Source organism: Oncorhynchus masou, chromosome 9 (genome assembly GCF_036934945.1).
Source record: "Oncorhynchus masou masou isolate Uvic2021 chromosome 9, UVic_Omas_1.1, whole genome shotgun sequence".
Classification (NCBI taxonomy): Eukaryota; Metazoa; Chordata; class Actinopteri; order Salmoniformes; family Salmonidae; genus Oncorhynchus; species Oncorhynchus masou.
In genome coordinates this window covers 29,312,468-29,434,363 of record NC_088220.1, presented here as the reverse complement: position 1 = coordinate 29,434,363, position 121,896 = coordinate 29,312,468, and the positions used below count along the sequence as shown (strand labels likewise).

The 121,896-nt window shown below is 42.6% G+C and overlaps 7 protein-coding genes across 11 annotated transcripts in view; 6 read left to right on the top strand and 1 right to left on the bottom strand.

Annotated features, from left to right (window-relative positions):
- Nucleotides 1-341: 341 nt before the first annotated feature.
- On the top strand, nt 342-13,817 carry LOC135545803 (lipid droplet-regulating VLDL assembly factor AUP1-like). Of its 2 annotated transcripts, XM_064973694.1 has the most exons (12): nt 342-580; nt 1,024-1,161; nt 1,646-1,796; nt 1,983-2,167; nt 5,673-5,745; nt 6,225-6,298; nt 10,499-10,565; nt 10,811-10,916; nt 11,047-11,184; nt 12,281-12,429; nt 13,104-13,192; nt 13,337-13,817. In XM_064973694.1, the coding sequence occupies exons 1-12, from the start codon at nt 540-542 to the stop codon at nt 13,380-13,382; spliced, it is 1,257 nt and encodes a 418-aa protein (XP_064829766.1). In that variant the 5' UTR covers nt 342-539; the 3' UTR covers nt 13,383-13,817. The 2 variants fall into 2 exon arrangements, with proteins under 2 accessions (XP_064829766.1, XP_064829767.1); XM_064973695.1 differs by lacking the exons at nt 5,673-5,745; nt 6,225-6,298.
- Nucleotides 13,818-16,524: 2,707 nt separating this feature from the next.
- LOC135545802 (tubulin beta-4B chain-like) lies at nt 16,525-19,242 on the top strand. The gene is made up of 4 exons (XM_064973693.1): nt 16,525-16,692; nt 17,416-17,524; nt 17,688-17,798; nt 18,062-19,242. Exons 1-4 carry the CDS (start codon nt 16,636-16,638, stop codon nt 19,123-19,125), a joined length of 1,341 nt encoding a protein of 446 aa, XP_064829765.1. The 5' UTR covers nt 16,525-16,635; the 3' UTR covers nt 19,126-19,242.
- A 4,174-nt stretch (nt 19,243-23,416) lies between these two features.
- LOC135545801 (diacylglycerol kinase theta-like) lies at nt 23,417-51,802 on the top strand. The gene is made up of 23 exons (XM_064973692.1): nt 23,417-24,593; nt 26,146-26,225; nt 26,444-26,543; nt 30,757-30,842; nt 35,108-35,233; nt 35,315-35,468; nt 39,683-39,757; nt 42,738-42,838; nt 43,480-43,694; nt 43,873-43,963; nt 44,165-44,219; nt 44,372-44,433; nt 44,608-44,758; nt 44,950-44,988; nt 45,541-45,656; nt 45,789-45,940; nt 46,375-46,523; nt 46,651-46,829; nt 47,305-47,405; nt 47,682-47,828; nt 48,033-48,144; nt 48,331-48,483; nt 48,622-51,802. Exons 1-23 carry the CDS (start codon nt 24,377-24,379, stop codon nt 48,721-48,723), a joined length of 2,763 nt encoding a protein of 920 aa, XP_064829764.1. The 5' UTR covers nt 23,417-24,376; the 3' UTR covers nt 48,724-51,802.
- A 6,689-nt stretch (nt 51,803-58,491) lies between these two features.
- LOC135545799 (nuclear factor NF-kappa-B p105 subunit-like) lies at nt 58,492-85,600 on the top strand. Its single transcript, XM_064973690.1, has 24 exons — nt 58,492-58,800; nt 59,395-59,435; nt 59,717-59,792; nt 61,106-61,152; nt 61,304-61,402; nt 67,441-67,589; nt 73,538-73,701; nt 75,241-75,399; nt 76,243-76,347; nt 77,456-77,547; nt 77,648-77,786; nt 77,949-78,074; nt 78,274-78,372; nt 78,468-78,635; nt 78,775-78,916; nt 79,119-79,233; nt 79,368-79,569; nt 79,647-79,816; nt 80,033-80,135; nt 80,278-80,408; nt 80,644-80,713; nt 80,844-81,010; nt 83,863-84,001; nt 84,122-85,600. Exons 2-24 carry the CDS (start codon nt 59,400-59,402, stop codon nt 84,199-84,201), a joined length of 2,778 nt encoding a protein of 925 aa, XP_064829762.1. The 5' UTR covers nt 58,492-58,800; nt 59,395-59,399; the 3' UTR covers nt 84,202-85,600.
- A 437-nt stretch (nt 85,601-86,037) lies between these two features.
- Nucleotides 86,038-91,574, bottom strand: LOC135545800 (ubiquitin-conjugating enzyme E2 D2-like). Its single transcript, XM_064973691.1, has 7 exons — nt 91,253-91,574; nt 88,366-88,429; nt 88,168-88,199; nt 87,993-88,070; nt 87,766-87,871; nt 87,554-87,647; nt 86,038-86,994 (listed from the first exon to the last, which is right to left on the bottom strand). Exons 1-7 carry the CDS (start codon nt 91,274-91,276, stop codon nt 86,949-86,951), a joined length of 444 nt encoding a protein of 147 aa, XP_064829763.1. The 5' UTR covers nt 91,277-91,574; the 3' UTR covers nt 86,038-86,948.
- A 23,250-nt stretch (nt 91,575-114,824) lies between these two features.
- On the top strand, nt 114,825-119,660 carry LOC135545798 (uncharacterized). 4 transcript variants are annotated; one of them, XM_064973686.1, is made up of 10 exons: nt 114,825-114,961; nt 115,688-115,742; nt 116,032-116,165; nt 116,241-116,376; nt 116,555-116,839; nt 117,069-117,404; nt 117,631-117,812; nt 118,227-118,322; nt 118,414-118,557; nt 118,647-119,660. In XM_064973686.1, exons 2-10 carry the CDS (start codon nt 115,691-115,693, stop codon nt 118,860-118,862), a joined length of 1,581 nt encoding a protein of 526 aa, XP_064829758.1. In that variant the 5' UTR covers nt 114,825-114,961; nt 115,688-115,690; the 3' UTR covers nt 118,863-119,660. The 4 variants fall into 4 exon arrangements, with proteins under 4 accessions (XP_064829758.1, XP_064829760.1, XP_064829757.1 ...); XM_064973688.1 differs by having other exon boundaries at nt 115,667-115,742; nt 118,650-119,660; XM_064973685.1 differs by having other exon boundaries at nt 115,667-115,742.
- Nucleotides 119,661-119,740: 80 nt separating this feature from the next.
- The window catches only part of LOC135545797 (pre-mRNA-processing factor 19-like), a 6,910-nt gene continuing 4,754 nt past the window's right edge, over nt 119,741-121,896 (top strand). Inside the window, exons 1-7 of the mRNA XM_064973684.1 lie at nt 119,741-119,938; nt 120,547-120,696; nt 120,863-120,939; nt 121,058-121,199; nt 121,329-121,402; nt 121,517-121,582; nt 121,724-121,765. Of these exons, the coding sequence (XP_064829756.1) occupies nt 119,920-119,938; nt 120,547-120,696; nt 120,863-120,939; nt 121,058-121,199; nt 121,329-121,402; nt 121,517-121,582; nt 121,724-121,765 (570 nt within the window). The 5' untranslated portion in view covers nt 119,741-119,919. The remainder of the gene's footprint in view (nt 119,939-120,546; nt 120,697-120,862; nt 120,940-121,057; nt 121,200-121,328; nt 121,403-121,516; nt 121,583-121,723; nt 121,766-121,896) is intronic.

Sequence of the window (121,896 nt, the reverse complement as noted above, 5' to 3'; positions counted from 1 at the left end):
TACCCAATTGAGTAAAAGTTCAGATACCTTAATAGAAAATGACTCAAGTAAAAGTGAGTCACCCAGTAAAATACGACTTAAGTAAAAGTATTTAAAGTGTTTGGTTTTAAATACACTTAAGTATCAAAAGTAACTGTAATTGCTAAAATATACTTAAGTATCAAAAGTCAAATATTATAATTTCAAATTCTCCCCAGAGATATCACAAAACATGAAAATAACGATGCAGGAGCAAGTTGAATATGGTGACTGTTTTCCTTTGCCCTTTCCAGCTTGTGGTGACCATTTTTGGAGTGTCAAATGCTAACGAAAAAGAAGGAACCGGAAGTGGTGGGAAAACGTCACTCTTCTGCTCGTTCTACTGTTCAACATGGCGCCCAAGGTAGACTAACTGGACACGTTAGCCAGCTACAACATGAGCTAACGAGCTGTTGCCAGTTTTACCTTTTTATCGTTTGAAATTAGTGTTTACGTTTGATTAGCAAGCAGGAATGTAACCCGTGTAAATAACTTACTCAACCGACAGATAAGGTGAAATAATGGAAACTCAAGGAATAGAACAGATGTTTGACTTCCAGCGGTAAGAACAAGATGTGTTGTTGTCAAGACAAGTATCTAACGTTAGCTAACTAGCAGCTTGCCAAATTAGCTTATCAGTACTCCCATAGCAAACATTTTCCATAGTCTTGGCTGATCATAATCGGCTCTGGCTAGTAGCTAGCTAGGTCACAGTCTTCTTGCCTTCCATTTAGCTTGTTAGGTAGCAAAATTTGCCCTAAATATATCAGTATTGTTATGAACGACGTTAGCTAACTAGTTAGCTGTTATCTTGATTAGTATCAATAAGTAACATTCGTTTGCTAGCTAGTAGCCATCTAAGCAACATGATGCAGCTGTTATTCTTAACACGTTTAGCCAACTAACTTTAGCAGTTTTATAATCTTGCTAATTTTTAATCTGTCCGATTGGACTCGGAATATTCTGCTTGACCATGACCACACTGAAAATCTGTGTCTTAAACAGGTTGCCAAACGATGGACTGGTCCTGTTGCTGGTATTGCTTTACTCTCCAGTTGGCCTGTGTTTGATGTTACTACGAATCTTCGTAGGTGCACATGTGTTTTTGGTGAGCTGTGCACTCCCAGACAGTCTTGCTAGAAGGTAAGGGTAGTTTTGCATTATTGACTAGCAGTTGAAGGTTGACTCAGCAATATAACGTCATCATACACCTTGGGCTGACTTCCTCCTTATAATAAAACCAACATCTGACTAGACTGCAACAATTGGCCTCACCCAATATGGGAAGAAGAGTGCAAATTTGGAAGAGCCAATTGTGGGAAGTCTTGGCAGATTTGGAATAGTTTTTTAAATGTAACCTTTATTTAGCTAGGCAACTCAGTTAAGACATTTTTTTATTTACAATGATGGGCCTACCGGGAAACAGTGGGTTAACTGCCTTGTTCAGGGGCAGAACGACAGATGTCAGCGCGGGGATTCGATCCAGCAGCCTTTAGTTGCTGGTCCAACACTCTAACCACTAGGCTACCTGCTGCGCTAGAGTTCATGTAGTATTTCTCAGTTTCAAAAAAATATTCTCCTGTTTTGTGCTTATAGAATCTAACTCAAAGCTTTCTTCCTGTTCCAGATTCATTGTGAGAGTAATGTCCTCAGTCCTTGGTATGCACGTGAGACAGAACAGCCCACGTTTAAGAGACAAAAGCACAAAACTGTACATTTGCAATCACGTGACCCAGTTTGACCACAACATTGTCAATCTTCTGACCTCGTGCAATACAGTGAGTATTTTGGTTGATGAAGTGAAGCTCTTTATAGTGTTGCATTTTGAGCTCCTGGAGTTGTGCTTGCCCAACTGAACAAAGATCTTTGTTTAGAGATACAGCTGCATTGACTCAACCGTTGGCCATCAACCAGTGTTTATTTATTTTGACCATGTCATGTGACCTGTCTGCTCCTCTGCTCAGCCCATGCTGGAGGACTCTGCAGGCTTCGTGTGTTGGGCCAGAGGCTTCATGGAGCTGGGTGCCATATCGGGCCAGGATGAGATGGAGTCCCTCAGGAGATACTGCTCCTCTCCAGGAACTCTGCCCCTGCTCCTCTTCCCTGAGGAGGACACAACCAATGGGCGCGCTGGCCTGCTCAAGTTCAGGTGAGCCACAATAAACTGCATTTTTCTTGTCCTCAAGAGTATTGAGTTCTGTCTGTCACTCTATTTGTTTTTGAAATTGGTTTCTTCAAACCAAGAGTATCGCTGCTTAAAAAGCATATCAGTGCTTTCTATGGGGTTTGTCCTATGCATAAAGACAAAGATTTTTTGTATTTGATTATATCTGCCCTCTTTGTATAGGGGAGAGTGGGGTAAGTTGAGCCTAAGGGTTAGTTGAGCCACCCTTTGTTTCTAGGAAACCATACACAAAATGAATAATGTTACCAAAATATTTAGGAAGAGGTCATCATTTCATTGAGTCTGAAGGATGAAGCCACATGGGAAAAGTGGTAAGCAAGTTTGGTCTAAAAACTAAAAAACAGATTTTCATAAAGTCCAATTAATTTAAGTTATACGTTTCATGATGCTTGTGTTTAAGTGATTGATGTTAACTGTTAATTCAGGGTTTCCCAAACTCAGTCCTCTGGACCCCAAGGGGTGCACATTTTGTTTTTTTGCCCTACCACTACACAGCTGATTAAAATAATCAACTAATCATCAAGCTTTGATGATGTGAATCAGCTGTGTAGTGTTAGCACAAACAACTAAACATGATCAAGTTTGGGAAACGCTGTGTTAATTGGTTAGCCGCCAAAAATACATTTGACCGGTCATGCTTATCGGTCTATAGGTTCATTTGCATTATTTAGTGGAATTAAATGGGCGTGTGTATTTTCATTGGTGGAATTAAATCGGCGTGTGTGTTTTCGTTAGTCGTCATGTATGTTATTTATCACGCGTACAGAGCCTCGTTTAAAGAGCGGAATAGCCTACCACCTGTCAGACAGCACGAGAGTAGCTCCTCATAAAGCCTGTAAACTACTAGAATGAAACGTGCTTTTGGAAGCCCAGTCATTGTGCAACAAATAACTATTCTAAATGCAATCGCAAATTAACTGTTTTGATGGTCACGATTTAAAGAGCTTTTTTTATTTCTCAATCTCAACTCGTAATTAAAGCATGTCTCCCATTTGCCATTCGAGTGCAAAGGCTATAGTCAACAGCAGGCAGGCTATCAGCGCGTCAGCCACCACTTTGTATTGTGAGCTTGAGGCAGTACAGTGTATTTTGAGCTTGAGGCAGTACAGTGTATTTTGAGCTTGAGGCAGTACAGTGTATTTTGAGCTTGAGGCAGTACAGTGTATTGTGAGCTTGAGGCAGTACAATTGTTTAAAATGTTTTACTGACCATTTTACTTTACTGTAAATGAGGTATGTCTTACTTTGCTTCAAATTAGCCTAGTGAAAATCCAACCATAGAAACTTGGAGGCAATTATTTAATAGAATTCCTCATGCCATTAACCAGCATTTCTCTCCTGTTGGTTTTCTTAACAACTTTCCTTCATTCCCCGGAACCAAAGGAACAGTCCTAGTCATATTAGCAACTCATCCTAGTTGTTGCTATTAGATTCCCCTTCTTTCTAAATTTGTAGCCAAGATTTTAATTTCTGTCACATGGAACCACTCACATTAGGTGTGCTCTTAATGAAACATGTTAATTCCTTGTATGCATACATAATCATTTCTGTTGGTCACGCAATTTAACTTTTTAGGAATTTTTATTTACTGTTATTTGGCCGGTTAATGAGGGTCGGATAGTCGGCAGCAAAATTGACAGTTATGCACCCCTAATCTAAACCAAAGTAGATCGTTTTAAGATTGATTTATACATCAGTTGGGGTCTCTACTAGCATTCAAACTCTAGGTGGCCTTCTGCCTTCTCCCTACAGTTCTCAGCGGTTAGCTTCGCCCACGACTGACTCATATAAACTACAATCCCCACGCTGTGTTTTAACTTTTAGAAATGTCAATAATCATCACTTGCTAAACGGCTTTCTTAACATATGACCCTTATCTTTCATCAGTGAGGAAGGATCCTTCAAATAAGAAATATACACTTACTGTAGCAGTTTTGCACTGATCCATACAGCTATGGGTTCCTCCATCAGACAACTACACTTCCAGAGTTATGCTTACACACAGGCGTTTGAAGAACGCTAGATAGCTAATTAACACAGGTGGTCTCCTCTGTTTTCCGTAAACAAGCACTGTAACATGGAGATATGGCCTTGCGGAAACACTAACCCAAAAAGGTGTGTGTCAATTTTAACTTTTTTGTTTTTAGAAAACGAGTTCTCGCTTATATGAAAGATATGGTCCTTATGCTTTTTAAACCGTACCACAAGCAATGCGTGTTCAGACCGAGCGCCGGGGCTCTTAACAAAAATCCCCCGTGCAAAAGACGCCTTCGTCTAATTTCTTATGTGTGTTATGTAATGGAACTGAGAGTCATCATCAAGGCCTAGGGTCTCTATAAGCTACAATATGAGGTCTTAAACCTAGCATGTAAATACATCCTTGTACCTTTTTTGTGGGCCAATATAGTCAACATTTTTGCCAATGGCTACCATACCCCATAAAAATTATGATTACGTTTTGTCAGTTATATGCATAATATTTTTGCAATGTGTCATGCATATGAACTCAAGATATTGTATTTTTATTGTTACAGAGCAGACATCATCATGCCCCGTGTATACAAATGTAAAACAAGCAGGAGTCTAGCCCCTCTTGAGGTTCTTGAGAGAGCAGCCAAGGAAGTGAGAGAAGGGAAGAAGTCCATTCAAGCAGCAGCAAAGGATGAACAAATAGACTGAATTGACAGTAAAGGGATGCATTGACAAAAAAGAAAACAAACATGTATCTGTGTGAAAGAGAGGCTATGACAGAGTAGCAGAGGAACACAGGGTCTTATCTGATGACATGGAGTCAGCTTGATAAACATATCAAGAATCTTGCAGATCAGTTTCATGGTCTTAGTAGCTTCAAATGCAAAGAACTAGCCTACAAATTGGCACATCGAAACAACATACCTGTCCCAGGCAACTGGTCAAGAAATTTAAGGGTAAGTGATATTGAACAGAGAGCTCTATATCTGAATGTAGGCATACATTTAAGATATACAATATACCACACCCCCATTCCATGAATTCAACTTTGACCAACCAGCACCATCACCCATTGTCACTGGACACAATCACCCACTTTCCCCAAGTCGGCTCAACATACCCTGTCCATATGCTCAGCTTACCCTAAGTTGTGCCAAGAGAATAACTTTTTTTTTTAAACTTATGTTTACATTATTTCTGATTATTTCCAGGGATACCACATCCTGAAATATTTGTAGATATCTTTGTTACAAAGAATACATATATATATATATATATTACTTACCCCACTCTCGCCTTCACAAATACATTTTCTAGTTTTCACCAGTAGGACAGAGAACTATTGCTATTAGCAACTTAAATGGTGAGTGATTTATTAGCAGGTGATTAGAGGAGAATCTGTCCTGAGCAGAATGCCAACACTGCTATAGGCTGCCCCTGTACTGCCCATGTATTACTGGTGCTAAGAGCTGGTGCTCAACCTATTTTCTCTCCCTCAGCTCCTGGCCTTTCTCCTTGACTGATTCCATTCAGCCTGTGGCCTTGCAAGTGAAGAGACCATTTCTAGCTCTGGTAATACAATCAAAACTAAACTGCCTCTTTCTCATATTTTAAAAGCAATGTGGTATATTTAGCAGTATACATTTGGTGAAAGTTTTTGTTTAAAGAGTTGGGCTTTCAAGGGACGACAGCTGTTGTTTCTTCAGTCTTGTTGAGTAGACTCGTAATATATGGTAGATGAGTGGGTGTGCATTTAAATGGGAGGAGCAAGTTCCACACTAAACATGACATTTTTATAGAAATTCTAAGAACGTGTGACATTATTTCCTTTGTTTGTTTTGAGACACCACTCGTATATTAGTTGATCAAGCCATCATTTCGTCCAACAGTCCATAGGAAGACGTGTAAAATTGTTTTGCATACCGCTGGTAGACTAAATATGTTTTTGTGCACTTGATTTGTCACTGTTAGTCTTAACATATTTCTGTCAGACACATGCAGAGGATTTCCTGTAATGAAAGCGCTAATGTAGTTTGTTCCTCTTTCTCCAGAGCACGCCAGACTCCTTCTGGCTGACAGAACTGTTGTGGACCTTTTTCGTCCCGTGTACAGTGTACCATGTAAGGTACTAAATAATTACTGTCTCTTACTATTTGTCATTGTCCGGGTTCTGGTTGGATCTCGTAATAGAATTGATATTTGACAACTTTTGTTTGTCCCTGAAGTACACTCCATTACTCATTGGAAAATTCCCTTAGAATTAGCCGTGGTTTGTCCTAGATATTTGATGCTGTTGCCATTTCAGAGTTAATGTTTAGTCAGCGTCAGCAGTACAGTTCCTAGTGAAAGTCTACACACTTCACATTTTGCTGCCTTAAAATTCAATCTTAACTAGTGACTCCCCATCCCGGGTCCGGGAGCGTAATCATCGACTGACACTAATTAGCATAACACAACGGACATAGATATTCCTAGAAAATATTCCTATTCATGAAAATCACAAGTGAAATGTATTGAGACACAGCTTAGCCTTTTGTTAATCACCCTGTCGTCTCAGATTTACAAAATATACTTTACAGCCAAAGCTAGACAAGCATTTGTGTAAGTTTATCGATAGCCTAGCATAGCATTTTGTCCAGCAAGCAGCAGGTAACTTGGTCACGGAAATCAGAAAAGCCATCAAATTAAATTGTTTACCTTTGATGAGCTTCGGATGTTTTCACTCACGAGACTCCCAGTTAGATAGCCAATGTTCCTTTTTTCCAAAAATATTATTTTTGTAGGCGAAATAGCTCCGTTTGTTCTTCACGTTTGGCTGAGAAATTGACCGGAAATTGCAGTCACAAAAACGTCAAAAAATATTCCAAATTTGCTCCATAATATCGACAGAAACATGGCAAACGTTGTTTATAATCGATCCTCAAGGTGTTTTTCAAATATCTATTCGATAATATATCCACCGGGACAATTGGTTTTTCAGTAGGACCGATTGGGATAATGGCTACCTCTGTATTTTATGCGAGAATCACTCTGAGAGCCATCAGGTGACCACTTGCACAATGTAGCCTCTTATGGCTATTCTTCAACATAAATGCGTAAAACTACGTCACAATGCTGTAGACACCTTGGGGAATACGGAGAAAAAGTAATCTGGTTGATAGCCCATTCACTGCTCAATAGGAACGCAGAGCTTTCAAAAGATGAGTCACTTCCGGATTGGAATTTTCTCATGCTTTCACCTGCAATATCAGTTCTGTTATAATCACAGACAATATTTTTTTAGAGTTTTGGAAACTTTAGAGTTTTCTATCCTAAGCTGTCAATTATATGCATATTCTAGCATCTTGTCCTGACAAAATATCCCGTTTACTTCAGGAACGTTATTTTTCCAGAAATGAAAATACTGCCCCCTAGTCACAAAAGGTTTTAAGGGATTACATTGTGTTTTTTTCCTACAGATCTAAACATCCTACACCACATTTCCCAAATGGAATGATAGAACATTTCCCAAATGGAATGATAGAACATTTCCCAAATGGATAATAAAAAAACTATTGGATATGTCTTTACACCCCAGAGTTAATACTTGGTGTTAACACCTTGGACATTCATTATAGCTGTGAATCATATTCAATCAGATTCTACCAACTTTGCCCAACCCTTAGGTCAACATACAGTACAGTTTTTGAATGACTACCTCATCTCTGTACCCACACACATACAATTATCTGTAAGGTCCCTCAGACAAACAGTGGATTTCAAACACGGATTCAACCACAAACACCAAGGTGTGCCTCGCAAAGAAGGGCACCTATTGGTAGATGGGTATAAAAGAAATGAGCTTGCGTCAATAAGAATTCAACCCCTTTGTTATAGTAAGCCTACATAAGTTCAGGAGTAAAACTGTGCTTAACAAGTCACATAAGTTGCATGGACTCATTCTGTGTGCAATAAATGTCTTTTAACTTGATTTTTGAATGAGTACCTCATCTTTGTACCCTACACATAAAATTATCTGTAAGGTCCCTCAGTTAAGAAGTGAATTTCAAACACAGATTCGACCACAAAGATCAGGGAGGCCTCGCTAAGAAGAGCATGTATTGGTAGGTGGGTACAATTTAAAAAAAGCACACATTGAATATCCCTTTGACCATTGTGAAGTTATTAATTACACTTTGGATGGTGTATTTAAAAAATATATATATATATTTTTTAACTTTAACTGACTTGCCTAGTTAAATAAAGAACAAATTCTTATTGGTCTGTACACCCAGTCACTACAAAGATACAGGCGTCCTTCCTAACTCAGTTTCCGGAGACGAAGGAAACCCCTCAGGGAGGCCGATGGTAACTCAACGGTTACACACTTTAAGCTTTGATAGGAGAACTGAGGATGGATCAACAACATTGTAGTTACTCTACAATACTTGCCCAATTGACAGAGTGAAAAGAAGGAAGCCTGTGCCGAATAAAAATATTCCAAAACATGCACCCTGTTTGCAACAAGGCACTAAACTAATTTTGCCTTAAAATGTGGCAAAGCAAGTAACTTTCTGTCTGGAATTCAAAGTGTTATGTTTTGGGAAAATCCAATAAAAAAAGTACCACTCTTCATATTTAAACATAATGGTATGTTATGGGTATGCTTGTAATCGTAATGGACTAGGTAGTTTTTCTGGTTAAAAAAAGAAATGGAATGGAGCTACGCACAGGCAAAATCCTAGATGAAAACCTACTTCAGTCTGCTTTCCACCAGACACTGGGATATTTAATTTACCTTTCCGCAGGACAATAACCTAAAACACAACTCCAAATCTACACTGGAGTTGCTTACCAAGAAGACAGTGATAGTTTTGACTTAAATCACCTTGAAAAGCTATGGCAAGACCTGAAAATGGTTGTCTGGCAATGATCAATAACCAATTTGACAGAAATAATAATGATGTGCAAATATTATACAATCCAGGTGTGCAAAGCTCTTAGAGACTTACCCAGAAAGACTCGGAGCTGGAATCGCTGCCAAAGGTGATTCTAACATGTATTGACTCAAGAGGTGTGAATTCCTGTATTTAATTTTCAATAAATTCGCTAACATTTCTAAAAACATATGCTTTCACTGTCAGGGGGTATTGTGTGTAGATGGTTGAGAGAAAAAAATAAATGTATCCATTTTGAATTCAGGCTGTAACACAACAAAATGTGGAATAAGTCAAGGGGCATGAAAACTTTTCTCAAGCTCAGTTTGGTTGGAGGTCTTTGATAGAAAGTAATTTTCAAAGCTTGTCTCTGATTTGCATGCACATTTAAAACAAGACTGAGATTTGACCACTCAGGAACACTCAACATCTCTTGAAGCCATTCTGGTGCGTCTTTGGCATTAATATGTAACTGTCCCACTGAAAAATAAAACTGCTTTGCTCCTGGGTATGCTCTTTCATATTTATTTTGATCCTGACAAACTCCCCAGTCCCTAAATGGCCAATTTCTTTGCCGTGTTGTCTTAAAGTATTACTTAATGGCCGTGTTGCAAACAGAATGGATGATTTGGAGTGGATTTTTTTAAAAGGCCACTAATGTGGGGTGAATGCAATCTTCTGTATTTTAACGTATTGGCAGCATCATGTTCTGGGTATGCTTGTCACCGGCAGGGACTGGGGAGTTTGTCAGGATCAAAATAAATATGAAATGGACAAAGGCCAAATAAAAGGTTAAAGGAAACCCTGTCTTAGTCTTCTGAAAACATAACCCTGGTATAGACCAATATGTGTTCAGTTTTCCTGAATGGTCCATTCTCAGTCCTGACTTAAATCTGCTTGAAAGTCAGAGACAAGGTTAGAATATTACTGTCCATCAATGATTCCCATCCTTATTTACTTAGCTTGAACAATTTTGACAAAAACAATGGCTTTATGTTGCCCAAAGGTGGTGCAAGGTTGGTAGAATCTGTTTCAAAATGATTCACAGCTGTAATGGCTGCCAAAGGTGCTTCCACCAAGTATTAACTCTGGAGCGGGTGAAGATGAATGCAATCAATACATGTTTTTTATTAATTAGGAACATTTTCTATAATTTTTCTTTCACTTTAAAAACGTGGAGTAGGTTGTGTAGATCGTAGGAAAGAAATCCAATTGACTCTTATTTAATTTTAAGTCAACAAAAGGTGAAGACTATGTAAGCGAAATGTAGACTTTCACTAGCGACTGTTGTCATAACTTTTCAACCAGCTTGATTAGAGCTCGAAGCAAGTTTACATCAAGGGGCAAGTTTAAGTTTACTATCACTGCTCACAAAGCTTGTAGAGATCCTGTTTCGTTTACTTTCACAGATGGCTCCCCGCTGTGTCGAGGCAAGATGAAGAATCCCTTCAAGAGTTTGCCAACAAAATCCAAGGGGTATTAAACTTACACACTTGTTCTGCAACGCCTTCTGTTCCCTAATGCCCACATTGTCTCAAACAAAATCCGTATGTATCTTATTGAAAAATGGTGCATATTGCAAGTTATCACATTGACTGCCGTAAAGCACCCAATTCCAGGCTCTGAGCTTGTGATATTACAAAATTCTTAATGATATGGAACACCTGAGCGAGTGGTTATTCAATTGTCCTCTGATTGGTCTTTGTGCCGTCCATTTTCAGCTCCTAGCCACCGAGCTCGGCGTGGTCTCAACACAGATTACCAAAGCAGACAAAGCAGAGCACGTGAAAAGGAAACTGCACGTTGCACCGCACACCACAACCTCAAGTAAGAGAGCCCTGGAGAAACCTTCCCTGACAAAACTTCTCTTACAGCATGGTCTTGGTGCAAGTTATGCTCACTTGGAGGTGGTTGGGACCGTCAGTGATGGTGTGTATTTGCTGCTGTCTGTGTCCAGATTTGGGTGCCAGACCACGTCCTCTGGGCTTCATGGTTCGCAGCTCTGGGGTGGAGGAACTCAGGATCAGCAGGATGGCCCAGCAGGTGAAGGAGGTTCTGCCTGACATCCCCCTCGGCATCATCACCAGAGACCTGGGTACGCCAATCCTTCATTTCCACTTTGCATTTCCAGTGCAGTGACACAGAATTTGAAATGAGCAGTGCACCAATTCAAGTCGCTTGTGCATTTCATTGAAATGGTGGTAATACTTGACATGAAACCAGTGCCATAACACATTATGACAAGGTCAACCTGTTTAAAATATGATCATAACACTTATCAGGACGCATATTTAGACCTGTTGTGACATATATTGTGTTATTTTATGGCTGGTTATGACACCTAAATCTGTGTAAATACCCACAAAACCTACCACTAGTTATTTTATGTCTGGTTATGACACCTAAATCAGTGTAAATACCCACAAAACCTACCACTAGTTATTTTATGGCTGGTTATGACACCTACATTTTATTATTTTTTATTTAACCTTTAACTAGGCAAGTCAGTACATAAGTGTGTAAAAACCTACAGAAGGCAAAACATTCCATTACACTATAGCCTCCTTTTAACATTATGTTTACGTTATATGCTTTAAAAAATTAACCATATTAAATTATCATTGTAACTGTGCACACGTTGATGTCAGACATGCGCCTACCCCAATGCTCTGTTGCTGATGACTGGGACGAATACAGGAGCATATTTCAGGAGCAGGACAAGACATCCCCTTTTTGACTGATATAAGGGCATGTATGTGGAAGGCCTATCTGGCTTATATAGTTATGATGGTCATAATGCTTCTTGACAGTGTCAAAGTGTGTTTTCTACAAGTTATTTAAAATTGAATGAAAAAACATGACTGTAAATAGTTCATTACATCAAAGGATTTAAGAAACAAACTTTCAACCGAAAGCTTTATTCAAATTTAACATTCTTATGTAGGTGTCATAACCAGACATAAAATAGTGCAATATATGTCACAAAGGGTGTAAATATATGGGTTATGACAGTGTTATGACCATATTGACAGGTTGTCAGCTGTTATGACATAGTTATTACTATCGTAACGTGTTATGACACTGGGTTTCAAGTAAAGTGTTACCAATGGAGTTTGCATTAGGATCAATGGGAGAAAAAGGCACAGTAGCATGCAGCGTTTCCCAAACCTTTTCCCTTACCCTTTTTACAGTGCAAACCAACTGCGTGGACACGACTATCACTAACCTGCTGGAGAGCACTGAGGAGTTTCCATTGGAGGCCACAGGCGGCTCCACATCTGCACCAGGCCCATCCTGGAGGTCCCTCTCCTTTTCAGCTGCACCTGCTCCCACCATTAAGGTTTGCCAATCATCTAAATGATGTCTTAAGTCTCCTGGTAGTCTACACTGAGTGTATAAAACATTAGGAACACCTGCTCTTTCCATGACAGACTGAACAGGTGAAAGCTATGATCCCTTATTGATGTCCCCTGTTAAATCCACTTCAATCAGTGTAGATGAAGGGAAGGAGACAGGTTAAAGAAGGGTTTTTAAGCCTTGAGACGTCGATTGTGTATGTGAGCCATTTAGAGGGTGAATGGGCAAGACAAAATATTTAACTGCATTTAAATGGGGTATGGTTGTAGGTGCCAGGCGCACTGGTTTGAGTGTGTCAAGAACTGCAGAACTCCTGGGTTTTTCACGCTCAACAGTTTCCTGTGTGTATCAAGAATGGTCCACCACCCAAAGGACATCCAGCCAACTTGACACAACTGTGGGAAGCATTGGAGTCAACATGGGCCAGCATCCCTGTGGAACACTTTCAACACCAAGTAGAGTCCATGCCCTGATGAATTGAGGCTGTTCTGAGGACAGAAGGGGGTGCAACTCAATATTTGGGAGATGTTCCTAATGTTTTTGTACATTCAGTGTATATTACCTTGCCAGCAAAGTAATTGAGGTACCATCTTGCTACACTATTCTATGTATCAGGAGCTTGCTGTATAGTCAGATTTTGTTGATTTTGACCCATAGCCTGCTGCCAAGTCTTTTGGGAAATCGCCAGTAGACCGACACATGTCCCTACAAGAGAGGAAGGAGGCCTTGTATGAGTTTGCAAGAAGGTGAGATCAAAGCTGCAATTCAGTCTTGGATTGATTTTAATTTCACCCACCCATAGAATTGACACATTTGGCCCTACGTTTTACACTCATTGTTGTTGTCCACCTGTCAACTCTGTTAGTTGTTCCCACCTTCCTTTCCTCTAGACGCTACATCGAGAAGCATGGACTGGAGCAGGACGACAACCTCTGAACAAGATCTGATCGCTGGGAAATGTTAGGAATTATGGTTGTTAAAATCAAATAATTGTACAGACAATAATTGTACAGGAGTGTATGGAGAGTTGAACAGAGGGTTTTTGTTGAGACACGTACAGGAGGAAAACCTTCTGAAGACTTCAATGGATTTTTGTTATTTTTTATTTGCTTGCATGGAAATCATGCATGTGTATTTTTAATTCTTTCTCCCAGCAAAAATATTATTTTGATAACAATTTGTATTAAGATCCAGTGACCATAAAACATCTCATTATTTTTTATAATGGCAGAGGTAATGATGAAACAAAGTCCATCTTGCTCTGCTTTCAGAGAAGCCACATCAGCTCTTAGGTTCATTATAATTTGACAGTACTTGTTTCTGCAGTATGAACCTTTTAAAGTTAATAAAGTTCATAATTTATAAATGCAAGAGATTGTCTTGGCTAGAATCACAATTCCACTATTCCTCTTTGGATTTACCCTGGCTTGACTCAATTAGTGCTAAGCAGCATCAAATGCTACGAGATAGTAGATACATGTGTATAACTGTTGGGGATTGTCAAGTCAGAAACACAACTATAACTATAATCTGTTGTTAAGCAACTGCTTGCTAAGCTTAGGGTAAGGTTTACGATTAGAGCTAGAGTAAGTGAATAGTTGAAATGTTACTCATAGTCTGTAGAGCATCTACAAATAAAGGGTTGCTGACAAATGTTTAATAGTCAGATGAAACAATAAGAGATGATGAGAATGAGGATTTATTAGCATCTGTACAGCAGGATCATAGGGCCAAGAACCCCTTCAGCTGTTGCTCTTCTACAGTTCTTTGGGAAGTCGGCCACTAACACAATAAGTCACCGACATCTTTTTAATGTATTTTTTATTTCACCTTTATTTAACCAGGTAGGCTACTTGAGAACAAGCTCTCATTTGCAACTGCGACATGGCCAAGATAAAGCAAAGCAGTGTGACACAGACAACACAGAGTTACACATGGATTACACCATAAACAAGCCAAAAACAAGCCCATCTGCTCCGTTATGGGCCTGGCACCACGGCAGTATCATATGTACAGTACCAGTCAAAGGTTTGGGGATTTTCTTTATTTTTAATTTTTTCTGTGTTGTAGAATAATTGTGAAGACATCAAAACTATGAAATAACACATTTGGAATCGTGTAGTAACCAAAAAAGTGTTAAACAAATCAAAATATATTTGAGATTTAAAGTAAACAGCTTTGCACACTTGGCAACCAGCTTCTTGTTCCTTGTTCATATGTGGAATTTCTTTCCTTAATGCATTTGAGCCAATCAATTGTGTTGTGACAAGGTAGGGGTGGGAAACAGAAGATGTATTTTCTTTTATTTGGTAAAAGACCAAGTCCATATTATGGCAAGAACTGCTAAAATAAGCAAATAGAAATGACAGTCCATTACTTTAAGACATGAAGGTCAGTCAATGCAGAAAATGTCAGTAACTTTGAAAGTGCAGTCGCAAAAACCATCAAGCGCTATGATGAACCTGGCTCTCATGAGGACCGCCACAGGAAAGGCAGACCCAGAGTTACCTCTGCTGCAGAGGAGAAGTTCATTAGAGTTACCAGCCTCAGAAATTGCAGCCCAAATTAATGCTGCAGAGAGTTCAAGTAATAGACACATCTCAAAATCAACTGTTCAGAGGAGACTGCATGAATCAGGCTTTCATGGTCGAATTGCTGCAAAGAAACCACTACTAGGACACCAATAAGAAGAAAAGGTTTGTTTGAGCCAAGAAACACGAGCAATGGACATTAGACCGGTGGAAATCTGTCCTTTGGTCTGATGAGTCCAAATTTGAGATTTTTAGTTCCAACTGCTGTGTCTTTGTGAGACTCAAGAGTAGGTGAACGGAGGATCTCCACGTGTAGTTCCCACCTTGAAGAATGCTTTGGGGATGCTTTGCTGGTGACAGTCAGCACACTTAACCAGCATGGCTACCACAGCATTCTGCAGAGATACGCCATCCCATCTGGTTTGCACTTAGTGGGACTATAATTTGATATTCAACAGGACAATGACCCAACACACCTCCAGGCTGTGTAAAGGCTATTTGACCAAGAAGGAGAGTGATGGAGTGCTGCATCAGATGACCTGGCCTCCATGATCACCTGACCTCAACCCAATTGAGATGGTTTGAGATGAGTTGGATGCAAAGTGAAGGAAAAGCAGCCAACAAGTGCTTAGCATTTGTTGGAACTCTTCAAGACTGTTGGAAAAACATTCCAGGCGAAGCTGGTTGAGAGAATGCCAGGAGTGTGCAAAGCTGTCAAGGCAAAGAGTGGCAACTATCATGAATATAAAATATATTTTGTTTAACATTATTGTATGTGTTATTTCATAGTTTTGATGTCTTCACTATTGTTCTATGTAGAAAATAGTACAAAAAAAGAAAAGCCTTTGAATGAGTTGGTGTCCAATCTTTTCACTGGTACTGTATGTATCTCATAATCAAGGTAGAGAGAAGGGAGGATTTCATGATACAAATAAAAGTGTTATTCAAGTTTGTATATCTGAGATTTCAACATGACAATGGTTAGGTTAATGTTGCAGACTTTAAAAAATAACTGACATGATGTGGAACCTTTTAACGTGAACAATGACAAGTGATTTATAACTCTTATAAATTAGAAGACTGTCTTGAAGATTGCATGTAAAGACTTCAGCAAGAGTCCAAAAGTATAAAATAACCTTAACTCGTTCCCTGCGTTATGCCTCCACGAAAATTGACCAAATCAAAGGTGAAATTATATAAATATGGCTATTGATTATTTCTCCCTTATTAGTGGAGATATGTTTCGTGATGCAAAAATTCAGATTGAAGGCATTGAATGCTACAAACTTGAACGAATGAATTCTGTCGAGATGACATGCTAGACTTTTGATAACATGCTCAACCAAATTCGATTTACAATCTGGAGGCCGAGATGTAGGCTACTGTAGCCAGAGTTTTTATTCCCACTTCATTCTTTATGGTTTTATATTATTCATCCTATTACGACACGTGATATCGTAGCGTTTCTGATCAGAATTACACCAATCACGTCGCTTACAATGCGGGTACTGCGACCAAATGAACCAATAGGATTGCTATAAATTGACGCGATTTTGGAGCATGACTTAACAAATTTACTTTGGAGCAACAGTTTGACGATTGTCGCCGCTCAAAGAAGGAACTCATTGAAACTAGACTAACTTTACTCTACTAACAAAATGAGGGAGATTGTTCATTTACAAGCTGGGCAGTGCGGTAATCAAATTGGCGCTAAGGTTGGTACACGTTAGGCTTTTAAATCCTTGACTTTCGATTAGGTTTAGAAGTATGATTTGTTTGAAAATAAACCACGCTATATTGTATTTAATTATATTTCAAATTGTGCCCGAAAAAATAACTTTTGGGATTTTTTAAAATGATATGTATTGGATTGAAAACAATGTGGCCCCGTTCTTAGTTGGTTCAATTTTTGTTTGGCGGAATATATCACATCCCCTTGATTATTTTCCTTCCCGTTTGTTCCAACAAGATCAATGATTTTGAAGAGGCATCAACTTTTTTTTACGGGGCAAACCTTCAGAAGATCGACGCAATGAGTCTTAATTCAAGGGTGTTGGCCGCGTTGATTCAGCGCGCGCAGTTGTAATATGGCTGGTTCTTGTTCAGCCGGGTGCGCCAAAACCTGCTCACTGCAACTATTATAGTCTTTTGTTTCAGTTTACATATGCATATTTGTCTGTCCTAATACATCGAGCACAATTCCCCCTGTTATTTGTCCATTTTAACCTAGGACAATGATACTATTTTAAAATGGTGCCAACTTTGGAAACCATTTTGTTTTTAGATGTAGCACTTGAATGACGCAAAAAAAGACGATTACTCTTTTAATTCAAATGTCTTGTTTGCGTTATTTAATTCGATTGTAAACAGCTTAACTGAATTGTCTATACATTTATAATACATTTTCAGACTTATCAAAATGCTTTCTTTGTCTTTAGTTCTGGGAGGTGATCAGTGACGAGCATGGCATTGACCCCACTGGAAGTTACCATGGGGACAGTGATCTTCAGTTGGAAAGGATTAATGTATACTACAATGAAGCTTCAGGTGAGTTAGGTTGTGTGATGTCATGGTCGCCATTTGGTCTTTTAATCTGGCGTTTGTCCAGCTCTGGCTACACAAAATTGATGTCCTAGTTACTATTTTAAATGTGGTAGAATGGGTTTTGAAAGGATGTTAATTTATTTTAAGTTCTCTTGTGTTATTTCAGGTGGAAAGTATGTGCCACGTGCAGTACTTGTGGACTTGGAGCCTGGGACCATGGACTCTGTGAGGTCTGGACCTTTTGGTCAGATCTTCAGGCCTGACAACTTTGTCTTTGGTAAGAAACTGTCTTTGGCAGTTTGACTAACTTGGAAGTTGTCTGTGCCTGGATTTGTTGTATGTTACTACAGTACACCTTAATTACCTGACTACAGTCACCAGAGACAAACTGTTGGCATTGGTTACGTTAAACAAAGGGTTTCCATGTCGCTTAATTTGCTTTGTCATCCCTGACTTTAGTGTTTGCACAATCACCAGGGCCCAGTTTTTCCATAACATCTCATTATCTTGGCATTGATGTCCTACTTTTGTCCATTCCAGGTCAGAGTGGCGCTGGTAACAACTGGGCCAAGGGCCACTACACCGAGGGTGCAGAGCTAGTTGACTCTGTCTTGGATGTAGTGAGGAAGGAAGCTGAGAGCTGTGACTGCCTCCAGGGCTTCCAGCTCACCCACTCCCTGGGAGGTGGAACTGGCTCTGGCATGGGCACCCTGCTTATCAGCAAGATCCGTGAAGAATATCCCGACCGCATCATGAACACTTTCAGTGTGGTGCCCTCCCCTAAAGTGTCAGACACTGTGGTGGAGCCCTACAACGCCACCCTCTCAGTCCACCAGCTGGTAGAGAACACAGACGAGACCTACTGCATCGACAATGAGGCTCTCTATGACATCTGCTTCCGTACCCTTAAACTCACCACACCCACCTACGGAGACCTCAACCACCTGGTGTCTGCCACCATGAGTGGGGTCACCACCTGTCTCCGCTTCCCTGGCCAGCTCAACGCCGACCTGCGCAAACTGGCAGTCAACATGGTGCCTTTCCCCCGTCTCCACTTCTTCATGCCTGGCTTTGCACCTCTTACCAGCAGGGGAAGCCAGCAGTACAGAGCCTTGACTGTTCCAGAGCTCACTCAGCAGATGTTTGACTCTAAGAACATGATGGCAGCCTGTGATCCCCGCCACGGACGCTATCTCACCGTGGCCGCAGTCTTCCGCGGGCGCATGTCCATGAAAGAGGTGGACGAGCAGATGCTAAACGTACAGAACAAGAACAGCAGCTACTTCGTTGAATGGATCCCAAACAACGTCAAGACTGCAGTCTGTGACATTCCTCCCCGTGGCCTCAAGATGGCCGCCACATTCATCGGCAACAGCACTGCCATCCAGGAGCTGTTCAAGCGCATCTCTGAGCAGTTCACAGCTATGTTCCGCCGTAAAGCTTTCCTCCATTGGTACACCGGAGAGGGCATGGATGAGATGGAGTTCACCGAGGCAGAGAGCAACATGAATGATCTGGTGTCTGAGTACCAGCAGTACCAAGATGCCACTGCAGAGGAGGAGGGAGAGTTTGAAGAGGAGGAGGGCGAAGAGGAGTTGGCTTAAATTGTTTTTGTCTTTATAAAACATCTGACTTTCTTCACATTTCCTGTCTCTGGCAACCTTCAGCTGTACCTTTTTGTTTGTTTGGTTCACTTGCAATAAAAAAAGTAGAGAAACCTATTTATTTTGTGTGAAATGGATAATGTAAACAGGGTGGCAGGTAGCGTAGTGGTTAGAGCATTGGGTTGCTAGATCGAACCCCCGAGCTGACAAGGTAAAAATCGGTCCTTATGCCCCTGAGCAAGGCAGTTAACCCATTGTTCCCAGGTAGGCTTCACTGTAATTAAGAATGAGTTTTTGACTGACTTGTGTAGTTGAATTAAAAAATATATGGGATTTAAGTGAAGCAATTAGTATTTTAATGGAGGTGGATACTTTCATTAACATTTAATTGTGGGGGAGTTTAAGGTAAAATAAGCTTGTTCAATGGATAATTATTTAAATGTGACTGCACTAAGTTAAATGCTAGATATAGCACAATGGATCCAAATAAGAGGTGTTCAATTATTACATTTAAGCACAAATCCATGCTTTGATCACTAAAAATTGTGATTAGAGGTCAAATGGTATGTGCATAAGTATTCAGACCCCTTGACTGTATTTACATCTTGCTTTACAGCCTTGTTCTAAAATTGAATTGAAAAAAATGTGCAATACCCCAAAGCAAAAAAACGGGTTTAGATGTCTTTCAGAAACATTTACATATTCAGACCCTTGACTGAGTACTTTGACGCACCTTTGGCAATGATTTCAGCCTTGAGTATAGATTATGACGCTACAAGCTTGGCACAGCTGTGTTTGGGGAGTTTCTCCCATGCTCTTGTCAGATTGGATGGGGAGCTTGGGCTCTAGTTGGGCCACTCAAGAATGTTGACTTGTCCCAAAGCCACTCCTGTCTTGTCTGTGTGCTTAGGTTCTGTTGGAAGGTGACCCTTTGTCCCCAGTCAGGTCTTGAGCGCTCAAACAGATCAAGGATATCTCTCTACTTTGCTCTATTTTTCCTTTGATCTTGACTAGTTTCCCTGTCCCTGCTGCTGAAAAACATCCCCACAGCATGATCCTGCCACCATGCTTCACTGTAGGGTGCTAGGTTTCCTCTAGATGTGACACTTGGCATTCAGGGCAAGGAGTTCAATCTTGGTTTTGTCAGACCAGAGAATCTTGTTTCATGTTCGAGGCCTTTAGGTGCCTTTTGGCAAACTTCAAACTGGCTGTTCATGCCTTTTACTGAGTGGCTTCCGTCTGGCCACTATACCATAAAGGCCTGATTGGTGTAGTGCTGCAGAGATGGTTGTCTTATTGACGATTTTCCCATCTCCACAGAGAAGCTCTGTTGGTGACCATCAGGTTCTTGGTCACCTCCCTGAACAAGGCCCTTCTCCTCTGATTGCAATAATGTTCCTGGCAGACAGCTCTACGAAGAGTCTTGATGGTTGCAAACTTCCATTTAAGAACGATTGAGGCCACTTGTTGGGGACCTTAAATACTACAGAAATTGTTTGGGTACCCTTCCCTAGATCTGTGCCCCGACAAAATCCTGTCTGCGCTCTACAAACAATTCCTTTGACCTCATGGCTTGGTTTCTGCTCTGACATGTACTGTCAACTGTGGGACTTTATATAGACGTGTGTGCCTATCCAAATAATGTCCGATCAATTAAATTTACCACAGGTGGAGTCCTAAATTGTAGAAACATAAAGGATGATCAATGGAAACAGGATGCACCTGAGATCAATTTTGAGTTTTATAGCAAAGGGACTGAATACTTACATAATTAAGGTATTTCTGTTAATTTAAAAAAAAAAATGCAAAAATGTCAACCTGTTTTTGCTTCATCATTATGGGGTCTAGTGTGTAGATTGGGGGGGGGGGGATATTTTAATCCATTTTAGAATACGGCTGTAATATAACAATGTGGATGGATGGGGTCTGAATACTCTCCAAATGCACTGTGTATACAGTATAAATCATTGGTCGAGACCTGTTGGGTCTGTGCCTCACCTATTTTCTCAGTTTGGTATAACCGTATGTGTACTGGACAAAAACCTGCAACAATTTCAACGATTTTACTGAATTACGGTTCATATAAGGAAATAAATTCATTAGGCACTACTCTATGGATTTCACGACTGGGCAGGGGCGCAGTCATGCGTGGGCCTGAACCACCCATGTGTTTTTCCCCCACAGAATGGCTTTATTACAGACAGAAATGCATCTCAGTTTCGTCAGCTGTCCAGGTGGCTGGTCTCAGACAATTCCACAGGTGAAGAAGCCGGATGTGGAGGTCCTGGACTGGTGTGGTTACACGTGGTCTGTGGTTGTGAGGCTGGTTGGATGTACTGCCAAATTCTCTAAAACAACGTAGGCAGTTTATGGTAGAGAAATAAACATTCTCTGGCAACAGCTTTGGTGGACAGTCCTGCAGTCAGCATGCCAATTGCATGCTCCCTCAACATGAGACATCTGTGGCAATGTGTTGTGTGATAAAACCACATTTCAGAGTGGCCTTTTATTGGCCACAGCACAAGGTGCACCTGTGTAATGATCATGCTGTTTCATCAGCTTCTTGAAATGGATGGATTATTTTTGCAAAGGAGAAATGCTCACTAACAGGGATGTAAATGCTTTTTGTGCGTATATAGAACATTTCTGGGACGTTTTATTTCAGCTCATGAAACATGGGACCAACACTTTACATGTTGTGTTGATAGTTTTGTTTAGTACAGGTAGGCCTACAATAGAATACACATGTTTTCATATTCCTCTCAAAACTGGTCACCAGGGCCCATTTAATCCAGATTAAAATGACCATGTGTTGTCTTTTTTATTTATTTTATTTAGCCTTTATTTAACTGGGCAAGCCAGTTAAGAACAAATTCTTATTTACAATGATGGCCTACCAAAAGGCCTATGGGGATGGGGGCCTGGGATTTAAAAAATAAATACAATATAAATATAGTAGCAGCACAAAGACATGGTACAAACATTATTGGGCAAAGTCAACAGCACAAAGGTCAAGAAGGTAGAGACAACAAAACAATACATCACACAAAACAGCCACAACTGTCAGTAAGAGTGTCCATGATTGAGTCTTTGAATGAAGAGATTGAGATGAAACTGTCCAGTTTGAGTGTTTGTTGCAGCTCGTTCCAGTCGCTAGCTGCAACAAACTGAAAAGAGGAGCGACCCGGGGATGTGTGTGCTTTGGAGACCTTTAACAGAATGTGACTGGCAGAACGGCTTCGTCTTCATCCTGAGCCCTCATTCAATTGTGTTACCCTTCACTTTAGAAATACATATTTTCTTTATCCCAAATGTCATGGGATCATATAAAAGTGTATTTGTTGTAGCATATGTTATATATTAAGAGATTTGATTCAGTTTTCTAAAAACGACATCCAAAAATGAGGGACTACATCTAAAGGAGCAGAATCTAACACCACATGATCATTTTGATCTGCATTAAATGTTTTGAAAATCTGGGCCCTGGATTTCTACTTCTTGATCTGCATGCTCTTAGCTATCCACTGTGACATAAGTTTCAGGCCAAGGTTAATACATTTCACTGTGTTCATGCAATGTGAGTTGTCACATGTATTCTCACCTAAATACCACTAGGTGGCAGCAGGTAGCCTAGTGGTTAGAGCGTTGGACTTGTAACCAAAAGGTCGAATCCCCGATCGAATCCCCGAGCTGACAAGGTAAAATCTGTCGTTCTGCCCCTGAACAAGACAGTTCATCCACTGTTCATAGGCCGTCATTGAAAATAAGAATTTGTTCTTAACTGTTAAACTGTCTAGTTAAATAAAGAAAACAAAAATAACCGGCCTATATCCAAAAGTTGGTTGACTGATGAATTGAAGGGACGATAAGAAAGGCAGAAAAAGGCCCATTGGGGTTTATCACTTTACTTTTGAGTTGATAGGTTATAAGTATTGTCAGGTTTCCACCAATTCGTTTGACCACGGATAAGTATAATACTATAACAACCCGCACTGACAGCTGTGTGTTATGTGTTATGCTATTAGTTGGGTTGTTTTGTACTTACCATTACCCAGTGTTCGCGGGGTCCGACATGCCAATCAACCTGCTATCTTTCCAATAATGGGAATGCCTGGAATGTTCTGATGCCGGGCAGCCTGGTGGTTGGCGGAGTGGCGTGGAGGGGTTCGGGCAGGGGGGTGGAGCATTGGAAGTTTAGCTATTGTTCTCTCTATTATGGCGGGCCTTCACGAGAGAAGGTCACGGTTGTTTTATTGGGTATCCTTCATTTATTTGGCGTGGGCTACGGCCAAACAGTAGCCTGTGTGAAGTTGGGTTAATACTCCGTAAATTCGTGAACTCAATCCTCTGTCTGGACAATTGTTCCTTTTTAATCTAGTCAGGTCATTACAATACTGGTGACCGGTGGTAGGTGAAATGCCGCATGCCAAAATGTTATGGGAAATACAAGTAGGCTAGTGAATAAAAAACAAGAATTTGTTGCATTGTAAAAAAAAAAATATTATAATCTGGAGAACTGCACAATGAGTTGTTAGGGCAATAGGGTCGCTTGCGCGTTATGGACGAGATGGCTGCTGGAGCCCCGCAAGGACTTATCTGTTTGTGCTGTGCTTCATTTGCTTTGAAAATTCTGTGATGCTGGTCACTCACTCATGTCTAGGCGCTGTGAGGGCCAACCATGTCAGGGCGGATGAAAACCGCTGCACAACTATGAAAACTGCGGGCGGAAGTAGCTAGCAGCTGATGTGTAAAAGCTGCAAAAGAAAAACGGAGCAGGATAAAAACAACCAATTTAGTTAGCAATTTAAGTCGTTAATTAGTTAGATTGTCACTTGTTGCTTTGATGGATTTTCTTTGAACTTGCTTGCCTTTAATTTTTTTGCGAGTAAATTTAGCGTTTTGCTAACGTTAAGTTAGCCAGTAAGCTTCTTTTTCATGTTTCCTGGTGACGAGCCACAAGACGGAGTGTTTTGTCAATTAACCATATTTCTGGATCATTCATGACTTATGTTTTTTATTTTTTTTGCAATGCTGGTAGCTAACTGCCATGTCTATTGTTGTTAGCTAACTTCATGACCGCTATAGCTCCAGCAGCAGCTGGCACCACTGGCTCCAAAGTGTAATGACACGGCGGTTGGGCATAACGTAGCTGGAGCTCGCTGATTTTGCCGCTTGGCAGCGGAAACATATTTTCACTCAAACACCCTAGCTACGTTTTCATTATACACGACTCTTGTGGTGCACAGATACGATGGCAAACAGCACTCGAACGAAGAATGAGAATTCCATCATGGAAAGCGCAAGCCCCCTGTCCGGGAGGAAAAAGGCACAACAATCCCCTGGGTCTCGCTCAAGGTACCATGTCAGTGCACCCGGACATTGTTTTAGGAAAGTGACTCTCACCAAGCCAACGTTCTGCCACAACTGCAGTGATTTCATATGGGGTCTTATCGGATTCATTTGTGAAGGTAGGTTGGTTTACATGAGACGTGACATTTGTTTTTGTTTCTTCACTTGACCAGTTGAGTTGAAACGGCTCAACTGAAATGTAAAATGTGCTTGACGTTGGGGAATTTTCCTTGAATTGTTGAATTCTCAAACTGAAGCATTTTGGTTGACGTAATGCGTATAGGTTCTAAACTTGTTTAGATATTGTCGCCGTGACAGTATGGCATGTTCCTAGAGCAGTACTTACCCAGATGGCAGTTTGTGTGCGTGTCGTAGGCGAGAGGAAGAGCTGTATGTGTGTAGTAACATTGTGTATGTGTGTGCGAAAGAGGCCGTGTCGTTGTGTCCAATACATTTGTGTGTGTGTAAAAATGTTAAACTGCAGCCTGTAGACCAATGCCATTATCATGCACAGACTGACATTAGGATGCTATCGATTAATGTCAATTCAGTAAAGTCCCTCTCCTTTACTCCATCTGAAAATGTACCTCCCATGAACATGTAAAAACATATAGGAAATAAAGCAATGCCTAGCCTTACACTGAGGCATGGGGACAGCACAGCAGCACTGCATAACAGCATAAGACTGATGGACGGCACCCAGTGTTACCAGGCAGAGCGAGCGAACGAGGGGAAATGCAAAGTCTCTGGTGCGCAATTAGCTGCAGTCAAATCGTGATACACTTTAACTGGTCGGCATGGCAACAGGGGACTGGATGCTCGAGAGCAACAACAAAAAACTAAACACCCTAGACATGGCATAAGACATGTTTATAATGCTACAGTGGTGCTAGATTATAGACTTATGTGCCTTCTTATATGCTGTGACAGCCTATTTGCTAATGTGTCAAATGTGAAGCATAGACTGTATGTCGCCTCCGTGATTAGAACACTTGTCACTGTGCCATCTAGCAGAAGCCCATAATATCTCAGTAGGTCTATAGGGCTGCTTATGGCCTGACTCAAGCAGTGTGTGCCCAGTGGGTTGTGACAAACCACTGCTCCTTTCAACATATAGACCCTGAGCCGTAACCTTGTCAGGAACCAGTTCAGTAGCACTTTCTAGAGTAGGTCTATTCTAATGCATCATGACTGCCACAACTGTGTGCATCTGGGTGACACCGAGAATCAGATTTTCACTTAAAAACAACAACAATGATTGCAAAGTTAAACAAAGAATACAACTCTATACACAAGGACCACTTTTAACAATTTTCATAGAACACTATACAAAAACACATTTTCTTATTTTTTTTAATTGAGCAATTATTGTTTTTTTGTTTGGCATACAATTTAAAGTAAAACATCTGAGTCTCAGTGTCACTTGGTTACCGTAGAATTGCCAATCTATAAAGATTATTACGAATGCTTAGCAAATATTATAATGCATTATTGGGTGAAGGCATTACTAAAGCATTTACAAGACATTAGCCAATACAAAGGTCGTTTATAGACAGTGTAACACCAAAATCTCATTACAAGAAATGAATGGGACTTTAGATAGCCTTGTTACTGATGCTCCAAGGATGAATTGACTAGTTGACTGACTCTGGTGTCTCCTCCCACCCCTAGTATGTAACTTTATGTGCCATGAGAAGTGCCTGAAGACTGTGCGGACTGCGTGTTCATGTATGGCCCCGACGCTGGTGCGGGTGAGTGACAGCACAAAGTTAAACTGCTCTATCGCTGCTTGTGATTGTGGTTAGTGCATGCTAGCCCGACAATCCTTCGGCATGGTTTCAAGAGCTTTCACAACAGACAGTGTATGTGCCACCAATGGCACAATGTACTTGCAACGTATGGCCAAAGTGTTGCATGTTTACTTTGTAGAAGTGTGCATATTTCTTTTTTGTCCATTTGTGAACTCCAGATCCCTGTGGCCCATTGCTTTGGTCCAGCAGGGCAGAAAAAGAGATTCTGCTGTGTGTGTCGAAAACATCTGGAGGGAAACACAGCCATTCGCTGTGAAGGTTCGTTTTCAAGAGCTTTCACAACAGACAGTGTATATGCGACCAATGGCACAATGTACTTGCAACGTATGGCCAAAGTGTTGCATGTTTACTTAGTAGAAGTGTGCAGGTCATGATGTTGCATATGGAAGCTAAACCTCAAGGTACGTGTACATAGGCCACATTGGACAGTAAACACACGTGTACACACCCAAAGTAGATTTTCTATACACTCCCCTCCATATGTATTTAGAGAGTGATGCTAAAATATTACATATGGCTCTATACTCCAGCATTTTGGATTTGAAATCAAATGTTTCATATGAGGCGACAGTACAGAATGTCCCCTTCATACATATCTGATTTACAGTTTAGAAATTAAAGCACTTAATATATTTAGTCCACTATTTGATGATGTCATTTATATTTGGACACATTTCACTTATAGTGTATTTAAAGTAGTCAAAGGTTTAGTATTTGGTCACATGTACCTTGCACACAATGTCTGTATCAAGCTTGTAACGCTATAAACTGGTTGAATGCATTTACAGCTTGTTTGGTTGTGTTTCGCATTGTTTGGTCCAATAGGAAGTGAATGGAGAATAATGTATTGTGTCATTTTTATTGCTAGTAAGAATAGATGTTTGTGAACACATCTACATGAATGTGGATGCTACCCAGCGGTTTAGCATGTAAATCTTAGGGCAAATTCAACTTTTTTTTTTAGATGCATGCCAACAAAGCCACTACACAACATTGTATTATTTGAATAGGCCTATGTGGTTTAAAAAGGAAGGAAAATACAATCATGAGGATCCACATTTATAGACAATATACCGAAGCAAAGGCAGCACATTGCGCAAACAAAACAACCCTCGCAAAATCAACTGGAATTACATGGGTATATTACTGAACTTTTTGTTGAAAAAAACAATATTTGAATGGGAAGAGACTGTCACTGGCAAACATGGATACAGACCCAACAACATTATATAGTATCCCCTCCTCCTTAAGAAAAGCACATGAGATAATGAGATAATACACAAAGTAAGCAAAACAATGAAATAATTCCAACATGGCCTAAAATGATGAATAAGATACTAATGAGATAGACCTATATAAGCAATAAAACAATTGAGATGTACAAACTATGGCATAAGGACACGATGACCGGATAAGAGGCAAGCCGTCATTTCGGTTAAGACATTAATGAGCAAGTAGTCGATATAACTATTTGTTCAGCACATTTCGCGACAGAATTCAGAACATGGGCCGGTCTTACAGCATCCTCCCTGTGCACCCTAAGAACATAGGATAAATAACGGGGGCATATAAGCAGACAAAGAAAGCTCTTACCATATTTGATGGTGACATTTCTCTAAAACAGGCTATAGGCTACAGGTGCATCACCAAATCAGAACAGTAGGCTAAATTATGAGGGGAAAAGGGACCAAATTATTAGGCTGAGGCACATGCGCTACTAACAGCTTACTACACAACATACACTTACACGCAACCCAAACCGGTTGACATTTAGTCTTTCAATCACACACGTGGGTATAACCAATGAGGAAATGGCACATGGGTACCTGCTTCTATAAACCAATGAGGAGATGGGAGAGGCAGGACTGTCAGCGCGATCTGCGTCAGAAATAGAAAGGAGTTCTATTTTAGCCCTTGGCATCGCTGACGCTCGTTGGCGCGTGCGAGCAGTGTGGGTGCAATAATTGAATAACATAGATTTCTAAATTTATTTTGCGATGCTCACGCATGCGACGTGTCCGGTCTGGTCAGCATGTAACATCATTGGTCATGAGTATTACTTTCTTATCTACAGTATGCATATCTCCCTGGCATTTTACATCATTTATGCAGCAGCATACATTTTTGGACTCACCGTTGTTGTGCTGTGCTCACTTGAACATGGTGCGGCTGTCTTTCTTGTGTGCAAACTTTGTTATCAAACTTTGTCACAGTCTGGCATTTTCTGGATTTATGGTGCTTTCAAGACAACTGAGAACTCTGGAAAAAAAACAAGGTTGAATCATGACATCAGTGATTTTTCAGGTCGGAGCTCTACAAAGAGGCCCGAGTTCCCTACATGGAATTCAGAGTTGGATGACCGTTCAAAATGTGTTTTCCCAGTCAGAGCTTTTTTTTTTCAGAGTGAAGCAATGGAGTATGAGATTTCCAAGTTTCCAGTTGTTTTGAACGTGGCATAAGTCATGCTGGACTGACAGCATGACCAATGTGAATGTTTATCATTTTAAGCTTGGAAAAGAGACCCTTTCAGAGAGATGTTTTAAATCCTCAAACCCAGACTTGGACCACACATCCTCTCCACCAAATAGCTGGCAGGGGAAGCAAAATAGTGATTGTTTTGCAACGCTTGCAGTTAGCCTTTGATTCCTTCCAAACAACTCATTGTTGAATTTCCGACTTGTTGTGTAATGTTTATGGCCAATGAGCACCGATACGATTGATCTATAATTTCTCTTCATATGACAAGTATTGAAAAGGGTTTGCCTGTAAATTGTCAATGTGATTCATGATGATGACTGGTTGTCTAGCTAGCTAGGTAAGATTGTGAAAGTATGATGTTGACATGATCAGTACAATTAAAGCTATGGTAGATATAATGTGATTTGACGTCATTTAATCTCTGGCCAATGGCCTTAAGCCTTCTTGGACAGGGACTTCTAATGTAAATCTATGGCAGCACCCAAGGGGGCTTGAACTGCCTAGCTCTACCTGTAGATTCTCCGGTGAAGTAGTGTCCTCATGAGTGACAGAACACTGAGCTAATCACGCCGCAACTAGAGAAGATTACCAACCCCTACGCTCTGTATTTTCGCTGGCTGCCCCACCACCACAGAAAGCATTGAGCTGGGCTGAAACACCTACATTTTGGAGCTGCCTTACTCAAGAAAGAGACCGTGTTTGTATGCGGCTTTATTAAGTCTATTATTATTTATTTTTACATTATTTGCAAGCTGATATGTGACATCAATGAATGCCAAAATAAAATGCAAAACAGGCAACAAAAAAATACTAAACTGAACCGGTTGGGCTCAAAACCCATTCTCATGATATCAAATTGGTAGTTACAGTCTTGTCCCATTACTGCAACTCCACAACAGGAGAAGGTCGAGAGCCATGCGTCCTCCAAAACACGATCCTGCCAAACCGCACTGCTTCTTGACACACTGTTTGCTTAACCCAGAAGCCAACCGCACCAATGTGTTGGAGGAAACACCGTTCACCTGGCAATAGAAGTCAGCTTGCAGGCGCCCGGCCCGCCACAAGGAGTCGCTAGAGCGGGATGAGACGAGGAAATCCCGGCCGGCCAAACCCTCCCCTAACCTGAGCGACGCTGGACCAATTGTGCGCCGCAGCATGGGTCTCCCAGTCACGGCTGGCTGTAAACACAGCCTGGGATCAAACCCGGGGCTGTGACACCTCAAGCACTACGAATCAGTGCCTTAGACCACTGTGCCACTCGGAAGGCCTGAGTGAGAAAGTTAGAGGGACGAAGATCATATACCTCCCAAAAATGTTTTATCTCCCCATCATTGGTAATGGTGAGAGGTTAGCATGCTTTGTTGTAGCCTCTGTAACTTTCTCACTCGTCATTATTCATGATTTTTCTTAATCATGGCAATATCAGGATTGATTTAGAAGTGTTCAAAAACATTTTATCTACCCACTTAGAAAGAAAATGACTCCAGCCATCATTCACCATTCCGTTCCTATGGGGCAAAACATAACCCAAAATACATCCAAAAACAAACTGCAAATGCATCCAACGAGTTTGTAAAGTCACAAGCTTGATGTAGTCATTGCATGCTAAGAATATGGGACTAAATACTCAACTTTTGATTACTTTAATACATTAAGTGAATTTGTCTATAAAGATATATAAAGTGCTTTCATTTCTAAACAGTAAATCAGATATGTATGAAAAGACCCTAAAATAAAAGGTAACATTCTCTACTGTCACCTCATATGAAACATGTTATCTCAAATCGAAACTGCAGTAGTAGGGGAATGTACTTTTACATTTGAGTAATTTAGCAGACACTCTTATCCAGGGCAACTTACAGTAGTGAGTGCATACATTTTTGAAGAATGAGATTCACACTGTATTTAAACTTCCTTGGGGGAAATCTAACTAGTCCATCAGTCATAGTAGTGACTTTGACAGAAGTAATGTAACCTCTGTTTTCGGTTTCAGTTTGTGAGCTGCATGCCCACTCGGAATGTGCTGCATTCAGCTGTGGTGACTGTCGTCTCTGCCATCAAGATGGGAGTCAGGACTTTGTAAGTATTCCACGCCTTCTGTCTTAAAGGTGCATTGTGTTCACACCTTTTTCATTTAAAGTTAATCCAGCAAACCAAAATTGGTTATTTTCTTCTTTTGAAAGTTCCCAGAACATTTATTAAGTTGGGGCAAATGTTCTCATAACACAAAAACGGTCCAGTTGTGATGATGATTATACAATGTTTGTATAAAACATTCGCCTGACGTTGCAAGAACATTCCCAGAACACATGTTGTCTATTCTTTAAATGTTCCCAGAATGTTTCATTAGGTTGTAGGAGCAGTCTGGTGGGAACATTGTGGGGTCATCACAAAATATATGTTCCAAAAACACAAACAGCTATCCAGTTGTGCTGATGATTGCAATGTTACTAATAGGTAAAAAAACAACAACATTTGCCTGATGTTGCAAGAATGTTCCCAGAAATACATTTGTATGTTTACAATTGTCTTTGGGTTGTGGTAACATTTTGAGGATATGACAAGAGAGAGGTTCCCAAAACACAAAAACTGATCAGTTGTGCTGACATTCATATAATGTTTGCGTCAGGCTGCACAAAACATCCTTTGATGTTGCAAGAAGGTTAACAGATCAGCCGTTTTCAGTTCTTTAAAGGTCCCCAAGAACGCAGTGGCCTCCTTCATTCTTAAATGGAAGAAGTTTGGAACCACCAAGACTCTTCTTAGAGCTGGCTGCCCAGCCAAATTGCTCAGTTTGCCTCAGGGAGGTGACCAAGAACCCTATGGTCATTCTGACAGAGCTCCAGACAGAAGACACTCCTCTGTAAAAGGCACAAGACAGCCCACTTGGAGATTGCCTAAAGGACTCTCAGACCAAGATAAACAATATTCTCTGGTTTGATGAAACCAAGATTGAACTCTTTGGCCTGAAAGCGTCACGTCTGGAGGAAACCTGGTACCATCCCTATGGTGAAGCATGGTGGTGGCAGCATCATTCTGTGTGGATGTTTTTCAGCGGCAAGGACTGGGAGACCAGGATCAAGGGAAAGATAAATGGGGCAAAGTACAGAGCGATTCTTGATGAAAACCTGCTCCAGACAATAGACTGGGGTGAAGGTTCACCTTCCAACAGGACAACGACCCTAAGCACACAGCCAAGACAACGCAGGAGTGGTTTCGGGACAAGTCTCTGAATGTCCTTGAGTGGCCCAGCCAGAGCCCGGACTTGAACCTGATCAAACATCTCTGGAGAGACAAAAAAATAGCTGTGCAGCAACGCTCCCCCATCCAACCTGACAGAGGTTGAGAGGATCTGCAGAGAAGAATAAGAGAAACTCCCCAAATACAGGTGTGCTAAGCTTGTAGCGTCATACCCAAGAAGACTCGAGGCTGTAATCGCTGCCAAAGGTGCTTCAACAAAGTACAGAGTAAAGGGTCTGAATACTTATGTAAATTTGCTAAAAATCTGTTTTTGCTTTTACATTATGGGTTTTGTGTGTAGATTGTGGAAAAAAACAATTTAATCCACTTTAGAATAATGCTGTAATGTAACAAAAGTCAAGGGGTCTGAATACTTTCCAAATGTTAAAATAGCAGACATTGAATATCCCTTTGAGCGTGCTGAAGTTATTAATTACACTGTGGATGGTGTATCAATACACCCAGTCACTGCAAAGACACAGGCGTCCTTCCTAACTCCGTTGCCGGAGAGGAAGGAAACCACTCAGGGATTTCACCATGAGGCTACACATTAACAGTTTAATGTTCAATGACTGTTATATATTCCAAACGTGCATCGTGTTTGCAACAAGGTACTAAAGTAATACTGCAAAATCCAATAGGAACACCAGGTTCAGTCTGCTTTCCTCTTGACTCTGGGAGATGAATTCACCTTTCAGCAGGACAATAACCTAAATCACAAGGCCAAATCTACACTGGAGTTGCTTACCAAAAAGACAGTAAATGTTCCTGAGTGGCCGAGTTATAGTTTTGACTGAAATCTAATTGAAAATCTATGGCAAGACCTGAAAATGGCTGTCTAGCAATGATCACAACCAATTTGACAGAGCTTGACAAACGTTGCACAATCCAGGAGTGGAAAGCTCATAGAGACTTACCCAGAAAGACTTACAGCTGTAATCACTCTTTTACAAAGTATAGACCCAGGTGTGAAAACTTATGTTAATTAGATATTTCTGTATTTCATTTTCAATAGATTTGCCAAAATGTTTAAAAACACATTTTCACTTTGTCATTATGGGGGATTGTGTGTAGATGGGTGAGGGGAAAAAATAAATATTGAATCCATTTTGAATTCCGGCTGTGACACAACAAAATGTGGAATAAGTCAAGGGGTATGAATACTTTCTGAAGGCACTATGTTTGGACAATACCTTAATAAAATATAATGGTGTAAGAATATTAAAATGCCATTTGTTTAAAAGTTTGGCAACATCATTTAATAATGTCACATTACACATCAATATAGGCAGAACATTGCAGCATTCAGAACTACTTCCGTTATTGTTGAAGTAGGTTTTTAGAGCAATTTTGTGTCGTCATGTCTTAACCTTCAGTAATAACTTTATAAGAGTCTCGCAGGACTGTTTCTTCTTTGTTCTAGGTGTTAGTAGTAATGTCTGTTAGTAATGTCTCCATCCATATTCGCTGACTATACCAGGACACCTTTTTTTCTTCTTTTTTTACAAATTCTATTGCTCCAACATTTTAAAGTATGTTCAGGGAACGTTATTTGAACCATCATGTCATAACATCACACTACCTTTTTGAGACCATTTTAGGAATATTCCTTGCTTGTTGTTTATAGATGTTTTAAATAACATCCATCAACATTAGCAGACATTCCTGTACTGTTTCATTAGAACCACTTCTGTTGTGCCCACATTTTGTTTGCGGCAGTATGTTCTAAGAACATTACCGGAACATTGTGTTAATACATTCCCTGGCAACCTAATGAGAACCTTACTGGAATGTTCTGTGGTAGTTTTTACAGATGTTGTGAACAACATTTTAGTGAATGTTAGGAGAACATTCCAATATTTAATTTATAACATTTTATTAAGAAAAAGGTTGTGGTGATCAAAAAACCTTCTTTGAATGTTTGTGGGACGTTATCATCCTAATGTTAGCTCAAACTCTAACTAGAACTTAATGGGAATGTTAGCTAATGTTCTGGGAATGTTTCTGGTTTGCTGGGTGGTTTGTTGTTATCAATACGCATCATTAATTGTTAGGCCTATACAGGATCTTAATTTGACCACCCTGTTGCAGGAAATGACAACTTGTAGTGTATTCGAGGCTTTTAAATTTGTAATTTCCACTTTAAAATTTCAGACTTGATTTGTTCTAACGAAAAACGTATTTAACCCATACAAAAATGTCCCTTAATTATCATCCACATTTCAATTCAAATTTCCTGGTGCTGCAGGATTATTTTCCTGCTGTGAGAAACTGGTCAAATTAAGACCTATACCTTGGTAGGTGTATCGGATGACATCTCCATTAGTGTTAGCAGTACATTCCAGTAATGTTTTCTCAGAACCAATTTAATTGAATCCAGGCCTCATTGCTGAAGAATGTTTAGAAAACATTATTGGAACAATCATGTCATAACGTCACACTAATTTCATGAGAGCATTCCTTGCTTGTTTTTAATCTCCATCAACATTAGCAGAACATTCTGTAATGTTTTCTTAGAACCTTTTCTATTGCTTTCACCGGAACATTGTGTTAATACAATCCCTGGCAACCTAATGACAACCTTTGGGAATGTTATATGGTAATTAATACACATTTTAATGAATGTTAGAAGAACATTCCAAGGATATTTCATTTCAAGCATTTTCTTCGCAAAAATATTTGGGAATGTTGTCATTCCAATGTTTGAAAAAACTGAATGGGAAACTTAGGGAATGTTCTGGGAATGTACACAGTTTGCTGGAAAGGTACAGTATTCTCAGTAGGCAAAGAGGCAAAACAGAAGACTAGTGAAAGAGTAGCACTTTTGAGGCGGAATTTAAGTTACAGATTGTAGCTTTAACACTGATAACCTGCCTCGGTCAGGGAGGGATCATCTTGAGCCAAAGAGTTCCATGAGCAAGCACACTGAAACGATGTGAGAGAAATTACTGCTGTGCTGAGCAATATCAAATGTTTGGTCCAGCCAGATATACATTAAAGCAAATCCAGCAGGATAATGAGTGTATTCCGATGTGGTGACTAATTCACTCATTGCTTTTTCAACCACCTCTCTCTCCGTCTCCTTTTCTCTCTTCTTGTCCTAGGATACGCTTCACCACCACTGGCGGGAGGGAAACATCCCCTCAGGTGCACGCTGTGAGGTCTGCCGACGCACCTGTGGCTCCTCGGACGTCCTGGCGGGGATGCGGTGCGAGTGGTGTGGTATGACGGTAAGCCTCAAAATGACACCAAATGTACCGCCACTAAAGAACAAACTATAGTTAATAATGTGTTTGTTTCATCCTTTGCAGACACACGCTGCCTGTTATGTCATTGTGCCTCCAGAGTGTGGCCTAGGACGTCTACGTAGCATGCTCCTTCACCCCGCTTGCGTGCGAATATGCTCGCGGAACTTCAGCAAGATGCACTGCTACCGCATCTCTGAGAGCTGCCAGAATGACCTGGGTAAGCTGGTGGTCTCCACCAATGTTCCCTCTAAGCTGCAAACTTCACTCAACTTTGTAGAGCAGTGGTCACCAACCGGTCCATCTCCAAGGCCTTCCTAGTTGATCGGCAAACATTTCTGTTGAAGAAAAACAACAACGATAAAGCCTTGTGTTCCTTTTTTTTTTCGTCTCAGGCTGTTGGCGGTAGGTGCATGTGATTCAGCTACACTGGGCGCCGGGTAGGCGAACTATTGCCATTTTGAACCTTTTCATGTGTCTGAAGGTACAAATTCTGCCTTCCCGACGTGCCTGAAGAGCAAATCAAGTACACTACAGGCCTACCGCTAGACAATCGGATGGCTCAGATTACTGTGTCTGCAGTAACGTAGCAGGCATAGCTGGGGTGGCAGGTAGCCTAGTGGTTAGAGCGTTGGGCCAGTAACCGAAAGGTTGCTGGATCAAATCCCTGAGCTGATTAGGTAAAAATCTGTTGTTTTGCCCCTGAACAAGACAGTTAACCCACTGTTCCCTGATAGGCCGTCATTGTAAATAAGAATTTGTTCTTAACTGACTTGCCTAGTTAAATAAATAAATTACAATTAAAAAGCTACAGCAAAGTTCATACTGTGAGATTTCAAAATGTTTAAAACCATGACTAGAGAGAGACTGTCAATGAATACAGCAAAGAGCTGCTGGTTTTATGAGTGAGTTCATGTTTAAGTTCTTACTCAGCACTGTCAACACTTTGTATTCAACACTTTTATAAGCCATAAAATGCAAGTTCTTCCTATTTCCACTCAGCTCTACAACAAGCACTGCAGCAGTAATGAACGAGGAGGAAAGTGGCTTGCATTGTTATTATTATTAGCGGCTTGGGTGTTTTTTAATATCAAGGAATATTTCACTTTCTCTGTTCATAAGAGCAACAACATGAATTTGTGCATGAAGCAGAAATAATGCGGTCCGACTCGAGTTTCGGTGTCCCTTTTTGGTCAGTGTCAGTGGAGGAACCTCAGTCTGCTGCTCTCTCCCTCCACTGAGACTGACTATCAGATGCAGGCACCATCAGCCCAGTAAAATAAAAAGCTAATTATTTAAATGTATGCTCACTCAGCTGTGCTTCACAAGTAATGCAAGAACTGATCTATTACCGGTGTGATCATACAGCCTACCTCAAATTGTTTAATATACATTTTTAAAAACAATGCATTGGCAAAGCCAATATGTGGTGTTAATGTATTGGGCCTATAGCTTACTGCACAAACCTTGTTGCTACAGTACTGTTTTTAATTGGTTAATGTTGCGTAGGCTTACATTTTTAAGTCACGTTAAAAAACAATCTGAGTGGTCGATCTCGGCTTGCGTTTTGACTCATAAAAGGTTGGTGGCCACTGTTCTAGAGTTTTCCCTGCTGACACTATCAGCGTTTTCCTTTATTGTGGCAATTGTGATCGACTCAACGCAATATTAGCAGCTTTCAATGCAACATACCGAAACAAAGCAAACTATGCAAGACATTTTGCATAGTTCTACAAGAGCACAAAATGTGTACATTTCTAGACATCTTTGAAAGTGAGTCAGGTAAAGAGATTTTTGTTTGTCTTAAAGGGGTAGTGTTGTATTTTTAAGACAGACATGATTTAATAAGCAAAGGAGTTATTAGGCAGAGGGTAGCATCATTTGTCTGATTCTCTGTAATAATTGTATGGGAATAATGATGCATTTTATTTTGTAAAGTGGTTTCTTGCAACACACAACACAACAAAATGTTCAGTCATCTCATTTTCTCTATTGTTTTGATAGTAGGCCACTCTGGTAGGCCTACATTATGACCAAATAACCACAGTAGCCTACTGAACCACTGTTAAAACTGTAACTTAAAGCAGGTGCAGCCTCAGTGTTAACAGTAAACGCGCACTGGAAGTTGCACAGAATTTTCACAACATTCAACTTTGCGCTCAGCAGACCTGAAATTTGCTCAGTGCTGAATTTTTTTTGAGGGAACATTGGTCTCCACCGTCCATTAACCATCCCCACCCCCATACCCAAAGCCACATCCTCTAAGCAACTGTTTCACACTCAGACATTACCATTCAAACGAATATAGACAGTGTGCACACAAAATATACACATTGGAAAGTAAATTAAGAAAGTAATAAGATATACAGTGCATTTGGAAAGTATTAAAACCCCTTGACTTTTTCCACATGTTGTTACATTACAGCCTTATTCTAAAATGGCTTAAATAAATAAACAATTCCTCATCAATCTACACACAATACCCAATAACAACAAAGCAAAAATGGGTATTTTGAAAGTTTTGAAAATTAATTTAAAATAAAAACAGATACCTTATTTACATAAGTATTCAGACCATTTGCTATGAGACTCAAAATTAAATCCTGTTTCCATTGATCATCCTTGAGATGTTTCTACAACTTGGATTCCACCTGTGGTATATTCAATTGATTAGACATGATTTGGAAAGGCACACACTTGTCTATAGTGCATGTCAGAGCAAAAACCAAGCCATGAGGTCGAAGGAATTATCTGTAGAACTCTGAGACAGGATTGTTTTGAGGCACAGACCTGGCAAAGGGTACCAAAACATTTCTGCAGCATTGAAGGTCCCCAAGAACACATAGGCCTCCGTCATTCTTAAATGAAAGACGTTTGGAATTCCCAAGACTCTTCCAAGAGCTGGCTGCCCGGCCAAAATCAGCAATCGAGGGAGAAGGGCCTTGGTCAGGGAGGTCACCAAGAAACCGATGGTCACTCTGACTGAGCTCCAGAGTTCCTCTTTGGAGATGGGAAAACCTTACAGAAGGATAACCATCTCTGCAGCACTCCACCAATCAGGCCTTTATGGTAGACTGGCCAGATGGAAGCCACGCATCAATAAAAGTGCAATGGGATACCTAGTCAGTTGTACAATTGAATGCTTCTTCCGCATTTACCCCAACCCCTCTGAATCAGAGAGGTGCGGGGGCTGCCATAATCGACATCCACGTCTTCGGAGCCCAGGGAACAGTGGGGTAACTGCCTTGCTCTGGGGCAGAACAACAGATTCTTACCTTGTCAGCTCGGGGATTCGATCCAGCAACCTTTTGGTTGGCACCTAAAGACTCTCAGACCATGCAAAACAAGATTCTCTGTTCTGATAAAACCAAGCATGAACTCTTTAGCCTAAATGCCAAGAATCACGTCTGGAGGAAACCTGGCACCATCCCTACAGTGAAGCATGGTGGTGGCAGCATCATGCTGTGGGGATGTTTTTTTTCGCGGCAGGGACTGGGAGAATAGTCAGGATCGAGCGAAAGATGAACAGAGCAAAGCACAGAGAGATCCCCAGTCTGAGCAGCTTATGGTTCACCTTCCAACAGGACAGCGACCCTAAGAACAAAGCCAAGATTACGTAGTAGTGGCTTTGGAACATATCTCTGAATGTGTTTGAGAGGCCCAGCCAGAGCCCGGACTTGAACCCGATTTCTGGAGAGACCTGAAAATAGCTGTGCAGCGATGATCCCCATCCAACCTGACAGAGCTTGAGAGGATCTGCAGAGAAGAATCTTCAAATACAGGTCTGCCAAGCTTGTAGCGTCATACCCAACAAGACTCGACCGAGGCTGTAATCTCTGCCAAAAGTGCTTCAATAAATATATCTGAGTAAAGGGTCTGATCACTTATGTAAATGTGATATTTCAGTTTAATTTTTTTTGTAAATTTGCAACCATTTCTGTGTTTGCTTTGTCATTATGGGGTAGTGTGTGTAGATTGATGAGGGGAGAAAAAAACAATTTAATCCATTTTAGAATAAGGCTGTAATGTAACAATGTAGAAAAAGTCAAGGTGTCTGAATACTTTCCAATGGCACTGTAACTGAATGGCTGAGTTTCCGTTCTGAAAATGTGAGACCTCGGCCTAATTAATTCTCTGACAATACCACACAGTCAACTTTTCAGTCCCTTTATAAACATTCTTACTTCTAGGCTGTTAGGAATGACGTCTGTCTTTGAGCAAGTGTCAACTTGTCGTTGTCTCTTGTTCTAGGTCAGACACAATGTCATTTGTCAAGCAAGATGAGCAACGTTAAACTGTGCTTGACTTTGAAATTAAAAAAGCATTCCATGTTTCACACGTGTGTAAACTATGTGGGAAAACAAATGCAACGTTCATTATATTTCCTCATTGTTTGCCTTCACTTACCTATACCTAACACTTTTGCTTCATCAGATAACCTGGACGAAGTTGACACCCAGATTCCAGCAACTACAAAGGAGAGCCAGCCGGCAACCACAGCGGATTCAGGTAGAGAGAGGATAAGTTGTCACGTGTATTTGGCCAGTAATGTTTCCCTGTGATCAGTGAAGTCACATCAAAACCAATACAATTATTCCCATGTTTCAACTATATAAGAGTCCCTAACGTTTCTGTAAGAAGTTGTAGTACCAGTCAACAGTTTGGACAAACCTACAGTTGAAGTCGTAAGTTTACATACACCTGAGCCAAGTACATTTAAACTCAGTTTTTCACAATTCCTGACATTTAATCCTAGTAAGAATTCCCTGTCTTAAGTCAGTTAGTCTTACCAGTTTATTTTAAGAATGTGAAATGTCAGAATAATAGTGGAGAGAATTATTTCTTTCAGCTTTTATTTATTTCATCACATTCCCAGTGGGTCAGAAGTTTACATACACTCAATTAGTATTTGGTAGCATTGCCTTTAAATTGTTTAACTTGGGTCAAACGTTTCAAGTATCCAATTTGTAAGTCGCTCTGGATAAGAGCGTCTGCTAAATGACTTAAATGTAATGTAAATGTAGCCTTCCACAAGCTTCTCACAATAGGTTTGGTGAATTTTGGCCCGTTCCTTCTAACAGAGCTGGTTTGTAGGCCCCCTTGCTCGCACATGCTTTTTCAGTTCTGCCCACTAATTGTCTACAGGATTGAGGTCAGGGCTTTGTGATGGCCACTCCAATACCTCAACTTTGTTGTCCTTAAAGCCATTTTGCCACAACTTTCAGAAGTATGCTTGGGGTCATTGTCCATTTGGAAGACCCATTTGCAACCAAGCTTTAACTTCCTGACTGATGTCTTGATATGTTGCTTCAATATATCCACATAATTTTCCTCCCTCATGGAGCCATCTATTTCGTGAAGTGCACCAGTCCCTCCTGCAACAAAGGACCCCCACAACATGATGCTTCCACCCCCGTGCTTCACGGTTGGGAAGATGTTCTTCGGCTTGCAAGCCTCCCCCTTTTTCCTCCAAACATAATGATGGTCATTATGGCCAAACAGTACTATTTTTGTGTCATCGGACCAGAGGACATTTCTCAAAAAAGTACGATCTTTGTCCCCATGTGCAGTTGCAAACCGTAGTCTGGCTTTTTTATGGATGAACCAGACTTGTGGAGGTCTTCAATTTGTTTTCTGAGGTCTTGGCTGATTTCTTTTGATTTTTCCATGATGTCAAGCAAAGAGGCACTAAGTTTGAAGGTAGGCCATGAAATGCATCCACAGATCGACCTCCAATTGACTCAAATGATGTCAATTAGCCTATCAGAAGCTTCTAAAGCCATGACATAATTTTCTTGAATTTTACAAGCTGTTTAAAGGCACAGTAAACTTAGTGTACTTCTGACCCACTGTAATTGTCATACAGTGAATTATAAGTGAAATGATCTGTCTGTACACAATTGTTGGAAAAATTACTTGTCATGCACAAATTAGATGTCCTAACCGACTTGCCAAAGCTATAGTTTGTTAACAAGAAATTTGTAGAGTGGTTGAAAAACGAGATTCAATGACTCCAATCTAAGTGTATGTAAACTTCCGACTTCAACTGTACTCATGCCGTGGTTTTTCTATATTTTTACTATTTTCTACATTGCAGAATAATAGTGAAGACATCAAAACTATGAAATAACACACATGGAAACATGTAGTAAGCAAAAAAGTGTTAAACAAATCTAAATATATTTTAGATTCTTGGAAGTTGCCACCCTTTGCCTTGGTAACATCTTTGCACACTCTTGTCATTCTCTCAACCAGCTTCATGAGGTATTCACCTGGAATGTATTTCAATTAACATGTGTGCCTTGTTAGAAGTTAATTTGTGGAATTTCTTTCCTTCTTAATGCATCAGTTGTGTTTTGACAAGGTAGGGATGGTATACAAAAGATAGCTATATTTGGTAAAAGACCAAGTCTATTTTATGGCAAGAACAGCTCAGCTCAAATAAGCAAAGAGAAATGACAGTCCATCATAACTTTAAGACATGAAGTTCAGTCAATCCGGAAAATCTCAAGAACTTTGAATGTTTCTTCAAGTGCAGTCGCAAAAACCATCAAGCGCTATGATGAAACTGGCTCTCATGAGGACCGCCACAGGGAAGGAAGACCCAGAGTTACCTCTGCTGCAGAGGAGACATTCATTAGAGTTACCAACCTCAGAAATTGCAGTCCAAATAAATGCTTCACACAGTTCAAGTAGCAGACACATCTCAACATCAACTGTTCAGAGGAGACTGCGTGAATCAGACCTTCATGGTCGAATTGCTGCAAAGAAACCACTACTAAAGGACACCAATAATAAGAAGAGACTTGCTTGGGCCAAGAAACACGAGCAATGGACATTAGACCAGTAAAAATCTGTCCTTTGGTCTGATGAGTCCAAATTTGAGATTTTTGGTTCCAACCGCTGTGTAAGGGCTATTTGACCAAGAAGGAGAGTGATGGAGTGCTGCATCAGATGACCTGGTCTCCACAATCACCCGACCTCAACCCAATTGAGATGGTTTCGGATGAGTTGGACCGACAGAGCGAAGGAAAAGCAGCAAACAAGTGCTCAGCATATGTGGGAAGTCCTTCAAGTCTTTTGTAAAAGCATTCCAGGTGAAGCTGGTTGAGAGAATGCCAAGAGTGTGCAAAGCTGTCATCAAGGGTGGCTACTTTGAAGAATCTAAAATCTATTCTGATTTGCTTACTACATGATTCCATATGTATTATTTCATAGTATTTAATGTCTTCAATATTATTCTACAATGTAAAAAATAGTACAAATAAAGAAAAACCCTTGAATGAGTCCAAATGTTTGACTGGTACTGTATTTTGTGTTGCTTTAACTGTGTGTGCTATTTGGAGCATGACACTGAGCTAACGGGTCCTAACGCTCCCAATGTTCAGCATTTGCTAATGTTTAGTAATCTATCCTTATCCTAATTATACAGTTCCATACATGTAGAATTTCCCACGTTGTCTAAAGAGTGTTTTTTTGCAAACTTCAGGGAAGCAGGTTCTCAAGGTGTTTGATGGGGACGATGCAGTCAAGCGCAGCCACTTCCGCTTGGTCTCCATTCCTCGGATAACCAAGAATGAGGAAGTGGTGGTGAGATTCTCCCCATTCCCTAAAACTGGATTAACACGGGATTATTTCCACTTTTTTCTGCCATCAAGTGATTCATTCTTTTTAGAGTGCATTTATTTTCTCCCACCACTCCTTCCTGGATATCTGCTGTGTATGTAGCCTTTAGCCCTGCTCTGTCACACCTGATTCAAGGTCCTGATGTTCAGCTGGTCAGCAGTGGTGTTAAGTAAAAATACATTCATGTATTACTTAAGTCGTTTTTTTCTTCATATCTGTACTTTACTATTTATAATTTTGACAACATGTACTTCACTACAATCCAAATGAAAATAATGACCTGGTTTGCTTAATTTGAAATGATTTATACTTTTACTTTTGATACTTAAGTATATTTTAGCAATTAGCTTTCAATACTTAAGTATATACCAAATACTTTTAGACTTTTACTCAAGTAGTATTTTAATGGGTGACTTTCACTTTTACTTGAGTTGTTTTCTATTAAGGTATCTTTACTTTACTGACAATTGGGTACTTTTTCCACCGCTGACTATGCGAAGTGTTTAAGTACTACTGGTCGTTAGAATCAGGTCAGGTGTGTCAAAGCCTGCACTCCCAGTAGGTCTCTCCAGGAGGATGATCACTGATCTAATCCCTGTCTGCAGGAGTCAGCGTTGAGGACCTTCTACATCCCAGATGACTCGCTGGACTACGAGCTCCAAGACAACGGCCAGCAGGCTCTACACAGCAATGACATCCTTAACCGTAACGGCACCCCTGACGAAAAGGCCATCTTTAAGGAGAACGTGCCTGAGGCGTGGCTTCTAAGGGCCAAACCCCAGGACACAGAGGTCCTCAAGGTTTATCCTGGCTGGCTCAAGTGAGTACTGCAGGGGGACAATACTTAGTCATTGGGCAAATCTCAAATGACTATTCCCTAAAAGTGCATTCCTTTTTGAACAATCCTTTGCTGATGCCTAATGAGTTGTTCCCATGGTAAAAGCTGCCCTTATACCATACCTCTATCTCCCATCTCTACTGCCTGGCTCTGTTTACAGGGTTGGTGTGGCGTACATATCCATCTCCATCTCCAAGAACAGCACAGTGGATTCTGTCATTAAGGAGGTCCTCACTCAACTGGGAAGACAGGTACAGCTTACCAGCAGGTCTCCAACATAACACACCCAGTCCACCTTAACTGCAGCTTGGCACATACCTTGGCACTAGTATTGTTCACAGAAATTGCAATTAATGGTTGTACTAGAGACTCCATTGCTCTGACTGTATAAACGTATCTGTTAATGACAACCCTCGTTCAATACTCTTGTTTGGTGATGCTCTTTTCTCCAGGACGAAGACCCATCAAGCTTCAGCCTTGTGGAGGTTTACATGGGCAGTAAGCAAGGTCAGGAAACAGGAAACAGGGAGGTGGCAGACCTATACACCAAGGCTGGGTTTTTACATAGCAAGTGTCATACTCTGTTTATTATATGCCTTCATTACTGTATTTTATCAAAGTTCATTGACGGGGTGTGTTATTTCTCTCTCTACATTCAGTTCAGAGACAAGGGCTGACAGGCCAGGAGCTGCTACTGTACAAACTGCAGGAGATAAGGAAGGTATGAGGAACTTCAACCTGACATTTATGTTTATGGGCGATTGGGTGTGCATAACGTAAAAACAAAAAGTGGAAAAGGTCAAGGGGTCTGAATACTTTCCTAATGCACTGTATGTGTGTGTAGGTGTTTATGAACAGGCGTGTGTGTTTATCTTTGTCTTTTTGTTTCTGACAGATCTCCCTAAGGCAGATGAACCAGACCCGTTTCTACATCGTGGAGAGCAGGAAGCAAGTTGTGCAGGTCAACCTGCTGCTGGAGGGACTGCCTGTACAACTGAGCAAGGAGGAATATACCAACCTGCTACAGGAGCACTTAGCTATCAAGAGTGAGTCTACACACATCGCATCACCATGCTGCTCCTTTTCTAGAATTAAAACGGATGGAATCCCACGGTATTCAGTGTTGTTCCGCTTTACCCCAGAAATCCTCCTGAACATTTCCCTTGAAATAGACTATAGTTGATTGAAATGTGATTAAGACTGTTGTTAACTAACTAGATTTGAATCTGCTCCTTAGGTCACTTGGTCACCATCACACATGTTTACGGGAGCCAAGGTGGGTATGTCGCCATGGAAACAGCCAGTGGAGCACCACCTTCCCTTTTCCACCCCCCCTCCATCTCATCCCACTCTTTTCTCCCCACAATCCCCTCCCTGTGCCCTCATTCCACATCATCCCCATTCAGGACACACAGGCTTTAGTTGGCTCTGAAACAGACGGTCTGTTCTGGGCTGTGTGTCCCTGCTTGACACTGCTCAAGTCGCTCCTCTGTTGCCGCAGGCCACTGCAGCAGGGTCCTGCCCCATTCAGTGTTACATAAGCCTCTTTCTTACTGACTGTGAGTGTCCCACTGCAGCTGCCACTTCCCTAGAGCTAAATGGGCCATTTATATCAAGCCTGCTGTATGGCCCACAGCCATTTATCTTGCGATGTCTTTATTATAATAAACTATTTATTTGTGGAGAATGTTTTGTGCAATACATCCAAAGTACTAAATGTCATTATAACATTGAATGTGTGCCAGTCTGGGCTATATGAGAGGTCATATTTACAGTGCTTGTTATGCAACATCACATCCTGAGGTTTGCTTGTCTGTCTGAGTTGTAGGTGCAGTAGTGGTGCAGATATCGTGCTTCTCTGAGGCTGAGAGGATCTACATGTTAGCCAAAGACACGTCTGTCAGCAACCAGCAGCTGACCTCCCTAGTCATCCCAGAGATCATGGTAATGCTGCATCAATGTGAAGTAAACAATCCCAGATCCCAATTGAATGTGTCATTTACATGACCAGACCTTTTTAAAGAAGCTGGCTTGCTTTACTCCATTGACTGTGCTGCTGTTGTAACTCCCCTGCAGCACAACAAGTTGCCCAAAGGTGGCTCGCCCCTACTGGTGTTTGTCAACCCCAAGAGCGGCGGGCTGAAGGGCCAAGAGCTTCTTTATGGCTTCCGGAAGCTTCTCAACCCCCACCAAGTGTTTGACATGACCAACGGGGGACCGTTGCCTGGGTGAGACAAGTGGGGGTTAGCCTCATTCAGCAGTGTGATGTGAGAGCTGTTGTGTTTGTCGAAGGGGGGTCTGTATTGTGCAATGTTTTTTCCACAAGGTCTTTGGAAGGAGTTTTTTTCTACTATGTATGTTTGTTAGCCATGACACGGACACAAAGAAATTAGCCAACCAGCGAATACATGATTGACTTTAAATATATATGTTGTAGAAAATAATAGAAACATTGTTATTTATGTAAGAGTTATATCTAACTCGCTTACTAGGCTATAATTCTAACCAATGAAATAGATAGATATATCTAACTAGCTTACTAGGCTATAATTCTAACCAATGAAATAGATAGATATATCTAACTAGCTTACTAGGCTATAATTCTAACCAAGGAAACAAGCACCTTATCTCATTTTTTGTTCTTTTTTTCTATCCTCCACAGACTGCACACGTTTAGAGAGGTACCCCGCTTCCGGGTTTTGGTGTGTGGGGGAGATGGGACGGTGGGCTGGGTCCTGGGGGTCCTGGAGGCCATCCGACACAAGCTGGTCTGTCCTGAGCCCCCCATTGGTATTGTCCCACTGGGCACAGGTGAGAGGACACACCCTTCTCTTCTGATCACTGTCGTGTGCGTAAGTTAGCTTTAATCAGCATATATCAGTAGTTGAACTATCCCCCCCCTCCCCCAATATCTTCTCCCCCCAATGCCTTCCATCAGGTAATGACCTGGCGCGGATCCTCCGTTGGGGGGCGGGCTACAGTGGAGAGGACCCCCACCACATCCTTGTGTCTGTAGACGAGGCGGAGGAGGTGCAGATGGACCGCTGGACCATCCTGCTGGATGCACAAGAAGTCACAGAGGACGGCAAGGAGAACGGCTTCCTGGAACCACCAAAGGTACAATCAGATGAATGCAGATATAACAATGGCAATAGTTATCATTTGAATCATAACTATAATGCCAAGAGATCTTGGTCCCTAGCTGTGTTTTACTGCTTTCCATGTCTGTTGTCTGTAACTTGTGAGGTGTGGAAACACTTTGTTGCTTTTATGAATATTGTCTTGATGTTTTTTGTTCTATGTTGCTCTGTCTGTATGCTACATCTTGCTTGTCCTATGTTGCTCTGTCTGTATGCTATGTCTTGCTTGTCCTATGTTACTATTGTCTATATTGTAATTGTTTTTAATAACCTGCCCAGGGACTGCGGTTGAAAATTAGCCGGCTGGCTAAAACCAACACTTTTACTGAAACGTTGATTAATGTGCACTGTCCCTGTAAAAATAAAATCAACTCAACTCAATCTATTCAGTTGATGCATGGGCACGCTGGTCGTCCTGGTCATTCATTTACTGGTGGTCTCCCTTGTTGCAGATAGTGCAGATGAACAATTATTTTGGTCTGGGCATCGATGCTGAGCTCAGTTTGGACTTCCACCATGCCCGTGAAGAAGAACCAGGAAAGTTCAACAGCAGGTAGGAGACCACCTCCAGTAAGAAGCTGCTTTAAAATGTCTCAAAAAAGAGAACATCCCCAAAACGACTTATCCTTGTGTGTGTGTGTGTGTAGCAGTGGAGGCTGCTGAGGGAGGACAGTTTATAATAATGACTGGAACGAAGCTAATGGAATGGCATTACACACATGGAAACCATGTTTGATGTATTTGATACTATTCCACTAAAACTGCTCCAGCCATTACCACTAGCCCATCCTCCCCAATTAAGGTGCGACCAACCTCCTGTGGTATGTAGGTTCCATAACAAAGGTGTGTACCTGAAGGCGGGTCTGCAGAAGCTGAGCCACACACGGAACCTTCACAAGGACCTTAAACTGCAGGTGGACAAACAAGAAGTGGAACTGCCCAGCATAGAAGGCCTCATCTTCCTAAACATCCCCAGGTAGGAAATACACACAAAAACACACAGGGTTAAACTCTACACGCGGTTGACAGTCAGACACTCATCACGTATGACATTCACTTCAAGATGCATGCTCATGAAGAGGAATGGCCTCACACACAGTCCCCTTACTCACACAAACCTAAAAGTACATGAAGATCTGAAACACAGTCAGTACTTACAACTGTGTGTGTGTGTGTTCAGCTGGGGCTCTGGGGCAGACCTGTGGGGATCAGAGGGTGACTCGCGCTACGGGAAACCACGCATTGACGATGGCATGCTGGAGGTGGTGGGGGTGACCGGGGTAGTGCACATGGTGAGTTCATCACCTACTGCCCTTACTCTGTTGAGTACCATGTATGTCCTGATACCACAGAGAAGAGAGACATCAGTGCTAAAAAGGATCCCAGTGTTTCAGAATGTTTTCTCCCGTGTACAGCGTTAAAATCAGGATACCATGAATGAGGTTTGTATACAGATATATTTGTGTTGTGTGGTCCAGGGCCAGGTGCAGGGCGGCATGCGTTCTGGGATCCGTCTCGCCCAGGGCAACTACGTGCGTATCACAGTGACCAAGCCCATCCCTGTGCAGGTGGATGGAGAGCCCTGGATCCAGGCCCCTGGAAATATCATCATATCTGCAGCAGGCCCAAAGGTAACAGCTTTTTCCTACTATAATGGGGCAAATAGTTACAACTTTACTGTGGTGTCCTTCACCATGGACGCAAATCTCCCATAGCTGTCTATAAAGTAAAGCTCTGTTAAGCTATCGTGTCCTTGATGCTGTGTTCAGGTACGGATGCTGAGGAAGTCCAAACACAAACAGAAGAAGCAGCCTGCCAGCCTGAAAGAGAGGCGATCCGAAAGCCCTTCGTCCAGTGATGGGGGACACTGATGCCCCCCCAAACACCTGCTCCTTGGTGTCACCTTGTGAGCACGGTGGCCTGTTGGCTGCTCTAAACAGCTGTGGCAGGGACCCGTGTGTCCCATAGGCTCTCAGATGGTTTGCGTAGCTAGCACTGTCATCTCCTGGAGTGTTACATTGATAAAGGAGGAGATATCACAAGCATTTAGCAGTCCCTCTCATTCTCATCTTACTGCTGATCAATTTCACCTCTGTTGGGTTCGGTTGCCCCAGTTAAGATCATTCAGATTAGCTTCCTGTCTGATTTGTTAGTTTGTTTTATTTTTGCAGTCCTTCAGAGTTGGTATGGCCTGGCATTTATCGAAGACAAATACATTGTAACAATTGGCCGTGGTATTATCTGGTACTATAGCATTTGGTACCAGGTGGTTACAATGAGTCCCCAAGAAACCGAGAGGTGTTTATGGACAACATGTAATTACTGTGTTACCGTGTAATATCAAAGTAAATACCAGACGGTAAAGTGTAATTGTTGCTTTTTTAAAGTTCAGACATCAAGCTACTTGCTGGATTAACGTCAAATAGTCTACTACTTGACAAATGACCTACTACTTGACAAATAGGCTACTACTTGACAAATAGGCTAGTATTTCGCAAATATTCTACTACTTGACAAATAGTTTAGTATTTGATTTGACAAAGTACTAGTATTAATGTAAAACAACAACTTACCAAAGTAAAAATGCTTACGTGTAGTATATTAGAGTGAAAAAAACTCACTATTTGCCTAAAACCCCACTAGCCATTCAATAACAATTCTAGGAAGTGCATGTGAGACATTGCATGTTATTTTATACGTACATGTTTCATGCAGTTGTAATACTTTGAGGAAAATCAATATTCCAAGTGGAGACTTACGACAGTAGCCTCAGAAATATGCACATCCGCACAGACAAACACACTCCCATCTTAATATTCAGTTAGTGCATACTCAAGTCTGTTGCCAAGTTCCTCCTATTGTTTATAACCTGTCTCTGTAGCAGTCACCCTCGCTGCAGAATAAGTACTCACCTCACTTAATGCCTCACAAATGTATTCCAAACATAAGTATCATTGTGTTTGAATGGAATCATAACTTGAATGTTGCACTCCATTCGTTGTTTTACATATCTCTGTTGCTGCTCATTTTTTTTTAGCTGATGGAATGAATGCAGGGAGGAGACCACCAGCCAATCCTAAATATGCATTATAAACTAGAGAGACTTGTGTTGTATTTCTCCAGTCATTTGCTTGGCCTGGAGGCCATGTTTCATCCATAGTAGAGATGGTACGCCTGAGTACCTGTTCTCTTGTTGTCAGCACTTCGTCCGCATTCCTGGTGATGTAGTAATTACAAGAAATGCAGTCATGAAATGACTCCTTCATTTGAAGGAGGATCTCATTTTTTACACTCCAGCACGTGATGTCGCTGGAACAGTATTTGATTGATTCTAAGTTGACTCACTTTTGTGACTTGGTGCTAGTGTGTAGCAAACCGTTTGAATCATTCACTCCACTAACAGCTTCGGGCCCTATTCAATCAAAACTGGTAAGCTGGTGTTGTGGTTGAGTCAGAATCTGCAGTCCTTTTATGCAGTCTGAAAGTATTTGTGAAAGCACAGTATTTCCCAGTTGCATTGACAGCTAACTGGGCTTGAATGAATAGGATCCGAGACAGTTGGGTCCTCATGGCCCAGTAAACACACCCACTGTGGTGATTTCACCTGTGGTTCCTCATTGGCTGTGTTCCAATCATCGTAATTACTTTCCTTGTCTCTTCTCCTTCCTGAACACTAGTAAATGAAGGGCTTGGATATATACTCACTATATACCATAGAGACTTATGACAAGGACATGAACCCATTTTAGACTGAGGGGACACAGCTATTGTGTTGTGAAATGCATGTACAGTCAACAGCCTGTGTAAAAGAAAAACGGGAGTAAACATGGTGATGTTTTTAGCTGTTTAGCTGTAATATGAGATTGTTTATTCCATTTAGAAACATAAAGTGTTTCTGTGTATACAGTATGTGAAGACAAGGATTGGTTTTAGATCAATAAGTATCTTTGGTATCTGTCTTTGGTGTCAGTGGTCAGCTCTGTTCTGCAGTGCTCATTGGGATAGTCCGTCTTTTACAACCATTGCTGTGAGGTTTTGTCACACCATAACTCCATCACCAAAAGCAATCCACTCCAAAGATAATGCTCCAATAGGAATGCCCCTTTCACCCCTCTCATAAGACGGAAGAATGTCCACACCAAGGGATGATTTGAATATATATGGAAGAAGTGATGACTGATTGCTGGCAAATGCATCAGCACACAGTTTGATGGCTATCAATCATAACATTTTTGTGTTTGCACTAAAAAGTGCCATTATTTTAATACATTTTTTATTTCTCCTCAATGTTGCCGCACTGAAAACTCCATAACAGCATTGCGTCAATGCCCAAGGTACTGTTTTGTGTTGAATGTCGCTTATGTGTATATCGTAGTAAGTTTACAGCTTCTGCATCATTTGTGCCTGTTGCTGTGCGATGAACCTTCAGCCCAAAGTGTCATTCTGTGTTGTCATTTGACCTAACCTCCACGTGGTGCCTCATTCAAGTGCTTCTAGAACCTTGGTGGTATTACCTGTGTGTCAAAGTGTTTAACATGATGTGTGGTCCACTCCTGCTGGTGCAGTGATTGAATATCTCCATCTAGGCATTTTTAGACCATTTTGAGCTAATGTGCCTATAGATGACTTATGTTGTCAATTCTGTGTTTTTATTTGATTTGCCGTAATAAAGGTATTTTACGTTTTTACCAAGTCTAAATAGCAGTTAAAAGCTAAATGAATAAATATGTATATTTTTGCAGACAAAAGCTGTTTTTAGTTTGAACTGTAAATTGCACTACAGGGTGACGGTATTGACGGTATTGTTTTACAGATGCTTTTAGGTGTTAAGTTTGGTTACACTGATGTTTAAAAAACTAAATCTAAAGATATATGTGAAAATAACTAAAGATATATGAAAAGATTCTGTGTAACAATTGTGTCCAGTTAAAATAAAATCAAGAAATGGGACATCTTGTGTATTATTGTACCTGAGTTTTTTTATTGTAGTTGGGAAGTCATATCTGGGATACGGGAAGTCATGTCCATGTCGAATACTACAAGGTAGAAACGGGTTGCACTTTTTTACGGTACTGAAGTCACCAGGTATTTTACATTGCATCAAGTAGAAAATAATTTAGTACCAGATAGTAGCAAACGTATAAGTGCTAGAAAGTGAATGCCATTTCTTTGTCGTGTGGCTCAGGCTTTGTTGGGCAACTGGCTGCCTGGCGAGGCCCCCTTTTAAAAATCCTACAATGTGATTTTCTGGATTTGTTTTCTCATTTTGTCTGTCATAGTTGAAGTGGACCTATGATGAAAATTACAGGCCTCTCATCTTTTTAAGTGGGAGAACTTGCACAATTGGTGGCTGACTAAATACTTTTTTGCCCCACTGTATATGCACTCACTACTTACTGGAAGTCGCTCTGGATAAGAGCGTCTGCTAAATTACTCAAATTTAATGTAAAATGTTGTTAGTTAACATCCCAGCTTTACCATACTACATAATGGTCACCAGGGGGCAGGTGCTACCATAGATATATGTATTACATTTTTTATTTACCCTTAATTTAACTAGGCAAGTCAGTTAAGAACAAATTCTTCTTTACAATGACGGCCTACCAAAAGGCAAAAGGCCTCCTATGGGGGCTGGGATTAAAAAGAAATAAAATATTAATATAGGACAAAACACACATCACAACAAGAAACAACACTACATAAAGAGAGACCTAAGACAACAACATAGCAAGGCAGCAACACATGACAACACAGCATGGTAGCAACACAACATAACAACAACATGGTAGAAACAACATAGTAGCACAAAACATGGTACAAACATTATTGTGCACAGACAACAGCACAAAGGGAAAGAAGGTAGAGACAATAATACATCACACAAAGCAGCCACAACTGTCAGTAAGAGTGTCCATGATTGAGTCTTTGAATGAAGAGATTGAGATAAAACTGTCCAGTTTGAGTGTTTGTTGCAGCTCGTTCCAGTCGCTAACTGCAGTGAACTGAAAAGAGGAGCAACCCAGGGATGTGTGTGCTTCGGTGACCTTTAACAGAATGTGACTGGCAGAACAAGTGTTGTATGTGGAGGATGAGGGCTGCACTAGATATCTCAGATAGGGGGAGTGAGGCCTAAGAGGGGTTTATAAATAAGCATCAACCAGTGGGTCTTGTGACGGGTATAAAAAGATGACCATTTTACAGAGGAGTATAGAGTGCAGTGATGTGTCCTAAAAGGAGCCGATCTATATATTATGTCTGTAATCTAGCATGGGAAGGACGGTCATCTGAATCAGGGTTAGTATGGCAGCTGGGGTGAAAGAGGAGTGATTATGATAGAGGAAACCAAGTCTAGATTTAACTTTAGCCTGCAGCTTTGATATGTGCTGATATGTGCTGAGATATGTGCTAGCCATATGTAACAGTATACCTTTAGACCGTCCCCTCGCCCATACCCGGGACCGAACCAGGGACCCTCTGCACACATCAACAACAGTCACCCACAAAGTATCATTACCCATCGCTCCACAAAAGCCGCAGCCCTTGCAGAGCAAGGGGAAACACTACTTCAAGGTCTCAGAGCAAGTGACGTCACCGATTGAAACACTATTTAGTGCGTACCACCGCTAACTAGCTAGCCGTTTCACATCCGTTACACTCACCCCCCTTTTGACCTCCTCCTTTTCCGCAGCAACCAGTGATCCGGGTCAACAGCATCAATGTAACAGTATAACTTTAGACCGTCCCCTCTCCCATACCCGGGCACGAACCAGGGACCCTCTGCACACATCAACAACAATCACCCTCAAAGCATCGTTACCCATCGCTCCACAAAAGCCGCAGCCCTTGCAGAGCAAGGGGAACCACTACTTCAAGGTCTCAGAGCAAGTGACGTCACCGATTGAAACGCTATTCGTGCGCACCACCGCTAACTAGCTAGCCATTTCACATCGGTTACACATACACTCAAGTACTTGTACGAGGTGACTACCTCAAGTTCTAAACCCTCAGAGGTAGTAAAAACACCTGTGGGGAGAGGGGCATTCTTCTTACCAAACCACATGACCTTTGTTTTGGAGGTGTTCAGAACAAGGTTAAGGGTAGAGAGCTTGTTGGACACTAAGAAAGCTTTGTTGTAGAGCATTTAACACAACATCCGGGGAGGTGCCAGCTGAGTATAAGACTATCATCTGCATATAAATAGATTAGAGAGTTGCCTACTGCCTGAGATATGTTGTTGATGTAAATTGAGAATAGCGTGGGGCCTAGGATTGAGCCTTGGGGTACTCCCTTGGTGACAGGAGGTGGCTGAGACAGCAGATTTTCTGACTTTATACACTGCACTATTTAAGAGAGGTAGTTAGCAAACCAAGCCAAAGACCCCTCAGAGACACCGATACTCCTTAGCCGGCCCACAAGAATGGAATGGTCTACCATATCAAAAGCTTTAGCCAAGTCAATAAAAATAGCAGTGCAACATTGATTAGAATCAATGGCAATGGTGACATCATTGAGGACCTTTAAGGTTGCAATGACACATCCATAACCTGAGCGGAAACCAGATTGCATACCAGAGAGAATACTATAGACATCAAGAGAGCCAGTCATGGGCATCCCGGGTGTCGCAGTGGTTAAGGGTGCTGTACTGCAGCGCCAGCTGTGCCATCAGAGACTCTGGGTTTGCGCCCAGGCTCTGTCGTAACCTGCCGGGACCGGAAGATCTGTGGGGAGACGCACAATTGGCCTAGCGTCGTCCGGGTTAGGGAGGGCTTGGCCGGTAGGGATGTCCTTGTCTCATCGCGCACCAGCGACTCCTGTGGCGGGCCGGGCGCAGTGCGCGCTAACCAAGGTTGCCAGGTGCACGGTGTTTCCTCCCCGACACATTGGTGCGGCTGGCTTCCGGGTTGGATGTGCACTGTGTTAAGAAGCAGTGCAGCTTGTTTAGGTTGTGTATCAGAGGACGCATGACCTTCAACCTCTCTCCCGAGCCCGTACGGGAGTTGTAGCGATGAGACAAGAAAAAACAATTGGATACCACGAAAAAGGGGTAAAATTCAACAACAACAAAAAAGAAAGCCAGTCAGTTGATTATTGACAAGTTTTTCCAACACTTGATCGACAGGGCAAAATTGAAATAACAGTCCTATCCTTATATTAGAACATTCCATTCATTTCGCCGATTATTTGGAAAAAACGTTCTTAAACAGAACGAAACGGGAGGGAAACTCTCGTTGCAACTGTTTTGGACTGATGATTATAGATGGCAAAGAAGAAGTTGAATATACTGCTACGTCACTGGGTATTTCACTGCGGTCAAGTGAGCCGACACGCGAAAAACGCACGGTGCGTTCAATACAAGTGGGAACTCGAAAGAAAACCGAGGTCAAATCATGACGTCAGTGATCTTAACGTCGGAAAGTCTGAGCTCTAGAAAGAGGCCCGAGTTCCCGACTTGGAATTTCGAGTTGGATGACCGTTCAAACCGAATTGCCCCAGTCGGAGTTGTTTTTTTTCGCGTTTCCAGTTATCTTGAATTCCGAGCTCCACGTTTTTTTTAACGCGGCAGCAGTCAAGCTATATGCGCTTAGCTTCCTCCTGAATTTTGGTGCGTGAATACACAACACTTTACGGCATCGCGTATTTTCTTGTAAGGATAGAGCAGATAGACAATAGCTACAAATCATTCCAATCAACCAGTTTGAAGCACAGGTATATTCAATCGTCCAAAATAGAAATTATACCAAATCGTTTATTTCATTTTGGCCTTTTGAAAATGTACTTTGATATCACGGGTAGCGAGAGGCTGCAGTAGCCTAACAAGGGTACTGTTTAGCAAATGTTCAATTGTGAAAGCAAGACGTGTTTACAGTCATGACATAATATACACACACACACTAACACGCACACACACAGAGCAAGATCTATTTGAGCTTAATATGTTTTCTTTGTATTTCATTTTTGATAAATGATATAATTATTGTTAGTGTTAACTAACTACATTTAGTTGATCTGTCCCACATTCTTTATCTTTTTTTAAAGTATTGAACAAAAATATAAATGCAACATGCAGCATTTTCAACGATTTTACTGAGTTACAGTTCATGTAAGGAAATCAGTCAATTGGAATAAATATATTAGGCCCTAATTAATGGATTTAACATGACTGGGCAGGGGTGCAGCCATGGGTGGGCCTGGGAGGGTACAGGCCCACCCACTTAGAATATGTTCTTAACTGATTTGCCTAGTTAAATAAAGGTTAAATACAATTAAATAAAACTTAGGAGCCATGTCCAGACAATCAGAATGAGTTTTTCCCCACAAAAGAGCTTTATTACAGACAGAAATACTTCTCAGGTTCATCAGCTGTCCGGGTGGCTTGACTCAGACGATTGCACGCTCCCTCAAAACTTGAGACAGCTGTGACATTGTGTTGTGTGACACAACTGCAGATTTTTAGAGTGGCCTTTTATTGTCCCCAGCACAAGGTGCACCTGTGTAATGATCATGCTGTTTAATCAGCTTCTTGATATGCTCCACCTGTCAGGTGGATGGATCATCTTGGCAAAGGAGAAATGCTCACTAACAGGGATGTGGAGAAATGCTCACTAACAGGGATGTAAATACATTTCACTTAATTTGAGATAAATAATATTTTTGTAGGTCTGGAACATTTCTGGGAACTTTTATTTCAGCTCATGAAACATGGGACCAACACTTTACATGTTGTGTTTCTATTTTTGCTCAGTATAGTTATATTACAGTGAACTTTGATGACGCCTATGTAAAAAACATATATAAAATAGCTGTACAAATGGCTGGTATACTTTATTTTTTATGTGTGACACTAGTAGATCATTAACCCAGTGTGATGACCATTTTATGCCAGTTTAAAATATCGGTTAAATAATTGGTTATTCTACACTGTGTGAAAAACATTAGGAACACCTTCCTAATATTGATGCACCCACATCTGCCCTCAGAATCATTCGTCGTGGCATGGACTCTGCAAGGTGTTGAAAGCGTTCCACAAGGATGCTGGCCAATGTTGACTCCAATGCTTCCCACGGTTGTGTCAAGTTGGCTGGATGTCCTTTGGGTGGTGGACCATTCTTTATACACACGGGAAACTGTTGAGAGTGAAAAACCCAACAGCGTTGCAGTTCTTGATACACTCAAACCGGTGCGCCTGGCACCTACTACCATATCCCGTTCAAAGGCACATACATCTTTTGTCTTGCCCTTTCACCCTGCACACATACACAAACATCCTTCTTTAACCTGTCTCCTGCCCTTCGTCTACACTGAGTGAATTGGATTTAACACGTGACATCAATAAGGGATCATAGTTTTCACCTGGATTCACCTGGTCAGTCTATGTCATGGAAATGTTTTGTATACTCGGTATATTAAAGTGAACTTTTGAGGGTATGTAACTCAAGTTTTCCACAGACAAAATGTCTGGTAAACATATTTTGAGATGTGAGCCACTAGTGGATAATTAATCCAGTGTGATGACTGTTGCATACCATACGATGCCCATATTATGCCCGTTTAAAGATGTTTTGTCACATGTGAGCCACTAATGGATCAATCATCCATTGTCATCAATATCGCAAAGCATAACATGCTCATATTATGCCAGTTCCAAGATGGGAAAATACTTGTTTTGTCCTATTATCGTAAACTTTGAGGGATTCTAATTCAACTGTAACACAGTAAAAATGGATGGTAAAAATGTTGTCACGTGTGCTACTAGTTGATCAATAATCATTTTTGACTGACTTAATTTAAATATTTTTAACGATTTTTTATTAATTTAATGAAATGATATATGTTATAGCTTGAAAACAAATCTAAGCCTGTACAGTGAGTTGGTTCTCTCTTCCAGCGGTCAGGTTGGAGTCTCTTCTGCTCCTCTTCTGTTAATTGGCTTCAATGGTGTACACCCTCCTTTCCTCTCACCTTCTTCAAATTCTCCCCCAACATCACAAGGAAGCAATGATGTGCCATGTTAATCACACTGTATTACTGATATACTAGTGACACTCGTCATAAAATGTTTACAATCCATATTTACTGTGTTAAAATTGAATTAGAATTTTTTTTTTTTTACTGTAATATACAGTAAATGTATTTTTCCAATCTTGTAGCTGGCATAGTATGGGCCTTGTTTAGTTTATAAAGATACCATTTTGTTGAGGATAGATCAAACACATGTAGTTATTTCACACTTTAAACACAATTCTAAACTCTCTTTAATGAAATACAAAGAAAAACGAAGAAAAACATTAAGCTCACTTAAGAGTTCGCTGTGAAACTGTGTGTGTACTGTGTTTGTATGTCATGACTGTAAACACATCTTGCTTTCACAATTTAACATTTGTTAAACAGCACACACGCTAGGCTACTGCAGCTTCTGCCGCCATACTCTACCCGGAATATCAAAGAAAGTTTTGATAAAGCGAGAAATGTTATAATTTTGATTATGGAAGATTAAATACGTGTGCTTCAAACAGTTTGCTTGGAATGATTTGTAGCTATCGTCTCCATCTGTGCATGAAAGTGCATCCTACTCAGTTTCAGAAAACACGTGATACCCTAAAGTGTTGTGTATTCGCGCATCAAAAAATTCAGGAGTAAAGTCAAACGCAGATGGCTTAGCTGCGATTTGCGAGTGTCGGCTCACTTGACCGCAGTGGAATTTCTAGTGGGGAAGTCAAGTGTCTGAACAACTGTATAAGTCGATGTCCTTTGTTAGCTAGTACTGACATATTTAGTTGTGTGTAATATGAACAATTTACCATAGATACTGTCCATGTTTGATTAGGTCAAATGAGTTCAGGTCGCAAGCATGGCGCAATAATGTGCAAAACTCGACTCAACTGATTGGATTGGGACTGCCATTGCCTTGGACTTTCATGTTGATGTAGGAATCACATTTGTGACCGAAGGTAAGCATTGGCTACAATGTTTCAATTAAATGAGTAACTAAGTTAAAAAGTATATTGATAGTTAGCTTAGCTACCGTTAGCTGGTATAACTTTGCTACCAAGTCAGTTAGGTAGCTAGCCTTGTCCACTTCCTCTTTATTAGCCAGTTAGCATGTATGCTAGCCAACTAAAATAGTATAATCGACTAGCATGTTTGCTAGCCACAATCAAACAATGAAGTAGTTAGCTAGTTAGCTAAGTAAAGCCAATAAAGCCAGTTTGCTCTTCTTTATTTAGTCATTATGGGGCTATTGGAAAATGTACTTAAATTAGCTAAAGCAACACCCTCTCTTATCTTGACACTTGTTTTAGTTAGCTATTAAACCTGAACTGGCTAGTTAGCTAAGTGGTTTATGCACAGAGCATTACCAGTAGCAAATCCAAATGTAACGATAACTGTTTAATCAGGCCACATTTGAGATTGGGTCAGATGCAGGAAATCAATGATATCTTTAATTCCGGTAAGTAATTTGATATAACTGTATGTAATATCCATATGGGCACTATTGCTTTATAAGCCATTACTTTTCTCAAGGTCTTTGTCTTCTCTCTCAGACACAATGGCAGAAGAGGAGCCTTATCTACCTCACCAACCGGTAAGCTAGGTGTTTCATGTCCACGCAATGTCGACACTGAATCTCTGTATTTGTCATATATGCATTGTAGGCTTTATCTTTTGTCACTGAGTTTTAAGAAGAAATCGATTTCCCTATAAACATAGCACATCAGAACAACAGCCCATATTAAAGGAGAGGTTAACACGGTGGCTAAAGATGTCTCATCTGACATAGGTTTGCCAGTGTCTCTTTCATAGATATTAGTCATACATTTCTACATTTGTCATTGAAATTAGATTCTCTCTTATCTTTTCTTGTAGTACAACTTTGACATAGATCCACTATGGGATCCCCTGAATTTCCCTCCCATGTCACACTCCAACTCACTCCGGACAGGTAAGAAGTCATGACCCCCTTTCTAAACCCATTATGAGCTATATTGATTACCTGCACCCATCTGTCCCCTTCAGATATGCCCCATGTTTAGGCCTTTATACCCAAATAGAGATGAAATGGGCCTAACTAAAGATGTAATTTAATGAAAGCCTAAAATTGGAGAGTACTTTCACTGTAGAGAGTAAGCTCTTCCTTGCCACCTCTGTTCTTTTATGGAAAAAGTTGTTTTTCTGAACTCAGTTTCATGATGTCATGATATTGCAGAGTTGTAATGTAGACATAAAGTGTACTTCTCCTTCTCTGTGCTTTCACTTCTCCTTTGGTCTCAAGAGGGCTGTTTTAAAACCAAGGTTTAAGTGAGACTAGTAGTGGATGTTTATGCAAGAGTGGTTGTGGGAATGGGCAAATAAGGTTCAAGGTATTGCTGCTGTCTGCCTTTTTGAACTGCCCAGACATATGAAGCTGCAAAAGACGATCAACTGTGAACAGCAAGATCTCTACAGTTGTTTTTGTGTTCAAAGCGACATTGAGATTGTTGTTTGTAATGAAAAGAGCTATATAAAATACATCTATTTTATTACTACGTTCTTGGGGGATATCCATCTCTGTACCCAGAACTGGCATATTCAAGAGCAGTCTAGATGAATGGACATACCCTATAAGCTACTTCATTAATCGTACAAGTATGGATTAAGACATCTTGTGACAGTGCAATGCTCCATTCTTAGAGCTGAAGGAAAATGTAACATCTGGATGAAGGTTGTCTGTTCTATAGAGATCTGAAGCCGAACATCATTTGGCAGATGAGGTTCTTGATTGAGGTTATGTCAGTGGGAGGATGTGGCTTAGGCAGCGGGCCCTACATTAGGCAGGAAGGGGAAGAAGCTCGCTCAGCTAAGTTGTTTGAGGAGGAAGATGTTCTGAGACAGAGAGCAGAAGATGTTTTGTTGACACGGACGATAGCCCTGGCCCCCATTCCTAAAAGGTTCACACCCTTTGTCAGTGTTGCTTCTTATCTGACTTTAAATACATCCTCTACCACAGCACCTGGGGAAAAGTAATATGCTTGTTTAGTAGAGGGAAGGTCCTGGAGAGCAAGGCGACTGGCTGTGCAGGATTTTGTTCCAGCGCCACTCTAACACCTGATTCCGCTAGTCAATGTCCTCACTGGCAGCTCATTAGTTCACAAAATCGGCTTTGTTAGAGCAGGGCTGGAACAAAAGCCTGTATGCACACCCAGTACAGAAGCTCTCCAGGAGGAGGGTTGGCCAGTCCTGCTGTAAAACTAACGTAAACCATTGTTTATTTGTTAGTTACAACAGATGGGCCCAACCTCCAAATCATTGAACAGCCTAAACAGGTAACCCTTTTCGTCATTGTGCTCCTTCTTTCAGTTACACCACAGGCTACGTAAACAAGCTAGATTCCAAAATCGAATTTAATCACATTTCAAAGTGGTATTGAAAAGTGTTCAGTTGAGTGTCATTAAAGGTATTCTATGTCTATTCTAGCGGGGCTTCAGGTTTCGTTATGGCTGTGAGGGACCTTCTCACGGCGGGCTACCAGGGGCCTCTAGTGAGAAGAACAGAAAGTCCTATCCCAATATCAGGGTAAGATCCACCAACATGTCCTTCCTTATGTCATAATTTCCTTCCTTTCTTCCTTCATGCTTTCCATCCTTCTTTCTTTCCTTAGTTATTTGCCTTCTCCCTCCTTTACTTTCTTCGTTCTGTTCTCTTATTGCCTGCTGTCTGTCCTTCACTCCTTCCTTCCATCCTTTATTATCATGTTTTTTACCCCTTTTTCTCCCAAATTTCATGGTATCCAATTGGTAGTTAGTCTTTTTCCATTGCTGCAACTCCCTTACAGACTCAGGAGAGGCTAAGGTCGAGAGCTGTGCGTCCTCCGAAACACAACCAGCCACACTGCTTCTTGACACAATGCTTGCTTAGCTCGCAATGCTTGCTTAGCCCACCAACGTATCGGAGGAAACACCGTCCACCTGGCGACCGTGTCAGCGTGCATTGCGCCTGGCCCGCCACAGGAGTTTCTAGACAACCCAACCGGCCAATTGCGCGCTGCCTCATGGGCTCCCGGTCACGGCTGGATGCGACACAGCCAGGGATCGAGCCAGGATCTGTAGTAACGTAGCTAGCACTGCGATGTAGTTCCTGCGCCACTCGAGAGGCCCCCTTCCTTTGATCCTCCAACTGAACAAGCAGAAGTAGGAATTCTGCTTGCGATTCCTAGGAATTTATGTGTTTGAGATTTAATAGTTTTTTTCATGCATAAACGGAAAAAGTTATGATAAGTTCCGCTTGTATTTCAAACTAACATTTACAGGCCCACCCTGACAGAAATCCATTCATGGCATGCAAATATATCCAGTCTCACTCACACACCACAAATATGAATTTATCTTAGACAATTTGAACTATGTTCAGAATAAACTCTGGGAAATCCCCTCTTCTCGTGTCTCCACATATTTTCTTCAAGTAGTAGGAGTAGGTGTTGTCACTTTCTCCAACCTCTCATTTGCATAGAGTGCTTTTAAAAAAATAGATTTGAACCTTTGTGACAGTAACACTCAAACTCCTAACTGAGCCTGTCACTCAGCCAGTCAGCCAGCCAGTCAAGACCTTACGATTCAGTAATTTAGTCATTAAGTCGTTATGAATGAACTAGCTGCACAGGCTAAGAGCCAATAACCCTGAGAGCACATTTTTGAAAATGAGGTGTTTGAAAACAGGTATATAAATCTGACCTGCCATTTACTTTGTTTCAAGCCTTTTGGGATTTTCCTCCTGTGTCATAGGGGTAATTACTAGGAACTGTTGAGTGGCGTCTCCGACAGGAAACAGTATTTTCAGCTCGCCCCCACGATCTCAGACAGACTCAGACATGAAACGACTGTCTCAGAGCGAAGAAAGTATTGTCTCTCAAACCTGTTCTAGAGGTTGTGCAGGCACATGTAGCCCACTGCCTATGTTGTGCATCTGTACAAAGAAGACACACAGTGCATTGATATATGAGTTCTGTTTCTGTGCCACATACATGCTCCCCTATGTATTTATATGGACGGTGAAGCTAAAGCTTAATATGACTCTATACTCTAGCCTTTGGGATTGAGATCAAATGTTTCATATGCGGCGACAGTACAGAATGTCTGAGTTCTCCACAAGTCAGTGCTTGCATCCATCCCTGGAGGGGCAATTTAAATTGAATCTGATCTGCAAGACAAGGACAACAAAATAGCATTCTCACTGCATCCTCACTTTTCACCTTGTAAGATAACCCAAATAGGTAACCAAGGAGGAGTTATTTTCTTGTCCTTATATTCTAGAAAGCCGGATATGTATATGCTGTGGCTATAGACTGGGTTGAGAAAAAAATACATTTGAGCGCAAGAGCAGGCTAGAGATTGTTTTCTAGGTAGACAACTTCAAATGTGTTTTCAGTCTCACCCTCTGGCTATTGCACCTAACAACACAGGCTGTTTTTAGGAACTGGGTTGGTTTTGTATGTAGGCCAATTTTGTCTCGGGGAACCAGAAAGAGGCGAAGTGAAGGCCTAGTTCAGTGGCATTCGTCTACAGCAGGGTTTCCCAAACTCGGTCCTGCCCCCCCCGCCCCCCCCCCGGTACACGTTTTGTTTTTCTCCCTAGCACTACACCGTTGATTCAAATAACCAACTCCTCATCAAACTTTCATTATTTGAATCATCTCTGTAGTTGCTAAGGCAAAAGCCAAAATGTGCACCTGAGGGGTTGGGGTGAGGGGGCCCAGGACTGAGTTTGGAAACCCTGGTCTACAGTGTGGTATTAATTTTGACCAGGAAGCATGTGTAAGATTTTGAAGTGGTTAGATGGCATACCTTTACCTCCCCCTGTGTCCATTACATATGTTGATATCCATAAGCTCATAGCATACATAAGTCACTCCCAGTGTTAATCATTTATTTGATGTGTCATTGTTGCTGTATTGAATTAATGTTATCAGCCTTTGACAGATCAAGAATGTTGTTTACATTCTAGTGTTAGATCAAGACTATCTATGTCAGCTTCCTTTTAGTCAGAACAGAACTCTGAGACGTTGGTCTGTGTGTCATAGAAAGTGATTCAACTGCATGAAATACATATCTGATCACTGAAGAGAAATGCACATTCTCTTTTCTGTGAAGAATTGGTGACGGGTAAGCTGAGGGGTTCCCCGTGACGGGTAAACCGAGGAGTTTTGGATTGGCTGGGAATCTTTATTTGAACTTGACCTTTTACCGTTGTTTGAAAATAGATCTGGTGGCGTATGAAGAAGTGTGCAAAGACTGAGGTTCCCAACCTACCCTAACCCTGAGTGTCAACTTGAGCCATGTGGAACACTGTTTTCATCCATCCTTTCCTTCATGTTTTCATTTGGTCGATTCATCACTCAGATATTGTTTACCATTTGGACTGGCATTTTCAACCATTTTGAATGCTTGTTGCGTGTGATTGTATGCGTGTGTTTTGTTGATGCAAGAGAGACTAATTTTCCCCGTAGAGAAAGTGTCTGAATAACCACATGATACACACAACTCAGTGACCATCACACTGCAGCTCCTAACTGAGCCTCACTCAGCCAGCCATTACATTTCAGTAATTTAGTCATTAAGTCGTTATGAATTAACTAGATGCACAGGCTAAGAGCCAATAACCCTGAGAGTACATTTTAGATTTTTCTAAATTGTATTTCCTTACACAAAAAAACACACTACCATGCTATGTAAACAGGCGAGCGCATAGCAGTCTGGCTATAACCCAAATAGGTAACCAAGGGAGGAGTTCTAGTCCTTATATTCTAGATAACCTTATATGTACTCTACATTTCAAAAGTTTGGGGTGACTTAGAAATGTCCTATAATGATCAATTAGCCTTTTAAACACCAGTCTCAGCGTTAACAGTAACGAGGCGACTCTGGGATGCTGGCCTTCTAGGCAGAGTTGCAAAGAAAAAGCCATATCTCAGACTGGCCAATAAAAAGAAGATTAAGATGGGCAAAAAAAAACACAGACACTGGACTGATGAACTAAGCCTAGAAGGCCAGCATCCCAGAGTTGCCTCTTCACTGTTGATGTTGAGACTGGTGTTTTACGGGTACTATTTAATGAAGCTGTCAGTTTCCCAAACTAGACACTCTAATGTGCTTGTCCTCTTGCTCAGTTGTGCACTGGGGCCTCCCACTCCTCTTTCTTTTCTGATTAGAGCTAGTTTGCGCTGTTCTGTGAAGTGAGTAGGACACAGCATTGTACGAGATCTTCAGTTTCTTGGCAATTTCTTGCATGGAATAGCCTTAATTTCTCAGAACAAGAATAAACTGACTAGTTTCAGAAGAAAGTCCATAACCACAAATGGTTGTGCTCCAGATACTCAACAAGTCTGAAGAAGGCCAGTTTTATTGATTCTTTAATCAGAACAACAGTTTTCAGTTGTGCTAACATAATTGCAAAAGGGTTTTCTAATGATCAATTAGCCTTTTAAAATGATAAACTTGGATTAGCTATTGGAAAACAAGATTGATGGTTGCTAATAATGGGCCTATGTAGATATTCCATTAAAAAAATCTGCCGTTTCCAGCTACAATAGTCATTTACAACACTAACAATGTCTACACTGTATTTCTGATCAATTTGATGTTATTTTAATGGACAAAAAAATTGTTTTTCTTTTAAAAAACAAGGACATTTCTAAGTGACCACAAACTTTTGAACAGTAGTATATGCTGTGGTTAGGGACAGGGTTGAGGAAAGAGACATTTGAGTTCAAGTGCAGACTAGAGACTTTTCTACATAGGCCTAGGCAAATTCTAAATGTGTTCTTCAGGTTCACCCGCTGGCTACTGCGTCTAACAACACGTGCTGTTTCTAGGAACTGGGTTGGTTTTGTATGTAGGCTAATTTTGTCTCGGGGAACCAGAAAGAGGCGAAGTGAAGGCCAAGTTCAGTGACATTCGTCTACGGCAGGGTTCTCCCAACAGGTAGAGCTACCAGTAGTTCACAGCCCACCTACGAGTAGCTCGCAAATCAATTCTGAAATACATGCATTTTTTTCACATGTTCCATCGCAAAATGTCAAACAAAGCTCACGCTATCATTGGCTACTATCCAATCAAAGCCACATTGACATTATCCCACCCCTGGTTAGCCACGGTTAGTGTGAAATTTGGCTTTTTAAACCATCTGCCAATTAATTTCAGCAGTATTGCCCCCCTCTGTCTGTTTGGTTGCGCGTTTGTCTACCAATCTGTATGTAGCCAGTTAGCGACGATAATGATAACCGTCTTGTGGGTAGACAAGACTTTCCCCAAAAACATTCTCAATTAAATGTTAATCCAGGATTATTTCTATCAATTGGGTGCGGATTGTTTTGCTAACTCTGTCATGACATGTGCTTCAGCAGTAACTGAAAAAAACTGAAAAAAATCACAAACCACGAAAATAAAATCTTAAAACAGAATTTGGGAAAATACAAAATAGATTTTTATGGGACCTTTTGTGCCAAGTAATGCTTATTAACCAATTTGCTGAGGGGTTTTCCATGACGGGTATGCCGAGGCGTTTTGGATTGGGTGTAGAGGTCGACCGATTAATCTGAATGACCGATTAATTAAGGCCGATTTCAAGTTTTCATAACAATCAGAAATCGGTATTTTTGGGCGCCGATTTAAAAATATATATTTTTTATACCTTTTATTTAACTTGGCAAGTCAGTTAAGAACACATTCTTATTTTCAATGACGGCCTAGGAACGGTGGGTTAACTGCCTCGTTCAGTTGTATGCCTGAGCATACAAGTATCTAAGTATCTGACTCAGCGGTGGTAGGCAAAAGCAGGCGTGTAAACATTAATTCAAACAGCACTATTGTGCGTTTTGCCAGCTGTTCTTGGTTGTGCGTCAAGCATTGCGCTGTTTATGACTTCGTCTATCAACTCCCGAGATGAGGCTGGTGTAACCGAAGTGAAATGGCCAGCTAGTTAGCGCGCGCTAATAGCGTTTCAAACGTCACTCGCTCTGAGCCTGTGGTTGTTTCCCTTGCTCTGCATGGGTAACGCTGCTTCGATGGTGGCTGTTGTCGTTGTGTTGCTGGTTCGAGCCCAGGGAGGAGAGGGACAGAAGCTATACTGTTACACTGGCAATACTAAAGTGCCTATAAGAACATCCAATAGTCAAAGGTTAATGAAATACAAATGGTATAGAAGGAAAATAGTCTTATAATTACAATAATAACGACAACCTAAAACTTCTTACCTGGGAATATTGAAGACTCTTGTTAAAAGGAACTGAAAACAAGACCTTTCACTGTTGTTTAATAAAAAATAACTCTGGTCACTTATTTAAAAAGTGTGCGAAGACAGGTTCCCAACCTACCCTAACCCTGAGTGTCAACTTGAGCCATGTGGAACACTGTTTTCATCCATCCTTTCTTTCCTTCATGTTTTAATTTGGTCGATTCATCACTCAGATATTGTTTACCATTTGGACTGGCATATTCAACTGTTTTTTTCAATGCTTGTATGTATGTATGTATGAATGAGTGAGTGAGTCACTATCAGTCTGACTCCCGGGGCTGTAGTTCTAATATCTGGTCTAAAAAGTGTTTGTCTCCCTCTTTGCAGATCTTTAACTATCAGGGGTTGGCACGTGTGGTGGTACAGCTGGTGACCAACTCTAAAGATGCCCACCTCCATGCCCACAGTCTGGTGGGCAAGCAGTGTGACAAGGGCATCTGCATCGCAGACCTACAGCCAAAAGACTCCAGCATCAGGTGTTTGTTTCCACCATTCTCTCTCTAGCTGACACACACACCAGCTAGCTTACTTGTGCATTCAACAGGTTTTAATATGCTTACTTATTGACAACATTGCAGACATGTCAGGACTTTTTATAAGATGATTATCGGCCCTTCCTTTGAGATGTAGTGATGAGATTTCTGACTTAGGGTTTCCCCATCTAACCTGAACGTACATTGTTGTGGTGTTATATCTTGCATGTTTACGTAGCCCTTCCCATTAACAGCCTGTATCACCCTGTATATAGGTTGAAATTAGAGGTCGACCGATTAATCGGAATGGCCGATTAATTGGGGCCGATTTCAAGTTTTCATAACAATCAGAAATCTGTATTTTTGGACACCGATTTTTGACGATTTAAAAAATATATTTTTAAATTTTTTAACACCTTTATTTAATCTTTATTTAACTAGGCAAGTCAGTTAAGAACACATTCTTATTTTCAATGACGGCCTAGGAACGGTGGGTAGGAACTGCCTCGTTCAGGGGCAGAACGACAGATTTTCACCTTGTCAGCTTGGTGGATACAATCTTACAGTTAACTAGTCCAACGCAATAACGACCTGCCTCTCTTGTTGCACTCCACAAGGAGACTGCCTGTTACGTGAATGCAGTAAGCCAAGGTTAGTTGCTAGCTAGCATTAAACTTATCTGTAAAAAACAATCAATCAATCATAATCACTAGTTAACTACACATGGTTGATGATATTACTAGATATTATCTAGCGTGTCCAGCGTGGCATATAATCTGACTGAGCATACAAGTATCTAAGTATCTGACTCAGCGGTGGTAGGCAAAAGCAGGTGCGTAAACATTCATTCAAACAGCACTTTCGGGCGTTTTGCCAGCAGCTCTTCGTTGTGGGTCGTCAGGCATTGCGCTGTTTATGACTTCAAGCCTATCAACTCCCGAGATGAGGCTGGTGTAACCGAAGTGAAATGGCCAGCTAGTTAGCGTGCGCTAATAGCGTTTCAAACGTCACTCTCTCTGAGCCTGTGGTTGTTTCCCTTGCTCTGCACGGGTAACGCTGCTTCGAGGGTTGCTGTTGACGTTGTTCCTGGTTCGAGCACACGGAGGAGCGAGGAGAGGGAAGGAAGCTATACTGTTACACTGGCAATACTAAAGTGCCTATAAGAACATCCAATAGTCAAAGGATAATGAAATACAAATGGTATAGAAGGAAATTTGTCCTATAATTACAATAATAACGACAACCTAAAACTTCTTACCTGGGAATATTGAAGACTCATGTTAAAAGGAACCACCAGCTTTCATATGTTCTCATGTTCTGAGCAAGGAACTTAAACATTAGCTTTCTTACATAGCACATATTGCACTTTTACTTTCTTCTCCAACACTTTGTTTTTGCATTATTTAAACCAAATTGAACATGTTTCATTATTTATTTGAGGCTAAATTGAATTTAATGATGTATTATATTAAGTTAAAATAAGTGTTCATTCAGTATTGTTGTAATTGTCATTTCAAATAAAATACAAATTAAAAATTGGCCGATTTAATCGGTTTCGGCTTTTTAGGTCCTCCAATAATCGGTATCGGTATTGAAAAATCATAATCGGTCGACCTCTATTTGAAATGGCAGATTTTGTCATTGGTAAGCGCCTAAATTAGAATGCAGTGGCTGTACAGTAACATGCTATACATGATGTCAGAGCTTTTGACTGGCAGTCGTTATAAACTTGAACACCGCGCGTGACAAGAAGATGCCCCCGTCCCTCCCGCAAATTGGGCAACTTTTGCACATTTGTTGTCTGACTGAGGGAAATGCTTTAAATCAAGAAAAGTCATGCCATTTACAGTATCACGGTTTATAATGATATTTCATCCACATTTAGAAAGATTACATGCGTTATAGCCTGGGTTGTCCTGAAGAGAACGAGCCTATGTTTGTCTTGTCCTTTCTATGCTCACCAAAGTTGCAATGTTCTTGAAATGTCCAGAGATGCAACCTCTTTCATCATCACCCAATGCCTGGGCTTACCTCCGCTGTACCCGCACCCCACCATACCTCTGTCTGCGCATTATGCCCTGAATATATTCTACCACGCCCAGAAATCTGCCCCTTTTATTCTCTGTCCCCACCGCTCTAGGCGACCAGGTTTGATAGCCTTTAGCCGCACCCTCATACTACTCCTCCTCTGTTCCGCGGGTGATGTGGAGGTAAACCCAGGCCCTGCATGTCCCCAGGCACCCTCATTTGTTGACTTCTGTGATCGAAAAAGCCTTGGTTTCATGCATGTCAACATCAGAAGCCTCCTTCCTAAGTTTGTTTTACTCACTGCTTTAGCACACTGCTAACCCTGATGTCCTTGCCGTGTCTGAATCCTGGCTCAGGAAGGCCACCAAAAATTCTGAGATTTCCATACCCAACTATAACATTTTTCGTCAAGATAGAACTGCCAAGGGGGGAGGAGTTGCAGTCTACTGCAGAGAGAGCCTGCAAAGTAATGTCATACTTTCCAGGTCCATACCCAAACAGATCGCCCCCCATCTAGCTTCAGAGTTTGTTCTGTTAGGTGACCTAAACTGGGATATGCTTAACACCCCGGCAGTCCTACAATCTAAGCTAGATGCCATCAATCTCACACAAATCATCAAGGAACCCACCAGATACAACCCTAAATCTCTAAACAAGGGCACCCTCATAGACGTCATCCTGACCAACTGGCCCTCCAAATACACCTCCGCCGTCTTCAACCAGGATCTCAGCGATCACTGCCTCATTGCCTGTATCCGCTACGGAGCCGTAGTCAAACGACCATCCCTCATCAATGTCAAAAGCTCCCTAAAACACTTCTGTGAGCAGGCCTTTCTAATCGACCTGGCCCGGGTATCCTGGAAGGACATTGACCTCATCCCGTCAGTTGAGGATGCCTGGTTATTCTTAAAATTAACTTCCTCACCATTTTAGATAAGCACGCTCCGTTCAAAAAATGCAGAACTAAGAACAGATATAGCCCTTGGTTCACTCCAGACCTGGCTGCCCTCACCCAGCACAAAAACATCCTGTGGCGGACTGCAATAGCATCGAATAGTCCCCGTGATATGCAACTGTTCAGGGGAGTCAGGAACCAATACACTCAGTCAGTCAGGAAAGCTAAGGCCAGTTTCTTCAGGCAGAAATTTGCATCCTGTAGCCCCAACTCCAAAAAGTTCTGGGACACTGTGAAGTCCATGGAGAACAAGAGCACCTCCTCCCAGCTGCCCACTGCACTGAGGCTAGGTAACACGGTCACCACTGATAAATCCATGATTATCGAAAACTTCAACAAGCATTTCTCAACGGCTGGCCATGCCTTCCGCCTGGCTACTCCAACCTCGGCCAACAGATCCGCCTCCCCCCGCAGCTACTCGCCCAAGCCTCTCCAGGTTCTCCTTTACCCAAATCCAGATAGCAGATGTTCTGAAAGAACTGCAAAACCTGGACCCGTACAAATCAGCTGGGCTTGACAATCTGGACCCTCTATTTCTGAAACTATCCGCCGCCATTGTCGCAACCCCTATTACCAGCCTGTTCAACCTCTCTTTCATATCGTCTGAGATCCCCAAGGATTGGAAAGCTGCCGCAGTCATCCCCCTCTTCAAAGGGGGAGACACCCTGGACCCAAACTGTTACAGACCTATATCCATCCTGCCCTGCCTATCTAAGGTCTTCGAAAGCCAAGACAACAAACAGGTCACTGACCATCTCGAATCACACCGTACCTTCTCCGCTGTGCAATCGGGTTTCCGAGCCGGTCATGGGTGCACCTCAGCCACGCTCAAGGTACTAAAAGATATCATAACGGCCATCGATAAAAGACAGTACTGTGCAGCCGTCTTCATCAACCTTGCCAAGGCTTTCGACTCTGTCAATCACCATATTCTTATCGGCAGACTCAGTAGCCTTGGTTTCTCTGATGACTGCCTTGCCTGGTTCACCAACTACTTTGCAGACAGAGTGCAGTGTGTCAAATCGGAGGGCATGCTGTCCGGTCCTCTATGGGGGTGCCACAGGGTTCAATTCTCGGGCCGACTCTTTTCTCTGTATATATCAATGATGTTGCTCTTGCTGCAGGCAATTCCCTGATCCACCTCTACGCAGACGACACCATTCTATATACTTCCGGCCCGTCATTGGACACTGTGCTATCTCACCTCCAAACAAGCTTCAATGCCATACAACACTCCTTCCGTGGCCTCCAACTGCTCTTAAACGCTAGTAAAACCAAATGTATGCTTTTCAACCGTTCGCTACCTGCACGCCTGACTAGTATCACCACCCTGGATGGTTCCGACCTAGAATATGTGGACATCTATAAGTACCTAGGTGTCTGGCTTGACTGTAAACTCTCCTTCCAGACTCATATCAAACATCTCCAATCGAAAATCAAATCCAGAATCGGCTTTCTATTCCGCAACAAAGCCTCCTTCACTCATGCCGCCAAACTTACCCTAGTAAAACTGACTATCCTACCGATCCTCGACTTCGGCGACGTCATCTACAAAATAGCTTCCGACACTCTACTCAGCAAACTGGATGCAGTTTATCACAGTGCCATCCGTTTTGTCACTAAAGCACCTTATACCACCCACCACTGCGACTTGTATGCTCTAGTCGGCTGGCCCTCACTCCATATTCGTCGCAAGACCCACTGGTTCCAGGTCATCTACAAGTCCATGCTAGGTAAAGCCCCGCCTTATCTCAGTTCACTGGTCACGGTGGCAACACCCACCCGTAGCACGCGCTCCAGCAGGTGTATCTCACTGATCATCCCTAAAGCCAACACCTCATTTGGCCGCCTTTCGTTCCAGTTTTCTGCTGCCTGTGACTGGAACCAATTGCAGAAATCGCTGAAGTTGGAGACTTTTATCTCCCTCACCAACTTCAAACATCTGCTATCTGAGCAGCTAACCGATCGCTGCAGCTGTACATAGTCTTATCGGTAAATAGCCCATCCAATTATACCTACCTCATCCCCATACTGTTTATTTATTTTGCACACCAGTATCTCTACCTGTACATGACCATCTGATCATTTATCACTCCAGTGTTAATCTGCAAAATTGTAATTATTTGCCTACCTCCTCATGCTTTTGCACACAATGTATATAGACCCTTTTTTTCTACTGTGTTATTGACTTGTTTATTGTTTACTCCATGTGTAACTCTGTGTTGTCTGTTCACACTGCTATGCTTTATCTTGGCCAGGTCGCAGTTGCAAATGAGAACTTGTTCTCAACTAGCCTACCTGGTTAAATAAAGGTGAAAAAAAAATAATAAATAAATAAATTAACATGCCTTTTGAAAGCCTAACACTGTAAGATCCTATTTTATAATTTAGCTAGCCATGTTGGCAATATAATATGCTTTCAAATGATGGCCACCTGACCCAAATTGTGATTTTTATAATGGAATGTTTTTGGATTGCGTAAACAACAACAGTAATTTTGTGATGGTGGGGACACGACTGTGTTCCAAATAAAAAACTACAAGTGTGCTCGCTTCAGTTCCTCAATGGCAAAGCTTGGAGAGCAAAAAAATAAAGGAAAAAAGCACCTTATAGTTGAAGGCTCTTTCCTTGTGCACAGTTTAGAGACACCAGTTAGCCCCCTCAAATCCTTGTAATCATTGACAAATGCTGTGAAAAGTACAGTAAATGTAAAATGCACATTGAATCCAAACATTACACTGTTGATTTTGTCTTGTTAGGTGAACTGTTGTGTCCTCACCTTTGGTCTAATATTTTCCCCATAATCTCCAAATTGTTCTCTTTCAATTGCTTCCATGGTCATGAATATGCTTTTTCATAGTTCTTCTATTAGAAACATTTCAATTTGGTGGTATCCATATAGGCCTATTTCCACAAGCGTACAGGGTTAAAAACTTACCATATATAAATCAATATCTCCATGTGACAGTTTCCCCAACTTGGGCATCCTCCATGTGACCAAGAAGAACGTGAGTAAGACACTGGAGGACCGTATGTCTGAGGCCTACAGGATGGGCTACAACTCCGGTATCGTCATCCATCCCGAGATGGATGACTTCCAGGGAGAGTTCCGCATCCCCCGAGAGCTCACTGGTCAGTCACCTTTAAGACGATGGACTGAATGACTATATTTCTGCAGAGCACAAAGAATATTTTTGGTTTTGCATACAGTGCTTTCAGAAAGTATTCACACCCCCTGACTTTTTACACATTTAGTTGTGTGACAGCCTGAATATAAAATTCATTCGATTGTGATTTTTGTGTCACTGATCCACACCCTATAATGTCATTGGAATTGTGATTTTAGAAATGTTTACACATTAATTCAAAATGAAAAGCTGTAATGTCTTGAGTTAAAAGTATATAACCTCTTTGTTATGGCAAGCCTAAAATAGTTGCTTAACAAATCACATAATAAGTTGCATGGACTCTGTGTGCAACATTTTTTTTGTGACTACCCCATCTCTGTACCCCACACATATCATTATCTGTAAGGTCCCTCAGTCGAGTAGTGAATTTGAAGCACAGATTCAACCACAAAGACCAGGGAAGTTATCACAAAGATGGACATTGGTAAAATAATAATAAATTAAATAAATTAAAAAGCTGACACTGAATATCCCTTTGCGCATGGTGAAGCTGTTAATTAGGCTTTGGATGGTGTATCAATACATCTCGTCACTACAAAGATACAGGCTCCCTTCCTAACTCAGTTGCTGGAGAGCAAGGAAACCGTTCAGGGATTTCACTGAGGCCAAAGGTGACTTTAAAACAGTTACAGGCTGTGATAGAAAACTGAGGATGGATCATTGTAGTTACTCCAAAATACTAACCTAAATGACAGTGAAAAGAAGTAAGCCTATACAGAATAAAACAAATATTCCAAAACATGCATCCTGTTTGCAACAAGGCACTAAAGTAATACTGTAAAAAATGTGGCAAAGGAATTCAACTTTTTGTCCTGAATACAAAGTGTTATATTTTGGGCAAATCCAACACAACACATCAATGAATACCACTCTTCATATTTCCAAACATGGTGGTGGCTGCATGATGTTATGGGTATGCTTGTCATCGGCAAGGACTGGGGAGTTTTTCACTAACCTAAAACACAAAGCCAAATCTACAGTTACTTACTAAGACGACATTGAATGTTCCTGAGTGGCCAAGTTACAGTTTTGACTTATCTGCTTGAAAATCAATGGCAATACCTGAAGATGTCTGTCTAGCAATGATCAACAAACAACTTGACAGAGCTTGAAGAATTTTTAAAATAATAATGGGCAAATGTTGCACAATCCAGGTGTGGAAAGCTTTTTGAGACTTACCCAGAAAGACTCTCTGCTGTAATCACTTTCAAAGGGGTTTCTAACCTGTATTGACCCAGTGGTGTGAATACTTATCTAATCAAGATATCTTAGTGTCTTATTTTTTATTTGTTTAAAAAATAAATAAATCCTTCCACTTTGACATTACAGAGTATTTTGTGTACATTGTTGGCATCCATTTCAACCCTACTTTGTAACAAAAAAATGTAGAAAAAGTCAAGGGGTGTTTATACTTACTGAAGGAACTGTATGTGAACTTATGTGTTGCCTGCTTCATTCAACCTTTGAGTGTGTGTGTGTTCAGATCACCAGAGAAATCTGATCAGCAGCGCAGCGTCCTACCAGGCTAAAGAGATGGACTTGAGCGTGGTGCGCCTCATGTTCACAGCCTTCCTCCCAGACAGTGACGGGGGCTTCTCCCGTAGACTGGACCCCGTCATATCAGACCCCATCTTCGACAGCAGTAAGTCACTAACAGCCACAGCCACTCGGCCGTTTGTGCTGCGCTTTCCAGTGCACTCTGACCCCAACAGAACAATGACTAGCTAGCTAACTAGCTAGCCATGACCCAATAAGAAGTCTCTGTTGTCCACCGTTGTTTATTCTTTACATTACCAGTGAAGGGTGGTCTATTACCCTTCTCTAAGTCCATCTTATGACAAAGGTCCCTCACCTCACCATAGAAACACACCATACCAGGCTACATGCAACCCAGTAGCTATAAGACCAAGTGCCTCAGCTTAATGAAACCCCGGGAGGGACTGAAATGAATAGACAAATGAATAGAACCGCTCTCGTGCCTTTATGCAGTGTATCACTGAATTCACGTTTTTATTCAGAGTTATACAGCTGTATTGAAATTAAACCATATCTGTGTGCCCTGGTTTCATTTGCGTAGCTCTGTGCGTTTATCTTCCTCTACATCACATTTGTCACTCTGCTTCCTCTCCAAGGCTGAAACTAGGCATCCACTTTTCATTTCATGATGCCAGCCCTTTACTGCGTGAAAGCATCCACACAGTTTGTGGATGTCACGTCCTTTCTTCTTTACATTTGGGGTGTCTGGGGTTTCTTGAAATTAGAAAAGATTTTGAAGAGAAACAAACAAAATGGTGGTTTGAAATTTGATAACAAAGGGCAATTTCAAGGATTTGCAGGCCATCAAATAGGGATGATGCACCACAAAGAATACCTTTTCTTTGTTACATATTAGCTGTCAATAAATAAATGTTATTCTGCTTGCACGAAACAGAAGATCTGAGTTGACCCTTTTGACCATCTCTCTATTCCCTTGTCCTGTCTGCAGAAGCTCCAAATGCATCTAACCTGAAGATAGTGCGGATGGACCGAACAGCTGGCTGTGTGACGGGAGGAGAGGAGGTCTACCTGCTCTGTGACAAGGTTCAGAAAGGTATACTAGTTCCTTTTTCACACTCCACAGCCGAGTCAACCTTGAGCTGAGCTGTACTGCGCTGGCATGGTTACGCATCCACCATAGTTACTGGAAAGGAAAATATCCGAGCCGGTACCATTTGGGTCATCACGATAGTGTGAAACCGGTGTAAGATGCAGGCGCCATGGTTGTACCATCTATTCTCCGAAGTGTGATTTATCAAGACAACTTTATCATGAAGATCTAACTGTCAACGTGTTGTCTGAAGCGTTATCTAGCTGGCTCTTAAAATCAACCCGGTACATGTCTCTGTGACATCATCATTTATCACACTGTACTACTCATGAAGGAAGTCCTCCGGCCTGCTTTTCCAACCTCAGGGAATTCCCCATCTGTTATGCAAATGTGGTAAGAGGAAGAGAGTTGTAGTGGCCTATTGTCCTTCTCGCTATGTTTTCCTTTTTAAAAATCTGCATTGGTCGGTTGGCAGAACGTCAACAACCCTGGAATGAAAGATCCTCTCTTGGGACAGATGTTCAAGTCTCTGTTGGGCTCTGCTGTTTGACTTCCAAACAAAGAGCCTCATCTCCAGTCTCCAGTAATTCTACCTCACTGAGACTCAATCAGTGATCTCCTATTCCTGACCTACAGGCTTTTCTTCCAGCCCAGCACTAACACACTTGATTCAAACAATCCATACTGAAGACCACGATTTTCAATGATTCTTTGAAATAGGTGTATTAGTGTTGGGTTGGAACAGATGCCTGCGCACACAGTAGCTTTCCTAAGACCGGAGTTTCCTTGTCGAGGAAGTGTACAGTGCAGTCAAAACATTTCTCTGAGATATTCAAATACTCCTGTCTGGAGATGTGGGGCACCATTTCCTGGTTTCCTTGGAAAGATGTTGACATTTCCTTTTTGTTCCATGACCGATGACACGTGAAAGATACCTTGCAACACTTGAAGGCTTTATGCACATACTTGTTGGTTTGGATAATGAAGAAGTGTTTTTTTTTTTCTAGTGAACTTGTATTATCCTCCAATATCTTTCACATCGGCAGTTTATTACTTTACTCCTAGTTTGAAGGTGGAGTTGTGACAGTGTATCTTCCCTCTGTCGCGACAGATGACATCCAGGTGCGCTTCTATGAGGATGACGAGACAGGGCTGACATGGGAGGCCTTTGGGGACTTCTCCCCCACCGATGTCCACCGACAGGTCAGTGACACAGAAGTTGCCGATGAAGTCCATTTCCTCCCCTGTAACAGTACTATAACCTAACCATGAGTAAAATCTCCACCCTCTTCTCCCTCCACAGTTTGCCATTGTTTTCAAGACCCCCAAATACAGAGACCTGAACCTCCAGAAACCCACCTCGGTGTTTGTGCAGCTGAAGCGTAAATCGGACAATGAGACGAGCGAGCCCAAGCCCTTCACCTACCATCCGCAGATCATAGGTGAGCCGGTCTGAAACACCCCCAGACCACTTTCTGGAGACCCCTTGTGCATGCTGGCCAACCAGTGTAACCCACTGTAGTTTGTGCCATTCTTCAAATTGAACATAACCCATTATTCTGTCAAGTCAATATGCTCGTCTTGCCCCTGGTCTTTATCCTCAGATAAGGAAGAAGTGCAGAGGAAGAGACAGAAGACCCTGCCTAACTTCCAGGACTACAGCGGCCACGGTGGAGCAGGGGGCCTGTACCGGGGACCAGGGGGGGGTCCCGCTACAGGTGGAGGAGGAGGTACAACGAACATGTTTCTTATGTCATAAATTTTTACAAAAATGAATAAATGTATTAAAATGTGATTTAAGGTGAACGAGACAAGCCATGTCAACTTCAAATGGGTAATGTCTCATAAAAGTCCTAAACACAAGATGAATTACCATTTCAAAAGCTTTGTCTATTTAGGCTAACATAACAACTTTTGATTATATTTTAGGTTTCTTCCAGGGCTATTCCACCTATAATAATTATGGCACCAGCTACAACTCTGGCTTTTCCCCTGGCATGAGTGGTGGCGGGGCAGGAATTAAACATGGTGAGTGTGTCTGTCTGTTTTCCAGGGTTTAGAGATCAATTCTGTTTCAGTTCAGGATATGAATGAAGCTCAACCCATGTTCCCTATCAACACAGCTCCACAAGGCAGAGCGGAGGACAGTGGTGATGACAGTGACATGGATGATGACCCGGCCTCAGGGGCAGTGGTGGGGGTACGAGCCAAGTCAGAGGATGCCTCTGCTGGGGAGACGAGTGAGGAGAGCGGGGCCGGTGTGGAGCTCGGACCAGGGGACAGGACTGGAGGTGAGGTCAACCGAGACATTTGTAAAGTGATTAGCCGGAGTGAGTCAGTGCCTCAGGGTGCAGACCACTGCAGGGTGTGTGTTGGAAGCCAGGGTGTTGTGTATCCAGTCAATGACAGTGTTTTTATATTTGTGTACAGAGTGTGTGCTGGTGGCCAGGCTGGTGGATGTGGCTGAGAGGCAGGCTGAAGCCCTCTTCCAGTACGCCGTCACTGGTGACGTCAGCTACCTGCTGGCTCCACAGCGCCAGCTCATGTCTGCTCAGGACCAGAACGGTGACACGTACGTCCCGTCACCCATCACTTCAGACCTACTTTTAATGGAAATATAACCGTCCCTGCCTTTTTCAAACTTTTCTATCTGCATTCATTTGCCTCCATTTTGTGTCCATCTGCATTGATGCCAATAGGATATATAGCCCTGAAATGTGGCATAATTTCTCCAGTAGCACAAGCCAATCTGTGCCTGTCCTCTGTTTCTCCAGTGGTCTCCATCTGGGGGTGATCCACAGCCAGACAGACGCAGTCAGGAGTCTAGCCCAGGTCCTCTCTGCCCTGCCTGGAGAGGAGGTCCTTAACATGAGAAACAACCTCTACCAGGTAACAAACACACACGGACAAGAATTTGTTCTTAACTGACTTGCCTAATTAAATAAAGGTCAAATAAATAAATAGAATTCTGTAGTGATCTGAGGTAGTAAAATCAGAACCCTGTATTTATCCCTCTATACCAGACTCCTTTGCACATAGCGGTGATAACACAGCAGAAGGCGGCAGCTGAGGCCCTCTTATTGGCTGGGGCTGATGTCACTCTGTGTGATCGCCACGGAAACACAGCTCTCCACCTGGCCGCCCAGCAGAAGGAGGGAGGTATGGTGGGATTTCTACTGAGACACAGAGAGATAGTGGAACTAGTGGACCTCCCCAACACAGCAGGTACCACACACACTGACACACAGACACAGTACATTGTGAAGAGTCCACTGGAGTATGACATTGATTTTATCCTCCAGGACTGTGCTCCCTCCACCTGGCTGTGCTTGCCAACAGCCTGTGTTCCCTCAGGGACCTCCTGGTGAATGGGGGCAGTGTGGAGGTCCAGGAGAGGAGCTGCGGCCGCACGGCGCTCCATCTGGCCACTGAGCTGGACAACGTCTCCCTGGCAGGCTGCCTGCTACTGGAGGTATATATTGTAGAAGCCTTGCTTACATCCATACCTACCACCCTGCATCTTTCTGCTGGCATCTTGAGACTAAGCAGAGTTGGGGCTGGTCAATACCTGGATGGGAGACCTAGAGTATGTTCAGTATAGTCAAACTAACACAACCCAAGTAGCCCTGTCCTTGTGATGGTCGTGGGCGTAAGATGTGTGTGTTGACAGTGTTCTCTTTCTCCCTAGGGGAATGCTGATGTGGACTGCTGCACCTACAACGGTTCCAGCCCTCTCCATACAGCCACAGGGCGGGGCTCTGTCAAGCTGACCGCTCTCCTCATGGCTGCAGGTGGGACTACCTTCAAACTGTCCCCTTTGTGCAAATGTCTCAATTTGATGACCGTCTTGATGTTTGCTCTGTAACTGCCCCTTTTTATAATATAGTCCTAGCTCAAAGACAGAAAGGACTTTATCAATCTTTTCTTGTCTAGGTGCCGATCCTCACAAAGAAAACTTTGAGCCCCTGTTCTTCAGAGAGCATGACTGCTGTGTGGATGAGGAAGAGGAGGACGAAGGCTACATCCCAGGGACAACTCCTCTCAACATGGCTGCCACTCCTGAGGTGGGTTCCGTGTGTTTGTCATTAACCTCAATGTTCTTCTATGGTCACATGTCACTCAGGTGACTAATATTGCTACAGTCCTTTCTCACACTTACGTTTTTTTACTATGAAAGTAATTTTATGACTGTTTGAAACTACTGATGTGTGAATTCAAGAGTTGAAAGCATTTTTGAGAATTGACCTTTGATCAACTGGAACGTTCGCTAAATATTCTCTCTCTTCCTTGTGCTTCTAGGTGTTGGAAATCTTGAATGGAAAAGAGTACAAGCCCGAGACCAACGCCTTCGTCTTCGTCCCCCCTCAAGGTTGGCTCACGCACTTCAGTTTAAACAAGCCCCTTCATTGTAATCTCTACAGCTTAAGCCATGGGGTTCTCCTGCTGTCTCATCTTGGTTCTTGTCCATTGTGGAGTACAACAATGTCATATTTCTGTAGGTGACATGCAGAGCCTGGGCTCAGACACAAAGCGGGCACTATGCCAGGCTCTGGAGTGCCCGGAGGATGGCTGGGAGATGCTGGCACACATACTGGGCCTGGGCATCCTCAACAGTGCCTTCAGACTCAGCTCCTCCCCCGCAAGCACGCTGCTGGACAGCTACGAGGTACACACCCACTATCCCAACCTAAAGCAAAGACATGAGGGGGAAATATAGGGCTTGTGAGTCACACAGCCATTGTAAGATTGAAATTTCACTTTCATAGTCTGTCCTCTTTCTTGGTCAGATTTCTCCCACCTTAAATTAAAATCAGAACAGAAAGTGAATGAATATGTTCTCATGGAAACTTGGGGACTTTTTTCAACACTTTGATTGAATTTTGACTCAATTGCTGAATGATGACGTGCGTCAGGGCCCCCACCGAGCCAGGGGACGAGGTGATCTCGCTCTCCGAGGCTGACGTGATCTTTAATCCGGTCAACACTTATTCCAGCAGCTGGCAGGCATATTCATGGTCATGTCCTACCTCTCCTTGACCCCACCTTTATTCCCCACGTCTCAGGAGACCTCAATTCCATTCCACACTGCCCTCACCCACCTAAACAAGAGGAATACCTATGTGGAAATGCTTTTCATACACTACACTTCAGCATTCAACACCATAGTCCCATCTAAGCTCATCACCAAGCTTAGAACCCTGGGACTGAGCACCTTCCTCTGCAGCTGGATCCTGGACTTCCTTTTATTTTGATTTATTTCACCGTTATTTAAGCAGGTAGGCCAGTTGAGAACAAGTTCCCATTTACAACTGCGACCTGGCCAAGATAAAGCAAAGCAGTGCGACAAAAACAATAACACCGAGTTACACACAAACAAACATACAGTCAATAACACAATATAAAAGTCTATGCACAATGTGTGCAAATGTAGAAGAATAAAGAGGTAAGGCAATAAATTTAAATAATTACAATCTAGCATTAACTCTGGAGTGATGGATGTGCAGATGATGTGCAGGTAGAGATACTGGGGTGCAAAAGAGCAAGAGGGTAAGTAATAATATGGGGATGAGGTAGTTGGGTGTGCTATTTACAGATGGCCTGTGTACAGGTACAGTGATCGGTAAGCTGCTCTGACAGCTGATGCTTAGTTAGAGAGGGAGATATAAGACTCCAGCTTCAGTGATTTTTGCAGTTCGTTCCAGTCATTGGCAGCAGAGAACTGTAAGGAAAGGCAGCCAAAAGAAGACTTGGCTTTGGGGATGACCAGTGAAATATACCTGCTGGAGCGCGTGCTACGGGTGGGTGTTGCAATGGTGACCAGTGAGCTGAGATAAGATGGGGCTTTACCTAGCAGAGACTTATAGATGACCTGGAGCCAGTGGGTTTGGCCAACGAGAGCATACAGGTCACAGTGGTGGGTAGTAAATGGGGCTTTTGTGACAAAATGGATGGCACTGTGATAGGCTACATCCAGTTTGCTGAGTAGAGTGTTGGAGGCTATTTTGTAAATGACATCGCCGAAGTCGAGGATCGGTAGGATAGTCCGTTTTACGAGGGTATGCTTGGCAGCGTGAGTGAAGGATGCTTTGTTGCGAAATAGGAAGCCGATTCTAGATTTAATTTTGAATTGGCAATGCTTAATGTGAGTCTGGAAGGAGAGTTTACAGTCTAGCCAGACACCTAGGTATTTGTAATTGTCCACATATTCTAAGTCAGAACTGTCCAGAGTAGTGATGCTAGTCGGGAGGGTGCTGGCAGCAATTGGTTGAAGAGCATGCACTTAGTTTTACTAGCATTTTAAACCACCACCCTTGTGGGTGGTGAGGGTAGGCAACATCACCTCTGCCACACTGACCCTCAACATGGGGGCTCCACAGGGGTGGTGCTTAGTCCCCTCCTGTACTCCCTGTTCATCCACGACTGGGTGACCACGCACAACTCCAACTCTATCATCGAGTTTGCTGATGACACGACGGTGGTAGGTCTGATCACCGGCGACGATGAGACAGCTTTACAGGGAGGAGATCAGTGATCTGTGGGGCCGGGACAACAACCTCTCCCTCAACGTCAGTAAGACCAAGGAGCTGATCGGGGACTACAGGAAACTGGCTGTGAGCACCCCCCCATCCACATCGACAAGGCTGCAGTTGAGCCGGTCGAGAGCTTCAAGTTCCTCGGTGTCCAAATCTTTGAAAAATCTTTTGTATTTATTTAACCTTTTATTTAATTAGGCAAGTCAGTTAAGGACAAATTCTTACTTACAATGACGGCCTACCCCGGCCAAACCCTAACAACACTGGGCTAATTGTGCGCTGCCTTATGGGACTCTAAATCTCGGCCTGTTGTGATACAGCGGACAGCCCAGTACATCACTGGGACTCAGCTCCCTGCCCTACAGGACCTCGGTATCAGGCAGTGTGAAACGAAGGCCCAGAAAATCGTTAGAATCCAGCCACCCAAGCCATAATGTTCTCTCTGCTTCTGCACGGCAAGCGGTACCGGTGCATGAAGTCTGACACTAACAGGCTTCTGAACAGCTTCTATCCCCAAGCCATAAAACTGCTACATAGTTAAAAGTGGCTACATGGACTATCTGAGTTGACCCTTTTATTTTAATTTTTACACACTCACAGGACTCTACACACTCACATTCACGCACACTGACACACCAACACACGCACACTATCCATTTTCTCACACACACATTTATACTGCCTCTACACACTCACAATCATAACTTACACTGCTGTTAATCTGTCTGTCATATATCCTGATGCCTAGTCACCTTACCCCTATACATATCTACCTATATATATGTATTTCATTGGTGTTGGAACTGGCCCTGTATATACCATACTTACTTTCTTGCTCTCTATTTCTCGTTTGTTGTACTTTATTTTTTAGTACTACTGATATTGATTACTCCATTGTTGGGATAAGCTCTTGCAAGAAAGGCATGTAACTGTAGTTGTGCACGTGACAACTTGATATGTTACACTTCTATGCCACCGTCTGTAGGTGTCTGGAGGAAAGGTCAAGGACCTTTTGGAGGGACTCAGGACTGTAGGGAACTGCTCTGCTTTGACAGTACTGGAGAGGGCACTGCGTGAAACAGAACAGGCTCCACCAGCCCCCCAAAGCACCCCAAAACTCTTAGGTAAGCTCAAAAACAACAGCCATCATACCTTATGTGATTTCAATAGAATAATCTTGGATAAGAAGTCCCCTGCTCTTAATCCCCCTTATCGCTCTCTCTTTGTGTTGCTGGGTGTCTCAGACCGTGTGTGTGATCTGAAGCTGGACGGATGGGAGGACAGTGGAGTATGTGACAGTGGGGTGGAGCTCTCCACAGCGTGACTGCCAGATTGGTCCATCACATATCATGGCCCTGCCCATGACATATCATGGCCCTGCCCATGTCATGAAGCTTCTGCTTCCTAAAAGCAGGCTATAGACAATTTCCCTCTGAAAGGGATGAATCCTACAAGCACACCTCACACATATCATGCTAAATATCCTCACTTTTCTATTTGGCCCAGTAACATTTTGAAAGTGGTTTTGTATACGTAAATATAATATGCAGGTTATGTTTGGACAATGTTTGCATAATAAGTAATCTATTTGAAATGTGATGTTTGTATAAACATCATGAATGGGTTTTATTCGGGGGAAAAGGTGTTTCCAAGGTAACAGCATGTAGTATAAATCCTTGAAACTAATAATTTATGAAAGATTCATTGACAATTAGAAACAAAATATGATCTGATATTTTCTCCTCCCACTAGTTAATTTAGTCATAGTCAAACAAGCAGCCAATTCTAATAACAATTTTTTTGTATGGCCCTCCGGACTTTGCAAAGTCCATCTGGCCCCGGGGCAAAATGATTTCCAACACCTGATTTATAGGGCAGGGACCCCATACAGAATGGATTTTAACTGTAAACCGCTTTGGATTAATTATATGAAATTAAAATTGCCCCTATACAGCAGTAGTATGCTGCCAAAGGGATAGCTCATTGTTATTAATCTCCCACTCATAAAAAGTGATTCCGTACCTGTGGAAATGCTAAACATGGATAAAATGGTTTGTATTGGAACCAAGCAACCATTAACACCTCCCTCCTGCAATTTTTTTGTATTGTGTACAAAGTCAAATTGAATTTCCTATGGAAGTGGTGCTACCAGTCATTTATAAGTATACTGGATTATCCTCCACTATGCATGTCTGTTAGAGCACAATCCTCATCCTGGACTACAGTACAGAAACCACTTTTGGATATCCTTTAGTTAATTCCTGTGTAGACATGCTTTTCTCCATGTATCTGTATTGAGTTGGGGGGGGTAAACTCAGTTTTGGAAGCCATTTGTTTCTGGTTGTGTGTAATTTGCAGGTCCATTTTTTTAAAAATCACATGTGGAGTTCTGCGTGAAGATTTTGGAGAACGGTGCCTTATTTTCTTCCCAATTTTGTAATGAAGTATTCAGCGTCCCCATTGATATTTCATGTTATCAACAGCAGATTGAAAGACATTTGTTTCATACAAGTTTGAAGCCATTCCAACATCTTCCTGACAACACTGGCATTTTTAGACATAAAAATGTGTATCTGTCCCAAGCAAAAGTTTGGATTGGCACTGCATCACTGTGTGGGGCTTCAATATTTATACCTGTACCATGTGAAACAGCTTTGTACAGTCAATGTTTGCTTTTTAATGGGTTTTATTGTAATACTTTTTTAATAAAATTGTTAATGGTGTGCAATTTATGTCCCATATTTTAGTAGCTACATATTGGGTGAGGTTAATGTGATGTGGTTGGGACACAGGCCTGAAAAAACATATCCACACTTGTACAACACGGCAAGTATGTGTCTCTGGATAAAGTGTACTTAATGTAAATGTCAACCATTTCTGCTTCAAATGCAGGTATTCAGCATCCCAGGTGCATCACTACTGAAGTGGACTTGACCCGTCTTAGTCTGAAGATTTTCTTAAATTAAGGTATTGTAGTCTGGAAAATATATGGCTACTACATCGTAAGTCCATAGCTGCTCTAGTCAGTCATGGGGGGCCTATAAATAACCCCACAGTTGAGGGCTTCTCAGCATTCCCAGAGGCATATCGTTTGCTACTTGTAATGCGATCAACAGCCCCAATGCATCTCCATATATTTAAAAGTAGTCCTGCTACAAGAGTTATTTGTTCAACTTTATTGAGAAAAAAAAGTAGCAGAGCTATTAGTTGATCGATCAGCCATTGAGAACTTTGAATAACGTATTCAGTGCAAAAGAGAACAGTGTTATGGATGATGATTAACTAATGGCTCCACATTCTAAGAACAAAAAGTAACAAAATATCAAAGTGAACACATTTGCTCTCAATCCATTCTCAGCAGCACAAACCAATTATTTATCTTATTAACATGCATAAAATATTTATTTACTTCAGCAATTCTCCATTCAAAACAGTTAAGATTCACCCATTTTGAATGTTAAAGTTTTTGTGCATCTGATCTATCGATTCCTGCGTCATTCCATGTATCTGAGCTATTGCCGTTCAATCAGGCCGGTATGACAAGTTTTGCACCGGCTGTATTTCTGCCTGATGGAACGGTAGCTCAGATACACATGGAATGACCCGGGAATCATTAGAACATTCAAAATAGGTGAATCTTAACTTTAAGATTAAGTGTATGATATTCACAGACATCAGTTCTCTAATGCTATTGGAAAAGTGTGATTGAACCAAGTTGATTCTCTCAATACAGAAATGGTGGCATTGAGAATCTTTATTTTTAGTTGGCACCTCCTGCGTGAATTCAGAGCAATCAAGAGCTCTTCACAAAGTGGCTGTGGTTGGCTTTATACAGACATGCTTCACTGAGAGTTCAGAGCAATTGGCATATTTTGTAAAGGGAAAAAAAGGGGTATTGGAGACATTTGTCCGTGTTAAGAGGATGTGAATACATTTAGGGGGCAAAACAAAGAATCAATTACTGTTATTTGCTGATGGTAAGGGTTTGCGGCCGAATGGGCAAAAAAACAAACAGTAATTTATAGTTTTTTCCCCAGCTATAATGCAAGTTGATACGACCATGACCGATTATCACATGGCGTACTTCTGAGTCCATTCCCGGGCTATTCTGTTGTACCTGTGGAAAAGTAACAGAACATAAATCAATCCACAATAGACTAGGGGTGGAGCTTCAAGAACAACGCCATGCCTTACAACACAGCAACTACCCAAGATAAACCTGAGATGCATGATGTTCACACACAGAATACTCTCCTCCCATAGTCCCACCAAAATGTCATTCAATACTGTCAAACAGTCCAAGACAGACAATCAGACAGTGGGAATACAGGTCAGAGCAAAGCCACCATCCACCAAGGCAAATGTACTTAGAGTGGCAAAATATGTCAGCCTCATTGAGTTAGTTGAAGTGCTGTCAACAGTATAAATGTCAGAACCCACAACAATGTCCTCTCCCTCGACGATGCAGGGCAGTCTTACCCTAAAGCATAGCGTACTTTTCTGTCCATTCTCTCGCTAGTCTATTATACCTGATGCAGAAGGAAAAGTCCTATATTATAAGTATCTAGATCTAATATTATAGGGTATAACTCACTTTGCACCGATCTTGTTCAAGCCTTTGGATCAAAAAGTTGCATAATATTTTTCACAAAATGATTAGAGTACAATATACTAACTTTTCCGTATCTGTTTTGTAGATACGGGCGATCTCTGGCACTAACGGGTCGTCAGGGTTGGGGTCACATAAGAGTGAACAAATGGACAAAAGTACTGAAAGGGAGATTAAAAATGAGGATTAGGAGTGGATCTTAGGCATGTGAATCGAAATGAAGTCAAGGTAAAAATGAGTAACACGAAGGGCACAAAGAATGGAAAAACGACACCCTACCTTTAGAGATAGTTAATGCTGGAGACCACTGTGATCTCAAAATATCCAGGCAGATGCTGCCGTTACTGTTAATATTTGGGTGATAAATTCTTGTGGTGAACGCAAGCTGCAATGAAAAGGTTGGAGGAGCAATCAAACACATTGATCCACGGAAACCTCATTCCTCCACATGCATCAAGACAACTTCAATTGTAAAAGAACAGAGGAACAAGAGCAGAAATAATTACTTTAGGTGGTTTGAAGGGATAGTCTGTGGGGAAGTGAATAGTCAGGAAAAAAACACCACCTTGGTATGGGCTGTCATTCTGAAAAGAAAACAGAATTACATCTCAACGGTCACACTGAGCAGCCAAAGCAACTTCAAATCCATCAAATGGAGAAACACTTTATAATGATACTCACAGGCCCCATAATTGTAGCTTGCCAATGAAACACTGCCAAACAGAAAGGGAGACAGTTGAGGAATGTTTCAGATGCCTTGCTGTTGATCATTTATTTATGCACTTTGAGATTATTCTGTATAATGAAAAGCGCTTAACAAATGTAATAAATTAAGAATTATTATGTTAGGTTTAATACAAGTGCTCAGTTTGGCCTTACTGTCGTCTCCAACTGGGCCAGCGGAACACTGTGCAGGAGGGTCCCTGCCCAGGTCGTTCAGCTCCTGAAACAGAGAAACCAAACCAGGACACCATCAGCCCACTGTTCCCCTTCCATGTACCAACACTGTTAACTCATCATTGCTACTGCAGACCTCACAGCCGTACTTGGAAGAGCATTTACATTGCTGGCGTTGCAATGTGCACTGCACAGGAAGTACTTTTAAAGTTTAATTAGAGACTGATGAAAAGAGGAATCCATTTTATAACGACTGTAGCTCAATGATTAGACTTGGCCATAATGAAAGTGGGCAGTGACTAAACAGTTTCTTGTATTGCAGTGATTGAGCATATGGTATCTTGCAGAGCCCCATCAGAGCAAGCACTTCAGGACAACAGATCAGGTAAGAACTTCTTGGGCCAATAGTGATACTGTCTATATTACATGTAGGTCCGAGTGACATGAGGGTGAGAATGTTAGTCATCGAATAGATCAGTAAAATAGGTGCACGCCTTGAGCAGGCAGGAAGCTGTGGGCTGTGTTGCCGTCAGGCAAAGTTGGTGTCAGTGCGAAGCTGAGCTAAAGTACAGACACACACAGCCGTCACTCAACCTGTAACAGCCTGTGTTGACATGGGCGTAGGCTTCCTCCCCCATGGTCAACTAACGGGTTAGAAAAGGTCAAAATTGTACTATTATGTAAATACAGACCTGCTATATCTCAGTAATAAACATAGGTCTGCATAGACTTGAATGATGCGTATGTGAGTCCAGGAAAATAATTAAACTAGAGTGTAGTGATAGTCCCAACTTTTCACAATGGATGAGGCCTATCCCTGACAACTTGTGGCAATGTCTCAAACACCCAAGTCAAAATGTGGATTGGCCTGACCAGTGCTACACTGGAGGGAAAGATGACAGCAGCATTGCTGACAGTAGCTAGGTTTCCATAAAATCTGAAACAGATTTATGCTAAAATTATATAATAAGCTTTTTTTTTTATATGCACATTTCCCACCAGAGTTGTTTCCACCAGACTGACTTTGTTGCGGATTAAAAGGCAGTGTGTGATGACAGGGCACAAAAACACTTTTGTGCTTAAGTTTTTGTGTACTGAAAAAAACAACTAAATTACTTGTTTGTGTATCTGTGGCGGGCCGGGCGCAGTGCGCGCTAACCAAGGTTGCCAGGTGCACGGTGTTTCCTCCGACACATTGGTGCGGGTGGCTTCCGGGTTCACTGTGGGGATGTTGTTCTCAGGTGATGAGGTGTTGGGTTTGCGCCAGACACAGCGTTTTCCTTGATGGCCAAAAAGCTCAATTTTAGTCTCATTTGACCAGAGTACGTTCTTCTATATGTTTGGGGAGTCTCCCACATGCCTTTTGGTGAACACCAATATGTGTTTGCTTATTTGTTTCTTGACACTTTCTGTGAAGCCCAGCCCTGTGGGTTTTACAGCTTAAAGTGGTCTTATGGACAGACAGTCCAATCTCCACTGTGGAGCTCCTTCAGGGTTATCTTTGGTCTCTTTGTTGCCTATCTGATTAATGCCCTCCTTGCCTGGTCCGTGAGTTTTGGTGGGGGGCCCTCTCTTGGCAGGTTTGTTGTGGTTCCATACTCTTTCCATTTTTTATAATGGATTTAATGGTGCGCCGTGGGATGTTCAAAGTTTCTGATATTTTTTATAACTCAACCCTGATCTGTACTTCTCTACAACTTTGTCCCTGACCTGTTTGGAGAGCTCCTTGGTCTTCATGGCACTGCTTGCTTAGTGGTGTTGCAGACTCTGGGGCCTTTCAGAACAGGTGTATATATACTGAGACCAGGTGACAGATCATGTGACACTTAGATTGCACATAAGTGGACTTTATTTAACCAATTGTGACTTCTAAAGGTAATTGGTTGCACCAGATCTTATTTAGGGGCTTCATAGCAAATACATAGTCACCCACCACTTTTCTGTTTTTTCTTTTCATTTCACCAATTTGGACAATTTTCTGTATGTCCATTACATGAAATCCATTTAAATTACAGGGTGTAATGCAACAAAATAGGAAAAACGCCAAGAGGGATTAAATAGTTTTGCAAGGCACTGTAATAGGGTGTTTTCTTAACGAGTGACAACCTTCTCTTGCATTTTTATCTTGACTTCGGGCGTCACAGTCAAGTGTCAGTGCAATCATGACATCGCTCTAAACCAATATTAGGAGAAGTGTTGAATGTATTACTTTGTTTGGGGACACAGCAATTACACTATTTTATTTTAGTAATAATTACCACAGCAGCTATGTATATTTTTATGCTAGAGTTTCGGAATAGATACCAGAAAATACCAACACGAGGATGACACTAGACTTGGCCAGCTTGAATGACAAGGTTTATATTTCCAGCAAGATACACCAAACCGAAACCTGCCACGAGTTGGTGGTAGTGGTATGTAATAACAACCATATCCTCAATCTCATCAGGTTTCACCATGACTTGTTAGTTAATTAGTTAACAAGCACCAGAAAGTTTAGGAGATAACGTTACTAACTAACAATGACACCGACTAAGCTAACGTGAGAAAATTCATATAATTCGGATTCTGAACTAACGTTACTGCTAGCTATATTCTGAACTAATATTTAGCACACTCACTTTAAACTAGCTAACGTTAGCTTAACTACTTAGCTAGCTAAGCTACTAGGCCATGCTACTACAAGCCAAGCTGGCTAACAACCAAATAAGCACGCTTGTTATAGCGAACTTGCAACTGCTCACTGTTCGACGCATTACATAGCTAACTAAAACGACAAAAAAATATATACATTCTACCACATGACCTATAACATCACTACCTTATTTAGCTGTGTTTACGGCAAAGACTCAAACAACAATCAATTTACCTTGTGAATTCGTTTTAAGGCCATTCTGCTAGTGCGTAGGGACCGGTTGTCGAAGATAGAGCAAAGGCTAGCTACGTGATGCTAACTAGCATATAGCAATTAGCTGTAGTGTACGGCGATCTACCCTAGCTAGCTTTACATCAACTCACAATATTACTTTTATAGTTGATAAACGGGTATCAATAGATATACTGGTATTTTCGCTTTTCCTTGGTCGACAGCCGTTGGCTGCTTTGACTGCACTGGTATTATAACGTTTCCGATACGTTAGCTCGGCTCGTTCTTCTGGTCACGACTGTGAAGTGAGCGATATTACCGATGAGTTGAATCAGCGGTTCGTCTTCATAATAAAAGTCCTGCATTGAAACTGTATACAAATAGTCGTATCATGCCACAATTGGACTAAACCCAAACAAAACAAATCACAGAAGTATATACAGAAGTCAAATAATAAATTATGCACGGGTGTTATTTGTGTGCATACAAATGATATAATAAATTGCTAAAACATATATATGACCACCAGCATTAGTCGAGAGAAGAGAACGTGAAGAGAAAGTTGATAAATGTACAAAATCTGAAGGAGAGTGGTTTCACTAAATGTTTCCCTGTGACCGGATATGATAAACCCAATTCAGACTGCCTTTTCTGTTCAATCCTATGCCATGTTGTGAGTTTAAAATTATGATTGCTGCGTGCGTCTTGTCAGAGCTGGCATGTCTACTATAGAGAATACTCAAACAACAGGGGGAAACAAGGGTTGAGGGCATTACTTTGCTAACTTTTTTTTGTTGTTGTTGAATTTTACCCCTTATTTCTCCCAAATTTCGTGGTATCCAACAACTCCCGTACGGGCTCGGGAGAGACGAAGGTCGAAAGCCATGCGTCCTCCGAAACACAACCCAACCAAGCCGCACACTTCTTTAACAAAGCGCGCATCCAACCCGGAAGACAGCCGCACCAATGTATCGGAGGAAACACTGCGCCCGGCCCGCCACAGGAGTCGCTGGTGCGCGATGAGACAACCCGGACGATGCTTGGCCAATTATGTGTCGCCCCACGGACCTCCCGGTTGACTGCGACAGAGCCTGGGCGCGAGCCCAGAGTTTCTGGTGGCACAATGCCCTAGACCTAGACCACCGAGGCTCTTTGACCACTAGACCAACTTTTCACTGAGGATCTTTGACCACTAGACCACTGAGGATCTTTGCTAACTTTTTAACCCAATGGGAGTATTAACTCATCCTGTCCTTGATAGGGGATTCCCGAAGAAAGTGGGCAGCTAAAACTGGGGGCCCAAAGTCAGAGGAGAGAGGTTTTGAACCCTGAGAGATGAAAGGGGCCGTCTCCCTGAAGCAGAAACCAACAGGGGGAAAAGGCAGGTTGACTGGGTTGGTTGGAGTTACTTGGAGCAGCAGGTTGACTGGGTTGGTTGAGGTAACATGAAGCAGCAGGTTGACTGGGGTAACTTGAAGCAGCAGGTTGACTGGGTTGGTTGAGGTAACATGAAGCAGCAGGTTGACTGGGTTGGTTGAGGTAACATGAAGCAGCAGGTTGACTGGGTTGGTTAAGGTAACTTGAAGCAGCAGGTTGACTGGGGTAACTTGAAGCAGCAGGTTGACTGGATTGGTTGAGGTAACATGAAGCAGCAGGTTGACTGGGTTGGTTGAGGTAACTTGAAGCAGCAGGTTGACTGGGTTGGTTGAGGTAACTTGAAGCAGCAGGTTGACTGGATTGGTTGAGGTAACATGAAGCAGCAGGTTGACTGGGTTGGTTGAGGTAACTTGAAGCAGCAGGTTGACTGGGGTAACTTGAAGCAGCAGGTTGACTGGGTTGGTTGAGGTAACTTGAAGCAGCAGGTTGACTGGGTTGGTTGAGGTAACTTGAAGCAGCAGGTGGCCTGGGTTGGTTGTGGTAACATGAAGCAGCAGGTTGACTGGGTTGGTTGAGGTAACTTGAAGCAGCAGGTTGACTGGGTTGGTTGAGGTAACTTGAAGCAGCAGGTTGACTGGGGTAACTTGAAGCAGCAGGTTGACTGGGTTGGTTGAGGTAACATGAAGCAGCAGGTTGACTGGGTTGGTTGAGGTAACTTGAAGCAGCAGGTTGACTGGGGTAACTTGAAGCAGCAGGTTGAGGTTGACTGGGTTTGGGTTGGAGGTAACTTGAAGCAGCAGGTTGACTGGGTTGGTTGAGGTAACATGAAGCAGCAGGTTGACTGGGTTGGTTGAGGTAACATGAAGCAGCAGGTTGACTGGGGTAACATGAAGCAGCAGGTTGACTGGGGTAACTTGAAGCAGCAGGTTGACTGGGTTGGTTGAGGTAACTTGAAGCAGCAGGTTGACTGGGTTGGTTGAGGTAACTTGAAGCAGCAGGTTGCCTGGGTTGGTTGTGGTAACATGAAGCAGCAGGTTGACTGGGTTGGTTGAGGTAACTTGAAGCAGCAGGTTGACTGGGTTGACTGGGGTAACATGAAGCAGCAGGTTGACTGGGGTAACTTGAAGCAGCAGGTTGACTGGGTTGGTTGAGGTAACTTGAAGCAGCAGGTTGACTGGGTTGGTTGAGGTAACTTGAAGCAGCAGGTTGACTGGGTTGGTTGAGGTAACTTGAAGCAGCAGGTTGACTGGGTTGGTTGAGGTAACTTGAAGCAGCAGGTTGACTGGGTTGGTTGAGGTAACAAGAAGCAGCAGGTTGACTGGGTTGGTTGAGGTAACATGAAGCAGCAGGTTGACTGGGTTGGTTAAGGTAACTTGAAGCAGCAGGTTGACTGGGGTAACTTGAAGCAGCAGGTTGACTGGGTTGGTTGAGGTAACTTGAAGCAGCAGGTTGACTGGGTTGGTTGAGATAACTTGAAGCAGCAGGTTGACTGGGTTGGTTGAGGTAACTTGAAGCAGCAGGTTGACTGGGTTGGTTGAGGTAACTTGAAGCAGCAGGTTGACTGGGTTGGTTGAGGTAACTTGAAGCAGCAGGTTGACTGGGGTAACTTGAAGCAGCAGGTTGACTGGGTTGGTTGAGGTAACATGAAGCAGCAGGTTGCCTGGGTTGGTTGTGGTAACATGAAGCAGCAGGTTGACTGGGTTGGTTGAGGTAACATGAAGCAGCAGGTTGACTGGGTTGGTTGAGGTAACTTGAAGCAGCAGGTTGACTGGGGTAACTTGAAGCAGCAGGTTGACTGGGTTGGTTGAGGTAACATGAAGCAGCAGGTTGACTGGGTTGGTTAAGGTAACTTGAAGCAGCAGGTTGACTGGGTTGGTTGAGGTAACTTGAAGCAGCAGGTTGACTGGGTTGTTTGAGGTAACATGAAGCAGCAGGTTGACTGGGTTGGTTAAGGTAACTTGAAGCAGCAGGTTGACTGGGGTAACTTGAAGCAGCAAGTTGACTGGGTTGGTTGAGGTAACATGAAGCAGCAGGTTGACTGGGTTGGTTGAGGTAACTTGAAGCAGCAGGTTGACTGGGTTGGTTGAGGTAACTTGAAGCAGCAGGTTGACTGGGTTGGTTGAGGTAACTTGAAGCAGCAGGTTGACTGGGTTGGTTGAGGTAACTTGAAGCAGCAGGTTGACTGGGTTGGTTGAGGTAACATGAAGCAGCAGGTTGACTGGGTTGGTTGAGGTAACTTGAAGCAGCAGGTTGACTGGGGTAACTTGAAGCAGAAGGTTGACTGGGTTGGTTGAGGTAACTTGAAGCAGCAGGTGGCCTGGGTTGGTTGTGGTAACATGAAGCAGCAGGTTGACTGGGTTGGTTGAGGTAACTTGAAGCAGCAGGTTGACTGGGTTGGTTGAGGTAACTTGAAGCAGCAGGTTGACTGGGGTAACTTGAAGCAGCAGGTTGACTGGGTTGGTTGAGCTAACATGAAGCAGCAGGTTGACTGGGTTGGTTGAGGTAACTTGAAGCAGCAGGTTGACTGGGGGTAACTTGAAGCAGCAGGTTGACTGGGTTGGTTGAGGTAACTTGAAGCAGCAGGTTGCCTGGGTTGGTTGTGGTAACATGAAGCAGCAGATTGACTGGGTTGGTTGAGGTAACATGAAGCAGCAGGTTGACTGGGTTGGTTGAGGTAACATGAAGCAGCAGGTTGACTGGGTTGGTTGAGGTAACTTGAAGCAGCAGGTTGACTGGGGTAACTTGAAGCAGCAGGTTGACTGGGTTGGTTGAGGTAACTTAAAGCAGCAGTTCGATTGGGTTGACTAGGGTTCAGTAAATCACGTACAGACATGCATAATATTAAAACAATCCTTCAGATACATTTAAAATCCTTTCAGAACTTTCCACAGACAACCATAGAGATGAGGCTTTGTGTTTGCATGTACGTCATGATGGTAAACCAAAGGGGGTGCCTGTTGATCCACGGCCTGTCATGGTGTGGCAGCAGAGCTGTCAGGTTTGGCTGCCTGCTTCTTATAGTAACACTTCTTCACATAACAACAACATACAGCCACCACAGCAGAGAATAAGCAGAAAACACTCATATAAACCCATACAGGCATAGGTGTGAGACGAAATGAGTGAGAGACAGACAGACGGAGAGAGAGAATTTGTTCATTTCAAGAAGCTTACATCCTTATTACAAGTTTACAACCCACATCGGATACCTCATCAAAGACAATGTGTATTTGCCTGAAGTATTGGTCACAAAGAAATAATGTCCATTGCCAATCTAAGTTGATACAGAGCAAGACTCTCACTCACCACCACTCCTCAGCTTCACCACCAGGGCAAGGTTGCCATACTGGTCTGTCAGCTCAAACATGCCTGATTCATAGCGTGCCAGATCCCTGATCTCAAGGCACACCATCGGAACCTTGGAGTCCAGGTGTGAAGGTGATACTACACAGGGTGGGGTCCAATGGAAAGTTCATCTTGAGGTCCTTGCCCTCAGGTTTATTGTATTCCTCCACCCATTCTGAAAGGCATGATGGGCAAGACTATATCTGGATAAGAGGGCCAATATAGTGAAGGGTAGATATTCTAAGGATGTCCCTGGTCTTGCCATTGTTAAACATGAGAGAACACATACTCTCATCCTTCTCTGTCACATCTGGCACCTCAAAGATCTTGGTGGTTGTGTACCATGGGTCCTTCAGCTGAAGATCAGAGGGACAAAAACACACCCTGAAAATCCTCTAAATATCAGTGCTGAGTGCTGAATGGAAACTAATCAGGATCCAACCATTTAATTTGGACCTTTGGCTAAAGTCACACACACACACACACACACACACACACACACACACACACACACACACACACACACACCACATAGTTGCCTGGAGTCAAGAGCATTGGGGGGCCTAGTTCACATACGATAGTTAATTTAAAACTGCTCACCACAAGTCTCCTGAGTTCCGGGTGGTGAATTGGGGTGAAGAAGAGTTTGGTTTGGTAAAGATCACTGTAAATATCCTGTGTCATCTCATAGGTACCACCCCAGCACACATCAGCCGTGATGAGCTGAGCCAAGCCTGAAGAGAAAGCATGACATTTAAAGGGAGACAGCAAGATGGACAGAGACAGAGGAGCGAGAGAAAGAGAGAGATGAGGTGGAGATTGCATTCACCGACTGTGAGGAGCTGTGACTTGAAGCAGTATTCAATGTCAATTAAATCAGGGTATTACATTTATTTGACACAGACATTTACTATGCAGGTAGATGTTACCTACCGTCAGTTTCCCCTATATTAATTGAGCAGCAGAGTGCCGCGACTGCATAATCGTTGTCGCCACTTCAAAAAATATGATACAAAAATGATAATAATGAAAATCATTTTAGGTCTGCTATATTCTTTTACAAGTTAAACTAGAAAAGATAATGGAGCTTTATATGTATAAGATCGTCAGAAGTTCAAGTAACAACCACCAAATAAAAAGTTGAGTCAGAGGAGAATACAAAATTCTGAAAATGTCATGACACGGGGCTTGATTTTGTTATGTTTGAGTCATTCAGATTGCATAAGAACACTGCATAAGTAATGGCAAAATGTGTAGAATTGCAGGCAATTACCTTTAAAAGAGCAAAATGTTGTCTCCATCCACTTGACCGGTGTGGCATATCAAAAAGCTGATTAAACCTCATAATCATTACACAGGTGCGCCTTGTGGTGGGTACAATAAAAGACCACTTCAAAATTATATGAATTGTAACTCTGTAAAATCTTTGAAATTGTTGCATGTTGCGTTTATATTTTTTGTTCAGTATAGCGTAGCGTTCATGAGTAGCGTCGGTCCAGGTCACGCGAGGACTGAATTAGGGCACAAAGAAACGTTCACTGTGAGCATCAGATTAGATAGTCACACAAGTCATCTTCAGAATTCAGTTTGATACTTATTCTTAATAAAAGGTTGTGTAAAATGTACTTGAATGTGGGGGAAGTCCTTTCGATAAACATACAGAGAGCCCTTTCTGGGTCCCTGTATATCCATCTTCCTGTTTAATGGAGGATAACAACTGGATAAGATATATGTCACACTCTGACCATGATTTACGTTGTTCGGAGCTGCCCCTCAGTCCGGAGCTGCCCCCAGTCCAGAGGCTCTCCTCAGTCCAGTGGGGCCTTTAATTAGGGTCTTAGGCCCAAGGTCGGAGGCGAGGGTCATCTCTCTAAAGAGGCCCTTGAAGAGGGCAATGATTATGGTGGAGTGGGGTCCACGTCCCGCGCCAGAGCCGCCACCGTGGCCAGATGCCCACCCAGACCCTCCCCTATAGGTTTAGGGTTTGCGGCTGGAGTCCGGAGCTTAGAGGGGGGGGGGGTACTGTCACAGTCTGACCATGATTTGCATTGTTTGTTTTGTTTGGTCAGGGTCATTCTATGTTGTTTGTCTATTTCTATGTGTTTTGGCCTTGATATGGTTCTCAATCAGTGGCAGGTGTTTGTCGTTGTCTCTGATTGGGAACCATATTTTGGTAGCCTGTTTTGTATTGTGGTTTGTGGGTTATTGTCTATGTGATGTTGCATGTTAGCACTTAGTTTCGATAGCGGTCACGGCCGTTTTGTTATTTTGTTTGTTTAAAAAAAAGGGTTAAAAAAGATGTTCACCTTAAATCTTAGCTTTTTAACTAGCTCATCAGTATGTTTTTAAACGTTAAATCTTTATCAATCCAAAACGCCCAGATATTTATAAGAGGAACCCGCTCAATGAGAGAACCATCCAATGAGTGAATATGTAGCCCATGTGAGAAATGTTTCTGTGAATTAGAGAATAATATATATTTAGTTTTGCCTGCATTAAGTACAAGTTTTAAGTCAACAAGGGCTTTCTTAAATGTAACAAAATCACATTGCAGCTCTAACATTCATGTATGTAATTCCATACAAATATGCAGTCCGGACTAGAAATAGGTGGACCATCTTTGTTTATGCTTGCCTAACCATACCTAGCAGTGGATGATTAACAAGACAGCCAACCAATGGGTGGCTGAAACTTCTGGGAACATTTTTAAAAAACAGTATCCGGGAACTACAATCATCGATCCGTTTGAGAAATCTGAATTATTGCAAAGATGGTTTTGTATGAAGATATGTAGAAACTGCTTCTCCAATAGAAATCCCTGATCACGCTTGTATGTGATGTCATGGCGACGTTGGCTAGTTAAGCTAATGCACAGCAGCACGCCATCTGGTCTAACGGTCATCTTGCAGCCAACTGCGCATGTGCATGCCATGCCGTCAAATCAAAGACACAACCCAAGACAGTCAAACCGTCTGTATTTTCAAGTGTTGTGGTGACAGCATCATGTTATGGGTATGCTTGTCACCGGCAGGGACTGGGGAGTTTGCCAGGATCAAAAGACATATGAAAGGAGCAAAGCCCAGATAACAAGTTAAAGGAAAACCTGCCGTATTGTTCTGAAAACCTAACCCTGTGATGAAGTATTTTTCAGAGGGACAATTACACACCAAAGACACACCAGAATGGCTTTCTAAAAGGTTGCGGGTGTCCCTGAATGGTCCAGTCTGTGTCTTAAATCTGCTTGAAAATCAAAGACAAGTTTTGATATGTATTGATGTCCATCAATGATTCCCAACAAATTGAGCAATTTTGACAAAAACAATGGATATGCACTGAGTGTACAAAACATTAAGAACACCTTCCTAATATTGAGTTGCACCCCCATTTGCCCTCAGAACAGCTGGCCCATGTTGACCAAATGCTTCCCACAGTTGTGTGCCGAAGTCGGCTGGATTTCCTTTGGGTGGTGGACCATTCTTGATACACACCGGAAACTGTTGAGTGTGAGAAACCCAACAGCGTTGCAATTCTTGACACACTTAAACCGGTGCGCCCGGCACCTACTAGCATACCCCATTCAAGGCACTTACATATTTTGTCTTTCCCATTCACTTTCTGAATGGCACACATTCACAATCCATGTCTCAATTGGGTCCAGGCTCAAAAACCCTTCTTTAACCTGTCTCCTCCATTTCATATACACTGAAGTGGATTTAACAGGTGACATCAATAAGGGATCATAGCTTTCTCTTGAAGTCACCTGGTCAGTCTGTCATACACTGTGTATTTCCCTAAGAGTTGAGCAAGATTGGTAGAATGTTACGTGTGTGCGCACACATGTGTAATAATGCATTTATATAGGGACAGAGCTGTCTGGATTGGGGGTCTCCTTCTTGCAGCAACACTTCACACAGCAGCATGCAGCCACAACAGCAATGACAATGAACACAGTAACCGAAAGAAACGACACACGCAAAACACCAGTCTCAACGTCAACAGGGAAGAGGCGACTCCGGGAGGCTGGCCATATCTCAGACTGGCCAATAAAAATAACAGATTAAGATGGGCAAAAGAACAGACACTGGACTGAGGAACTCTGCCTAGAAGGCCACCATCCCGGAGTCGCCTCTTCACTGTTGACGTTGAGACTGGTGTTTTGCGGGTACTATTTAATGAAGCTATCAGTTGGGGACTTGTGATGCGTCTGTTTCTCAAACTAGTACTTGTCCTCTTGCTCAGTTGTGTACCGGGGCCTCCCACTTTTTCTATTCTGGTTAGTGTCAGTTTGCACTGTTCTGTGAAAGGAGTAGTGCACAGCGTTGTATGAGATCTTCAGTTTCTTGGCAATTTCTCGCATGGAATAGCCTTCATTTCTCAGAACAAGAATAGACTGACGAGTTTCAGAAGAAAGTTCTGATTCTGGCCATTTTGAGCCTGTAATCGAACCCACAAATGCTGATGTGTATAGCGCTTGCATTGTGATTGGCTTTGCTTTCAAAGAGACTAAAGAGATTTTAATTTTGAATGTTGTGCCTAATATAGAGAACTGTGTGTAGTGTTTTGCAAAAAGTGTGATATAGAATTGAAAACTGAGTGTAAAGCAGGAATTGTGCTTGCAATATTGCAGACTTGGTTTAGGGATTTGGTACATGAGTTTCAGGTTTCAGTGATTGCATTCCAAGATCCAATTTTAGTGTGTAAACAATTGGGAAAAACTGCAATACAAGTGAATACACGAAGAGGAAAGACATTTACTTTCTCGGTTGAAGATATCTTATTTCATGCATTTACCATATGCCATGTTTGAAGCAATTAGTCGTAGGCATTAGCCAAAACAAAGAGAATGTTTTGAAGTAGATACACGTACCTCTAGGTATACTTACAGTATGTGGGTGAGTCAAATGATTTGAAGGACATTATTTGAAATGATGTAATACACTATAACAAACTGTGCTCCATTTAAAGTAGAAGTAACTGCGCAGGCACCTGACCTAGATGGACTGGAATGACCTATATAACCCAGCATCAATAACCCAACAATTTGCTTTGTAGAAAACAACCCAACTAAGTAATCCAATGCCTGCGACTTAGCAATTGGGTCATCCAAAACAGCCCATCATTTTTTTAGAGTGTACTGCTGAAAACCTTGAAGATAAAGTTTGAGGATCATTTAATAACATGATGGGAAAAAATCCCCTTGCCCCTTTGTCACATCTGGTACAGTCAAGGGGATACTTAGCGTGGGTACTTCAGCTGGAGATGAGGACAAAAACCCTTCCTTAAAATATCTTAAGACATGTACATCAGTGGAGGCTGGTGGGAGGAGCTATAGGAGGACAGGCTCAGTGTAATATCTGGAATGGAATGAATAGAACCGCGTCAAAAACATGGAAACCTCATGTTTGACTCAGCTCCATATATTCCATACCAGCCATTACAATGAGCCCATCCTCCTATAGCTCCTCCCACTGCTATACAGCTAGTGTAACGGTTCTCGTCTGTCGAAGGAGAAGCGGACCAAAATGCAGAGTGGTGGTTATTCATGTTCTTTAATAAAAATGAACTAGACATGAAATAACGAACAAAACAAAGAACGACTGTGAAAACCTATACAGCCTATCTGGTGAACACAAACACAGAGACAGGAACAATCACCCACAAAACACTCAAAGAATATGGCTGCCTAAATATAGTTCCCAATCAGAGACAACGATAAACACCTGCCTCTGATTGAGAACCACTCCAGACAGCCATAGACTTTGCTAGATACCCCCGCTAAGCCACAAACCCAATACCTAACAAAAACCCCAAGACAAAACACACCACAATAAACCCATGTCACACCCTGGCCTGACCAAATAAATGAAGACAAACACAATATACTTCAACCAGGGCGTGACAGCTAGTGGAAAATGGAACACCTGCATTTAAAAATATATTTTATTTGATAAACAATACAAAACATAACCATACAAACAACAACGTCATACAAACAAACATCAAATACATCACACCTATCCAGACCCACTAACACACCCCCATCTCCAGTGCCCACATCATTCTCCGCCACATGGCCTGAAACTGCCGTCTTTTGTTTTTCCTCCGTCGCCCACGCACAATCAATATTTAAATAATTGGATTTTTCCATTGTGTTAATGATGGCGGACTGAATGACTTCCAAGTTTTTAGTAAACGTTTTTTCAAGATGAGTGAAGAGAAGAGTCCAACCCACCGGGTATCTCACTATGCCTCCATATGTCTTGAAATATGCAGAGAGACTGATTAAACGTAAGTTTACATTGTAATACTTCTGGCAGCGAACTTCCTAGCTCCGCCAACAACTTCTGGACTTTATTGAGTCAGTATTATTTACCTTTCTGACCTAAATGCCAAGCTGCTTCGCCAGAGGACAGTTGGATGATGAGTTCGGTTTGGAAACCAAAATGTCTTCATGGCATCATGAACTCTGCCATAACACACCTCATCCTTTTCGACAATATCAGCATCTGACCTTCAAAGACAGACGATATGAGAGAGAGACAGGAGGTGTGTTTGTGTGAGTGATTGAGTGAGTCAGACTGAGAAAGAGAGAGGACTACAAAGTATGGCACCATACTCAGCCATATGTATCTGTATAATAGACAATTGAAGCAGTCAGCATTATCAGGAGAGACAATCTACAGGGGATACAAGTATTCACACAGGTAGGTCACATGAGAATGAAACTTTCCCTTGTCAAATGTATTTCATTTGAAGTTATGCCTACGCTACAAGTGACATTTTTCTTTCACAGTGGCATGCAAACATGACAAATAAGCCATTTTCAGAATTCATATATAGGCCTGTTTTATATAGGGGTTGTAGCCTAGACTTCAAGACTATTTAATTTTGGATGTCAAGACCTAGTGTGTATTCATTAGACTAGTGCACACCATAGCACCCCAAACCAAAACGAGAGTTTCTATTGAATAAACTCACATAGGTTCCTCCCAGTTATGTTCAGTTTGGTTTCCAGTGAATACACCTCTAGGCTAGGTGTGGTCATACTGATGATTTGTCGGCACTGATTATTTGTTTACGTAGCATGTTAAAATAACTAACGGAGCGGGTCAGGAGAACTAACGAAGCGGGTCAGGAGAACTAACGGAGCGGGTCAGGAGAACTAACGGAGCGGGTCAGGAGAACTAACGAAGCGGGTCAGGAGAACTAACGGAGCGGGTCAGGAGAACTAACGGAGCGGGTCAGGAGAACTAACGGAGCGGGTCAGGAGAACTAACGGAGCGGGTCAGGAGAACTAACGGAGCGGGTCAGGAGAACTAACGGAGCGGGTCAGGAGAACTAACGGAGCGGGTCAGGAGAACTAACGGAGCGGGTCAGGAGAACTAACGGAGCGGGTCAGGATTTACTCCCGTGTACACCTTTGTCACAGCTGGGATCTGCCCCTATATATAGACGCCATGGCTGCGATGCACGTTCTCTACATCATTTTTAGGCGCCTCTAGCACCTTAGAGGATTGGATTGATCTATATAGCTCACATAACCGTGGTTACATACGTAACCATTGTTTTGTTTCACTAGATTGGCTCACTCGAATATATTGGTATAACCGTAACTGATTTAATCGGTGCTAAAGGGACCTGGCCAGCCAGCGGCAAAGTCCCAGCGTGGGACCGAGACACATGGGCCGTCAATGTGGAAGGTGGGTCCCGGCACAGTCCCTGGAAGGGGAGACCATGCCCAGGACCTCTGAACCAACCGCAGAGGGAGTTACCACATTTATCCGATAGTACCTAGCAAAGGTGCAAGAGGAAGCCCAGCTGGCAGAAGCACAGATATCAGCGAGGCACTCCTCTCAGTAGAGCCCAGGACGCGGGCACACCTCGTGTTGAATGTGCAACCACAGATCCCAGCACTGGCCTGCCAGCCATGAAGTATGCTGTCGTAATCGTGTCCACAATGTAGTGAGAGAGCCTCTGCTTTGATATCCCAGCCCCCAGGACTCTCTCACCATAGCAGACAAAGAGCTGGTCTGTTTTTCTCACTGCCCATGTCCGCTCCACATAGGCAGTCAGTACCCTCACAGAGCACAGAATGCCAGAGGGAGGCCCAGAATCCCCCACCACTGCTGGGGGGGTCATAAGCAGACAGGATAAAAGAGATGTTCACATGGCTGTCTGACAGAACCGTCGGGAGAAATGAAGGGTTGGGGCGGAGAGATATACTCCTCCCCCCAGGGTCCATCCGGGAGCACTCAGAACTTACCGAAAAAGCATGGAGCTCACCCACCCTCTTCATGGAAGTAATAGCTACCAAGAAAGCCAGAGGTGTTTCAGGGAAGCAGACTCCAACAGTTCGAAAGACTTTCCCAAAGCTGGCAGGACCACATCCAGATCCCAGCTCGCCCATGTACGGATCCTAGCTGGACGCAGGCGACGAAACCCCTTCATAAACCTGGAGAGCACTGGCCTGTCCATCCACCCCACATGGCAGGCAGATAAAGCGGCCAAATACCCTCTCAGTGTAGAGGCTGTTGAGCCCTCATCCAAGCGAGACCCGCAAGTATTGGAGGACATAGTGCACCCCGCATGACTTGGGCACCACCTCAATTCCAGTGCACCAAGAGCAGAACAACCGCCAGCGCAACTGGTATTCCGTGGTTGTAGCCGGTGCCCTTGCACTCTGCATGGTGTTCATTACACCCTCTTGTAGTCCTAGCATGGACCATTGGTGCCGTTCAGTGGCCAAGCCCACAGACTGAGGCAGTGCGGCCTTGGATGCCACAGAGTTAACCCGGCCTGAGGCTGCAGGTCCGGTCTCAGGGGAAGGTGCCACGGTGTCCCAGACAACAGGCACAAGGAGAAGGCTGAACCAGGATCGTCTGGGCCAGTATGGGGCCACCAGAAGCAAACGATGCTCTGCCATCCTGGTCCTGTCCAGAACAGCCTGGATCAGGGGAAAAGGGGGGAATGTGTAAAGCACCAGCCCTGGCCAATCGTGAGTCAGAGCATCCAAGCCCAGAGGCCCTGATGGATCTGACATGGTGTACCACAGGGGGTAGTGCGCATTGTCCAGGGAGGTAAACGGGTCCAGCTGCACCCTCCTGAACTTGTCCCGCAGGTGCTGCACCACCTGAGGATGGAGGCTCCAGTCCCAAAGTTGTGGGCCCTCCCTCAAGAGCATATCCGCTACCACATTCAGGATGCCAGGTACCTGCACTGCACGTAGAGATGTTAGATGTCCCTGAGCCCAGAGAAGTAGCTCCTGTGCCATAAGATGGAGACGGTGGGACCTCAGTCCACCCTGATGGTTGATGTAAGCCACCACTGTGGTGATGTCCATTCTCACCAGGACATGTCTTCCCTTCAGATGTGGAAGACTGCAGGGCCAGCAGTACAGCTCGGAGCTCTAGTGTATTGATGTGCCTGCCGCTCCAAGATGGAAGCCAACAGCCGCTGGCCGACCTGCCCTTGGTCATACCCCCCAGCTGATTTGGGAGGTGTCTGTGCTGACAAGCTCCCGGAGGCACATCCTCAGCATCTCCACCCCACATGAGGGAAAGGAGTGACAGCGCCACCTCAACAATGCCCTGAGGCACTATGTGGTCAGCTGGCTGTGACGGTGGCGCTTTGGGTGCAGCCAGTGGGAGATGAACCACCAAATCTAGAGGCCGGAGAGGGAGCAGGCCCAGGGGAATCAACAATGAGACTGCCGTCAGCAAGCCCAACAGGCGTTGGCAGATTATGGCGGATACCACGCACCCCTGACAAAAGTGTTCGAAGCAAGATAAAAATGCCTGAACGCTTCTGGTGGCCAGGCGTGCTCTCATGAGGACCGAGTCCAATTCCATGCCAATGAAGGCCACCCACTGGGTGGGCATCAGACGACTCTTGTTGTTTACTGTAATGCCCAGCCCGCCAATGTGGGTCAGGAGAATGTCTCTGTCTGAGAGGGCCTGGGTCCTGAGAGGGGCACAAATCAGCTAATCATCCAGGTAATTGAGGATCAACAACCCTCGGGACGTGGGAGGTGCTAGGACAAAGTGTCCATGCACTTTGTGAAAATGCGGGGTGCCAAGGAGCGGCCCGAAGGGAAGAACCATGAATTCGTAAGCCCTCCCTTCAAAAGCGAATCAGAGGTACTGCCAATGAGCTGGGTGAACAGGAACGTGGAAGTACGCATCCTTCAGGTACAGCATCACAAACCACTGGTCCCTGGACACGGCCTGCAACACGCGGGCTGGGGACAGCATGTGGAACCTCAGTACCTTCAAGTACCCATTGAGGTTGCGGAGGTCCAGAATCGGACTAAACCCTGCGTCTCTTTTTGGAACCGCAAAATAAATACGTAGGTATTTGGTTGGATAACAAGTTGTCCTTTAAAGTTAATGTGGATAACCTTGTGATGAACCTTAAACTGAAATTGGGTTTTTGTTTTTGTAATAAGGCTTGCTTCTAGCTTATCGCTAGAAAGAAGCTTGTTGTATATGCATGCATCTCCTCCATCTTACAGAGACTGGACTCTGTTTATCAAATCAAATTTATTTATATAGCCCTTCGTACATCAGCTGATATCTCAAAGTGCTGTACAGAAACCCAGCCTAAAACCCCAAACAGCAAGCAATGCAGGTGTAGAAGCACGGTGGCTAGGAAAAACTCCCAAGAAAGGCCAAAACCTAGGAAGAAACCTAGAGAGGAACCAGGCTATGTGGGGTGGCCAGTCCTCTTCTGGCTGTGCTGGGTGGAGATTATAACAGAACATGGCCAAGATGTTCAAATCTTCATAAATGACCAGCATGGTCCAATAATAATAAGGCAGAACAGTTGAAACTGGAGCAGCAGCACGGCCAGGTGGACTGGGACAGCAAGGAGTCATCATGCCAGGTAGTCCTGAGGCATGGTTCTAGGGCTCAGGTCCTCCGAGAGAGAGAAAGAAAGAGAGAATTAGAGAGAGCATACTTAAATTCACACAGGACACCTGGATAGGACAGGAGAAGTACTCTAGATATAACAAACTGACCCTAGCCCCCCGACACATAAACTACTGCAGCATAAATACTGGAGGCTGAGACAGGAGGGGTCAGGAGACACTGTGGCCCCATCCGAGGACACCCCCGGACAGGGCCAAACAGGAAGAATATAACCCCACCCACTTTGCCAAAGCACAGCCCCCACACCACTAGAGAGATATCTTCAACCACCAACTTACCATCCCGAGACAAAGCCGAGTATAGCCCACAAAGATCTCCGCCACGGCACAACCCAAGGGGGGGCGCCAACCCAATCATGCATCCTTGCGCTTTATTACAAATGCCAAGTCACTCATCCCCCATCGCACATTGTACCAAATGGTAGGTTGGACCTCACCTTATATGAGCATAAAGATAAACACACACATTTGTATCTACAAAGCCCTTTTGGGTAAACTCCCTCTTTACCTCTGTAGTCTGGTCTCCTTCACCACCAGCAGTTACCACACCCGGTCTGCTGTGGTTTCTACTTAAAGTCCCCAGGACATTCACAGTATAAGGCAAGACTGCCTTCTCCTCTTGTGCACCAGAGGCATGGAATAGTCTACAATCCATGTTAGTGCTACTGAATGAATTTAAAATGTTGATGGGAGACTGTTACAGAGGAGTGCATGTTTTAATTATGTAAAGTATTGATTGTTACTGCCTTCTTGGCCAGGTCTCCCTTGAAAAAGAGACTCTGGGTCACAATGGGCTTTTCCTGGTTAAATAAATGTAAAAGTGGAGTAGAACCCACCTAGCCGCTCTGATGTCTCGATCCTGGAACCCTTGTCCAGGAGTGAGGAGATCTCCAGCCACAGGGTTTTCTTCAGTGGATCGGTACCCCTCGAGCATTGTGGACAACATATGGGGACTCCACATATTCCTCCCACTTGGCCCTTTGAGACCAGGAGAAGTGGCTGAGGCCGGGGAAGGGTGTGTCAGGGTCCTGTCCAGTCTCTGCTGTGAGTAGGATCTGCTGTGAGAACTCAGGAGATGGGGCACCCCTGTCCACCAGTAGAGATGGGGACAGAGAGTCACCACTGCCAGTAGAGATGGGGACAGCTGTCCACCAGTAGAGATGGGGACAGATGGAATCCTGCAGTAGAGATGGGGAAAGCCTGTCCGCAGAACTCAGCAGAGATGGGGACAGATGGAGTCACCACTGTCCACCAGTAGAGATGGGGACAGATGGAGTCACCACTGTCCACCAGTAGAGATGGGGACAGATGGAATCACCACTGTCCACCAGTAGAGATGGGGACAGATGGAATCACCACTGTCCACCAGTAGAGATGGGGACAGATGGAATCACCACTGTCCAGCAGTTTGATGTCCAGTGCAGTGGCTACCTGGGTGAGGAGGCCCCTCATAGCCTCTTGAGCCGCTGGGGGCGATGAAGCCCCACTGCTGGCCTGTCAGCCTGGTAGCCCCGCTCACGGTGGTGAACAGTGCCGGCATCGTCCCCCAGGAACAGCCCATCACTGGCCAATGGGGAACAGCTGTCATCTCCATCGAAGCAATCAACCTCCTGACGCAGGGCATGCACCCTCCACTCAATATGCAGAGGGCAAAATAAAAGAGGAAAGAATACACATACTGGTGAAGCTGGTTTCCTGGGGTGGCTAGGGTAAATTGGTGCAGACGGTTATCCTGAAAACCATACACAATGTTAAATATTCCCCAAAATATATTGTGGGAGTTAACATCCTCCTGTTAGACCTTGATACACATGTTGGTTTGTTGTAGTATTGCCTACATCATGGTAAACCATAGGCTGTCCTGGCATAGGAACAGAGCTGTCTAGTTTGGGGGTTTCCGTCTTGCAGCAACACTTCTTCACATAGCAGCATGCAGCCACCTCAGCAATGATGACAATGAACACAGTAACCAAAAGACCTAGAGTACTACGTGCTGAGAGAGACACATTCAGATGCATTGCATTTGCGAGGGATATCATAAAAATAATGATATGGGGTGAGGGGAAATGACAAGCAAGTTAAAAATGAAAGTTGTAGGCAGAATCTTCCCTCAGCTGTGACGTTAAGCAACGTTCTCGATATCAACCTCCTGTCACCGCCTTGGAGGGCATAGTGGCCTGAGTGAGATCCCGTAACACCCACATTCTACCCTCCACACTCCCCCCCTCCCCATTGAAGGTCCCTGGGTTTGTGTGGTTCCACTGGACCACCGGCTGAGAGGTAGAGCCCCGGGCAGTAAAGTCCAGCAGGGTGTACTTCTCCCCATAATCATGGCATACCCTATCAGAGCAATCAGAGAGCAGAGACAGGAGAGAGGGTGGTGGGGGTGGTGGGGGTGGTGATAGTAGTTATGAGAGCAGAGACAGGAGAGAGGGTGGTGGTGGTGGTGGGGGGTGATAGTAGTTATGAGAGCAGAGACAGGAGAGAGGTTGGTGGTGGGGGGTTGACAGTAGTTATGAGAGCAGAAACAGGAGAGAGGGGGGGGGTGACAGTAGTTATGAGAGCAGAGACAGGAGAGAGGGTGGTGGTGACAGTAGTTATGAGAGCAGAGACAGGAAAGAGGGTGGGGGGGGGTGACAGTAGTTAAGAGAGCAGTGTATCTGTATTAGATATGTTGTGTAGGTGTCATCAGATTGTGACCTACTGTTGAAATCCCTCACATTCAACTCTGAGGATGTCTATCAAGCATGGTAGAGGGGGACGAGGATATTTTTTTCATCACATCTGGTACAGTCAAGGAGTTATAGGTTCTACTTATGTAGCGTGGGTCCTTCAGCTGGAGATAAGGACAAAAATACATTCTTAAACTTAAGTATGTCTTCAGGTCTTAAAAGTGCAGTGTATCTGTATTAGATATGTTGTGTAGGTGTCATCAGATTGTGACCTACTGTTGAAATCCCTCACCTTCAACTCTGAGGATGTCTATCAAGCATGGTAGAAGGGGACGACAGATAGTGAAAAATAAAACACCTACATATTTGTATTTATTATGGATCCCCATATTAGTTCCCCTTCTGACCTTATTCCAAAACGTCTCATCTCAGGTCCGTCCAACCCAAGCTTCTTGGGACCCCAGGGGAAGTTGGTTGGATGAAGTTTGGTCACCAAAATTGAAACGTCGTTGTGGCATCATGTATTCTCTGCCATATTACACCTCAACCTATTCAACAACTGACCCTGAGGGTTTCAAATACAGATGATGAGTAACAGAGATGGGAGGTGTGTGTGTGTATTTGAAAGAGAGAGAGAGATGATGTACAGACGGAACTATACTCATCCATAAATAAATAAGGCACTCAGTAATAAACTCAGCAAAAAAATAAACGTCCCTTTTTCAGGACCCTGTCTTTCAAAGATAATTCGTAAAAATCCAAATAACTTCACAAATAACTTCATTGTAAACTGTTTAACACTGTTTGCTATGCTTGTTCAATGAACCGTTAAACAATTAATGACCATGTACCTGTGAAGCGGTCGTTAAGACACTAACAGATTACAGACGGTTGGCAATTAAGGTCAAGGTTATGAAAACTTAGGACACTAAAGAGGCCTTTCTATTGACTCTGAAAAACACCAAAAGATGCCCAAGGTCTCTGCTCATCTGCGTGAACGTGCCTTAGGCATGCTGCAAGGAGGCATGAGTAGCCTAGTGGTTAGAGCGTTGGACTAGTACCCGGAAGGTTGCTAGTTCAAATCCCTGAGCTGACAAGGTACAAATCTGTCGTTCTGCCCCTGAACAGGCAGTTAACCCACTGTTCCTAGGCCGTCGTTGAAAATAAGAATTTGTTCTTAACTGACTTGCCTGGTTAAATAAAGGTAAAAAATAATAATAATAAATTCTTTAAAAAGGAGGCATGAGGACTGCAGATGTGGCCAGGGCAATAAATTGCAATGTCCGTACTGTGAGACGCCTAAGACAGAGAGACAGGATGGACATTAGCTAATCGTCCTCATAGTGGCAGACCACGTGTAACACCACCTGCAAAGGATCGGTACATCTGAACATCACACCTGCGGGACAGGTACTGGATGGCAACAAAAACTGCCCGAGTTACACCAGAAACAGACAATCCCTCCATCAGTGCTCAGACTGTCCGCAATAGGCTGAGAGAGGCTGGACTGAGGGCTTGTAGGCCTGTTGTAAGGCAGGTCCTCACCAGACATCACCGGCAACAACGCTGCCTATGGGCACAAACCCACCATTGCTGGACCAGACAGAACTGGCAAAAAGTGCTCTTCCCTGATGAGTCACGGTTTTGTCTCACCATGATGGTCGGATTTGCGTTTATCATCGAAGGAATGAGAGTTCAACTGAGGCCTGTACGCTGGAGTGGGATCGATTTGGAGGTGGAGGGTCCGTCATGGTCTGGGGCGGTGTGTCACAGCATCATCGGACTGAGCTTGTTGTCAATGCAGGCAATCTCAACGCAGTGCGTTACAGGCAAGACATCCTCCTCCGTCATGTGGTACCCTTCCTGCATTACTCATCCTGACATGACCCTCCATCATGACAATGCCACCAGCCATACTGCTCGTTCTGTGCGTTATTTCCTGCAATTACAGGAATGTCAGTGTTCTGCCATGGCCAGTGAAGAGCCCGGATCTCAATCCCATTGAGCACATCTGGGACCTGTTGGATCGGAGGGTGAGGGCTAGGGACAGAAATGACCGGGAACTTGCAGGTGCCTTGGTGGAAGAGTGGGGTAACATCTCACAGCAAGAGCAGGCAAATCTGGTGCAGTCCATGAGGAGGAGATGCACTGCAGAACTTTATGCAGCTGGTGGCCACCAGCTACTGACTGTTACTTTTGATTTTGACCCCCCTACTTTGTTCAGGGACACATTATTCAATTTCTGTTAGTCACATGTCTGTGGAACTTGTTCAGTTTATGTCTCAGTTGTTGAATCTTGTTATGTTCATACAAATATTTACACATGTTAAGTTTGCTGAAAATAAACACAGTTGACAGTGAGAGGACATTTCTCTTTTTGCTGAGTTTACTAGGAGACATGATCTACAGAGGACACAAGCATTCACACAAGTCAAATGAGGATTAAACTTCTTATCTTTCACAATGGCATGCAAACATGACAAATAAGTCATCTTCAGAATTCATATATTGGCCATTCATTTGTAGCCTAGACTTCAAGGCTATTTACTTTCAGATGTCAAGACCTAGGGTGTATTCATTAGACTAATGCTAACCATAGCGAAAACATTTAGCAACGAAACAAGTTTGGAGATCTTGAGGTAGGTCCCTCTCTGTTTGCTTCTGTTTTGTTTCAAGTGAATACACCTAGGCTATTTGTCAGAATTTTAAATAATCATCAACAGTTGCAGTTCTTGTTCAATGCCATTTTGTGATAACTCTCCTTTGCCATGTATTTAAGATCAGTCTTTAAAATGGTCAAAATATTCAAATAGCACAGCATTACCCCCATTCCACCTTAAAAAAACACTGCATGGGAGTTTTAGCTTGCACTATTTGGCCATAATAAACACACCCATACATGTTGGATGATTGACAAGGACATCCGATGAGTGAGGGGGGCACGAACTCTACCATGTAAATCTCACTTGGACAAGGTCAATATATTCTTTTGTCAATATATTCGGCTCCATTTATTCTGATTCGAAAATGCTAATTAGCTTAAAAGTAGGCATCATATAAAACTACAAATCCCTGCAAGCTTATGCATGTCATCTCTAGCTGACACTTTTGCTAACATTAGACAGTTAATCCAGATATTCTTACCTTTCCATAGATTCTTACATTTGCCAAATCATCATGGCATTTGTAATTCTTTATGATAGCCTAATAAGCATTTAATTTTTAGGGGGTGAATACAGGCAAATATATTGATAAAAGTTACCAGGTCCTAGAGAGATTTACATGGTTAACAAAACATCACACCAGGGTAAGCCTACACAAATCACAGCCCTTATTTTAAGTGTTTCTAAAATCCCCTATGGGGAAAAATGAATGGTGGAAAAACATTTCCCTGTTTGACTGATACGTTTTATGGGTGTGTGTCACATACAGTGGCACTCTATTTGAGATCACTTTTAATGCCCAAGGCCTTTTCTCAATCCGAAATATTTAACTCCAGCATCATCTCTCCTCATTTCGAAAAAGTTTGAAGGTTATTGAAGAGAGACGCAGGAATATAGTCTGGCTAACACTGAACTGAAGTCCACCTGACTTCACAACTTTCCCTGTAATGTGAGTCACGTGGGTACACACCCATTTGACCCAGCGTAGGGAAAACTGTGAAGTCAGGCTGGCAAAGTGAGGGAAGGTTGAGAAAAATGCACTGAGACTCTGCTTCTGTACTTGAAAATTATGTTTACAGGGGTGGGACCAAAAATATATGTTTAAAGTAATAAAAACGACTTAAAGCTTTAGTATGTAACTTTTTGGCGATCCAACAAAATCCCCATATAAATGTAAGTTAAAGATCTGTCAGTGTCATTTAAAGCAAGTCTAAGAAGCGGTACATCTGTTCTATGTGCGAAATTTCTATGCTTCCTGTTTTTATGTTTCATTTTTGTGTCTTTTAGTTTTGTACGCCAGCTTCATACAGCTGAAAATACAATCTTTTTGGTTGTGGAAATATAGTTCACAGCGATTTAGATGATACAAAGATTTTCCACACTAACTGTCAAACTTATTCCACGAAGGGCCGAGAGTTTGCAGGTTTTCGCTCCTCTCTTGTACTTGATTAATTAAGGTCACTAATTAGTATCTAACTCCCCTCACCTGTGTGTCTAGGTCTTAATTGAAAGGAAAAACTATTTAAATGGCTTTATTGGCACGGGAAACATATGTTTACATTGCCAAAGCAAGTGAAATAGATAATAAACAAACGTGAATGAAACAAAACATTAACAGTAAACATTGCACTCACAAAAGTTCCAAAAGAATAAACACATTTCAAATGTTATATTATGTCTATATACAATGTTGTAATGATGTGCAAATAGTTATAGCACAAAAGGGAAAATAAAACTTAAACATAGGTTGTATTTACCATGGTGTTTGTTCTTCACTCGTTGCCCTTTTCTTGTGGTAAATGGTCACAAATTGCTGCTGTGATTGCACATTGTGGTATTTCACCCAAAAGATAGGCCTGTTTGTGTTTGTGAACAGTGCCCCAGGACCATCTTGCTTAGAGGGCTCTTCTCCAGGTTCATTTCTCTGTAGGTGATGGCTTTGTTAAGGAATAGCAGATCGTTCACAGCTTTGTGGAAGTTACCTGTGGCGCTGATGTTTAGGCCGTGGTACAGTGTGTATAGGTTTTTGTGTGCTCAGCTGTGTATAGATGGAATTTGTATTTGTGGACCAACTTTTTTCCCAAATTAGAAAAGGCCCAGAAAGTCGACAGAGCCTTGAAACTTCCCTAGACTGTAGCCTAGTAGAGACATTCCGGTTGGCTACATTCCTGCCTGTGCTGTATATAATTTCATAAACCCACTATCTGCAAATTGGGGGTGATTTATGATAATCTGCGCAGCACCTTGATAGCGTTCCAGGTCATAATTTTCTAGTTGCACTGCGCATTAGAAGATTGCGATTAATGACTGGCCACTGCAACATTCCAGTCCTTGTGTGAAATCTGATTTTAAAAAGACGACCTGGAACGCTAACCTAAGAACAAGTAGCAGCATATGAAACAATCTCACTCACGACCTCCCAGGCTCCTTTTGAGGCCGTGTAGGGAGTAAAGCAGATTGATTTTGATTAGTTTCATTTGATTTTTGATCGTTTGTATGAATATCTTTACACCGCATTTTCCATTTTTAGGGATCGTACTATCCGAGCATACAGTAGGTGGCGACATGCATATCCACCATTTGTTGAAATGCCATTATACCAGAGAAGAAGAACCTCTCCAAAGAATACGCAGTTAATTAGGTTTACGCTGCTTGGCTCATTCACTACAAGGGCTTGCAAAACAATAATATAAAATATTAGCACTGTATATTTTGCCGTCGTGCATAGGTGAGTGCAAATATAGGCATCTAATACATCTGCATTTTATTCAATGTTGATTCTAAGAAATTGCTCCGATAAGTAGCTTACTGGAAAATATTTTGTCGTAGTATATTAGTTTAATGTAGTCGATAATAGCATAATACTCTGCCAATAATCAGCGAAAAATATCAGCATCACAGGTCGTGTGAAATTAGCAGTGCAACATTCTAAAGATAGACTTTTAGCACCCCCTTGTGTAGTTGATTGATGGTGAACGGTGTTTGCTGGCTCGGTAATTGTGAGGAGTGGGGTGAATGACAATCGTCGTGTTCAACTGACTACAGTAGTCCACTAGCTCTGTGGACCAAGTCACCTTGGTGATGTTCTTCGATAAACTCCGCTGTCGAAAAGGAGAGCAGCGATGAAACAATGTTTCATGGGCCATGAATCATGGACAATCCTATTCTTGTTTTCTGTAGCCTAGTTGTAAATGTTCATCATGCACTGGATTCATTGTTGGAATACCGTACTGTCAGCCTATTGTATTGCACAACGAATTGTCTGTCCACTTTCTAACATCTATTATGTCTAACACATATTCCACCATGTTAAAATATGTATAACAAATCTTCCATAGATTATGAAGTAGGCTGTTTTTTGAAGGATACAAGTGAGATGTAATTAGAACCTGCTATACAGTTCAACTCTGACCCAGTGGGTGTGTCTCTACAGCTGTCTTGTGTCTGTCCTCAGAAAATGCACCTCTCTATCCTATTGAGTGCCCTTTTCAGCATCCCTGTCTCTTTGGGTGAGTTGTTTGTTGTTGCCATTTTAGTATTATAGCTGTTGGTTCCAGTCGTAGATGGCTGTTCAACCAGTGATTTACTTTACAGTAGTAATATGTTGGAAGAATTGGTTTCCCATCTCTCTCTCTCCCAGTAGCTTTTCTTTGTCAGTATCGATGTGGTTGTTTTTCAAACCTCAAAGTCACACATGGATTTGTAAAAATTAACGTTTTTTAATTTTGATCATTTAATTTCCTATCAATGTGCTTACATGTCATTCTGCCTCCCTATATTTGTCCCTCTCTTTTTCAGGCTGGAATGAAGACTTCCAGATAGTGTGTTCTGGACAAGAGTTCCGCCTGCCGGTCTACTCAGGGTCAAGGATTGTGACCTTTACCCCCAGCTACCCTCCAGGACCAAGAAGAGTGCTACTGGAAAATAACAATGTAGGTACAGTAGTGTGTGTACAGCATGTGTACAGCGGGTTCCTGTATGCTAAGCATTGCTATTGTGTCTTGTAGTTGAAGGACCCGCGGTTTGAGTGGACCAAAGATAGGACATTGCTGTTGAAGGACGTCACACACAGTGACCAGGGACTCTATTCTATCAAGCTGTCCTCTGGATTCACAGATGAGACCGTTCGCCTCACTGTCTCAGGTACTACTCAGCCTCGGGGACTACCGCTCTCCACCTCTTTCTCTCAATTTTTTTCTACTGCATGTTTCTTTCTCCATAATATTATATAATGGTTAATTATATCTGTGGAAATTGATTGTATGACATTTGAAACATTTTATAACTCAATGTCATCTCTCTCTCTTCCTCCCTTTCTCAGAATGTATAAGAACTTTCAGACGGGGCTATGGGGAGACGTTTCAGCACAACATCCCTAAAGATGGCTCCCTGCTGGAGTTTTCATCCCGGGGCTCCCCCCCTGATTCCCAGCCGGTGGTACTGTGGAACCGGACAGACCTCGAGACCAGTGAGGCGGGCCGGGGGAGGCTGGGGTCGGACGGGAGGGTCTGGGTGGCAGAGAGGGTGACCCAGGCAGACCAGGGAAACTACACCATAAGAGACGAGAATGGGAAAGTAATCTCCCGCAGCAAACTCACTGTCAATGGTGAGCACTGGAAATATCAAACATATCTAGATGGAGGGTTAAGAGAGCGATGGAGATGAGAAAGCGATATCAGTTTTTAGAGCAGTCTGATAAATTGTCCAAACTGACACTTAATGCTTGTATCTATCTGATTCTTTCTTTCATCTGGATGTCCCTCACCATCCTCATTCCTCTCCACTCTTTCCCATACTCTCTTTCTCGCTCCTCATTATCACCTGTGTGGGTGCAGGGCACACCTTCAATGTCACCCGCTTCTTCAAGGAGTCGCTAAACCTTCCCCTGTTTCTCCCTGTCCCTCATGTCCACCTCATTTTTACCCCCTCCCTGCACCCGTCCAACCCCTCCAATGTTCCCCTTGACTCCCGGTACTCCCGCCCCGTGCAGCTGATCAGGGACGGGCATATCGTGGATCAGGACTCCCGGTACTGGGGTCTCATCTCTCTGGGGAGAAATAGGACTGTCAACGAGGTGGTCATCACCAGGCTGAGTGCAAAGCATGATGGGATGTATGAGATTCGAGATCAGGATGGCAACCTGGTGTCGTCTACTGTTCTCCATGTGGTCGGTGAGAGACAGTGATCGTGTGTGTGTGTGAGCAACAGCTTTTCCCTTTACGTGATGCAGAGCTCTTCCTCTCTGATTCAGAGGGATTGGGTTAAATGCGGAAGTCACATTTCGGTTGAATGCATTCAGATGTGCAACTGGCAAGGTATCCCCCCTTTCCCTTAATTTATTTTCTTTCACACACCCTTTGTATCTATGGCTCTACCAATTCTTTTTTTTTTCTCCAGATAAGACTGCTAGATGGAGAGCGGTCCTCAAGTCCATCAGCGTCCCTTCTGGCATGTTTGTGACTTTGGCTGGTTTCATCCTGTTTATGAAGCGCTACCCTAACTGCAGCCTCACTATGATCATCAATGGCCTAAGAGGTCACCACACACCCGCAGCTAACCCGCCAAGAGGCAATGTCCAGGTGACCGCTGTAGAGTGAGAGTTATGTGTGAGCTTGGAAGGTAGAAGCAATATGGTGGGGTTATTCCAGGGTTTGTGTGTGCGCAATGCTGTGAGCCTGTTGTCATGGTACTATGTTGTCCATCTATTTCAACTGTATGATCTTATCGCATTCTGAAGTGAGTTTCAGTAAAAATAGATCCAGTCCTTTGCGCCAGTCTCAATTTCCTCAGGCATCAGTTCCTTCCATATTTAAATTGGGTCAAGGGTCACATACAGCTTATCTGTGGATGGTTTATGTTTGTCTTCCTGTGTGTTCCCCTGTGTGTCTATGCTGAATATACAACTCAATATTAGGAATGTGTTCCTAATGTTTGGTATACTCAGTGTAGTGGTTGTGATATTTACATAGTTGTTTTATTTATGTCGCCTGCAGGACTACAGTCCGCCCAGCCCCCAGCCCTATGGTTTTTACGGTCATTCACAGCAGATCGGAACGCCAAAAATATGGAGCCCCAGACCGACACATTCTGTAGGTAGACGGTGAAGTTGTAAATGTAGGCTCAGTCTTATGTTTTTCTTTTTACCTTTCTTAATTTCTATATTACGTGTGTCTGTTTCAGGGTTACACTCCTGTTGTGGACAGCGCACCACTTGTAGTGGACACTGCACCACAGCCCTCCCCTGAGCCAGTGAGGACTGGGAGACAACAGGAGACAGACAGACTTAGTGTTGAAACTGCCACTACTCACTATCCTAGTAGAGAGGTAAATACATTCTGTGATTTCTATATTCTGTCTCACAATAGACAGGTATATTCTATTCTTTCTTTTTATCATTGACTCTCTCTCCTCAGGAGACTGCTGGCAGTGAGAGGGTGATCTCCTTTTCTGTCGCTGGCGCCTCTGACTGCCTCCACTCATCTGAAGACTGTTTTCAGTTCCGGATCAAGAAAGAGGGAGTCGAGGAGAGATGGAGGAAAGCAGAAGACTACTTCTCCACACTTCCACTGGACACGGATACCTCGGAGACTTGCAGCGTCTATACTTCTGACAAACTCAACTTCTTATAAAAGCACAGAGAAGAAGAGTGAACGCAGGTAAAGAAAGAGAGGAGAGAAAATAGTGGAGGGAGATATGATCCTATATATATATATAAATATATTACTGTCCATGGCTGAATTTTGTCACTATAGTGCCTAATACTCAATACTCAAAAAGTGCCTTCCTGTTTGAGTATTGAGTATTACTTCATATGATGTATGTATGATCATTTCATTATTGTTCTTTTTAAGCATGAGATGAGCAATATCCTGCATTTGGAATATCATTAATTTGTACAACTGGACCAGTTAATGTTCCTAGAACTCAACCCGACAATTACTTTGCTGCTACCTACCTCGAACCCTCAGGATGACACATTTTAACCATAGATGTCTGTATATTTACTGTAATGTGTGTAATTATATTGTTATATTAGGATGGTAGGCAAGATTAAAGAAAAGATAAGGAATTGGAAGATTTTGTAGTAGATTGATAAGGGAATGGCCTCAATCTAAAAGCATAGCTAACTGCATGTGTTACCTACTATTAAATTCAATGAATGAACACAATAATAACCAATTTATCTTTTTTAGATAACATCGTTAAGTAAGAAACTGAGTGATTTCTATAAAATGGCATCCATATGACTTATTTTCACTAGGTATTTACATTGTATTTATTCTTTATTGGCATCAATCTGAAAGTGTGTCAATATATGATTTTCACATCATACTTTCCCAATGTTTTCTTGTGTATTATTAACGTATCATTGGTATGTGAGTCAAATAATGTTATGTTGACGAAGAAAATAAAACTAGTTTAATGACGGTAGGGGGCGGTGATTTTATATTGCTGTTTGAATGAGCTGAAAACAAAACGATGAAGAGCCCGCGTTGGAGAACTGATACTATCCCAGCATGCAATGTTTTTGAAGCGGCAATGAAACGCCAGCGTGCAACATTGGACCAAAAATAAAGTAGGCACAATAACGTTAGTTGCCTTTTAGGCAAAACATTTCAAGATAGTTTGCCATCAAAGTAACACCAACGGTTCGTGCTTGGCTGTGGAGGGACCTGCACTTGAAAGATGTCTTTGGTTTGCGCAAGTAAGTTGAACATGCTTCTCGATAAATAGCTAACGTTAGCATTGGCTAGCTAACAGTGTGCAACGTTAGGGAGCTAACGTTTGCGTGTAGCTTATTGTAATCTGTCACAACATGGTATTATTCATGGTGGCTTACTATTTAGCTATATTAGTTAACCGTAAAAGTATTGGATCTATTCATGAAATTAAAATTGTACTATCCACTTACTCAGACTAGACGTAACATAGTAAACGTACATCCGGGACTCTCAAATGAGTTATGTTAGTTTTGAAATTTGAATACGCAAACGTATAGCAACCAAAAGGTTGTTTTCGAATCTCATCACGGACAACTTAAGCATTTTAGCAACTTCGCAGCAACTTACTACTGTTTAGCTACTTTGCAACTACTTACTATGTTAGCTAACCCTTTAATCTTAACCCCTAGAGCTAGCTAACGTTAGCATTAGCTGCCTTAGCTAGCGTAAGGTACATCGTAACATATCCTACGTTTTGCAAATTGGTTACATTACGTTTTGAAACTACGATACATAACGTATACATTTGAGTGTACAGAATAATATGGAATGCTCTGAGGCCACGATGATTTAATCTTCCTCCCCTACTCAGTTTCCAATGAGGTCCCGGAGCACCCCTGCGTGTCCCCGGTGTCCAACCAGGTGTTCGAGCGCCGACTGATCGAGAAGTTCATCGCGGAGAATGGCGTTGACCCCATGAACGGCCAACCACTGTCCGAGGAGCAACTTATCGATATTAAAGGTAAACAGAGTGCAGGAGTAGACGGTTAACGTAATCGTGTAGGGTCAATCACATCAAATGTGTACTGATTTTAGTTTTGGCCTAAGGATAACTAAGTTGGTTGTGTTTTCAAATATTTCGTTTTAAAAATTTGAAATAATTGTTTTTGCTGCCCTTCTGTGCCCAGTGTCTCATCCTATCCGACCAAAGGCTGCCTCCGCTACCAGTATTCCTGCCATACTCAAGTCTCTGCAAGATGAGTGGGTGAGTGTCTAGATCGTCTGGAGTTTGTGGTCTGACTGTGGACAGTGTTAAAGCCAAGTACTGTTCCTTAGTCGTCGTTGAATCTCTCCCTCAATGTCTTCCCCCTCTCTCTTTCAAGGATGCGGTGATGCTCCACAGTTTCACTCTGAGGCAGCAGCTGCAGACGACTCGCCAGGAGCTCTCTCATGCCCTCTACCAGCATGACGCAGCCTGCAGAGTCATCGCCCGTCTCACCAAGGAGGTCACTGCAGCCAGAGAGGGTAAGAGAGAGCCACGGGAGCCTTGGTGGGGTTCTCTATAGGCTGAAGTTATTTTTCTCCCTCATCTTCTCTCCTTCACTGACCTGTGAAGGTCAATGCTTACTCTGTTCCCATTCTCCCATTCTACAGCCCTGGCCACACTGAAGCCCCAAGCCGGATTGGTCGCCCCTCAGGCTATGCCTGCCTCTCAGCCAGCCACTGGGGTGAGTCGTTGACCAAGGTTCCCATCCATCAAACAGGATTCCTGTCCTTCAGACTGAGGATACATGCTGTCTCTCTTCTAACTCGTCTTCTCTGTGTTGGTTTACCTCTCGCAGGGTGCAGGTGGGGAGCCCATGGAGGTTAGTGAGCAGGTGGGAATGACCCCAGAGATCATCCAGAAGGTAAGATATTTTTCCCCCTTTCCTAATCCCCTGTGATGAGTGTTCTCATTGCTGTGACCCTCCCAATATGGGAATGGATTTGTTATTCATTGAATTGTGATTATTAACCTCTTTCTTGCTTCTCTGCTGCTCTGTTTTCAGCTCCAAGATAAGGCCACCGTCCTTACCACAGAGAGAAAGAAGGTCAGAGTTTAATTCAGGAAGTTGTCTCATGCGTTGTAGGATTGCACAGATGGATGATCAAACCACTCAATCTTTTAATACACCCTCTTGTGTAGTTGTTTATTTGCTCACTCCCCCCTTCTCACTCCCTA

Coding starts and splice junctions, on each gene's coding strand:
- LOC135545803 (XM_064973694.1), top strand. CDS start 540: ATGGAAACTCAAGGAATAGAACAGATGTTTGACTTCCAGCG. Junction 581..1,023: donor CAGATGTTTGACTTCCAGCG/GTAAGAACAAGA, acceptor TGTCTTAAACAG/GTTGCCAAACGATGGACTGG. Junction 10,917..11,046: donor ACCGCACACCACAACCTCAA/GTAAGAGAGCCC, acceptor GTCTGTGTCCAG/ATTTGGGTGCCAGACCACGT.
- LOC135545799 (XM_064973690.1), top strand. CDS start 59,400: ATGGCAGAAGAGGAGCCTTATCTACCTCACCAACCG. Junction 79,570..79,646: donor GGACCTCCCCAACACAGCAG/GTACCACACACA, acceptor TTTATCCTCCAG/GACTGTGCTCCCTCCACCTG. Junction 79,817..80,032: donor CAGGCTGCCTGCTACTGGAG/GTATATATTGTA, acceptor CTTTCTCCCTAG/GGGAATGCTGATGTGGACTG.
- LOC135545801 (XM_064973692.1), top strand. CDS start 24,377: ATGGCAAACAGCACTCGAACGAAGAATGAGAATTCCATCATGGAAAGC. Junction 44,989..45,540: donor ACATGTTTACGGGAGCCAAG/GTGGGTATGTCG, acceptor TCTGAGTTGTAG/GTGCAGTAGTGGTGCAGATA. Junction 48,484..48,621: donor TATCTGCAGCAGGCCCAAAG/GTAACAGCTTTT, acceptor TGCTGTGTTCAG/GTACGGATGCTGAGGAAGTC.
- LOC135545798 (XM_064973686.1), top strand. CDS start 115,691: ATGCACCTCTCTATCCTATTGAGTGCCCTTTTCAGCATCCCTGTCTCT. Junction 116,166..116,240: donor TGCTACTGGAAAATAACAAT/GTAGGTACAGTA, acceptor TGTGTCTTGTAG/TTGAAGGACCCGCGGTTTGA. Junction 118,558..118,646: donor CTCACTATCCTAGTAGAGAG/GTAAATACATTC, acceptor CTCTCTCCTCAG/GAGACTGCTGGCAGTGAGAG.
- LOC135545802 (XM_064973693.1), top strand. CDS start 16,636: ATGAGGGAGATTGTTCATTTACAAGCTGGGCAGTGCGGTAATCAAATT. Junction 16,693..17,415: donor GTAATCAAATTGGCGCTAAG/GTTGGTACACGT, acceptor CTTTGTCTTTAG/TTCTGGGAGGTGATCAGTGA. Junction 17,799..18,061: donor GCCTGACAACTTTGTCTTTG/GTAAGAAACTGT, acceptor TGTCCATTCCAG/GTCAGAGTGGCGCTGGTAAC.
- LOC135545800 (XM_064973691.1), bottom strand. CDS start 91,276: ATGGCCTTAAAACGAATTCACAAG. Junction 88,430..91,252: donor CCTTAAAACGAATTCACAAG/GTAAATTGATTG, acceptor TCTCTGTTTCAG/GAGCTGAACGACCTGGGCAG. Junction 87,648..87,765: donor AGCATTAACTATCTCTAAAG/GTAGGGTGTCGT, acceptor TCTCCCTTTCAG/TACTTTTGTCCATTTGTTCA.